This window comes from Miscanthus floridulus, chromosome 14, assembly GCF_019320115.1.
Source record: "Miscanthus floridulus cultivar M001 chromosome 14, ASM1932011v1, whole genome shotgun sequence".
Taxonomy (NCBI): Eukaryota; Viridiplantae; Streptophyta; class Magnoliopsida; order Poales; family Poaceae; genus Miscanthus; species Miscanthus floridulus.
Window position 1 is genome coordinate 21838533 of NC_089593.1, and position 144179 is coordinate 21982711.

Below are 144179 nucleotides of genomic sequence, written 5' to 3' on the forward strand. Positions count from 1 at the left end.
CATTACCTACGGGTGTTGCTTCTTGACGGCTGGTACCGACTTGATTAGTCCCCTTAGTCGATAGATGTGGAATGTTGTAATAAGCCGGTCCGATCTGATCAACTAGAAACCAATGAAACACCTCTTTCATGGTGTTGTGGAATGTGTCAAGAAATCTTTATTATGGCTTGATATGGCATCACGAACAGATTTGTTTACAGCTTTCGTGAAGAAACGTCTGTCTTCAGCTTCATCTGTATCTATCTACCCATGCAATAGAACTCTTAGTAGTGGATATTTCTGAACAATTGTATTGTCACGTGTTTTAGTGTAGGACAACAAACACTTATTCTGAAATTCTTCTATAGCTTTGCTGATGACACCTTTATCTCCATCAGGTATGTCTTCGCAAGGAATCATAAGAATGTTGTTGTTTTTGTGAGCCGCCATAACGATTGTGGGATCCCACCGAGCGTGCCAAAACATGTGTCGGCATAAAATTTTGTCCCGTACCGAAACACACGAGCAAGCCAGAAGGGTCCACTCGATGGATCTAAAGATCCACCTAGCTTCAACACGGGAATTATCAATCCTGCGCATTTCTCCCGAGACGTGCCAGTCAATTTGACCTTGCAATTAAAAAGAAAGCTAATCAGTAATTTAAGACGGAACATACCGGTGTTGCTAAACAGTCCCGAATGTGTGGCTCTGAGAGCCAATGTGGAAGAAAATCGACTAAATAGTCGATTCCAGCATACTCATAAAAATAAATCAGTTAAAGCTTATAGAGTTATGAAAGGAAAATCGGTTATCGTTCAGGATAAATCTCGTTATTTAGATAAATATTAATCAATGGCAATAGGATGTCAACAATAATCAATTCATGCTAAGCTGATGAATGCAAGTAACCGAATCCCTTTTTATATAAAAGAAGCAGATCATCATCATTTAACCATTTAATAGAGATAAATCTAATGAACATATTAGATCTCATCTATCGTTATGACTAGTGGGGCATGAGACAGAATCATACAGGCCATAGAAATAGTGATAAATTCGATGACACTAACTTATTACTAATATCAGTGGGGCACGAGACAGAATCATGCAGACCATAATACAATAATAAGATCATGGAGCTAACACATCTTTCAACCTATCTTTACTTCAACGGTCTCGTGACGTGAACTGTATATGCAAAAGCACTCGATATCGGCTAAAACAGCCGATTCAGGCATAGCGCACAGTTAAGGTCATGACATATTAGAAATAGGTCTACCAAGTAACGATCCCCACTCCATGGTGCTAACAGTGGGGTGTGAGGCAGAATCACATAGGCCGTGATAACGGGCTATGGAACGGTTCTCGTTAGCCAATAGATCTATTCAAGACCAGACATGCCTTAACCACACATTATGCACAATTGAGATTGACATAAAACAGCCGATAAAACATAACTCATCGTTTAAGATGCAGATTAGATCAGTTTAGATTAATAAACGATGGATTAAACAAGATATAAGGTCGATTTAGATCAATCCTAATCAGGCGAGGTGATATTGTTATAATTAAATAAATAATGAAAGTAATAAGCAATATCGGTAATTTAATGAATCTATCCGAAGGACGCCACCCTTAGATAGAGCTGATAACTTGATTTTAATTTAGTTCGAGTAGTGGAGGTCGACCAGATCGATGCAGCCATACTTGAACTAAACAAGAGCCGATAACTAGCTTATGCTAGAGTCGCAGTGGAGGTCGACCGGATCGATGCAGCTATACAAACAGAAGTACAAGCCATGACGGTACTTACAGACAAGCCAGAGGTCGACCGGACCAATTCAGCCCTGCTCGCTAAAAAACTCGCCGAGATCTACTCTACTCCTACTCCTACTCCTAAGGGGTGACCGGAGCCGAAAAAGTAAGTAACTTGTATTTGATTGATTGTGTCTCTTACAATAGCCGGGGTCCAATATTTATACCCAGAGCCTAAACATGAATCATACTCAAGCACGACTCATTACAATATTTGGCATAGAAGAAAACATTTCTAATTTAAGATAACTTTGACCCTAATCTTTCCATTTTGTAGAGTCCGATATGTAGTTTCCGAGCGCCAACCGTAGCTCATCATCGCTATCTGCTGACGTCATCCAAAGCGATCCAATTCTAGAGTCGTATCTGAATCAGCTGATATCGATCCTTATGCAATCGATTCCCTGATCTACACAATTTTGGAAGCTTCAAGTTCCCACGTTTTTCTCTCTAAATTTTGGTGTAAACAGCTACTCCCCTCCAAGTTGCCCTCCCCTATCGGCTCCTTTTCCAGCAAAGCACCTCCCGTGCCAAGCTCGCGTCCCTTCTGCCAACCAACCTCGCCTCCTTGCCGGTTGTCCTCCCCTAGGTCACATCTCCCATCGAGCAACCTCTCCCTCAGTTGTTTTGGCATCTGGCAAGGGGGGAAAAGCACGCTAATAGACCTCAAGCCCTCCCCTTCCTCGCTAGTCCCGCCATCAAGGCTAGACCACTACACCTCTTGACCCTCCTTTCCAAGCCGCAACATTTCCTCCCACTTCGCGTGCTTCACTACCGCAACTTCCTCGACCTCCTACGCTACAGGTGGGCATAGAACACAATTGGCAAACTTCAATTACCCGTAGCCAAAAAAACTGATTTGATTTTAAGTAGTCAAGCATTAAGGCTTGCTATCTGATTTATCCATTTTATCCAAAATTGAATGGACCCTCTAGCATCAACCTCGCCCAATACCCCAAGCCCCCACCTATAGTGTAGCCTACCTAATTCACCCCATAGTCACAAAGTTTCCAAGTCGACGAGGTTGAGGTACAAGGTCAAGGTACGTTACTTGCATGACATTTTTGCAATGCAGGTCAAAAATGAGCTCGCATACTCGTGTCAAGGTCAATGCCTTCGAACCCGTTTTATGTGACTATGATTCACCCGACACCCTACCCTACTCGCACTCCCACACCTGCACAATCGTAGGGTTGGCTTTACCCTCACTGCTCGCCTCCACCTAAAGGATCCCACCAAGTAGCAACACAGCATCCCACCACACCAACGAACGTCAACAAGGCCGCACAACCTCGTGCTCTCCACGGCCTCTATCTCACCATCGTACAAGAGCTTTCCTAGGCCCTTGGCGCCATCGAAGGGGCCCAATCTTTGACCTCTTTGGTGATGCCCACGGCTATCCCACACTCCTCTTCTTCGATGACAAGATCAAAGAGAAGCCAATGGTCACACTCCTCTTCCTCAACACTCCACGCCAGACAACGTGAGACAACTTAAAATACCTTCTTGACTTCTCCCAAATGTTGTCGTTTAGCATGGGTCCAAAGCGAGGGGATGCTCAAGAGGAGGGGTGGTGTTGTGGTGGTAATTGAGCCAGGGGCAAGGCTATCAGCTATTGCTGTCGACAGGCACAGGAGGATGTCTTTTTTTCTTTTTCCAGGTAATTCAGGATTACTCGAAACCCGAACTCGAAAAGTGTACCCAAATTTTTTGAGTTTTGATTTGTTTGGTAAATCATGAAGAAAAGTTCAAAATCCTAATTTTTAAAACTTGAATTACTCGACCCAAAAATTTCAAGTGACCCAAATGTCTACCCGATGTCGTGACTGCTTACTCATCTCTATGGTTCTCCACTAACCAACTCTCTTTCACCTATTCTAGTCCTAGATCTCAATCTTGATCTCCACATAACTCCATCCTCGTAGTTCGCTCACCGCCCACACCTGTCGCCAAGGAGCTAGCTACCAAACTCGTTCTGCTCTAAGCCACTAGCACCAATATAGAAGAGATCACAACCTACTTACGACCCCATCTAGGAACATTTTGGTGAATAGTCTCGCCCACCTTGCCCTGGCCTCAGCATTGCTATGGATTTCCACGCTAAACTCTACCCTCGCAACCCATACCTCTTCACACTCATGCACACCTCCTGCAATGACATTGGTACAGAAGCGAGGGAGGGAGATGAATGTGGTGTACAAAGAAAAGGAAACTGACATGTGGACACTACTTTAATAAAAAAAGGGCGTACCCAGTGCAGAGAGCTCCCGCTCTGTGCGGGGTCTGGAGAAGGGTGTCGGTGGCAAGCCTTACCCTCACCTGTGCAATGCGAGGAGACCACGACTCGAACCCGGGACTTTCCGGTCACAGGCGGTAAGACTAATGAATTTTCATACTCCTTGCGGTGGCTTGAACAAAGACGCGTGCTTCTACAATGGACCCGACAATTATGGATTTTTGCAGTGTGAAATGGCAAATTCCACGCAAGTTGGATGGCTCACAACAAAATCTTCCATTAAACATAAACATGTCAGTTCATTGAGATGATACTAGTTTTCCATATTTACAAAACCAATTAACCTTCCCACACAAACTTTGTTTGGGTGCCTTGATAAGGCTCTTGGCCAAAATAGATGATCCAATCAGCAACCAATTTCTGAAGGTAATATTTGAATGACTAACAACACAAAAGCATACCACTTGTTACCATCCACCAATTCGTAGAAACCATCCAATAATAGAAATGAAGCTCTCGAACGAAAATGCATTAAGGACTACCCTTTTGAACCTAAATGCTATATTGGTCATGCTTGGCGGAGTGAAGTTCCACCTATGGATGGGCTTACGGCATCAGGCATCATATATGCGATCCCAGTGCTGAGCCATCCTCTGGGCTGGACTTATACACTTACAAAAATAAAGGTCCTTATAAAATAACCCCTTCCCCCACTGTACATCAATCTGCACATATGGCAAGAGGAACCACAGTTATACGACCACCCACGTTAGAACAAGAGGCTTGCAGCTCCTCAAGCATATAAGTAATAATCACCCGGTTGCAACAAAATTGGCACTGCCACCCTTTAAAAAGGGTGCCACCAATACTGCGAACAACCAAGGCCAAATCCCACTAATACTGATACAACCCACACCACTTGGCTGGCAAACCACTAGGCATTACACAGAACAAACCCAATCACAGAAAAATTACACACCCAAGGCCGAACCCTACGGAGAGAACAGATCCCCCGTTGAGACAACACCTAAAACAGCAGACAATCACTTCAGATTATTTGTTTAGCAAAGAAAACTTCAGCCAAGCAACAATCCTAGCACACCAAACCTCAATCTAATCAGCCAAGCAACAACCTTGCCACGCCAAACATCAATCCAATCAACCAAACATGGAACAGGCGCAAGCAAGCGTATAGGCTGATAGGCACATCCCAGGAGAATAATCCTGGCAACCAAACCCTGGACAAGCGCATAGGCACGTCCCAGCAGAATAATCCTGTGAAAAAAATGAGGCGAGGAGAGAGGCCGCGCGGTACCTTACGCCGCCGTCAGATCCCCTCCGACGCCGGTACGGAGAACCCGAAGCAGAGGCGCCTCCGGTCGACCGCCCCTCCCAGCAGCCCCCACGGCGCCCGACGGAGCTGGCTAGGGTCCTGGGCACCGGAAAACCCCACACCTAGCGTCGGCGGCGGCGGTGACGTCGGGAGGCGAGGCGAGGAGAGAGGCTGTGTGGTACGTTACGCCACCCGATCCCCCTCTGACGCCGGTACGGAGAACCCAAAGCAGAGGCGTCGCCGGTCGACCGCCCCTCCCAGCTGCCCCCACGGCGCCTGGGAGGCGAGACGAGACGAGAGAAAACCCTGAAGCCAAGAGGGATAAAGGAGGAGACAATTCCCTGTGTGTCATTAAAAAAGATCGCAATGTCCTGTGTGTCCTTGAAAAAATTCAGCGGTCTTCAGCGCCACTGCTCTAATTTTTTCGTGCCCTCCATGCCACTTCCGTCAGTTTGGGCTCTAACGCCGTCAAACTGTAGGTGTGAAAAGACGAAAATGCCTTTAAGTGTAAATATGTCATTAATTTTTTTGAGCATCTTAGTGACTTCAAATAAAAAAGCTCAAAACTAGAAAGTTATAGATCTCATCGAGATCTATAATTTTCATATAAAAATTATTTTCATTTAATTCTGCAAAAAAATATGATTTGATATGATTAGTATATCTTAGAAAAATCATTTTTTTTTGCGAAATTAAATAAAAATAGTTTTTATATAAAAATTATATATCTCGACGAGATCTACAACTTTCTAGTTTTGAGTTTTTTTATTTGAAGTCGTTAAGATGCTAAAAAAATTAATGACATATTTACACTTAAGGACATTTTCGTCTTTTCATACCTGTAGTTTGACGGCGTTATAGCCTAAACTGACAGAAGTGGCATAGAGAGCACGAAAAAGTTGGAGCAGTGGCGCTGAAGACCGTTGAACTTTTTCAGAGAGACACAAAACATTACGATCTTTTTTTTTTTAATGGCACAGAGAATCCTCCGATAATGGAGCGGAGCAGAACCCCCAACCCAACCGCGCGTTGCTCGACGCCGTGGAAGAAAAGTTAAAGTGCCAGCTGCTAGTCAGCTAGTGGGAGGAAATGAACGGACCGGAGCGGCTGAACTGGACGGAGGAGACCGGTCAAACGCAGCTACTCCGTACGTCCCGTTTGCTGTCTGAACGTAATGGAATTTGGAACAGGAAACAGGTGGACGGGAACAGGAAGGCGGCGGACGCGGACGGAAACCGAGCAAACGCAGCTACGGTTCCGTTTGCAGTCTGGGCGGAATTCATCCATTCCGTTTTGTTCGAAATTTGAATTTCACGGAACGGAACGGAGGGGAGAGGACGGGATTAACGGACGCGGTGCGCCGCCTTGGTTCCGTTTGCAGTCTGGACGGAATTCATCCGTTCCATTTTCGTTCGAAATTTGAATTTGGAGCCAGTTTTACGGAACGGAGAGGAGAGGACGGGATTAAACAGACGCGGTGCGCCGCCTTGGTGGCGCTGAGGCGGAGCAGCCAGCCTTTTGGTGCTGGGCTGGCACTTGGCAGGGCACGCCTTCTCTGATTCTCGCTCACGTTAGCTGGCGTATGCCGTTTGGGCCTTGGTGCTGTGACAGCTGTGTGGATCTGGCTGTTTGCAGTTTGCTGCAGTAAAGCAGAGGCTGGTTTTAGTAATTTATAATTCCTCTATCTATTCTGAATTATAAGATGTACTATGGTTTTTCTACGTATATTATTTTTACTAACATAGTGTATATTTTAGTGTATAGTAAAACCTACCTATCTAGAAAAATCAAAACGTCTTATAATTAAGAATAGTGGGAATGCATTTCGGTGGTATATTGTTTAACTTATCCTTAACACTGGCTGATTATAATAATTTGTATACTTCTCCCCAACCCCAATACCTCAAACCCTAGCATCAAGCACCAGTGCACTAGCGAGCGGGTGGCTAACGGTGGTGGCGACGGCCAGGTAGCAACACAACGGACTCTAGTTGCAGGTTATGACGCGAGGAAGTCATATCCCACCCCTTGATTCTCATGTATACCTATTTTCAAAAGAAAAAAAATCTCATGTATACTTGATTTCCTCCCGCGGCCATCATAATGGGATCGATGACTCAGAGTTACTGCTCATGCACTCCTCCCCTTGTAGATAATGGCCACAAATTGGTCTATTGCTAATAAAATCAATGCCTACAACGAGGTCTTCTTGTGACAATCACCAAAGTCATCACAAGTAACAAGATCCTGATCAAATCTGATTTTGTTAGTGGCTTTATTTAGCTAAACCCAAAGTAAACTAGATTTAAAAAAATAGTTGTAAAAGAGAGATGGTCCCTTCTCTTTTTTTGATGACACCGATAGATTCCTCGGAGAGGAAGCAGAAGAGACTAGAGGCCATAGATGACGGCAACGGCAGGCGACGTCTCGTGGGCGGTGGCTCTCTGCGTATCTCCAAAGGCCATTTTTCGAGTAATTGTTTCATGTCGGGCTATCTTTTTTTTCATTTCTGTTTTTTTTTCCATGTTTTCTTTTTTACATTTTTGCACGGTAGCGAAGGCAAAATAATAAGGATAAGAAAATTCTGGTGTAAAACAGAAAAGTGAACTCATAACTTTATTTTTGTATAAAGTTCCCCAACACTAAACTGTTGTTATGTCTTTTTATTTTTATTTATGACAAAAGTCATCCTATTTGAGCATTAGCTGGTGGTTCAACTAGCCTGACTAAAAAAAACCAATCAAATTAAACCACTAAGCAATAAATCAAGCATTTTTTTTGCCTATACATGTGTCATGACATGTTCATCAAGGGTTGTAGCATAGAGAATAGGTAGAGTTAATCGCCTCATATACAAATTGAGTGGAAGACACACAAGCGAATTATAGGAGTGTGTTTGAGTTTTGTTTGTCTGCACTACCGGAAACGTTAAATTTGCCGAGTGTTTTTGTGTTTGCCGAGTGTTTTCTATCAGGCACTCGGCAAACAAGTTCTTTGCCGAGTGCTACCCGGTAAACAGGTAGTTTGCCGAGTGTCAAAAAAAACACTCAGCAAAGATGGGTTTGCCGAGTATTTTTTTTTTACACTCGGCAAAGTAAAAAAAAATATGGGAAAGAAAGAGAAGAAAAAAAATAAAAAAAAATCTTTGCTGAGTGCCCAGATCTAGGACACTCGGCAAAGTAAAAAATATTTTTTTCTGGGAAAGAAAGAGAAGAAAAAAATGAAAAAAAAATCTTTGCGGAGTGCCCAGATCTAGGACACTCGGCAAAGTAAAAAAATATTTTTTTCTGGGAAAGAAAGAGAAGAAAAAAATGAAAAAAAAAATCTTTGCCGAGTGCCCAGATCTAGGACACTCGGCAAAATAAAAAAAATCTGGGAAACATAGAGAAGAAAAAAAATGAAAAAAATCTTTGCCGAGTGCCCAGATCTGGGACACTCAGCAAACAAAAAAAAATCATTTTTAACCCCAACGCCGCGGGCTCCCCTTCTCCCCGCGCTATCCGCACGCCCCCTCCCCTTCTCCGAGCACGGGCACGCACCGCCCCCTCCCCGCGCACCTCCCTCGCGCCGCCCCCCTCCTCCCTCTCGCCCCGGCGTGGCCCCGCCCTCCCCTCCTCCCTCTCCGGCGACGGCGCGGCCTACCCTCCCCTCCTCCCTCACCGGCGCCGCCCGCCCTCCCCTCCTCCCTCGCCGGCGCGGCCCACCCTCCTCCACCGCCTCCCACCAGATCCGGCCTCGGCGCGGGCGGATCTGGCGACGGTGGCGCATGGGAAGGCCGGATCTAGCCTCGGCGCGCGGCCCGCCCTCCCCTCCTCCCTCGCCGGCGCGGCCCGCCCTCCTCCACCGCCTCCACCAGATCCGGCCCCGACGCGGCCGTCCTCTCCTCTCCCTCTCTTCCCACCGCCGGCGCCCCTCCCCCTCCTCTCCCTTATCTCTCTTCCCTGGCGGCGGATTCGGTGCGGCCGCCCCCTCCTCTCCCTCTCTTCCCACCGCCGGCGCCCCTCCCCCTCCTCTCCCTCCCCTCTCTTCCCCAGCGGCGGATCCGGCGCAGCCGCCCCCTCCTCTCCCTCTCTTCCCACCGCTGGCGCCCCTCCCCCTCCTCTCCCTGCTCTCTCTTCCAAGGCGGCGGATCCAGCCCTGCCGCCCCCTCCTCTCCCTCTCTTCCCCGGATCCGGCGGCCGCGCCCTCCTCTCCCTCTCTTCCCCGGCGTGGTGGGTGGTGGCGTGGTGGTGGTGGGCGGTGGTGGCGTGGTGGTAGTGGCCGGTGGTGGCTCGTGGCCGCCGGATCTGGGTGGCTTTTTTGTGGTGGCTTTTTTTTTATTTTTTCAAAAAAAATGTTTGCCGAGTGTATTTTGGGCACTCGGCGAAGTCTTTGCCGAGTGTCCGACAAAAAACACTCGGCAAAGTCTGTTTGCCGATAAAAACTCACCGAGTGTCGTTTGTCGAGTGTGACACTCGACAAACCCTTTGTCGAGTGTTTCTTAGGCTTTGCCGAGTGCCAGGGGTACTCGGCAAATCTCCTGATTCCCGTAGTGCTGGTCTCTAGAAAGTATTTTGGATATGTTTCGAGGGACTATTTTTTTTTGAAAAAATAGTATATACCAATATTAAAGTGTCCATTCTCTGTTTGGTTATATAAATTAGTGTCCAGACACGATAGAGGGTCTGGTCTAGGATGATTTAGAACGAATGACACAATTAATAAAATCTATGAGTCTCCTATGCCTATACAAGTTACGTGTCTCGACAAAGAATTTCAAGAAATGACCTTTCATCCGCTTCGATTTTGGGCTTTAGTCTTGGTATTTTTTGCATCCGGGAGTAAAGGAAGAATTAGTCCCGGTTGAAGCCACCAACAGGGACTAAAGGCCCCTGTCCTGGCACGCTTTCACAGCAGGCCACCTTTAGTCCCGATTGGTAACACCAACCGGGACTAAAGGTCGACCTTTAGTCCCGATTGGTGTTACCAACCTGGACTAAAGGTCCTTCAACCTTTAGTCCCGGCTGGTAATACCAACCGGGACTAAAGGGTGACCTTTTAGTCTCGGTTGGTGTCACCAATCCAGATTAAAGGTCTCCCACCCGGGACTAAAGGTACCCCACAGGTCAATTCAAAAGGAGAGTGTCCAGGACCCTGTCACATGTGGGGTACATCTGAATTGGTAAGGAGTTTATACGCGAGGAAAGAGATCCTGGGTTCGAATCTCACATATCGCAAGAGAGGTCTCCCTATAATTTCGTTTATTTTTCTCCTGATGATACACCTTTAGTCCCGGTTATGTGACCCGGGACTAAAGGCCAAGACCTTTAGTCCCGGATTCGTAGTCCCGGTTGGAAAACCGGGACTAAAGTCAGTTCCCAATCGGGACTACAACCCATTTTCTCTACTAGTGTTTGGCTTGGGTCGAAGGTGGTGCCATCGATGCGGATCAAAGCCACCAAGCTTGTTCAGGTGATCTCACATCTCCCTACCTATTGCTTCAACTGCCAATGTTTTATCACCTGCAATACGTTTTATATGGGGTTATGCCTCACATGGTAGTTTCCTTGGAATATATCTTGGGCACCTATGAAAATGCAAATGCACACCCTACAACTGTAACTAACTTAGAAAGACTGAAGTCTAACACAAGTGCCTAAATGTTGATGGGTTCGTTGACTAACATCGAGACAATATATATTGTTATATTCTAGAATAATTTAAAAAAATGAGAGCATCCGTGTAGAATCAAGAACTTTAACCCAAGTAGGCAAGTTTCACTATAAGGAACGTAACCAACAGGCCATGCTTAGTTGATATTCTTTTGTAGTTGCGGGTGAAATAAATTTAGACTTATCAAATAGTTGATTGATGTCGTATGGTTGAAAGGTCAGCGAGATGTCCAATTTGCGTAAATGATCCAAATAGCCTTTGACTTGGACCTACTATCAGCACAAGAGCGTTAACATATCAAGGACACTCCCATCTGAAATTATCTCTAAATTCAATGAATGGTGTAATTTGACTGGTATTAATAATTTAGAGAGCAAGGGCTGGTTGGACTTTTCCACCCGAAATGACCTCCAAAACCATCGATGCTATGTTAGGTTCATGGGGATCCAATCCCCAAGTGGATCTTTTCCACCCTAGGAACGAGTGGTTCTCTGGCTATCACTGGATCTCTGTTGGGGATAATTACCCCTTAGCTTTAATCCCTGCTCGTTGTTTTTGTGTTTGGTTAGACCAGGGATCCTGACCGCCAGCATGTCATGTCCACTCGCCCCGTCGTCGAAGGGGAATTCTCCCACGTCTATATAGGCCGGGCTTCGTTCCTAGACCGGGGTGAGGGAAAAAGGCTGGAGTAGGCCGAGGCAGAGTCCTTTACTGGGCTTAAACGAACACGTATTTTTTCATAGGCAAGGAATGTTCCCACGCCGGGCTGACCCACGAGGTTGGCCCTTGACCCCGGCCGAGGAGGGCCTAACCTAACAAGGCCTCAATGATATGATTTGCTCAGTAATAATTGTTGAGTGCAAAGGATATTTGGTTCTATGATTTGAGTGAGAGTAAAAAATTAGGCTTAGGCAATTTGAGGAATATTTCCTTTATCAAAAAAAAGTTGAGGAGGTCAAATGCGTGTTTTTTTTTTGTAAAGATGGATGGAACGAGCGTGTGAGAAACGAAACGAGACCAAGTGTGTGAAATTTCTAGCCCAGACGACTGTACGGACATGTGAGGGCTAGCTTACAGCGTTGTATTTGTCGGCGGAGATATAACAGGTCTAATAGAAACCAACGCGCTTAACATAAGGCATCATACCTTGCGTGCACTCCAACTACAAGGCACGGTGATTCTAAATCCAGTGCTTTGCTTGGCCTCGCATCCAGCAGCGGCCAACGCAGTGCTTTAGTTTCCGGCGGGCCGCCGGCTGGCCCCTATAAGTGGAGAGCACGGAGCGAGCTGTAACGTCGACACGATATGGTGTTGGTGTCACACGCTGCGTCGGGCTCGCCATTTCCGTTGGCTGTTTCATTCGCCCAGGATGGGTGTTGGGGCTGCCGGCAGCGGCGCTGGCTCTCCGCCAAGCTGGGGCCGCCGCCTCGCCGCCGAGGGCTGCACGAGCACCGGGGCGACCATGTCCGTCGCTGCGCACAGCGCGCCGGTGGCATCAGTGTCGGGCTGCTGCAGCTGCGGCGGCGGGCACGGCAACTGCGTCAACATCTACGTGAACAACAACGTGCAAGGGGTCACCAACTCCGTGCTGGTCGGCAGCAAGGTCGTCATGCAGGACCCCGGGCCGCGCGTCTCCAGCGGCCACCACCAGCCGCGGCGAGACGGCCGCCGCCGCCGCCGCCGTGAGGGAAAGCGAAATCGGCACCAGCAGCTACAGCATATGGCGAAGACGATCAAGATTGGCATCGTTGCCGTCGTTGTGTCGTCGTTGCTGTTCGTAGCAGCTGCGGCGGGGACCATCCTTTTGTTAGAATCGCTGGTGTGTACCTCTCAGTAACCGTAGATCCGGGAAGACTCCTTGCCTTTCTCTGTTGAGGCGCATCGGCAAGCGTGAACGTCGATGCCGCGGTGCAGTAGACGTCGTGGTGGCGAGGAGGTGAAGTCCAGTGGCCCGGTGTAGACCTGCAGGGGCGACGGCGGTGCGGTACACTACGTCAAAAAGCATTTCTAGGGGCGGTTGTAGACCATTTGCAGTGGCGGTTTACCCAGCCGCCCCTACGCAAGGGTCTCTACAAATCATGCATTTGTAGGAGCGGCTGGTGTTTCCAGCCGCCCCTACAAATCGATTTATAGGGGCGGCTCGTATTACCAGTCGTCCCTACAAATCGATTTGTAGGGGCGGCTGTAGTACCAGCCGCCTCTACAAACAGGTATTTGTAGGGGCGGTTCAATCTAGAACCGCCTCTACAGTACGTTTTCCCGCCATTTTTTTTTTCAAATTTATAATTCAAAATCGTGTTGCCGAACGTCCCACGACCAACATTCCGAACCGCGTTAGCGTTACCGAACACCCCGCGACCAACATTCCGAACCGCGTTCGCGTTGCCGAACGCTCCGCGACCAATGTTCCGAACCGCGTTCGCGTTGCCGAACGCCCCGCGACCAGCGTTCGCGTTGCCGAACGCCCTACGACCGCGACTACAAGCACAAGAGTATTCTATAAACTATAATTACAAGTCCAATTCACAAGAATATATACAATCCATCATTAAATATACAAATTCCATACACATTGTTATCAACGTCCTAGAGCTAGCCTTTCAGTCTCACGAAGGTGTTGGTACTGAGGATTTGTACCTAACTCAGACTCTCGGTCATGGTAGGCGCCTCTAACGTGTACAATCTGATCCAATATGAAGTTACAAAGGTCGCCGACGAGCTCTAAGAGTTGGTCATCCTTGTATGGGTCTCTTTTCATTCCTTTCTCTTCTCTCCACTACAAGAAAACAAGTTTCGGTTTAGTATTTCATACCATTTACGAAGTTTTTATACTACGGGTGAAGAGGTTCAAACTTACCTTTACGGGGTGTCTCCTGTAGGTACCGGTGTTACCCATTATAGAACATATATAGTATCCACAATGTACACTCCCAGGCTTCTGCTTGGGGCACTGTGTGTTTTACATATGAAAATGTTAAGTAATGCTTTTAACAGCCATGTAACGGAGTACTGAAGAAGTAAGTTACACTTACCGCACATAGTGTTTTTATAGCCAGCTTTTCCTTCCTTGCTGGATCATGCCTTCCATGATGATTAGTGACATAGAACCTAAATACCCTGTTCGAATTATTTTAGCAAATACAACTTGTTAGTATCCAAAAGTGAACGTTACAAGTATGTATACAAACATATAAGCTAATGAGGATTGTCGATATGTATACGTCTTCAGAATCGATATGAAGTCTTTGTATGTCACCGTGTCCTTATCTAATGAATCAAAGACCCATGTCATGCTCCTCTCGACATCGACGGTGGTTGCTGCATGGATTTAATCATAGAACTAGATAAGCCCTTTTGCATCGAATAAAATATATCGAACAAAGCTTTAAGTATAGAGTTGAGCTTACTCGAAGTTGTATGGTAGCCATATAGTAGAGTGGTGTTGGAGATTTTTGAAAGCCAAGGCAATGTATGCCGCAACCATAAGGGACTCTTCCCTTAGCTTCGCACTACGGATGCGCTCTTTCTCCCGAAGAGTCTTTGCAGCTGCTAGCTCTTTGACATCAAGTGTCCACCATTTAGGGTAATTAAAATTTGTTTGGGCTATAGCTTGAGGGTCTACATACCTAGCTTTCACACTTGGCATTTGTTTGATAATGTGCACTTGCATTCTACAAATCACGGCGTGGGTTAGTTATAACAAAATTCAAAGATTACATTCATATCATATCGGGAGGACAAGGACTTATAGGAACCACGTGCAAATTAGATTCATCTCCATTTCTCCCAGGTGAAAGCATGTGTGCATGTCATTGAAGTCAAAGACAATTTTCTTGGCTGGGCTTCCAAATGTGCTGGTGGGAAAGCATGCTTGTATGATATCTATGCTCGTTGGGAGAACACGCAAGTACCAATCATGGAACCTTCTCATTCCAAGTGGTAGGCGCTGGATGTCCCGGTTTGGTAGGAAGGGCTTGCCTCTTTCATATGTTTTCGGGCAATCCTTTGACCATTCGATGGCATCAACATTTGGATACTGCTTTGCAATTTGGTGGAGTTTGCTAGTGACGGCCTCCTCAGAACCCCGTGATGGGACTTTTTTAACTTGGTTCTCAGGCTTAAACTGGTCATGGGAATACCACTTGGACACCGACGAGATGTCTTTGATCGGAACATAAACTGGCCTTATGTTGATTGGAATCTTCTTTCGGAGTTCCCATTCAGGCATGTCCTCATCTTTTTGTGCATCACCTTCTTCAGGAGGCACTCGTTGTTCATGTATCAGTTGTGCTTGTTGAGAAGACTGTGGCATCTCATGATGCACTTCCTCGGTACGAGCTAGAGAAGGTTGTGGCATCTCATCAGGCACATGCTTGATAGGAGGTGGGGAAGAATGTGGCATCTCAGGAATGTGGGGGTCACGAGACGGTGAAAATATCTCCCCGGCCTCAACAACTTGCTCCAAATTTGGGAGAGGGGGAGGCGGCGAAGAAGCAGTCAATATAATGTCCCGTTTGTGCCAGAGGATGAACTACCCCCATAACGTCTCCGAGTAACACCAGCCCCTCAGGAGTTGCGTAGTCTATCCTCCACTGCATGAACTCGGGCTCCACTGTATGCACCTCGACCCTAGTGTAGTCCGACGGTATCTTATTATTGTGGTGTAAGCCACCGGGAGGATGTGCCACACCCGTTGCCACCTCCATCACAGTGTTCTGCCGGCTGCCGAGAAACACCAAGGTGCAACTAGTTGGTTCCTGTATGCGATCGACTGGGGTTGTGGCTGCAGTGGAACCTTGGCTGCTAGGAACTTTGGAGGACTGCCAACTAATGCCAGTTCTCCCGGCAGCGTCACTAATATCCGTGGCTACCTAGACAGTCCTTGGTCCTCCAGCGCCTTCGCAACTAGAGCCTTCACTTGGAGCTCAAGACTAGTCTCCCCGGTCTCGGCCATGTTTCTTGTACATGTGACTGTCCTCTTCGAATCCTTGCTTCCAGGTCATTCTTTTCCCTAGCCCCCTGGTACGGCCTATGTGCTCCTTGTTTCCCAAGCCAAGGCTAAGCTCGTCCCTCTCTCTAGAAGGATTGAATGAGCCCGTCTCTTTGTCTTCAGCATATTTCAGTATCCTTGATACCGCCTCTTGGGTCTCTGGCTTATCAAACTTAAGATTACTGCCAGATGGTTCTGTACTCCTCGCATATATCCAGTTCCTTGAGCGTACCTTCAAGTTTGTCACATCGATATTCCCAGCAGCTACGGCCTCTTCATTCATCTTCCTAAACTGCTCTTCCTTGGCATAGTAGCCACCGGGGTCTAGATGATGGTGGTGTTTGTTCCTCTTTGCCAGCTCGGTGTTACGGACACTGAGCTCCAATGCCTCCGGTGAAGTCTTCTAAGCCACGAGCTCCTCCCATTGACTAGGAGTTATTTTGCCAAACTCGTTGAAGGGAGTTAACCCCTTTTGGATATACTTCGTGTTGAGCTCCGACCCTCCAACGTCGGAATGACTCTCCCATCATCCTGATAGCATTTTTTTTACCAATTCGTGCTTACCCTCTGGAAATCTAAAATTGACCTTCAGCTGCCTATCCCATAGTGCATTCTTTATGTTCTCTGGTACCTCTTTCCAGTTAGGGATTGCTGGGTTCAATTTATCTCTTACTAGGGCCCTGATCGCATTACGGAATCGTCCTCTTAATTCCTTTAGCTCAAGGATCTCCCTTGCTGGCCCGACCTCCGTTATCACATAGCAAGCCTTATCTGGATATAGATTTCCTTTTCTATCCCCTTGTTTCCTCTTAGGCTTGGTAGTCGTAGTTGTGTCTTGAGTTTGTGGAGCAGAGGCATCGTGATCCGTCTCTGTGGTTGTTGCCTCTGCTCTCCTTTCCTCTACTCCGTCTTGTCCAGCGAGATGTCACGGATGTCGACGTCGTCTTTTCTGAGTTTCAGGAGGGACCTATATATAGGACAGGTCAAAGTGTTAGCAGAGGTAACACAGCCAAAGCTTTAGCAAAATTTACAAGCTAAGGCTTCTTCCCTACCTCCTCGTTCGGGTCAAAATCCTTGTCCAAATCTTCCTCCGTTGGCCTCCTTCTTGCTTTAGGTGGGAAAGGATCCTCGGGACTTTCATATCCCTCTTCTGACTCATCATCCTCTTCTTCTTCACCTTTAGCAGCCTCTCCTTCGGGGCCTTCCTCCTCGTCACACTCCTCCTGAGTAAGCATCACTTCTAGATCCTTTTCTACCTTGTTATCGAACTGTTCCTGAGTAAGCTGGTCCTCTAGTGCTTGCTCCTCAAGGGTTGGCTGCTCATCATGCTCGGGGCATCGAGCTGCACTATCTGTTGTCCACGATATTATTTCGCGCTTTGTTCTAAAAGATGCAAGAAAGTGTGCTTAGGTACGCGAGAAGGTATAAGAAATAAAAAAGGGCTATAAACCAAAGTAGTCCTATAAAACAACAATATATCAAAAAAACTAGTAGTAGCAGTAGTAGAGGCCTCAAAAACATGTCAATCATCATCTGATCTTGAACTTGGAGCATCAAAGCATCATAACAGAGAAGAGAGGGGAAGGTAATGTAGGGGCGGCTACTAATGATGCCAAGTTCCTCACAAGTTCTTGATCATCAGCTCATATTCCATATAATGTATTGACCACCGATAGATTCCTCGGAGAGGAAGCAGAAGAGACTAGAGGCCATAGATGACGGCAACGGCAGGCGACGTCTCGTGGGCGGTGGCTCTCTGCGTATCTCCAAAGGCCATTTTTCGAGTAATTGTTTCATGTCGGGCTATCTTTTTTTTCATTTCTGTTTTTTTTTCCATGTTTTCTTTTTTACATTTTTGCACGGTAGCGAAGGCAAAATAATAAGGATAAGAAAATTCTGGTGTAAAACAGAAAAGTGAACTCATAACTTTATTTTTGTATAAAGTTCCCCAACACTAAACTGTTGTTATGTCTTTTTATTTTTTATTTATGACAAAAGTCATCCTATTTGAGCATTAGCTGGTGGTTCAACTAGCCTGACTAAAAAAACCAATCAAATTAAACCACTAAGCAATAAATCAAGCATTTTTTTGCCTATACATGTGTCATGACATGTTCATCAAGGGTTGTAGCATAGAGAATAGGTAGAGTTAATCGCCTCATATACAAATTGAGTGGAAGACACACAAGCGAATTATAGGAGTGTGTTTGAGTTTTGTTTGTCTGCACTACCGGAAACGTTAAATTTGCCGAGTGTTTTTGTGTTTGCCGAGTGTTTTCTATCAGGCACTCGGCAAACAAGTTCTTTGCCGAGTGCTACCCGGTAAACAGGTAGTTTGCCGAGTGTCAAAAAAACACTCAGCAAAGATGGGTTTGCCGAGTATTTTTTTTTTACACTCGGCAAAGTAAAAAAAATATGGGAAAGAAAGAGAAGAAAAAAAATAAAAAAAATCTTTGCTGAGTGCCCAGATCTAGGACACTCGGCAAAGTAAAAATATTTTTTTCTGGGAAAGAAAGAGAAGAAAAAAATGAAAAAAAATCTTTGCGGAGTGCCCAGATCTAGGACACTCGGCAAAGTAAAAAAATATTTTTTTCTGGGAAAGAAAGAGAAGAAAAAAATGAAAAAAAAAATCTTTGCCGAGTGCCCAGATCTAGGACACTCGGCAAAATAAAAAAAATCTGGGAAACATAGAGAAGAAAAAAAATGAAAAAATCTTTGCCGAGTGCCCAGATCTGGGACACTCAGCAAACAAAAAAAATCATTTTTAACCCCAACGCCGCGGGCTCCCCTTCTCCCCGCGCTATCCGCACGCCCCCTCCCCTTCTCCGAGCACGGGCACGCACCGCCCCCTCCCCGCGCACCTCCCTCGCGCCGCCCCGCCTCCTCCCTCTCGCCCCTGGCCCCCGCCCCTCCCCCTCCTCCCTCTCCGCGACGGCGCCTACCCTCCCCTCCTCCCTCACCCGCCTCCCCCCTCCCCCCTCCTCCCTCGCCGCGCCCCACCCTCCTCCACCCCCTCCACCAGATCCGGCCTCGGCGCGGGCGGATCTGGCGACGGTGGCGCATGGGAAGGCCGGATCTAGCCTCGGCGCGGCCCGCCCTCCCCTCCTCCCTCGCCGGCGCGGCCCGCCCTCCTCCACCGCCTCCACCAGATCCGGCCCCGACGCGGCCGTCCTCTCCCTCCCCTCTATTCCCACCGCCCGGCGCCCCTCCCCCTCCTCTCCCTTATCTCTCTTCCCTGGCGGCGGATTCGGTGGCTGGCCGCCCCATCGCTCTCCCTCTCTTCCCACCGCCGGCGCCCCCTCCCCCTCCTCTCCCTCCCCTCTCTTCCCCAGCGGCGGATCCGGCGCAGCCGCCCCCTCCTCTCCCTCTCTTCCCACCGCTGGCGCCCCTCCCCCTCCTCTCCCTGCTCTCTCTTCCAAGGCGGCGGATCCAGCCCTGCCGCCCCCTCCTCTCCCTCTCTTCCCCGGATCCGGCGGCCGCGCCCTCCTCTCCCTCTCTTCCCCGGCGTGGTGGGTGGTGGCGTGGTGGTGGTGGGCGGTGGTGGCGTGGTGGTAGTGGCCGGTGGTGGCTCGTGGCCGCCGGATCTGGGTGGCTTTTTTGTGGTGGCTTTTTTTTATTTTTTCAAAAAAAATGTTTGCCGAGTGTATTTTGGGCACTCGGCGAAGTCTTTGCCGAGTGTCCGACAAAAAACACTCGGCAAAGTCTGTTTGCCGATAAAAACTCACCGAGTGTCGTTTGTCGAGTGTGACACTCGACAAACCCTTTGTCGAGTGTTTCTTAGGCTTTGCCGAGTGCCAGGGGTACTCGGCAAATCTCCTGATTCCCGTAGTGCTGGTCTCTAGAAAGTATTTTGGATATGTTTCGAGGGACTATTTTTTTTGAAAAAATAGTATATACCAATATTAAAGTGTCCATTCTCTGTTTGGTTATATAAATTAGTGTCCAGACACGATAGAGGGTCTGGTCTAGGATGATTTAGAACGAATGACACAATTAATAAAATCTATGAGTCTCCTATGCCTATACAAGTTACGTGTCTCGACAAAGAATTTCAAGAAATGACCTTTCATCCGCTTCGATTTTGGGCTTTAGTCTTGGTATTTTTTGCATCCGGGAGTAAAGGAAGAATTAGTCCCGGTTGAAGCCACCAACAGGGACTAAAGGCCCCTGTCCTGGCACGCTTTCACAGCAGGCCACCTTTAGTCCCGATTGGTAACACCAACCGGGACTAAAGGTCGACCTTTAGTCCCGATTGGTGTTACCAACCTGGACTAAAGGTCCTTCAACCTTTAGTCCCGGCTGGTAATACCAACCGGGACTAAAGGGTGACCTTTTAGTCTCGGTTGGTGTCACCAATCCAGATTAAAGGTCTCCCACCCGGGACTAAAGGTACCCCACAGGTCAATTCAAAAGGAGAGTGTCCAGGACCCTGTCACATGTGGGGTACATCTGAATTGGTAAGGAGTTTATACGCGAGGAAAGAGATCCTGGGTTCGAATCTCACATATCGCAAGAGAGGTCTCCCTATAATTTCGTTTATTTTTCTCCTGATGATACACCTTTAGTCCCGGTTATGTGACCCGGGACTAAAGGCCAAGACCTTTAGTCCCGGATTCGTAGTCCCGGTTGGAAAACCGGGACTAAAGTCAGTTCCCAATCGGGACTACAACCCATTTTCTCTACTAGTGTTTGGCTTGGGTCGAAGGTGGTGCCATCGATGCGGATCAAAGCCACCAAGCTTGTTCAGGTGATCTCACATCTCCCTACCTATTGCTTCAACTGCCAATGTTTTATCACCTGCAATACGTTTTATATGGGGTTATGCCTCACATGGTAGTTTCCTTGGAATATATCTTGGGCACCTATGAAAATGCAAATGCACACCCTACAACTGTAACTAACTTAGAAAGACTGAAGTCTAACACAAGTGCCTAAATGTTGATGGGTTCGTTGACTAACATCGAGACAATATATATTGTTATATTCTAGAATAATTTAAAAAATGAGAGCATCCGTGTAGAATCAAGAACTTTAACCCAAGTAGGCAAGTTTCACTATAAGGAACGTAACCAACAGGCCATGCTTAGTTGATATTCTTTTGTAGTTGCGGGTGAAATAAATTTAGACTTATCAAATAGTTGATTGATGTCGTATGGTTGAAAGGTCAGCGAGGCAAGATGTCCAATTTTCCTAAATCAGCACAAGAGCGTTAACATATCAAGGACACTCCCATCTGAAATTATCTCTAAATTCAATGAATGGTGTAATTTGACTGGTATTAATAATTTAGAGAGCAAGGGCTGGTTGGACTTTTCCACCCGAAATGACCTCCAAAACCATCGATGCTATGTTAGGTTCATGGGGATCCAATCCCCAAGTGGATCTTTTCCACCCTAGGAACGAGTGGTTCTCTGGCTATCACTGGATCTCTGCTGGGGATAATTACCCCTTAGCTTTAATCCATGCTCGTTGTTTTTGTGTTTGGTTAGACCAGGGATCGTGACCGCCAGCATGTCATGTCCGCTCGCCCCGTCGTTGAAGGGGAATTCTCCCAGGTCTATGTAGGCCGGGCTTCGTTCCTAGAACGGGGTGAGGGCAGCCTGTTCGGCTGGGGCTGAAACGATCGTATTCGATCGTGGATTATTACTGCTGACTGATTTGATGTAAGAGAAAAATACTGTTCTAGTTGAAAATTTACAATCGTTTACGATCAAGCGAACAGGCCGAGGCAGAGTACGTCCTTTACTGGGCTTAAACGAACATGCATTTTTTCATAGGGCAAGGAATGTTCCCACGCCGGGCTGACCCACGAGGTTGACCCTTGACCCCGGCGGAGGAGGGCCTAACCTAACAAGGCCTCAATGATATGATTTGCTCAGTAATAATTGTTGAGTGCAAAGGATATTTGGTTCTATGATTTGAGCGAGTAAAAAATTAGGCTTAGGCAATTTGAGGAATATTTCCTTTATCAAAAAAAGTTGAGGAGGTGAAATGCGTGTTTTTCTTGTAAAGATGGATGGAACGAGCGTGTGAGAAACGAAACGAGACCAAGTGTGTGAAATTTCTAGCCCAGACTGTACGGACAGGTGAGGGCTAGCTTACAGCGTTGTATTTGTCGGCGGAGATATTACAGGTCTAATAGAAACCAACGCGCTTAACATAAGGCATCATACCTTGCGTGGACTCCAACTACAAGGCACGGTGATTCTAAATCCAGTGCTTTGCTTGGCCTCGCATCCAGCAGCGGACAACGCAGTGCTTTAGTTTCCGGCGGGCCGCCGGCTGGCCCCTATAAGTGGAGAGCACGGAGCGAGCTGTAACGTCGACACGATATGGTGTTGGTGTCACACGCTGCGTCGGGCTTCGCCATTTCCGTTGGCTGTTTCATTCGCCCAGGATGGGTGTTGGGGCTGCCGGCAGCGGCGCTGGCTCTCCGCCAAGCTGGGGCCGCCGCCTCGCCGCCGAGAGCTGCACGAGCACCGGGGCGACCATGTCCGTCGCTGCGCACATCGCGCCGGTGGCGTCAGTGTCGGACTCCTGCAGCTGCCGCTGCAGCTGCGGCGGCGGGCACGGCAACTGCGTCAACATCTACGTGAACAACAACGTGCAAGGGGTCACCAACTCCGTGCTGGTCGGCAGCAAGGTCGTCATGCAGGACCCCGGGCCGCGCGTCTCCAGCGGCCACCACCAGCCGCGGCGAGACGGCCGCCGCCGCCGCCGTGAGGGAAAGCGAAATCGGCACCAGCAGCTACAGCATATGGCGAAGACGATCAAGATTGGCATCGTTGCCGTCGTTGTGTCATCGTTGCTGTTCGTAGCAGCTGCGGCGGGGACCATCCTTTTTTAGAATCGCTGGTGTGTACCTTTCAGTAACCGTAGATCCGGGAAGACTCCTTGCCTTTCTCTGTTGAGGCGCATCGGCAAGTGTGAACGTCGATGCCGCGGTGTAGTAGACGTCGTGGTGGCGAGGAGGTGAAGTCCAGTGGCCCGGTGTAGACCTGCAGGGGCGACGGCGGTGCGGTACACTACGTCAAAAAGCATTTCTAGGGACGGTTGTAGACCATTTGCAGTGGCGGTTTGCCCAGCCACCCCTACGCAAGGGTCTCTACAAATCATGCATTTGTAGGGGCGGTTCCCAAGCCGCCCCTACAAATCAATTTGTAGGGCGGCTGGTGTTTCCAGCCGCCCCTACAAATCGATTTGTAGGGGCGGCTCGTATTACCAGTCGCCCCTACAAATCGATTTGTAGGGGCGACTGTAGTACCAGCCGCCCCTACAAACAGGTATTTGTAGGGGCGGTTCAATCTAGAACCGCCTCTACAGTACGTTTTCCTGCCAATTTTTTTTTTCAAATTTACAATTCAAAATCGCGTTGCCAAACGTCCCACGACCAACATTCCGAACCGCGTTCGCGTTGCCGAACACCCCGCGACCAACATTCCGAACCACGTTCGCGTTGCCGAACGCCCCGCGACCAATGTTCCGAACCGCGTTCGTGTTGCCGAACGCCCCGCGACCAGCGTTCGCGTTGCCGAACGCCCTGCGACCGCAACTACAAGCACAAGAGTATTCTATAAACTATAATTACAAGTCCAATTCACAAGAATATATATAATCCATCATTAAATATACAAATTCCATACACATTGTTATCAATGTCCTAGAGCTAGCCTTTCAGTCTCACGAAGGTGTTGGTACTGAGGATTTGTACCTAACTCAGACTCTCGGTCATGGTAGGCGCCTCTAACGTGTACAATCTGGTCCAATATGAAGTTGCAAAGGTCGCCGACGAGCTCTAAGAGTTGGTCATTCTTGTATGGGTCTCTTTTCATTCCTTTCTCTTCTCTCCACTACAAGAAAACAAGTTTCGGTTTAGTATTTCATACCATTTACGAAGTTTTTATACTACGGGTGAAGAGGTTCAAACTTACCCTTAAGGGGTGTCTCCTGTAGGCACCGGTGTTACTCATTATAGAACATATATAGTATCCACAATGTACACTCCCAGGCTTCTGCTTGGGGCACTGTGTGTTTTGCATATGAAAATGTTAAGTAATGCTTTTGACAGCCATGTAACGGAGTACTGAAGAAGTAAGTTACACTTACCGCACATAGTGTTTTTATAGCCAGCTTTTCCTTCCTTGCTGGATCATGCCTTCCATGATGATTAGTGAATAGAACCTAAATGCCCTGTTCGAATTATTTTAGCAAATACAACTTGTTAGTATCCAAAAGTGAACGTTACAAGTATGTATACAAACATATAAGCTAATGAGGATTGTCGATATGTATACGTCTTCAGAATCGATATGAAGTCTTTGTATGTCACCGTGTCCTTATCTAATGAATCAAAGACCCATGCCATGCTTCTCCCGACATCGACGGCTATACAAATCCAGTGGTTGCTGCATGGATTTAATCATAGAACTAGATAAGCTCTTTTGCATCGAATAAAATATATCGAACAAAGCTTTAAGTATAGAGTTGAGCTTACTCGAAGTTGTATGGTAGCCATATAGTAGAGTGGTGTTGGAGATTTTTGAAAGCCAAGGCAATGTATGCCGCAACCATAAGGGACTCTTCCCTTAGCTTCGCACTACGGATGTGCTCTTTCTCCCGAAGAGTCTTTGTAGCTGCTAGCTCTTTGGCATCAAGTGTCCACCGTTTAGGGTAATTAAAATTTGTTTGGGCTATAGCTTGAGGGTCTACATACCTAGCTTTCACACTTGGCATTTGTTTGACAATGTGCACTTGCATTCTACAAATCACGGCGTGGGTTAGTTACAACAAAATTCAAAGATTACATTCATATCATATCGGGAGGACAAGGACTTACAGGCACCACGTGCGAATTAGATTCATCTCCATTTCTCCCAGGTGAAAGCATGTGTGCATGTCATTGAAGTTAAAGACAATTTTCCTGGCTGGGCTTCCAAATGTGCTGGTGGGAAAGCATGCTTGTATGATATCTATGCTCGTTGGGAGAACACGCAAGTACCAATCATGGAACCTTCTCATTCCAAGTGGTAGGCGCTGGATGTCCCGGTTTGGTAGGAAGGGCTTGCCTCTTTCATATGTTTTCGGGCAATCCTTTGACCATTCGATGACATCAACATTTGGATACTGCTTTGCAATTTGGTGGAGTTTGCTAGTGATGGCCTCCTCAGAACCCCGTGATGGGACTTTTTTAACTTGGTTCTCAGGCTTGAACTGGTCATGGGAATACCACTTGGACACCGACGAGACGTCTTTGATCGGAACATAAACTGGCCTTATGTTGATTGGAATCTTCTTTCGGAGTTCCCATTCAGGCACGTCCTCATCTTTTTGTGCATCACCTTCTTCAGGAGGCACTCGTTGTTCATGTATCAGTTGTGCTTGTTGAGAAGACTGTGGCATCTCATGATGCACTTCCTCAGTACGAGCTAGAGAAGGTTGTGGCATCTCATCAGGCACATGCTCGATAGGAGGCGGGGAAGAATGTGGCATCTCAGGAATGTGGGGGGTCACGAGACGGTGAAAATATCTCCCCGGCCTCAACAACTCGCTCCAAATTTGGGAGAGGGGGAGGCGGCGAAGAAGCAGTCAATATAATGTCCCGTTTGTGCCAGAGGATGAACTACCCCATAACGTCTCCGAGTAACACCAGCCCCTCGGGAGTTGCGTAGTCTATCCTCCACTGCATGAACTCGGGCTTCACTGCATGAACTCGGGTATCTTATTATTATGGTGTAAGCCACCGGGAGGATGTGCCACACCCGTTGCCACCTCCATCACAGTGTTCTGCCGGCTGCCGAGAAACACCAAGGTGCAACTAGTTGGTTCCCGTATGCGATCGACTGGGGTTGTGGCTGCAGTGGAACCTTGGCTGCTAGGAACTTTTGGAGGGACTGCCAACTAATGCCAGTTCTTCCGGCAGCGTCACTAATATCCGTGGCTACCTAGACAGTCCTTGCTCCTCCAGCGCCTTCGCAACTAGAGCCTTCACTTGGAGCTCAAGACTAGTCTCTCCGGTCTCGGCCATGTTTCTTGTACATGTGACTGTCCTCTTCGAATTCCTTGCTTCCAGGTCATTCCTTTTCCCTAGCCCCCTGGTACGGCCTAGTGTGCTCCTTGTTTCCCAAGCCAAGGCTAAGCTCGTCCCTCTCTCTAGAAGGATTGAATGAGCCCGTCTCTTTGTCTTCAGCATATTTCAGTATCCTTAATACCTGCCTCTTGGGTCTCTGGCTTATCAAACTTAAGATTACTGCCAGATGGTTCTGTACTCCTCGCATATATCCAGTTCCTTGAGCGTACCTTCAAGTTTGTCACATCGATATTCCCAGCAGCTACGGCCTCTTCATCCATCTTCCTAAACTGCTCTTCCTTGGCATAGTAGCCACCGGGGCCTAGATGATGGTGGTGTTTGTTCCTCTTCGCCAGCTCGGTGTTACGGACACTGAGCTCCAATGCCTCTGGTGAAGTCTTCTAAGCCACGAGCTCCTCCCATTGACTAGGAGTTATTTTGCCAAACTCGTTGAAGGGAGTTAACCCCTTTTGGATATACTTCGTGTTGAGCTCCGATCCTCCAACGTCGGAATGACTCTCCCATCATCCTGATAGCATTTTTTTTACCAATTCGTGCTTACCCTCTGGAAATCTAAAATTGACCTTCAGCTACCTATCCCATAGTGCATTCTTTATGTTCTCTGGTACCTCTTTCTAGTTAGGGATTGCTGGGTTCAATTTATCTCTTACTAGGGCCCTGATCGCATTACGGAATCGTCCTCTTAATTCCTTTAGCTCAAGGAATCTCCCTTGCTGGCCCGACCTCCGTTATCACATAGCAAGCCTTATCTGGATATATATTTCCTTTTCTATCCCCTCATGTTTCCTCTTAGGCTTGGTAGTCGTAGTTGTGTCTTGAGTTTGTGGAGCAGAGGCATCGTGATTCCGTCTCTGTGGTTGTTGCCTCTGCTCTCCTTTCCTCTACTCCGTCTTGTCCAGCGAGATGTCACGGATGTCGACGTCGTCTTTTCTGAGTTTCAGGAGGGACCTATATATAGGACAGGTCAAAGTGTTAGCAGAGGTAACACAGCCAAAGCTTTAGCAAAATTTACAAGCTAAGGCTTCTTCCCTACCTCCTCGTTCGGGTCAAAATCCTTGTCCAAATCTTCCTCTGTTGGCCTCCTTCTTGCTTTAGGTGGGAAAGGATCCTCGGGACTTTCATATCCCTCTTCTGACTCATCATCCTCTTCTTCTTCACCTTTAGCAGCCTCTCCTTCGGGGCCTTCCTCCTCGTCACACTCCTCCTGAGTAAGCATCACTTCTAGATCCTTTTCTACCTCGTTATCGAACTATTCCTGAGTAAGCTGGTCCTCTAGTGCTTGCTCCTCAAGGGTTGGCTGCTCATCATGCTCGGGGCATCGAGCTGCACTATCTGTTGTCCACGATATTATTTCGCGCTTTGTTCTAAAAGATGCAAGAAAGTGTGCTTTAGGTACGCGAGAAGGTATAAGAAATAAAAAAGGGCTATAAACCAAAGTAGTCCTATAAAACAACAATATATCAAAAAAACTAGTAGTAGCAGTAGTAGAGGCCTCAAAAACATGTCAATCATCATCTGATCTTGAACTTGGAGCATCAAAGCATCATAACAGAGAAGAGAGGGGAATGGTAATATAGGGGCGGCTACTAATGATGCCAAGTTCCTCACAAGTTCTTGATCATCAGCTCATATTCCATATAATGTATGGACTTGGACAATTTCATCATCGGCAAAACAAAGAAGAGGAGAGGAGAGGAGAGGGGAGATTTGGCAAAAAAAACCAACAGCTGCTTAGCAAACAAAGTGTAGCAGCTGAATGGCAAAAGACAGGACAACAAGTCCTAGGCGAGTCCTGGGAGATTTGGCAAAAAAAACAACAGCAGCCAACAGTTAGTAGCTAGAAGTAGCCACTTAGGAGTAGTAAGTAGAAAGTAGTTGAGTAGAGTAAGTGCAGCAGTAGAGTGGTAGTAGTAGAGTAAGAGCAGCAGCCACTTAGGAGTAGTAGTAGGAGCATCACTGAAAGAAGAGCAGCAGTAGGAGTAGCAAGTACAGGGAGGAGTAATAGGAGTAGTAAGAGGAGGAGTAGTAGGAGTAGTAAGAGGAGTAGTAGTAGTAGGAGGAGTAGTAGGAGGAGTGGTAGGAGGAGTAGTAGTAGCAGCAGCAGCAGCAGCCACTACACACCAGCAGTATATAAGCAAAAAAAATAGAGGAGTAGTAGTAGGAGCAGGAGGAGTACTAGTAGGAGTAGTAGTATAGAGCAGTGGCAGTAGTTATGTAGTAGTAATAGTATAGAAAAGTAGAGAGTAGTAGAGATAGTAGAGTAGAGTAGAGGAGTAGTAGTAAAAGTAGTAGAGTAGAGCAGTAGTAGTAGTAGTAAAAAAGCAGCAGTAGTTAGTATAGGAGTAGGAGTAGAGCAGTAGTAGTAGTATAGAGAGTAGTAGTAGTATAGAGTAGCAGCAGCAGTTAGTATAGGAGTAGGAGTAGAGCAGTAGTAGTAGTATAGAGAGTAGTAGTAGTATAGAGTAGCAGCAGCAGTTAGTATATGAGTAGGAGTAGAGCAGTAGTAGTAGTATAGAGAGTAGTACGAGTAAGAGTAGTGAAGTAGTAGTAAGAGTAAGAGTAAGAGTACAGACTAGTAGGAAGGACAGCTTAAGTAGTAGTTAAGTATTAGTAGCAGTAGTACTAAGGATTTGATATTGACGACCACTGCTAGTAAGCATCAAGACAGTGACAACCACTGCTAGTAAGCATCAAGACAGTGACAACCACTAGCATGTGCTAAAAGTAGTAAGCATCAAGACAGTTACAGAGTGGCATGTGCTAAAAGTAGTAAGCATCAAGACAGTTGAAAGTATGTAGTGTAAGTGCCATGGAGCCCAATCAAAACCAAACACAAAACATAGAACAAAACGCAAATAAGAAATAACATGTGTACTTGCTGCTAGAAATTTTATGTTCATCACCAGCACCATGTAAAAAAACCCTGTAAACTGCATTCTTAATTTCTAATCCGTTGACAAATTAATTTCTAATCCTGTAAACTGCATTCTTCATCACCAGCAGAGCAAGTTCTGATCTATAAGTTTCAGTGCATAAAACAAAAATGAACAACCAATGCCATGTTTCAAAAATACAAAAAAGACAAGAAAGTCTACACTAAGGTTAAGGGCATGGGAACTTTTTAACGGTCAGTTCTCAACAGGCATAGATAAGATCACGGCAACATTCATGTTAACTAGAGCCCATGCTGGTCTAGTGCAAGGAGCCACTAGTGGCATGTGTGAATAGAAAATTAGAAATTCAAGCATTCACATGCAACCAGAATGAGCCTACTGACTTTGCTTCCAAATAAGTAACACAGAACTGTTGCCTGAGTTTCAACACCTTAACAACAACAGTGATAAATCAATTTTAAGCTTTATAATTCACAATTAATAGTACTATTTTTTATATGAGCAGTGGACAGTCTATTCAACTATCACTACCAGGTTCGAGAGAGCCAATAAATGTTATCAAAATTATGTCCACCAGACTAGACAAGAACTTATAGTATCCTTGTTAATACATTAGTTAAAAGCTACATAGGACAGGCCATATCTCTGAGCGTATCATATGCTGACATGCCTGTTATTTGTGTATCGAAAACAACATAAAAAAATTGATGATACTCAGAACTTCTCTTTCCATTTATGCTTGATATTTTCATGTTGTCATCTTGTATTCCAGAAGTGAACCATGGTTTCTCTCAATAGATTTCAACTTAGTTCGGCTGACCTAAGAATGAGTACTTGACCTTTTGTAATGACTGATTCGTATCACAATACTAACTAAAATCTAATAATTCAGTATAGTATTGGTTTGTGCTTTCACTTGCAGATGGTTTATAAATTCAGTGAAGTAATTTAGGTAGACCAAAGGACCACACATAAATCATGATTGAGTCAGTTCCAGGTGTTATCCCCGGCGACATACAAATAATGAGTTAGCAGAGCAAGTTCTGATCTATAAGTTTCAGTGCATAAAACAAAAATGAACAACCAATGCCATGTTTCAAAAATACAAAAAAGACAAGAAAGTCTACACTAAGGTTAAGGGCATGGGAACTTTTTAACGGTCAGTTCTCAACAGGCATAGATAAGATCACGACAACATTCATGTTAACTAGAGCCCATGCTGGTCTAGTGCAAGAAGCCACTAGTGGCATGTGTGAATAGAAAATTAGAAATTCAAGCATTCACATGCAACTAGAATGAGCCTATTGACTTTGCTTCCAAATAAGTAACACAGAACTATTGCCTGAGTTTCAACACCTTAACAACAACCGTTAAAAGCTACATAGGACAGGCCACATCTCTGAGCGTATCATATGCTGACATAATTCAGTATAGTATTGGTTTGTGCTTTCACTTGCAGATGGTTTATAAATTCAGTGAAGTAATTTAGGTAGACCAAAGGACCACACATAAATCATGATTGATTCAGTTCTAGGTGTTATCCCCAGCGACATACAAATAATGAGTTAGCAGAGCAAGTTCTGATCTATAAGTTTCAGTGCATAAAACAAAAATGAACAACCAATGCCATGTTTCAAAAATACAAAAAAGATCTAGGAGACTGGGGTTTACTCACCGAGAACGAAGAGAACACTCACCGAGGAGCGACTGGCGTGGCCGGCGGCGGAAACCCTAGGCGCGTAGGGGTGGGCATCGGGGGCTGGGTGAGGGACGCCGGGGGCCGGTTGCGGGCGCGGGACCGGCGGCGTGGCTGGCGGCGGAAACCCTAGGTGCGTAGGGGCGGGCGCCGGGGGCCGGGTGTGGGACGCCGGGGGCCGGGCGCCTAGGGCTGGGTGTGGGCACGGGACCGGAAGCGTGGCCGACGGCGGAAACCCTAGGCGCGTAGGGGCGGGCACCGGGGGCTGGGTGCGGGACGCCAGGGGCCGGGCGCCTGGGGCCGGGTGCGGGCGTGGGACCGGCGGAGTGGCCGGCGGCGGAAACCCTAGGAGCGCAGGGGCGGGCGCCGGGGGCTGGGTGTGGGTGGGCGTGGGACCGGCGGCGGGGGCGGGGGCGGAAACCCTAGGCGCGCGAGCAGCCTAACGGCGTCGTCGGTGGAAGAAGACAGCGCTCAGACGACATCACTCCCGTGCGCCGTCCTATTAATACTCCCTCCTATTTCTAGGGGCAGTTCCTGATCTAGCCGCCCCTAGAAATACATTTTTAGGGGCGGTTCCTGATCCAGCCGCCCCTACAAATACATTTGTAGGGGCGGTTCCTGATCCAACCGCCCCTACAAATAGTTTCTATTTTTTAAATTATAAATTCTATATTTTTTATATCATAAAAACATAAAGTAATATGATTTTAGATAATTATAAATTCTATATTTTAAATTATAAATTATATATGATTCCAACCGCCCCTACAAATTCTATATTTTAAATTCTATATTTTTTCAAATAATTTCAACTTGAAACAATATTTTGAAAGAGTAAATGATTTCAGATGAAAAACTCATGAATACCAAAGTTGTAGAACTCATCAATATGTACAACTTTTATTTTGATCATATTTTCATTTGACCAAATTTGAACAGTTGAAATTTTAAATTTCACTAAATGGCAACTTCAAATAAGATTTTGAAACCTTAAATGATTTCAACAATAAAAGTCGTGAACATAAAAGTTGTTGAACTTCTCACTATCTACAACTTTTATTTTGGTCACTTCTTCATGTGACAAAGTATTAGTAAACATTGTTCATAAATTCACATATGACTCATAGTTTCATGAACTATACGAGAAACATGTTGATTTGTGAACAATGTTTACTATCACTTTGTCAGATAAAGAAATGATCAAAATAAAAGTTATAGATCTTGATGAGTTAAACAACTTTGGTATTCATCACTTTTTCAGCTGAAAATCATTTAATGGTTGAAAATCTCGTTTGAACTTGTCATTTTTTAAATTTGAAAATTTGAAGTGCTCAAACTTTGACAAATGAAATTTTGTAGTAATAGAGTGAATGTTCAAATAGAGTCATCTGGATGTTGCAAAGGGTAGTCTCACACACATGCATAAAATGTAGTCTCATACACATACAAAAATATGTAGTCTTACACACGTACATAAATATATAGTCTCACACGCATGCATAAATGAAGTCTTACAAACACACACTTACACAAACACTCCACGTTCAACAACTAGCTAGCCCACTGTAACGACTTTCCCTTTGACACCTTTTCATTCCCATGGCATTATGTCTTTTGGGGAGGTTCTTTTCCACAACACTGATCTTCTTAGGAAAGTCTGTGAATAGCAGCATCTCATCGTAGTTATTGTAAGCTTCAACATCATCCACGCCATCAACTCCAATAATGTGTTGTTTCCCGGAGGCAACCACGTGCTTTGTCTTCTTCTTCGGGGGGAGGTTACTTTGTGGGTCAGACATATAGAAAACTTGTGCGACACGTGAAGCGAGCACCCAAGGGTCATCTTGGTAGCCTAGATTCTTGAGGTCCAGGACTCTCAATCCGATCTTGTTCAGTTGGTGTTGTTTGATCCAGCGGCATCAAAACAGGGCCACCGTTATATCCCTTCCATAGTCAAGTTCCCATATCTCTTCAATGATGCCAAAGTATTGGATCTTTCACCCTAATCCATCGAGAGCCTCTATTCGAACACCACTGTTTTGGTTCACATATTTACTATCCTTTGCGTGGGTATAGTACGTGTACCCATTGATGTCATAAGCATTCCAAGATGTCACTTGTCTCGATGGCCCCTCCACCAACCTACTGATGGTAATAGAGTCTATGGTTTCTCCAGGCGGTATGTTTTGGTCCTTCAACCATGTAGTTAGTTGTTGCTTGTGCTGTTTCATGACCCAATCATCCAAAAGGCCATTTCTCTCTGCCATAATGATAGCCAAGTGTTCATCAATATACGGTTGCATCAGTTGTGTACTCTGCAAGACATTGTAATGCGCCCGACTCACCTCTTTGTAATCATAGTCGATGAACACTTTTCTACCACTGGTGCCCTTCCCAGCCAGCCTACCCTTGTGACGAGAATCGGGTTTACCAATCCCTTTCTGTACTTTTAGGTACTCTTGACAGCACTCAACGACTTCTTCAGTACTGTAACCCTCTATCATAGAGCCCTCTAGGTATGCTCGATTATGCACGTATCGACTTAAAACCGACATGAACCGCTCATAGGACCACATTTCATGCAAGTAGCAAGGGCCAAGTGCCTGTATCTGATGAACCATGTGAATCATGAGATGTGGCATTATATCAAAAAAAGCAGGAGGTAAACACATCTCGAGTTGGTTTTGTGTCTCCACCACAAATTCATGTAGGTCACTCAGCTCTTCCTTGCCAATCATCTTCTGTGAGATCTTCGAAAAGAAGTAGCACATGCGGGTGATGTCCATTTTCAAGAACTCTAGCTTTATAGCCCTAATTGCAATAGGTAGAAACACTGTCAGCATCACATGGCAATCATGAGCCTTGTAGTATGTTATTAACAAGTCCTTCATCGACATTAGCTTCTTCACATTTGCTGAAAACCCAGTCGGGACTTTGATCCCCCTCAGGAAAGTGCATATAGCTCTCTTCTTGTCTAGTGTTAGGTTAAAGCACGCCGTGGGCAGAGTGTATTTTCCATTAGCCTCAGGTACCGGGTGAAGCTGTGGCATCACGTTTAGCTGCACCATGTCTTTCTGTGCTTTCAGACCATCCTTTGACTTGCCTGTGTCCATCAAGGTAGCAATGAGACTCTCAAAGATATTCTTCTGCACGTGCATAGCATCAATGGCATGGGGGACCTCCAAGTCTGGCCAATAAGGCAGATACTGAAAGAAGATCCATTGTTTCTTGAAAGGTACGCCTTCGACAAGAGGTGTGCTTATATCTCTGTTCGTCCCATCTGGATTCTTCTTTCCATAGACGACGCATATGTTTTTCACCATTCTGTACACATGTTCTCCGTTATGACATCTCTCCGGAGGGGGTTCAATCTCTGGGGCGTTGTCATAAAATCTAAAGAACAATTTGCTACGGTACTTGTGACTTGTCTTTAAGAAGCGTCGGTTCCTTAGGTAAACTATCTTCTTGGATGCATCCAGGTACACCCATGTAGTACCATCCAAGCAAACCAAGCATCCCGTCTTCCCTTTGATCTGTCCAGACAAAGCAAATAGCGCGGGGTAATCATTGGTAGTAACAAATATTATTGCTCTATATATGAAGTCCTCCTTTTGGAATGCATCATACATCTGCTCCCCATGCCTCCATAGCCTCTCCATTTCTTGCATTAAGGGCTTGAGGAACACGTCTATATCAATGCCTGGTTGTTTAGGGCTAGAAATAAGAATAGTGAGGAGAAGGTACTTTCTCTTCTGACACAACCATGTTGGGATGTTGTACATGGTCAAGATCACTTGCCATGTGCTGTGGTTGCTCATCCTCTCATTGAAGGGATTCATTCCATCGGTGCTCAGGCCAAACCGTATATTCCTTGGGTCATCGCTGAATTCTTTGTGCTTCTCATCAAACCTTTGCCACTGACTACAATTAGCCGGGTGTGCAATCTTATCATCATCCACCTTGCGCTCATCATCCTACCATGTCATGAGTGCGGCTTCTTTAGGGTTTAGGAACATACGTCTCAAGCGGTCGGTCACTGGCAGGTACCATATTATCAGGGCAGGAATTCTTCTCTGCTTTGCATCGTTGCCTAATGGAGTGTCCTCTGGGGGCTAAGATTCTTGTACCACCTTTTTTGTACCCTTCTTATTCCTCTTTTTCCCCGTGGAGGGTTCATCCCCACTGTAAAGGTCATTGTTCTTGTACCGGCTGGCCCCACACCGGGGACATTTATCCAGTGACTTGAACGTTTCGCCATGAAAAAGTATACAGTGGTTGGGGCATGCATGTATTTTTTCAACCCCCATTGTCAATGGACTTATGACCTTCTTCGCTTGGTATGTGTTGGCGAGAACTGAGTTTGGTATTGGCAGCACCCATGACAGGAGATGCAATAGATCATTGAAACTACAGCCTGACCAGCCGTACTTAGCCTTCAGGATGAGCAGCTCAAGCACAAAACGTAGCAATGTCCAATGTGTCGGACAACCCTTTTCAACACCATACACAGTCTCCTTCGATGCTTTTGTCACTCTTTCCAAATTTTCTAGACCTTTTGGGCTATTTAGTAAAATCTCTGGTCCAAGGGTTCGAATTATGTCCTCTAAATCATCTTCATCTCCGACACGTGCTCCACCATCATTATTGGCACCACCTTCGTCGTTACCATCCCAACCACCAGCATCACCACCTTGTTCATTACCAAACTCGAAATCCATTCGTGCATCAAGCTCTGCTAAATATTGGGACAGGGATTCTATGGTTTCGTCGTCGTATTCCTTCTCATTCTCGTCGTTAACAATAACCGTTTCACCATGATGAATCCACACTGTGTAGTCCTCAACAAATCCTCGCATAATCAAATGTGATCAGATGATAGTCACATCTGTCCATGCCATACGGTTCTTGTAATCTTTACAGGGGCAAATAATTATATCCTTATTCTCTTTCAATGTCGTTGCATGCTTCGTTGTGGCTTCAATAAATTTATCCACCTCTTCACGGAAACCTGCCTTGAACCTTAACGAACCATACATCCAAGAGTTCATGTACTCCATCTTTTACAACGACAACAAAACAAACATTAAAGGACTACTTATTCAGATATATATATAAAAATGAATCAAAGTAATAATTATTTGAGAATAATTGTATATACCTCAGATATATATGAATATAAATCTAATATAATTACATGAAGCATACAAACACACCATGGTAGAGAAAAATTAATTAATGGCCCATTTATCCATAAATAATTAAAATACATATTTATTGATTACAATAAACAATTTCAAAGACAACAATTAGCAATAATTATACTTTACCCAATATCTTTCATACAAACCCTAGTCCAATTTTATCAAACATAAATTTACAAAAACGAAATTAATAAAAAAACCAAACCCTAGATCTAGATCACATGCACATGAAACATCCATAAAACTAACTAATTGTTCACTAAAATCAAGAAACATGGACCAAATAAGGGTATGATCTTGTTCCCCTCCCTAATTTACCCTAGTACATTTAAAAGTTGGGTCTAATTTGCTCATAAATTGCTCAAGCACCATAGAAGAGAGCGAAAAACAAAACTCTAATTATTCACTAACCAACCATTAAAACTTTTAAAAAAGTGTGGAATAGCATTTTCTTACCTTCTACAACCTCTCCACCAAAGGATTTGAGACCAAAACCTTCCCCCTTAGTAGGGCAATTTTTGGGAGGTGCCCAAGGCCTCCCCACCTTTCTTTCACGGGTTGGAGTGAGTGACCCGAGGAGGAAGAAGGTGCTGCTTCTGTTTTGTATGGGGCCATTTGTAGGGGCGGCTGGTGATTGAGCTGCCCCTACAAATCGGAGCTATAAATACAGGGCCATTTTTAGGGGCGGCTCAATCACCAGCCGTTCCTACAAATACCATTTCCAAGGGCGGCTGGTGATTGAGCCGCCCCTACAAATCAGACCCCATTTGTAGGGGCGGCTCATAACACCAGCCACCCCTGCTGTTCCATTTGTAGGGGCGGCTGGTGTCTGGGCACCCGAGCACGCCACTGTAGGGGCGGCTCCATCACCAGCCGCCCCTACAAAAAAATCAAACCGTTGCTAAAAATCGTTTTCTACGTAGTGGTAGGACATCCCGTCGCTGGCAGCACTTCTTTAGGATCGGATTAGGGTTTTCTATAGGTGGGATGGCGGCTCCAGTGAACCTCGTCATCCGAGCCTTGATCCCCACCTTCCATTTATGTGTGCTGTGCAATAGGGGCCCACCAACCGTATTAGGGTTGGGCTCCCCCGACCAGGGAGCAGAGACAAGGGCCTAGGTAGAGATCAACTAACACCTTTGCCTCCATGTTTTTGTATGTGTACACGATTGACTCCACTAACTTACGTTTGCCATTTGCCAATCACCGAAAACTTAACAGTGGGCCGGTCAACTGTTAGTATAGTTGGCCAAATGGGTCGCTTGGCATGGCACTGGCACAAGTGAAAGCTCTAGTTTGGTTTTGGTTAATTGATGAAACCCTAAGTGCTAACCTAGTTTATCAAGATGATTATGAGATAGGTACCACTACTCCAAGTGATGAAGCAATGGCGAAGATGATGACAATGGTGATGGCATGGTAATGGTCAAATGCTTAAACTTGGAAAAGAAGAAAGAGAAAAACAAAAGGCTCAAGGCAAAGGTATAAAATGTAGGAGCCATTTTGTTTTAGTGATCAAGACACTTAGTGAGTGTGATCACATTTAGGATAGATAGCCGTACTATTAAGAGGAGTGAAACTCGTATCGGAATGCGGTTATCAAAGTGCCACTAGATGCTCTAACTCATTGCATATGCATTTAGGATCTAGTGGAGTGCTAACACCCTTGATAATATTTGTGAAAATATGCTAACACATGCGAGGCGGGATTCAGCGATTTCGGGAAAATGAAATGTCTATTTTCTATTACGCCGGATGCAAAATTCTTGGTGGTTGGCACATTTGAGCAAGGGTGAAGAAGTTAGAGTTGAAATGGAGTTGGTCGAAATGATGCTGGCGTCGGTCTACTGACCGGACGCTGGGTCACTCAGCGATCGGACGCTAAAAGGCTGCGTCCGGTCGAGCTGGCAGAGAGGTCGCCAGTTTCGGTGTTGCACCAAACGCTGGACCTGAGATGCACCGGACGATGGTTTCTACGTCCGGTCAAACTGACGGGTTTGCATAGTGGCTAAGGGTTGAGCATCGGACGCTGGCTGCGTCCGGTCAAGGTGGACCGGACGCGTCCGGTCGAAAAAACATGCCTCAGGGAGCTTACTGGAAACGACCGGACGCTGGGGCTTCAGCGTCCGGTCAGTTTTGACCAGAGCGTCCGGTCAGCTTCGTAGCCGTTGAAATCTGATGAACAGCGTTTGAAGCTGGTGACGCGTGGCGTCCATTGGGTGACCGGACGCTGAGGGCCAGCGTCCGGTCAGTATGACCGGAGCGTCCGGTCAGAGCGCGTTTTGCCCAGTGAAGGGGTATAACGGCTCTATTTGATGGGGGCTCTATTTATAGCCCCATGGCCGGCTCAAGGGAAATCTCTTGCACATTTTCATTGACATAGCATCCTTGTGAGCTTAGCCAAAGCCCTCCCACTCATCTCCATCATTGATCCATCATCATTGTGAGATTGGGAGAGAATCCAAGTGCATTGCTTGAGTGATTGCATCTAGAGACACTTGGTATTCGTGTTGCGCTGCGGATTTCACTTGTTTCTCTTGGTGGTTGCCACCACCTAGACGGTTGGAGCAGCGGTGAAGGATCAGCACGAGTTGGTGATTGTTCGTGGCCGCTTTCGGTGATTGTGAGGGGAGTTGTACCTTCCCCGGCGGAGTGCCGAAAGGTAACTCTAGTAAATTGCTCGTGTCATTGAGTTACCTCACTTGTGGGTCGGTTCTTGCGGTGTCCTATCGTGTGGACAAGGTTTGTGAAACACCTCTTAGCCACCGAACCACCAAGTGTTGGTCGACACAACGGGGACTAGCGTGTTGGCAAACATGTGAACCTCAGGAGAAAAATCGATTGTCTCTTGTCATTTGCATTCTCCCGGTGATTGGTTTGATCTTCATCTTGTGATTGGTTCATCCCCTACACGGTGGTATAATCACTCTACTTACTTGATTACATTCTTGTAAACTAGTTGTTACAAGCTCTTTAGAGTAATTAGAATTGAGAGCTTGCTTTGTTGTTTACATTCATCTAGTTGAGCTCTTGAGAGTAGCAAGTTTGTGTGCCTAAGTAATCATTGCAACTAGAATTGTTGGATAGGTGGCTTGCAACCCTTGTAGAGCTAGAGCAAGTTTGCATTACGCTATTTGTCATACTAATCAAATTGCTCTAGTTGATTTGTAGATTTTTAAATAGGCTATTCACCCCTCCCGCCTCTAGCCATACTAGGACCTTTCAAGTGGTATCAGAGCCATGGTCACCGTTTGATTAAAGGCTTAACAACCTTGGTGTCAAATTATGGCTCAAGTTGTGTTCAACCATGTGGGGGGCAAACCACCATTCTTTGATGGCACAAGCTATGATTATTGGAAAAGAAAGATAAGTGTGTATCTTGGTTCAATCAATGATCAAGTATGGGATGTAATCGAGAATGATTATGCTATCATTAATCCCGACAATCCCACCAACCAAGATAAGTCTAACAAGCAATGCAATACAATGGCTCTCAACACCCTATACAATGCCCTTGATCCAAAGGTGTTTGAGCAAATCAAGGATTGTGAAAGAGCAAATGAAGTGTGGAGGAGATTGGAGGAAACCTATGAGGGCACACCGGAGGTGAAGAGTGCCAAGTTATATATTCTCAAGGACAAGTTGATAGGTTTCAAGATGAAAGATGATGAGAGCATACCGGAGATGTTCCATCGCTTGCAAGTCATTGTCAATAATTTGAAGGCTTTGGGAGAAAAGATCAAGAATGATGATGTCTCTCATCGGTTCTTGATGAGTCTACCTCCAAGGTTTGAAATGTTTAGAATGCTAATCATAAGAGGAGGATTAAAGGAGATCACCCCCAACCAAGTACTAGGTGAAGTCATGACACAAGAGACATACCGTGTGGAAAGGGAGAGGGGATGACAAGGAGGACAAGAAGGAAGATGAGGACAAGAAGAAGAAGAGTGTAGCATTCAAGGCTAGTTCATCATCATACAAGAACAAGGGCAAGTCCAAGAAAGAATCAAGTGATGATAAGGATCTTAGTGATATTGATGATGAAGCTATGGCTCTCTTTGTGCGCAAGATGGGCAAGTTCATGAAGAAGAAAGGCTATGGTGCAAGAAAAAGAAGAGATCATACCAAGAGCAAATAATATGTGAGAAGATGCTATAATTGCAAGAGTCCTGATCATGTGGTAGCCAATTGTCCTTACAATAGTGACAATGATGAAGATGAGAAGAACAAACACAAGAAGGACAAGAAAGAAAAGAAGGAGAAGAGGGAGAAGAGGATGACCTTTCAAAAGAAGAAGAAGGGTGGAGGCTATGTGGTCACTTGGGATAGTGATGGCTCATCGGATAGTGATGACTCTAGTGATGATGGCAAGAAATCAATCAAGAAAGCACTAGCAAGCATCGCCATCAACGACAAGCCCTCCATCTTCGACACTCCATCAACATGCCTCATGGCTAAGCCTACCAAGGTAAAATATGATGAGAGTGATGATGATGAAAGTGATTCTTGTAGGAGTGATGATGAAGATGAGGAGTACTCCAAGGAGGAGCTCATGGACATGTGTGAGCAAGTGCACGCTTGCAATGAGATGAAGAGAAAGGAGTGCAAAGAATTGCACAAGAGAGTAAAATTTCTTGAGCAATCCTTTGATGAGCTCAATGCCACTCATGAGGGGCTAATGGATGCCCATGAGAAGCTTGGCAAAGCTCACTCAAAGCTTGAAAAAGCTCATTCCTCTCTCATTGAGCAAGTCAAGAAGGAGGAAGCCTAAGGAGGAGCAAGTGATAGTTACATGTGATGTGGGACTAACATGTGATCTTATTAATGAATCTACTTATAAGCCTATTGCTATTGCTCCCACTTAACACTTCTTGTAGCACTACCACTTTCACTCCACCTATGAATGATACATCACTAATGGTGGAAAATGAAACCCTCAAGAAGGAGGTGAATGAGCTCACTCGTGCCTTAGGCAATGCCTATGGTGGAGATGCCCGCTTGCTAAAGTGCTTGGGTAGCCAAAGGTTTTCTCTCAACAAAGAGGGATTAGGCTATACCCCCAAGAAAGGCAAGGTGGCCTTTGTCACTCCCAAAGCTAGCTTTGTGAAGGGCAATGGTCAGTTTTGCAATAGATGCAAGCAAGTTGGGCATATAGAGCAAAATTGCAAGGCTAACAAGAACAAGCTACCTAATGTATCCTCAATCAAATTTGATTCTTGTTACATGCTTTATAAGGGTGCCAATGGTGTGAAGGCTAAGTTTATTGGTACACCGATTGTGGGCCCAAAGAAGAAGGCCATTTGGGTACCAAAGACCTTGGTGACTAACCTACAAGGACCCAAGCAAGTTTGGGTACCTAAAAAGAATTGATCTTCTTTTGTAGGTAAATTATAAAGCCAGAGGAAGGCATTGGGTTCTTGATAGTGGATGCACACAACACATGACCGGTGATCCAAGAATGTTCAATTCAATCAATGAAAGCAAGAGCAATGGGATTGATAGTATCACATTTGGTGACAATGGCAAAGGCAAGGTCAAGGAGCTTGGTAAGATTGCAATATCCAATGACTTGAGCATTTCCAATGTGCTACTAGTAGAGAGCTTGAACTTCAACCTATTATCGGTAGCTCAATTGTGTGATCTTGGTTTCAAATGCATATTTGGTGTGGATGATGTAGAGATCATAAGTGTAGATGGCTCTAACTTGATATTCAAAGGATTTAGATATGAGAATCTATACTTAGTTGATTTCAATGCTAGAGAAGCTCAATTGTCAACATGTTTGATCACTAAGTCTAGCATGGGTTGGTTATGGCATAGAAGGCTTGGTCATGTTGGAATGAAACAATTGAACAAATTAATTAAGCATGACTTAGTTAGAGGCTTGAAAGATGTCACATTTGAAAAGGATAAGCTATGTAGTGCATGTCAAGCCAGGAAAACAAGTTGGTAATACACATCCTAAGAAGAGCATGATGAGTACATCCAAGGCATTTGAGTTAATGCATATGGATTTGTTTGGACCAACCACATACACTAGCATTGGTGGAAATAAATATGGATTTGTGATTGTAGATGATTTCACTAGATACACTTGGGTGTTCTTTCTTGGTGACAAGAGTGATGTGTTTGCAATATTCAAATAATTTGTCAAGGGCATTCACAATGAGTTTGAAACAACCATCAAGAAAGTTAGAAGTGACAATGGTAGTGAATTCAAGAACACTAGAATTGATGAGTTGTGTGATGAATTTGGAATTAGACATTAATTCTCGGCCAAGTATACTCCTCAATCAAATGGGCTAGTTGAAAGAAAGAATAGAACCTTGATTGATATGGCAAGATCAATGTTGAGTGAGTATAATGTGAGTCATTCATTTTGGGCCGAAGCAATCAACACTGGCTTGCTACTATAGCAACCGACTCTATTGTCACCCCATGATGGAAAAGACCCCTTATGAGCTATTGAATGGAAGAAAGCCCAACATAGCATACTTTCGGGTTTTTGGTTGTAAATGCTATATATTGAAGAAAGGCACTAGATTGAGCAAGTTTGAAAAGAAATGTGATGAAGGTTTCTTACTTGGTTACTCCACTACTAGCAAGTCTTATAGAGTTTGGAATTTGGCTAGTGGTACTCTTGAGGAGGTTCATGATGTGGAATTTGATGAAACAAATGGTTCCCAAGAGGAAGATGAGAATCTAGATGATGTAAGAGGCACTCAATTGGTCAATGCAATAAAGAACATGGACATTGGTGATATAAGGCCTAGAGAGGTGATTGATATTGAAGATGACAAGAATCAAGTGCTCTCTAACTCAAATATGCAAGCTAGTGGTTCTCATGATCAAATCCAAGCAAGCACTAGTAATGGCAATGTGCAAGATCAACAAATGGCTAGTTCATCATCTCAATCAAGTGATCAATCAAATACTAAGCAATCAAGTACAAGTGCTACAACCAACCAATGTTGCAAGAGATCATCCATTGGACACCATCATTGATGATATTTCAAGAGGTGTGCAAACAAAATCAAGATTGGCATCATTTTGTGAGCACTTTTCATTTGTGTCATCCATTGAGCCTAAGAAGATAGATGAAGCTTTGAATAATGTTGATTGGGTCAATGCTATGCATGAAGAGCTAAACAACTTCACAAGAAACCAAGTATGGGAGTTAGTTGAGAGGCCTAAGGGTCATATTGTGATTGGAACCAAGTGGGTCTTTCGGAACAAGCAAGATCAAGATGGGATAGTGATAAGGAACAAAGCAAGATTAGTGGCTCAAGGTTATACTCAAGTTGAAGGTCTTGACTTTGGAGAAACATATGCCCCGGTTGCAAGATTGGAAGCAATTAGGATCTTGCTAGCTTATGCATGTGCCCACAACATCAAGTTGTACCAAATGGATGTGAAAAGTGCATTTCTCAATAGGTACATCAATGAGCTTGTGTATGTTGAGCAACCTCCCAGTTTTAAAGATGAAAAGAAACCCAACCATATTTACAAGTTGAGAAAGGCTTTGTATGGATTGAAACAAGCACCAAGAGCATGGTATGAGAGATTGAGGGATTTCCTACTCTCTAAGGGAATCAAGATGGGAAAGGTTGACACCACTCTCTTCACCAAGAAGCTTGGAAATGACTTGTTTGTAATGCAAATCTATGTTGATGACATCATTTTTGGATCAACAAATCAAGAATTTTGTGAGGAGTTTGGCAAGATGATGGCAAGTGAGTTTGAGATGTCTATGATTGGAGAACTTAGTTACTTCCTTGGTCTTCAAATCAAGCAAATGAAGAATGGCACATTTGTTAGTCAAGGCAAGTATATCAAGGACATGCTCAAGAAGTTTGAAATGGATGAGAGCAAAGCTATTCGTACACCAATGGGGACAAGTGGAAGCTTGGATAGTGATGCTAGTGGCAACATGGTGGATCAAAAGATGTATCGGTCTATGATTGGAAGTCTACTCTATGTGACCGCATCAAGACCGGATGTGATATTTAGTGTATGCATGTGTGCTAGATTTCAAGCCTCACTAAGGGAAAGTCATTTGAAGGCAACAAAGAGAATATTGAGGTACTTGAAGCATACACAACATGTTGGATTATGGTATCCCAAAGGAGCAAGATTTGAGTTGATTGGATATTCGGATTCCGATTATGCGGGATGCAAAGTTGAGAGAAAGAGCACATCGGGCACATGTCAACTATTGGGAAGATCACTTGTATCTTGATCATCAAAGAAGCAAAATAGTATAGCACTTTCAACCGCCGAAGTGGAGTACATTTTGGCCGGTAGTTGTTGTGCTCAATTACTTTGGATGAAGGCCACTTTGAGTGACTTTGGAATCAAGTTCAAGCAAGTGTCATTGCTATGTGACAATGAAAGTGCCGTCAAGCTCACCAACAACCCGGTTCAACACTCAAGAACGAAGCATATTGATGTCCGCCATCATTTCATAAGAGATCACCAACAAAAAGGGGACATTTGCATAGAGAGTGTGGGCACCGAAGATCAACTTGCCGACATATTCACCAAGCCACTTGATGAGAAGAGGTTTTGCAAGCTAAGGAATGAATTGAACATACTTGACTTCTCCAATATGTGTTGATGCACCCCCATTATATGACATGCCTCTCCTTCGAGCAAAGCAAGGTAAAGTTGATTGACATGTCATCCATTCATTACTAAGGACTTGTTTAGTGCATCTAGTCATTCCTATCATGTCCTAGACTCATTCATGAAAATCAAATGAATTTGATACTTATATGGTACCACTATTGTTTGTATGTTTGAAATGATCTAGTGGTAGCATATGACATGTTTGTGGGCTTGTAAACCTAGTGTTTGATTTAGAAAATGAGCTATAAGTGTTTAACTCAACATGGTACAAGATAGCCCTTATTTGGAGGTGTGAAGAAGCTTGTCCTTGGATCAAACCGAGTTAAATATCTTTTGCAAGTAATCTAGATTGAACCAAAATTGAGAAAATGATCCTTATTTCACATGGTTTCACCCCAACCTATCCATAATTTAAGCTCACCTTTTGTGCTAATTGTTGACAAAGGGAGAGAGAAACAAGGATATGAGTGATAAGGGAGCATTGGACATAAGGGGAGAGATATGCTAAAGGAAAGGGATCAATTAAAATTTTGAGCACACAAGTAGGGGGAGCAAGCTCATAAACTTGTATGATGCATTTGAATGAACATTTCATATATTTGCTCACATGGTACAAATTCCAAGTTTCAACATCCATGCTTGTGTGGTATATGCTAGTTATAGGTTTGAATGATGAAATGAAAAACTAGCATGCATAGGCTAAAAGTAACTAGACTCATGCTCACATTATGAAAACTAGACCCTTGCTTTTAATGTTGATCTCATGGGGTATTCTAGTTTTTGTGTATGTCTAGTTACTAATGATGCTAAGGATGGTATATTGGTGCACTCCGATTGGTATCACGCTTCAAAGGTCCATCTCTTACACCTTAGCATCACTTGGTAGAAATTGACTCCTATATGTCCTATCTAAGCATATGTGCAAGCTACAATCCAAACTCTTAGCACATATGTAGGGGGAGCAATTACTACCATTTAGAGTTCATGAAACTTGTCCATATCCTTTACACATGGTAAATATGCTTGGGCAAGCAACATGGATTCAAATGAACTTTAATTCATATCTTTGTATAAGGGTTGTCATCAATTACCAAAAAGGGGGAGATTGAAAGCTCTAGTTTGGTTTTAGTTAATTGATGAAACCCTAAGTGCTAACCTAGTTTATCAAGATGATTATGAGATAGGTACCACTACTCCAAGTGATGAAGCAATGGCGAAGATGATGACAATGGTGATGGCATGGTAATGGTCAAATGCTTAAACTTGGAAAAGAAGAAAGAGAAAAACAAAAGGCTCAAGGCAAAGGTATAAAATGTAGGAGCCATTTTGTTTTAGTGATCAAGACACTTAGTGAGTGTGATCACATTTAGGATAGATAGCCGTACTATTAAGAGGAGTGAAACTCGTATCGGAATGCGGTTATCAAAGTGCCACTAGATGCTCTAACTCATTGCATATGCATTTAGGATCTAGTGGAGTGCTAACACCCTTGATAATATTTGTGAAAATATGCTAACACATGCGAGGCGGGATTCGGCGATTTCGGGAAAATGAAATGTCTATTTTCTATTGCGCCGGATGCAAAATTCTTGGTGGTTGGCACATTTGAGCAAGGGTGAAGAAGTTAGAGTTGAAATGGAGTTGGTCAAAATGATGCTGGCGTTGGTCTACTGACCGGACGCTAGGTCACTCAGCGACCGGACGCTGAAAGGCTACGTCCGGTCGAGCTGGCAGAGAGGTCGCCAGTTTCGGTGTTGCACCAGACGCTGGACCTGAGATGCACCGGACGCTAGTTTCTGCGTCCGGTCAAACTGACGAGTCTGCACAGTGGCTAAGGGTTGAGCACCGGACGCTGGCTGCGTCCGGTCAAGGTGGACCGGACGCGTCCGGTCGAAAAAACATGCCTCGAGGAGCTTACTGGAAACGACCGGATGCTAGGGCTTCAGCGTCCGGTCAGTTTTGACCGGAGCGTCCGGTCAGCTTCGTAGCCGTTGAAATCTGACGAACAACGTTTGAAGCTGGTGATGCATGGCGTCCATCGGGCGACCGGACGCTGAGGGCCAGCGTCCGGTCTGTATGACCGGAGCATCCGGTCAGAGCGCGTTTTGCCCAGTGAAGGAGTATAACGGCTCTATTTGATGGGGGCTCTATTTATAGCCCCATGGCCGACTCAAGGGAAATCTCTTGCATATTTTCATTGACATAGCATCCTTGTGAGCTTAGCCAAAGCCCTCTCACTCATCTCCATCATTGATCCATCATCATTGTGAGATTAGGAGAGAATCCAAGTGCATTGCTTGAGTGATTGCATCTAGAGGCACTTGGTATTCATGTTGCGCTGCGGATTTCGCTTGTTTCTCTTGGTGGTTGCCACCACCTAGACGGTTGGAGCAGCGGTGAAGGATCGGCACGAGTTGGTGATTGTTCGTGGCCGCCTTCGGTGATTGTGAGGGGAGTTGTACCTTCCCCGGCAGAGTGCCAAAAGGTAACTCTAGTAAATTGCTCGTGTCATTGAGTTACCTCACTTGTGGGTCGGTTCTTGCGGTGTCCTATCATGTGGACGAGGTTTGTGAAACACCTCTTAGCCGCCGAACCACCAAGTGTTGGTCGACACAACGGGGACTAGCGTGTTGGCAAACACGTGAACCTCGGGAGAAAAATCGATTGTCTCTTGTCATTTGCATTCTCCCGGTGATTGGTTTAATCTTCATCTTGTGATTGGTTCATCCCCTACACGGCGGTATAATCACTCTACTTACTTGATTACATTCTTGCAAACTAGTTGTTACAAGCTCTTTAGAGTAATTAGAATTGAGAGCTTGCTTTGTAGTTTACATTCATCTAGTTGAGCTCTTGAGAGTAGCAAGTTTGTGTGCCTAAGTAATCATTGCAGCTAGAATTGTTGGATAGGTGGCTTGCAACCCTTGTAGAGCTAGAGCAAGTTTGCATTACGCTATTTGTCATACTAATCAAATTGCTCTAGTTGATTTATAGATTTTTAAATAGGCTATTCACCCCCCCTCTAGCCATACTAGGACCTTTCAATAGGCATGGCACTACGCGGTATAGTAGACTAGCCATGCCGTGCCTGTTAGTGCCGCTGTATTGAGGTGCCAGCCCAGGCATGACACTATCAGGTCTTAGCCATGCCGTGCCATCACACTGGGCACGGCGGCCCAGCAGTGCCCGTGCCGACATTGGCACTATAAGTGTCCAACACCTCGAATTGATTAGAATATTAAGGACAATAACTTCATCATCTCAATCTTAAGTTACAAGTTTAGAGAACTTATCGAAGACTCAAAGTTACATGTTCATAGAGAATTGATATTACAAAAACTCATAGATCACATAATCATACAAACACAGGAAGAGATAACAAAATAACATTTTATTAGGAGCTTTAGTGCAATGGTTGTCTCATTAAAACCCATCTAGATAAAACTTATCCTTGTGACAAACCTTAGATAGGGAAAAAGAGTACATCCCAGCTCCATAGAAGTTTATTGTCCTTACATCAAAGTTTACAAGTCCAGAATATTACAGTCACATTACATAAATGATCACTAAGACACTAATCAAGATAAAGTTCTTCAAATACTTCTTCAAGCTCCTTCCTCCACATTGTGTTGCAGCCTTGTCTCTGCTGCCTCCCAATCTTTGATGCAGGTCAGCATCTCCACCATCTCAGGCTTCAGCCTCCTCTGCCGCTCCTCGATGATCCTGCCAGTGGTACTAAAAGTAGATTCTGAAGATATGGTAGACATAGGAACAATTAAAATGTCTTTAGCCATGATAGACAGCACCGGATAAGTGAGTTTGCGCTGATGCCACCAGTTCAAGAGGTTAAAATCATCATCTAACTGGCTAACAGTGTCACAGTCCAAGTAGGAAACTAGTTCAGAAGCATTAGAAGCAGAAGAACTTGCAGCCTGCAGCAGGACAGTTGCAGAGGTATCTCTAGACATATTAAGAGTAGCAGCTAGAGGATGGATACCACTAATAGAACCACCACCACCACCATCATCATAAATTTTATCCCAAGCAGACCTTTTCTTACTAGGTTAGGAGGGACAGACCTCATCAACCCAACACCTCCATATTTCTCCTCATACTTATTATAAACATCAGTAAGTCTACCTCTAGTGCCAACCTGGTATGCAGTATAATCTGTATTGGTAAGATGACCCAACCTCTTTAGCACTCTACTGAAACCTTTTATTTTAGCTCGAGAGTCCAAGATGAATGCAAAAGAATAAAGCAAAGAAATATCCCTCTAGTATTTATTATATTTGTCTATCATAGGTTGAACCACAGGTCTGAGGTGAGTGTCATTACCATGATTGTTTAGGTGTATAGTAATCTTAACTAGATAATGAATCATAAGTGGAAATGTAGGATAGTACACACCAGACAATGCAACTGTAGAATCATAAAATAGTTCAAGAAATGTTAATATTTTTCTACCATAGCCCAATGTTCATCAGTTAAAAGCAACCGACCACCTTCAAGCCTAGAATAGTGAGCATGCATGAAAGTAGTGAAAGGGGTCTTATGAGGAAACAAATGCTTAAGCATCAGATATGTAGAATTCCACCTTACCTCCATGTCCAACTAAAATTTTCTAGGCCTAACAAGAGTGGCAATGTACAAGCTTTTATATGCAGCAATTCTCTGGTTAGATGAGTTTAAAATGATATTGTAGTTCTAAATATTTCAATCAAAAGCTTAAGAGCTTCAAGAGCCTCCTTAACAATTAGATTGATAATATGACATGCACAACGCTAAAGCAAGAACATAGAACTAACTGCATTATCAGTTGATGCATTATCTGATTCAACAGAATCATCTACAACCTCAAACCAAGATATTTAGACAGTATAGGTCTAAGTCTACGCATGGCAGAAACATTAGATGATGCATTGTCTAAAGTAACAACAAACACCTTTTCAGTCAAACCATAATCAGCAAGCACAAATACAACACGGTCAGCAATATTTTGTCCATTGTGGAACACATCAATAAGCACAAGACCAAGCACCCTCTTCTCTAGTTGCCAATCAGAGTTTATGTATGAGCAACCACACTAAGGTAGTCCTCTTTGGCATTACCAGATCAAATGTCAGAGGTCAGACAAACACAATTAACAGCAAAAGAACTAAGAATCTCAACAAGCTTAGCCTTGCAATCAGTGAAGAATTTCACTATGTTTCTAGTGGTGGTTTGCCTAGAGACAGGAACATACTTGGGGTTATGAGTAGTTCTAATGTACTCTTCAAATGTATTAGTTTCACCCATACAGATAGGAACATCTAGCCTAGCAAGCAATCGAATCAGTTCAGTACGAGCAACCATAGGACAGTAATCCCAGTTACGTATACTACCATCAGGATTAAAAGAGATCTGAGACTGAGACATGCGAATTTTCTCACGCCTCTTAACGCACTTATCCATATGACGGGTGAGGTGACCGGTGCCACCACTAGAGAGAGTAGAGTACTATTTATGGCAATGGATGCACTTAGCGGCATACCTAATCTTCTTACCTTTGGGCCCTTTTTTGAAGAGCTTCTTGAAATCGAGCCACACTGCTGAGGTAGAGGGACGTGAGCGCTTGGCGTTGTTCTCGTCCTCTTCTTCATCGCCCCCTCCCCCGCCTTCTGGATCATCGCCACCGACATCGATGGGAGCCTCAACGCTATGGCCGAACAGCTCCGCAGCGTCCTCATGTAGGTCGTCCTCGTCATCATCTTCTGCTAGCCCCACATCCGCCTCTCATCAGTTGGCACTGACCTCAACCGTCTCGTCAGAGGAGCGGGCCATCGTTACTCGCCGGTGCCCGATTTCTCAACGACTACAGAAAACACAGTATTAGTACAGATCTAGGGTTACGGTTAGGTTAGGGTTCACTCTTACCTTCATAGCCGGAGCTCCGGAATTGCCGACGTCATCGACGAAGGACGAATCCAGCCCTCTGGTTCCTCAACGGATCCGGCGTCGACGTAGAACTAGAACAAAATAGAGGTCGAGTTAGGTAGGGAAACAGAGAGAAAGAGAGAGATCGAGCGAGAGGGCAACGCATTCTTACCTGAAATCCAGAGCACCAGAGCTGCCAGCGTCCGGCTAGGTCGACGACGGCGACGGAGATGACGAGGTGGACGACAAGGAGAGGACGAGCCTACATCAATGGTGTGAGATCAAGAGGAGGGGTATACTTGGCCGTGTCGTGTGCTAGTGCCGGCCAGCAGTGGCTCACCGGAGGGGGAAAAGAAGAGAGGAGGCCGATGGCGAGAGAGTAGAGGGGAGACACAGAGTCATAGAGATAAGAGCGAGACAGGAGAGAGAGAGAGCGGCGGTGAGGAATGAATTAGGGTTTGGGGAGACGGTAGCGGCTCACTATATATACTATGGGCGTCCAACGGGCAAATCCAACGGTCGGGATGAGCGGGGGGAGGCATCAACGGCTAGAAGTGGGGGGAGCCGTGCCGAGGCTGTGCCGGCCTATTTAGCCGTGCCGTGCTTGGGCCTGGCACTACAGGGCTGACATTGCGGCCGGGCCATGCCTAGCACGGGCACGAAGGAGGCCGGGTCATGCCAGTGCTTGGGCTGTGCCCGGGCCGGTACAACGTGCTCGGCCCAGCTTGAAAACTATAACTGCCGGCCTCTGTTCCTGATTCCAGTTCCAGCAGCAAGCTAATAGAAGGCTGCCCTGCTGCTCTGATAGCTACAGCCGTAGAATAGTGACACTCATGGCACAAAAATATAATCTCCTCAACAACAACAAAAAAAATTTATTTTTTATTATGAGTTTTTTGAGCGATCAAATAGCCTAGCGAGTGCTCCTACACTAGCTGTCTATAGCTCGATAGGCACTGTATTGTTTGAAACCGTTTTAAATTTTAACTCAAAATCTCAAATGGATATAGCTAGAGTAATGACTAGTAGAAGGCTAGCTAGTAGCCAGCGCGAACTCCATGAGCGGCGACACGTCGTGGCGCTGCTCGTCGTGCTCTTCGTGTATACGGTGATGTTCCTCCAGCGCGACTCCATGAGCGGCGACACGTCGTGATGCTGCATGTACACCCGGAACTTGAAGTAGTAAGATTTACTGGGGATGACGCTGGCGCCAAACTTGCGGCGGCCGTCGACGTAGACGGCGACCGTGGACGCGCCGACGTCGTGCACCACGTTGAGGCGGAACCAGCGGTCGTAGATGCGGTCCTCCACGGCCTCGCCGCTGTAGTACCGCAGCGTGCCGTTGTAGACATGCAGCATCAGCACCGTGGCGTGCGCGGCGCCATGCTCGTTGTGGATCTGCATCACCGACGCGCCAGAGGTCCCCGTCGGCACGTACCCGTAGCCCTCGAACTGCCACACCCCCCGATGAGTAGTCATGGCCCTGCGAGCAAAAACACACTTATATATCTTAATATCTATATATGCGTCATGGAAATTGGAGAAGGAATAGTGAACTCATGGTTGCATGGGTGGGTGCCTACGGCGAGGCGGACTTCGGTGCGGGGATTGGTGCCGGTGACGGTGTTGAAGGGCTTGTGGCCGGCGTAGACCAAGAAGGTGCGCACGCCGGTGACGTTGTCGTAGCTGTAGCGCTGGTTCTCCGGCACGTCGTAGGGCCTCTGCACCTTGAAGTTGCTCTCCGTGAGCTCCACCTGGACGAACCCGGCGGTGAGGTTGCGTTCATCGATGGCCGAGGCGGAGGACGCCAAGGCGGCGACCACGGAAGATAGGACTAGCAGTACTAGCTCTGTACGCGCGGCTTGCCCACCGCCGAGAGCGCGGTGGAAGGAGGAGGCCGCCATGATCGATGAGAGACCTCGTCTCGATGCAATGCAAGAGTGTGCTGTGTTCCTGGTTATATGTGGGATTATCGGTGGTGATGTCCAAGCATGAAGGGGTTGTCATGCTTGGTGTGGCCTCCGACAAAACCGGGTGTTTGTTTCGATGTCGTCAATAATTAATCCTGGCTTGATGGTGCGCGTGTATGTCAGTCTGTCACGTGACGGCCAAAGAAAGGGAAGGCCGGCAACCACTACTCAATTTGACAACTGGAAAATAGAATCTAGTCTCACATGTGAATTGATGTACCGTTGGAAAATTAGGCCTTTGCGAAATTATATTTCGTATATATAAATCATGATAGTATATTTCGTATATATAAATCATGATAGATATAACTAAGTAGTAATAAGAACACTATCCATCAGTCCTAGCACATGGGAATCATCTCTAGGAGGCATTTGGTCAGGCAGCTCATACTAAATGTTGAATGCTAAATACTAGGCACTGTTCGCCAAAACGGTCGTTTTGCCCGTTTAAACACCGTGTAAACTGCTACACGGGGGTACGCTGTTTCTGTTTAATCATTCGTTTAACCTGTTTAATGGGTCATTTAGCCCGTTTAATGGACTGTTTAGCTCGAATAATGGCTAAACAGTAGGTGACCAACTGTTTACCGTTTAGCATTTAGGAAAACATTGATACTAGGAGAACCCCACATTACTAGGAGAAGCTGCATATTCTAGCCTGTTCGCTTGCTCGTAAACAATCGTGAAATTTCCAGTCGGAAACAGTGTTTTTCTCTCACACCAAATCATCCAGCAGTAAATAATCCACGATCGTTTACGGCCTCCCGAACAGGCCTGTGATATCTACTATTCTAGTACTATTAAATAAAGTATGCTTTTTCTCATAAATTAGCACACACATAACAAAAAGTAGTACTAAATATAATGGTTAGAAAATTAAACCTTTGAGCGAGACCGGTGCGTTACAATGAAGGTAAATTCGATGTCAGCCTCGTCGGTCGACGCTACCACAGGAACTTTCTATCCAAGGTCAAAGCCTCCTGAATTCCGATGTGGCGATGCCTCTCCTTCGATTCTAATGCTATGGTGTTTTAGTTGCTCATCGCACGTCGCCACATCCTATGGTTCGCCATAAAAAAATTAGAAGCACTGAAACAGCTGAGTCACGCCAAACCCCATGGTGTGACCATGCTTGTGTCCGTTGCTTAATACAGCAGCGTTTTGATTTTTTTTCTTCGATCTGAAATAAAGAATTTATGTATCTCTATTTTTTTTAAATTCTTTATGTATAGGATAGAAAATAAACATGATCCATTTTTACTGGCAGCATCCTTAAGAGAACTGCAAGTGTAAATTAAAGACATGATTTGTACTAGCGATAGGCTTAAGGAAACTGCTAGTAAATATGTATTTAGAACGGTGGTTCATAGTCATGGACCCATGTTTTGATTTCTATTGGCGTCTATACATTTTATTAATCGCCAGTGAAAAGAATAACAAGTGTCAACAAAAAACGTTTCTATACCAGTGAACAAATCTTGCCAAAAATTGTTTATAAACATCGGATCTCCACTGGGGAAATAAAATAAGAGGAATCCAGCCAATTTTCTCATACTCCTTCTAGGTAGTTAGCTGCTTAAATGTTGAGAAAATTAAAAAACACGGTTATTTGTTACCATTTTAATATAGCTTCTCATTTTTCTTCAACAACAGCGGCAGAACATTTTTGGGCAGCATTGGGGCCTCACATAGTTGTTGTCAACTTGCATGCCAAAGCAATAATTATACTATTACAATAGACTTGTTTGGTGTTTATTGGTCCCAACGTTCCTAAATTATAAGACGTTTTGAATTTAATAGATACATTACTTTTACTATGTATACAGATATAGTGTATATCTAAGTGCAGCAAAACCTATGCATCTAGAAAATCCAAGACATCTTATAATTTGAAATGGATGGAGAGAGTACTATGTCCTTATTTGCAAAAATAAAATGTCCAATCCTCCAACTTAAAAAAGTGTATGGACCAGATTGAGCCTCGAGTGAAACATTAGGCTATGTATCTAGAAAAAGCCATGCAATAATTATACCGATTACTGTTTTATAAAGAAACTAAAGAGAAGCATGAAGCTTCAGACCAAATCCAGCAAACCTTGTAGCGCACTGTAGTGTTTCGTTTGTATTTGGTAATAATTGTCCAATCGTTGACTAATTAGGCTCAAAACGTTCGTCTCGCAAAGTATGACAAACTGTGCAATTAATTTTTAATTTCGTCAACATTTAGTACTCTATACATGTACCACAAGTTTGATGTGACGGGAAATCTTCTTTTTACATAGTGTCAAAGTTTAGATTCGGTGGGAACTAAACACCCCCTAGTGGGGAAATGTTTGGCGTGAATACCTAAACGCTAGCTAGATGCCTTACCTACCTGCGGAACTCCAAGCCAAGGCGATTCTGTCCATGTGTCGAGTTCTATGCTTTGCTTTGCGCTCACAGCAATCCGCCTTTTACGTTTACGTACAATACAATGCAACGCTCTCCGGCCAGCCGGTCCTATAAGTGAAGCAGGGTGCAGTGTCGTCATTTCTGTTGGCTGTTTCATTCCTTCAGATTCAGGATTCGTAGCAGCTGCGGGCCTGTGGCTACCGGGCTTTACCTGTATCTTTTTGTACGAGTACGCCAATGCCTGCACTAATTTACGCTTGCCAATCCCCATTGGATGGTTTTGAACTTTTGGCGATGGTCTGATTAACAGAGTGTTCGTTGGAGCATTGGTTATGCAAATGTAAATGTAATCCAATTAAGGTCTTGTTTAGTTCCTCACGCTAAAGTTTACTCATATCCATCGAATGTTTGACACATATATAGAGTATTAAATATAGACTAAAAAAATAACTAATTACACAGTTTACGACTAGGCCTTGTTCGGCTGAAGGGGTCTTGGAGGAAAGTGGATGAAAAACACTGGTTTTGGATGAAATATTATGAGAGAAAAACACTGTTCCAGGATAAAAAAACAAGCGAATCAAGCCAGGGTTCAAGGGCACGCGAGCGGGGCCTAATTTGCAAGACGAAATTTTTAAGCCTAATTAGTCCATGATTTGATAGTGTAGTGCTACAGTAAGCACGTATACTAATGACAGGATTAATTAGGCTTAATAAATTCGTCTCGTGGATTACTGACGGATTCTGTAATTTGTTTTTTTATTAGTATCCGAACATCCCATACGACACCTCATATGACATCCGATGTGACACCCTAAAATTTTACACCCTGGATTTAAATAAGACCTAAGCAGAAAAGGGATGCGATTAGACCAGTCTCAATAAGAGCAAGGCTAATAATACAGCCGGCTTGCTAGCTGTAAGGTTCCTTGCAGCCTTCTCTCAGCCCACTCATATAGTAGTTAGCTCTTTACAGTTAATATATGGCCCACTTATCTCTCTCACAGACTTTCTTGGTTCTTGTGCCCCAGCCGGCTGTAAGCTTACAGCCCGCTTCTCCTCTCTCCTCCACCTCAGCATTTAGTCGGCTTACCGCGTGCTATTATACTTGCTCCAAGGATGCTACGGGAGTTTCATACACATTAAATAAAGCGACATTTCAGAAAAAGTACTATTCTGCATGTATCAAGGAAGGGAGAGGATTGAAGTTTCGTAGCCATGAAACTAGCCAGCGTCGTTTCCCACGTTTTGAAAAACGCATGAAACTTGCGTTGAGCCGTTCCTTTGTCATGCGATCTCCTGTGGCCTGTGGCCAGCTGCGACATCGTGCATTCGCCCGCTCATCAAAAAGCGACCGCGTCAGGCGTCAACTCTCTCTTTCCTTTTTCCGTCTTGCGCCTGTGCTCCCTTTTCTCCGTTCCATCAAATCTCCGTGGCCCACATGCTCCCCTTCATATTTCTCCATTTCTCTGTTTTTTTTTTCTTTTTGCATTTGTTTATTTTGTCTCTCTAGACTACATGGCGATGAATATGAGAAAAAATGCACCAATATAATATAATATGTTGTGTAAAAAAGTGTAACATTTTGCATATCGATGATACGTGTATATATAATAATATAATATGTTGTGTGAAAGTATAATATTCTAGTGTGCTAGTTCTTTAAAAAAATATAAAATAGATATATAGTGCGTATGACACAATTGATCTTAGCATCTTACAAGAATTAAATGTTTACAAATAACATATAAAATAGTGAAATGAAAGTGTGCACTGAAAGAGTCTATTTCATTCACCGTTATCAATGCTGACACGTCTTGAAAACAGTGGAATGAAACACACCCCCTTATATTACAGCTGTGGAGGGACGGGACCGGTTTTGAATAGCTTGGCACCTAATTATACTGTAACTAGTCCATCAACCCGTGCTCTCGCACGGGCTAGAATGTTAGTACTGTTTAATAATCCCTTCATTTGAAATTATAAGATGTTTTGGCTTTTTTCTAAATATATTGTTTTTACTATGTATGTAAATAGTACATCTAAGTGTATGGAAGAAGCAATGTATTTACAAAACTCAATAGATAGTATATCTAAATATATAGGAAAAGCTATGTATTTAGAAAACTCAAATATCTTATAATTTAGAATGTAGGAAGAACATCTGACTAATAAAGAATTACTATATTAAATTTTGATGCTTTTTCTCTCTTTGTTATTTTCTAACATAATAGACATAATAGATGCTCTGTAGTCCACGTCTACTTATCATAAATTTATTAATTACTATTTTTTCAAGGGACTAACCTATATATTTTTTAACCATATTTATATTTTCCCTTTGTATGGTACCTCTATATGTTTTAAATACGAAATTACTTGGAAACCTTAAGATTAATTGTGGTGGCTCTTGTTGCATCATGTATCTTATGAAGTCATGAATCTAAATTTTGATTTTTCAAATTTTATTTTTATCAACTGCTACAATTTTTTTCTCTCCTCAACTTAAGTTGAAACTCTTGAGCTTATTGTATCTTTCAATAACTCTCGTTTTTGCACTTTTTAAAATAAGGATTTTAGATCCTAGAGTACGTTCTTAGATATTATAATACATAAGCCATTATTTGAAATATGCACCATATCGCTTAAGAAAAGTCATAGGGTTTGAAGCGAGACCTCATATAAGGATAGCAGTGCTAAACTCAAGAGAATTTTAATACTAAAAATTTATGCTGATCGACTTTATACTCTAAAAGTATTTTTAAAGAGCCAGGAATATATAGCCACTAGTAGTCTCCCACACTTCTCAAGGTGATTGAATTTACCTATCAAGAAATTATATATGCAGTTATGATTATATTATCAATATAGACATGTCAAACATTTTAGTTAAAATATATAAATATATCTAAAGTAACAATCTATAAAATTATATGTTATGGTTATTAATATGATTTTAAATAATTTATTAGTATCATTGGTATATGAGTTGTTAATAAAAATATTTATGTGATAAAACACAACATATGTATTTTATTGGTCATGCATGTTGGCACGACGTGTATATTTATTTTAATCAAATCTTACTATATTAATATTGATAGACAGTGGGGTAACGTAGAACCATATATATATGCTCTATTCGTTATCTAAACATTTTTTTGTAATAGGAGATATTGATAGTTTAGATGTAGATTTGAGGGGGTATTTAATTTTTTCTAATAATGGGATAAAAATTGAGTTATGTAAATTATCGATTATAATAAAAGGACATCGGTAATTAAATGCAAATTTAGGCCTACTTTAGATCATGTTTCTTAAGGACATATGTGTCTAAGTAATGAGTTAGTTTATATTGTTTTAGACAGTTGCAGAAGTAGATAATTATTTAGAAAATAAAATAGATCCAATAGCCATTATTATACCAAATTGATAGTAAGATGGTTATGATTTTTATGAGAAATTCTAGGGTCTATCTTTTGTTTTCCTATCCGGTTTTGTGAGGATTAACATGCAGGCTCCAGTGGGGACATCTAGTTAGAATTTCTAGTTTTTATTTTTTTAGTGTGATATGTATTTAGTTGAAATCTAATCTTAGGATATATAAACTCTTGTTATAACCCTTTTCGTGACTTCGTAAATCTATAGTTTATCTTTTAACTTTTGATCAAGTTGTTGCAATTTTTTCACATTTAATTAGAAATTCTAGTACTCTTTATTTTTATTTGAAAACTGTTTTTTATTAAAAAGAGAGTAGGTTATCTTTTATTTGAAAACTATTTTTTATTAAAAAGAGAGTAGGTCCTAGTAGTATTGTTTTCCACGCAAGTTAAAACTCACCTGGCATCTCAACACTAAACTTGTTGAATTTGTTATATCACAAGATTATATGCGTAGTATTGTTTTTGTATCATAGAGTACATAAAATTAAATTAAAATATTGATCAACGCGCGTCCGATCGAGTCTAGAGAGGTTCTAGAGCGGCGCCAGCGTCACCGGACACGTCCGATCAACAGTGACTAGACTCAGCGTAGAGTTCGATCAACGCTCGCGCTCCAACGATCGGGACAACCAGACGTGTCTGGTTAGGACGTGATCAGCGTCCGGTTAGTAGCAGAAAGCTAGGTTTCACCCCCAACGGCTACTTTCTCAGTGGTGCTTATAAATAGACCCCCAACCGGCCATTTGTTATGTGGGGAGTTGAGGAAATATACCAAGGGTGTTGATACACCATTTTAGTGATCTCCACTTGCCTTAGTGATTCATTAGGTGATTAGCGTAGGTGCTTTGCGAAGTGCTTAGGTTGATTAGACCACTGCTTATGCACTTGCTCTAGGTTTAGGCCTAGTGTTTAGTGAGGTTTGCACACCTCTTACCACTCGGTGCTTGCGCGCACCATTGTTGTCCATCGAAGAGCTTGTAGTCTTGCAAGATCACACCAACCGTGTTTGTGGTGTGGCCGCCACCATGTATCAAAGGGAACAAGTCCCGTGGAGGTTCGGCCAAAAGCTTGATAGTGAAGATGGCGAGGAGCGGTCCAAGAGAGGCTTGTCGGAAGGCACACCAGAGACCCACTTGTGCGTGGGGAAGGCTCGGGGCTATCCACGGAGTTACCCGACTGGAAGCTTGGCCCTTGCAAGGGATTCCTTGCGAGGGGCTCCAACGAGGACTAGGGGGGAAGCTTGCACGCTTCTCGATACCTAAGTAAAAATACCAGAGTCATCAACGAGAGTTTGCATATCTCTACCTTACTCTTTAGCTTCCGCATTTATATTGTTTGCATAACTCCTTTTTGTGGTAGAGATAGCAACACACTAGCAAAACTGTAGTTGCACATTTAGATAGTTTATCGTTTGCATAGGTTTTGCTAAGAATAGAAGAAGAGGCCTTAGTTTAGAGTTAGAGTTTTAAGTTGCCTAATTCACCCCCCCCCTCTTAGGCGTCACGGTCCCCCCTTCAAGTGGTATCAGAGCTAGGTTGGCTTAATTTGGACCTTTGGCTTCACCACCGTTGAGCCTACAGCTATTTAGAGTGGTTGGGATGGATACCTCTAGGCCTTCCGTACTTTGACAGGCACTAACTTCCCCTACTATAAAGCTAGAATGGCTTGTCACCTTGAGGCGGTAGATTTGGGTGTTTGAAGAGTCACTCATGATGGGATGAAACCCATTAAGAATCCCAATAAACCCATAAAGAGTGAAGAAAAAGAAATTCATTTCAATGCTAGAGCTAAAAATTGCTTGTTTGAATCTTTTAGCATGGATATGTTTAACCAAGTGTTCACTTTAAATACGGCACATGAAATTTGGTTAAAACTCCAAGAGCTCCATGACAGCACAACTAATGTCCGTGAGCAAAAATATTGTCTAGCTAAATAAAATTATGATTCCTTTAAAATGAATTATGATGAGCTTGTTCATGATATGTATTCTCATTTGAATCTAACTATCAATGAGCTCTATTCAATAGGATTAATGAAGCTAGATGATGCGGACATCATGAGGAAGATCATCTCCGTGCTACCACAAAAGAAATATGCAAGCATCATCACCATCCTTCACAACATGGAGGACTTGAGCAACATGACCCTGACCATAACCATTGGCAAGATAGTGGCATTTGAAATGTCACGGAAGATGGGTCAAAAAGAAGCCTTGTCATCAAGCAAAGGCAAAGCTCTCGCATGTAGTGAGAAAAAGAAGATGAAGGGCAAGCAAGTTGAGACAAGCTCAAGCTCAAGCTCCTCAAGTGAAGATGAAGATGATGATGATTATGATGATGATGATGATGATGATGATGATGATGAAGAAGAAGATTCAAGTGATGATGATCAATCTTCCTCCTCCACCTCCGACCTTGATGAAGAATCAATCAAACTTATTAACAAGGTGGAGAAGATGATCCAAAGGCTCAATGTCAAGGGTGTGCCCATCCAAATCCAAGATTTCATCTTCACCAATCAGAGAAATGAGCAAAGAAAGAAAGGATGCTATGGATACGGCGAGTTGGGGCACTTTGTGGAAGTTTGTCCAAACAAGCCCACACCCAAGACAAAGAAGAAGGCGTGCAAGGACAAAGCCCTCACATCAATAAGGTCATGGGATGATTCTTCAAGTGAATAAGAAGACCACCACAAGAGACACGGGCACAAGCACTCATCATCAAGCACCTCACATGTGTGCCTTATGGCATGAGGTAACAAAAAGCCTATCCCTAGTGATAGTGGCAAAGATAGTGATAGTGATGATGAGCTACCTTCTTATGATGAAATTGTGCAACAAAATCTTAACTTTGCTAAAGTTTGCACTAGTCAACAAAAGAAACTTGAAAAATTAAAAGAAAAACTAGATAGCTCACAACAACCTTATGCTACTTTGCTTGAACAATATGAAACTTTTGCCAATCTTAATATGGAGCTATCTACTAAAATTGAGCAACTTGAGACTAGTGCAAACACAAATAATTGCACAATCAATGATGAGCAACTTGTAAAGAAAAATGAAAAATTAAAGAAAAAGTTAGCTAACTCACAAGATGCTTATAAAATTTGCTTGCTAAAATGGATTCTATGTGCAAACATTGTGATGAGCTAGCTAATGAAGTTGCTAATCTTGAAGCCATCGGTACTACCCCCACCGAGGCACCTAAAAAGAAAAGTTCTATCTTTAACATGCCTAAAAAGGATGCCTCTACTTCTTGCAATGATTTATGTTTAGACTCACCCTTGTGCAACCAAGTTTGTGTTGAGAAAGTTGTTGTAGATACACGCACACGAGAGGTTGCAATGGATAATGAGCAACTCAAGCAAGAAGTGGCTCACCTCACCAAGGACTTGACTCAAGTGAAAGGCAAGATGGAACAAGCCCGACTTCATCAAGATAACACCGTCAAGGGAGTGAAGAAGCTTGATGAAGGAAAAACCATGGTTTGCTACGTATGCCACAAGGAAGGCCACAAGTCCTATGAGTGCAAGATGAAGAATGGGGGAGGAGCTTAGAAGAAAGAGAAAAATAAAAAACAAACAAGCAAGCTCTCCAACACCTACACCAACAAGGTGGACAAGAAGGCCTCCACACCTTATCTCTTGAAGAATAAGAAGAATGACAAGGTGATGGTAATGGGGATGGGGTCCCGATCTTCCGTCAGGTTCAAGATAAACAACGATTTGTTCGGAGAGCGACACACCGATCCGGCTTCAGATCACAAAGACCCAAACCCTGCAACCTTAGCACCACGTCTCCTCTGGTTATCAACCGTGTCACAATCCGGTTGACCTCGCCAAGAAGGCTAATCCCTGCTGCGAATCGAAGAACACAAGCAAGAACAAGATAAAAAGCAACTCAATTAAAGTGACAATTGCAGATGAATGATTAAGCACTCGAAGTTGGGGTCTTGCAAACCGATAACGGCGACTGTTCAATGACAGATTGATCTAAAACAAAACCCAAACCCTAAAGTAGGTGGTGGCTACTGATTATATAGCCTAAGGGACGTCTAAGGACCCCTCTTCACGTCCTAAAGGTGTCCCAACACGTTACAAGGCCCAACAGCCCAAAAGAAGGTGTCGTAGCACCCTGGCAGATTCTGGATGCTAACTTGTTTTGACGATTCCCATTGATTCCGAAGAGCTTTTGATGTGAAACCACTTGGGTTGGCTTCCTTATCAAATTATCTTTCCATCCATATATGGATCATCAAAAATGGAGTTCAGATGTGTCCTGGACGTCCATTTTATTGCAGACTGGTCCTGATGGCCGAGGCAGACTCGAACTCGGATTGGACTGGGCCTCTGGCTTGGCTTGGACGTCCTTGCTGGCCTCCTAAGGTGGTGGCCAAGGAGGAGGACGTCTAAGGCCATCTCTTAGGTGTTCTCCATCTTCTTGGGGCGTGCTCCAACTTGGGCCTGGGTCCCAAGGATGTCTAACAAGCCCATGACGACAGTGTAGCTCCCGCCAGAAATAACGACAGAATATATTGATGATTTGGAGACCTTGTTGACGTGATATTGAGATGGAACCAGATCTATTTGAAAGCTTATCAAACAAGCTTTCCATCAAGTGCTCATTGACCTCGATCGCACTCCGGATGGATGAGTTATGGCCTTCCCAATGAGGCACTGTCGGGCTGCCGACGAACCGAAAGTTCAACTTTGATGAACTTCCATTATGAAACACATTTGAACCTACAATCAAATAGTGACATGTACATGTGGAACCAAGTGAATTATAACCAAAGCCACTATGCAAATGTAGGAACAAGCGCACCTTATAATCATTATTCGTATCCGAAGATGCCATGTCCTCATCATCAAAAACGGAGTTCCATCTCAATATCACGTCAACAAGGCCTCCAAATCATCAATATATTCTGTCGTTATTTCTGGCGGGAGCTACACTGTCGTCATGGGCTTGTTAGACATCCTTGGGACCCAGGCCCAAGTTGGAGCACGCCCCAAGAAGATGGAGAACACCTAAGAGATGGCCTTAGACGTCCTCCTCCTTGGCCACCACCTTAGGAGGCCAGCAAGGACGTCCAAGCCAAGCCAGAGGCCCAGTCCAATCCGAGTTCGAGTCTGCCTCGGCCATCAGGACCAGTCTGCAATAAAACGGACGTCCAGGACACATCTGAATGGGGACGGGGTCCCGATCTTCCATCAGGTTCAAGATAAACAACGATTTGTTTGGAGAGCGACACACCGATCCGGCTTCAGATCACAAAGACCCAAACCCTGCAACCTTAGCACCACGTCTCCTCTGGTTATCAACCGTGTCACAATCCGGTTGACCTCGCCAAGAAGGCTAATCCCTGCTGCGAATCGAAGAACACAAGCAAGAACAAGATAAAAAGCAACTCAATTAAAGTGACAATTGCAGATGAATGATTAAGCACTCGAAGTTGGGGTCTTGCAAACCGATAACGGCGACTGTTCAATGACAGATTGATCTAAAACAAAACCCAAACCCTAAAGTAGGTGGTGGCTACTGATTATATAGCCTAAGGGACGTCTAAGGACCCCTCTTCACGTCCTAAAGGTGTCCCAACACGTTACAAGGCCCAACAGCCCAAAAGAAGGTGTCGTAGCACCCTGGCAGATTCTGGATGCTAACTTGTTTTGACGATTCCCATTGATTCCGAAGAGCTTTTGATGTGAAACCACTTGGGTTGGCTTCCTTATCAAATTATCTTTCCATCCATATATGGATCATCAAAAACGGAGTTCAGATGTGTCCTGGACGTCCGTTTTATTGCAGACTGGTCCTGATGGCCGAGGCAGACTCGAACTCGGATTGGACTGGGCCTCTGGCTTGGCTTGGACGTCCTTGCTGGCCTCCTAAGGTGGTGGCCAAGGAGGAGGACGTCTAAGGCCATCTCTTAGGTGTTCTCCATCTTCTTGGGGCGTGCTCCAACTTGGGCCTGGGTCCCAAGGATGTCTAACAAGCTCATGACGACAGTGTAGCTCCCGCCAGAAATAACGACAGAATATATTGATGATTTGGAGGCCTTGTTGACGTGATATTGAGATGGAACCAGATCTATTTGAAAGCTTATCAAACAAGCTTTCCATCAAGTGCTCATTGACCTCGATCGCACTCCGGATGGATGAGTTATGGCCTTCCCAATGAGGCACTGTCGGGCTGCCGACGAACCGAAAGTTCAACTTTGATGAACTTCCATTATGAAACACATTTGAACCTACAATCAAATAGTGACATGTACATGTGGAACCAAGTGAATTATAACCAAAGCCACTATGCAAATGTAGGAACAAGTGCACCTTATAATCATTATTCGTATCCGAAGATGCCATGTCCTCATCATCCTCCCTTTCTTGACAACAAACCGTCCTCGGTTTGGGATTAGATGAAGAAAACATTGTTGGTAGTAGCCAACATTGCTCCCCTTCTTGAAATTTAACATGTTTCTTTATAACAAAACTAGGGAAACTCGACATGACAAGATTATAGCAATTGCAATCCTTTGGTTGATCATACTTTTGCACAATATAAGGAGATTTCAGATTTGAACAAATATAGACACGATGCACCATATACTCTCCTTTACAATTATATTTTCCAATAAAATGATATGTATGTCTAGAGAACCATGGAAAATCAGCATATGCATAAAGTTTTTCCTCTAAAGAACTAAGATTATACGGAACATCAAATTCAATGTAACCCAAAGTATTTAAAGAAGACAACAATTTTAGCTCATCAACTTCACTAGCATTATGAATAACAAGTCTATTTTTAGCACAAGTGCTCATTTTCAGCACACATATAGCGTGATCATTCTTCAATGATTGCATGGGTATAACATAAATATCATCATGCAAGACATCTTCGTCATAAGAAACATCAAGCAAATCATCTTGTGACAAAGGTAAATCAAGCGAATGCTCCACTAAAATTTGCTCTATCATAGCATGATTGGTGGAAAAATTCAGCACATCAAGAGAACTCTCACCTTTCGTGAGTTTAGCATCGTGGGCTTTACCTTTGCTCTCATGATTAGTAGGAGTATTAGTTGATTGTTCTGAATTGTCATATGAGACTGTGAGTATCTTATTTTCTATCACGTCATCCTCGCTCTTTTGTATATTATCCTGCAAAAGGTTAGGCATAGCAGGAGGAATAACAAGAGATTGATCTAGTTGATGCACCTCATCATTTGAATTAATTACAAGAGATGGGTTAACAAAGGTTTCTCGTATAAGATCTTTCATATCATTCCAAGTTTGAGGTTTATCAGAAGGATCTAAAGACTCCCACCAAGATAAAGCAAAATGTCGTAAAACACTAGCTGCATTTTTTACCTTTCTCCTTGGACACATAAAGCGAGTAGCAAATATGTTATCGATGGCAATTTCCCACTCCATGTACTCATCAGCACCTATGCCATCATAAGTCGGTGGATACGAACAACCTGTCATTGTAAACACAAAAACAAGGAACAAACGGTGAAAGTTATCCCTACCAAATGACTATGTGGTTGTAGTGGTGTCACTTTTCACAGCAAGTGGAAACGTCTTACCAAGCTCTTACAAAGTTCTTACCAACGCAAAGCAGTGGGCGGTACAACCGGTGGCTGGTTCGTGATACCTATGAGGTAGTGGTACCGAGATTGCAAGGACCTTTTTTCTGTACTGATCTGAAGTATATATGTGGAGCTTGGGAGGCACGAAAAAAAAACAAATATATATATGTGGCACACAAGTCAGTGACAGACAGCAATATTGAATAAATGTCCAAAGCACTTGTCCTAGTTGCTGGCCTATACGTGTTCCTATCACCAGTTGTGATAAACAAGAGAGAAAACAAGGATGAAAGGAAACAAGTATTAAAGGTAGCAACGGATATGAACAAGGCAAAAGGTACCACAAACAATAGAGCTATTGAGTGTTTCTTATGTGCTCCTTTTCGATATCTTCTATTCTCTTTTACTATTTTTTTCTTTTATTTTTTTTGTCCAATCTTTTTTTTTCTTGCTTTTGCTCTTTTGATATTTTTTTCTCAGCAAGGAGCACACAAGAATAAACTACAAAAAATTTGAGCTCAATTGAATAAAAGATGTGGCCTATAGAAAATTAGGACTGTGTTCTAAAAAGCATACCAAAACTTATGGGCCCAGAAACTCAATTTTCCTAATCGAATTTCGCAAATCTAATTTTTGCGAACCCAGCTATGCTGGGATGAAATAGATCTAAAATTTTCTGGCGTTCTCCGTAGATATAAAATTTTCCCCGTTTCGAGTTCGGATGCAAAAGTTATGACTGTTTTAAGGAAGCTGCTCGAATCAGGGATTTAGTGGACACAAGATGCAAACCGATGGTGATACGGAATAGCGGCGGGTGAAGGGATCAACACAAACTAGAAAAGAACACAATCTAAACCAGCAACAAGACTTTGACCTAGGACACAAACTCAACAAAGCGAACTCTGAAACTGAAATATGCAAAGGCTATGGCGCGGAAGGTTCTAGGACAGGAAAAATAAGTATGGCACTGGACTATGGGATGAATATGAAACACTCAAACTAGGGAATAAAAATGAACCTGACAGTATACCTTAGCTCTGATTACCACTTAATGGGGACGGGGTCCCGATCTTCCGTCAGGTTCAAGATAAACAATGATTTGTTCGGAGAGCGACACACCGATCCGGCTTCAGATCACAAAGACCCAAACCCTGCAACCTTAGCACCACGTCTCCTCTGGTTATCAACCGTGTCACAATCCGGTTGACCTCTCCAAGAAGGCTAATCCCTGCTGCGAATCGAAGAACACAAGCAAGAACAAGATAAAAAGCAACTCAATTAAAGTGACAATTGCAGATGAATGATTAAGCACTCGAAGTTGGGGTCTTGCAAACCGATAACGGCGACTGTTCAATGACAGATTGATCTAAAACAAAACCCAAACCCTAAAGTAGGTGGTGGCTACTGATTATATAGCCTAAGGGACGTCTAAGGACCCCTCTTCACGTCCTAAAGGTGTCCCAACACGTTACAAGGCCCAACAGCCCAAAAGAAGGTGTCGTAGCACCCTGGCAGATTCTGGATGCTAACTTGTTTTGATGATTCCCATTGATTCCGAAGAGCTTTTGACATGAAACCACTTGGATTGGCTTCCTTATCAAATTATCTTTCCATCCATATATGGATCATCAAAAACGGAGTTCAGATGTGTCCTGGACGTCCGTTTTATTGCAGACTGGTCCTGATAGCCGAGGCAGACTCGAACTCGGATTGGACTGGGCCTCTGGCTTGGCTTGGACGTCCTTGCTGGCCTCCTAAGGTGGTGGCCAAGGAGGAGGACGTCTAAGGCCATCTCTTAGGTGTTCTCCATCTTCTTGGGGCGTGCTCCAACTTGGGCCTGGGTCCCAAGGATGTCTAACAAGCCCATGACGACAGTGTAGCTCCCGCCAGAAATAACGACAGAATATATTGATGATTTGGAGGCCTTGTTGACGTGATATTGAGATGGAACCAGATCTATTTGAAAGCTTATCAAACAAGCTTTCCATCAAGTGCTCATTGACCTCGATCGCACTCCGGATGGATGAGTTATGGCCTTCCCAATGAGGCACTGTCGGGCTGCCGACGAACCGAAAGTTCAACTTTGATGAACTTCCATTATGAAACACATTTGAACCTACAATCAAATAGTGACATGTACATGTGGAACCAAGTGAATTATAACCAAAGCCACTATGCAAAATGTAGGAACAAGCGCACTTTATAATCATTATTCGTATCCGAAGATGCCATGTCCTCATCAGATGGCCATCAAGGTGAACAAGTAAGCCAACAATGGAGCCAAACGCATTTGGGTGCCAAAGAAGATCATTTCCAACATGAAGAGCACCAAGAAGGTTTAGATCCCGAAAGGGAAGTGAGAAGTCCAATGGACTTCGAGAAATTCAGAGACATGGCAAAGTATGGGTGCATTTCATGGGGTGCATCATTTTGGATCATGTCAATTGCTAAGTGGGTTAGTGAACACTATGGACCAAATTCCCCTCCCCATGTTAGGTAACTAGATTTAATTTCTTGTAATTTCAATTAGCTTCTAGTTCCTTTTCATGCCTAGGTTTACATTTGCATGTTTGACCTTTTGTCTTGCATACACTAGGTACATCTTATGGTAGGCTTGCTCGGTTTCACTCTTAACCCTTGGAGCAAACCTACATGGTTTAAATTGTTTAGGAGCACGACACATAGCTTATTTTACAATTGTTAATCTAATATGTGCCAAAGTCCAAATTATAGATAATTTCTCCCAAATATCACTCTCGAAAATGATTCTCACATTCATGTGATGTCATCTTTCTAGTGGTATTTTTTATTCTAAAATCAATGTCCATGTCTCCTACAAGTATTCATACTTATGTGCAAAAATTTAGGGGGATGTTACTCTACAAGTTGGATGCTTTGAGATTAACACTTTTTCAAGCTTATCATGTGTGTAGTAGTCTCATTGTAAGGAAAATGGAGTCCCCGAAGTTAAGCATCATACTTCAAATATCCACCACCTATTGCAAGTGGTATAAATCAAATTGGTTTCCACATGTGGTATTTCTAAACCGATATCATCATGTTGATTTCACTTTGTTATTTATATGCTTTCTCCATGCATTATATAGATTAAACTCCCTTGATCATTAACTTTCCAATTATGCATAAACTACATTCTCCATCATTTGTATGCATATATTTAGGGGGAGCTTAGTCTATGTAATGTGAGAGTCAAATTTTGTGACCTATTCCACTTCACACACAAAGGATCACAAAGTTTGACCCTCCCTTGTGCTACTAATGTCTTCCTTTTCGGTGTTTGATTTCAAAGGGGGAAAATTTATAGGACCAAAAGCAAGCCCGATCATAATAATTTACAAGTGGTAGTGGTAATAATTTACAAGTGGTAATGGTCCAAGAAAGGGAGGATAGTGGATTATGGAGTTAGGGGGAGGCTTAAATCCATAATGTCATATGGGGACATTAGCAAGGGCAAGATAAGTTTCCAAAGATGTTTACATATGGTATCTTTTAGCATCATATAATCTTGCCCTTTGCATTGCATCCTAGCACGTAAATAGTTTTTAAATTCCAAATTTTTATTATTTGCTTGCTTTGGTTGTGTTGTCATCAATCACCAAAAAGGGGGAGATTGTAAGGAAAATGGACCCTAGGCCCATTTACTTTGGATTTTGGTGTTTGATGACCAACACAACCAAATTGGACTAGTGAATTTGCAAGTAATTGTTTTATAGTTCAATAGGGTGTAAGACGTGACTTGGATGAAGGCGACGTGATGATCCGATGATCAACACCTCAAGAAAGACATTGGAAGATACATAGAAGGCATACAAGATCAAGCAAAGTCCAAGACACAAAGAGGAAACCAAGCCGGATGCAAGATAGCGAAGAAACGAGCTCGGCAGAGGTGACCGGACGCAGCCCTTATATCGACCAGACGTGTCCGATCGGTAGTCTGAGACTACGGCAAGCATCAGCAGGTGACTGGACACTGAAGAAGACACATGACTGGACGCATCGATGGTAGTGTTCATCGTCATAGCAATGGTTTTAGCGTGACCGGACGCAGCGGCACTAGACGATCGGATGTAGGAACTACAGCGTCTAATCAAGTCTAGAGAGGTTCCAGAGCGGCACCAGCTTGACCAGACACATCTAATCAATAGTGACCGGTCTCAGCGCAGAGTCCATTCAACGTTCATGCTCCAATGGTCGGGATGACCGGACACATCCAGTCAGGACGTGATTAGCGTCCAGTCAGTAGCAGAAAGCTGGGTTTCGCCCCCAACGGCTACTTTCTCAATGGGGCTTATAAATAGACCCCCAACCGGCCATTTGTTATGTGGAGAGTTGAGGAAACATATTAAGGGTGTTGATACACCATTTTAGTGATCTCCACTTGCATAGTGCTTAGTGATTCATTAGGTGATTAGCGTAGGTGCTTTTGCGAAGTGCTTAGGTTGATTAGACCACCGCTTATGAGCTTGCTCCAGGTTTAGGCCTAGTGTTTAGTGAGGTTTGCACACCTCTTACCACTCGATGCTTGCACGCACCATTGTTGTACATTGGAGGGGCTTGAAGTCTTGCGAGATCACACCAACCGCGTTTGTGGTGTGGCCGAAAGCTTGATAGTGAAGACGGTGGGGAGCGGTCCAGGAGAGGCTTGCCAAAAGGCACATCGAAGACCCACTTGCGCATGGGGAAGGCTAGGGGCTAACCACGGAGTTACCCGATCGGGAGCTTGGCCCTTGCGAGGGATTCCTTGCGAGGGGCTCCAATGAGGACTAGGGGGAAGCTTGCGCGCTTCTCGATACCTCGATAAAATACTAGAGTCATCGACGGGAGTTTGCATATCTCTACTTTACTCTTTAGCTTATGCATTTATATTGTTTGCATAACTCCTTTTGCAGTAGAGATAGCAACACACTAGCAAAACCATAGTTGCATATTTAGATAGTTTACCTTTTGCATAGGTTTTGCTAGGAATAGAAGAAGAGGCCTTAGTTTAGAGTTAGAGTTTTAAGTTGTTTAATTCACCCCCTCTTAGGCGTCACGGTCCCCCTTCAATGTCCTAACATAAGCAGTACATAAAGCATACTAAAGGTACTGATATATACAGACTTACATAATGAAATGACATAGCTGTGCTTCTTCTATGTGGCACTCATGCTTGCAAGGTAAAATGAATATAATTAGTGCATCCTTCGGATTGGTAGCCAATGCACCATGGAACCCCTCTTATTCATCTCTGATCCACAACCTGAACAAAGCAGCATAATTAATAATATTGAACATACCATTCCTTTAGTTAACAAGCTAAAATTGGCCTATACATACATAGAATGAAAACAACTACCTACCTAAACAAAGACTGTCATGATGATGAATTACAGAAAATGCACCTTTACTGCTCTACTAATGACTCCATGAACAAGAGAACATAAGGAAGATAGTAAGGTTTGTTCATATGGAAACACCCTCTTGATATACAAAAGCGGATGACACGAGCATGGATGACATGAACCTTTCTATAGTCCATGTCATATGCAATCAATGTTCTATCATTCCCAACAAGAAAAATGAAATTCGGTTCTAGGTGAACTATAATCACTCTATACTCCTCATCACAAAGCTTAGAACCAACTTTAATATTCATGCGTCCAAACAGTTCATCCGTGTCCACAACATGCTTCAAACTCTAGTTATCTGTACCATAGTCTTCAAGTACCCACACTAAAAGCCAAGACCTATTGCGAAAAATAGCATAGCACACACACAGGTGACCCTGAGCTTGATGGATGGACATTTCAGCACCACCTGGTTTACGAATTGTCCTCCATGTCTTTCTCTTCATATCCATAGCAACTATCATAGAGTACTCAAGCATGTGCATAAAACCATTAAGAAAAACACTTCTTGATTTTGAACGTAGAACAATACTACCCTTGCCCCATTCAGATTCCTTAAAGATCCATGCTGCAATTCAGATGAGTAGATCTCCACACCTCCGCATGCACCCTTCACCTCAACAAATTCAATCACATGGAAGTGCGAGGATGTTGGGTCAAAACCTAAGCGAGTCTAACCAATAGAACGGATGCTACATGATAGTACATGCCATTTGTCGGTCGCCAAATTATAGACAACATAGCAACATAATCCATCAGGCCTAGCACACCAGCAAAGGACGAGGTCGCTGCAACAATCTGAGACTAGGACTTTTTAAGGGGGAAGGGCAAGGAGGACAAGGAGGGCCGTTCACTGGTGATGCTGGTGAAGTGGCGATTGCTGTTCCACCAGCTGCCATAGAAGAAGCCGACGATAGTCAGTGAAACCTTCTTACATTGATAGGAATCAAAGATGACGCGTCTCCAAGAGCGACAGACACACTTGTAGCAGCACAAGGACCGAGCAGGGAGGTAGCGAAAGATGTCGGCAACCACATAATCTGAGAAGCTGTCCACTACATTCCTCATGTAGGGGTCCTGCTTCATCTAGAAGGACACCACTAGCTAAAGAGATGAGGCTACCCTGCCATGAAATTAGATTAATAAACATTAGTAAGGAGATGAGTTTCGAGGAGAAGGGACGGCGATGCAAGGCCTTATTACACTTGCCTTTAGATCTAGCGGTGGTGAGCATGAGTGGCAATGCTGGTGATAGCAGCAGCTCATTCACCGGTGGATCTATGTGGGCAATCTGGTGATGTGCACTAGCGCGGAGCAAGGGCTGAGCAGTGCGGATGAGTAGGAGCAGCGATGATGAACAACAGCAATGAGGAAAAGACAAGCTATGTGTGTGGGGGGAGGGAGGGCGGTAGTGGGGTGGGGCTACGGGGGGAGGGTTAGGGGGGATGTTGGAGTAGGTTGCTTGCTCTCTGCGTAACTTTTATGGCACGCGAGAATCAAACTTTCATCAGTTCCACGCGGGAGAGTTCAAACGCAGGATTGGAAATTTTGCAACTAAGCGATGGTGAATGCACAGTACCATCACCAACGGCTAGGTCCTATTACCACCCAAAGACCTCCGTATGATATAGTGATGTACACTAAGGCACATAATCCCACACTTAGAAAATGAAGAAAAGCATAATTCCAGTACTCAGATTGAAAGGAAGCTAACTTGAGTTCGATGGTGAATAATAAGGCACACAGATTTACATTGAGGCGAAGGCCAAAACACACACTTAGAAAACATAAGGAAAGCACAATGCCAGTACTCTTGGATTGAAAGGAATCCAACTTGAGTTCCATACATTCATACCGAATAAGAAGGTGGACACTACCAAGCTAACAAGCATGTAGAAAGCTAAAAGGCTGATACTTATTAGGCCGACACTATGCAAAAGTGAAAAGGCCTTCATATGTACATCATTGGTTGCATAATTAATCATTCTCCATGCAGATCCTAGTCGACCTCCATGGGATCATTGTGAATCTCCATAATATCCTACAGATCATTGTCGACCTCCATGTCGTCCCTAGCCTTGACCAGTACAATCCTGTCCACATCCATTGGTACGCTTTCATTTAGCTCATTGACTTTGTTCATAGAGCACTGATTTGGTGAACCAATACTAAGGACAATAAGGCTCATAAGCTGCACTCCACGGATATACAAGGCCACAAACTCTAGAACGAGAAAATACATTTTCATCTGCAGATCCAACACAAATTACTATACTTAGGTTTGAGGTGAAGGAGCAGAGAGCACGAGAGAGCAATACAAAGGAATATAGAATCCAGTGAAGGAGCAGATCAAGTGCAGTTACCTTAGATCCAGATGGAGCAGAGAAGCAGGGACAACGCGCTAAATATTTGTGCGCCAGTGAGGTTAGAGGTGAAGGAGCAGTGAGCACGCGACAGGCTACCTTTTGTCTGACGCTAGCAGGGTGAAGCAGAGCAAGAGAGCAAAGTGGGGAATGGATGGGAGGAAGGTGTGGTAGGACCATAGGAGTGTATATACATTTCAATAAATTGGTTGCCCCTGCACCAGAGCCTAGTGTCTAGGGAAGTAGGATGCCTCCAACATATCAATTGATACTTGGATCTACTACCATTTATAGTTCAATAAATTGAACACCTGGTTAATCACCTTGCATTTAGTTCAACAATAGTTGTACAATAGTGATAGATTTTAGCCCAACACATCAATTGATACTAGGATGTACTAACATTTACATTTCAATAAATTGAACACCTGGACAATCACCTTGCATTTAGTTTAACAATAGTTGTACAAAAGTGATACATTTTAGTCTGATACATCATAAATTGATACTTGAATCTACTATGGTTAACTAAGCAACTTGCCAATGAACATGCCAAGAACTAAGGTAAGTACAAAATAGGTGAAAAAAGAACAAGAGGCACATTTCTTTCTCAAAGGTATGAAATCTTCCATCATCTTCATTGGAACCCTGGCCATTCTTCAATCTGTGGCATAATCTCTACCTCCTACAGATGTTCTTCATTTGTTGTAACATTGGCCTCCGCCTTTAGCTCCTAAATCTTGTTATGTAAATCTAAAATCAAAGTCCTCAGAAATTTTCCATATTAGGGATTGTGCCAATTAAAGAACCCACAATCTAAGTCAAGCTACGAAAAAAACAAATTACCATAAGTATAGTAGGATTTTAGCATTTGTATTGCGAAAATAGAATGAACAAGAAAGAAATCAAGTTACATTATTTGCCCTACAACATCTGTGGTATCGACGTCCCAGGTTTCCATCCCTCCACGAAATCCACCAAGGCTTCTTTAAGCCGCAGCGACACAAAAGTGGTGGCTGTTATACGTAGGGGTGGTTCTCGACACATCACAGGATGGGCGGCCCCCTCCCATTGTAGCCTCCTCCGCTAGAAGCCGGTGTTCTTCACGCGACAACACCCTAGGATGGTGCTGGCCACTAGGAGGAGTTGGAGCTAGATGCAACCATGGAGCAGTCAGGGTTCAAAGTGTTGCACACTCTGAGTGAAAGAGGTTGGCCTAGGTCTTTTGTCTATGCTTTTGCCTCCTGCCAAGGTGCCAAAACATCATTCAAAATCCTCACACTCCCGCCAAGATGAAATGTTGTGTCACCGCTGGTTCAGGGTACTATCCACCTATAGAAAAAGGCCCATTTTGGATCCTCTGTGCTTACATAGAGGTGTACACGTGGACCATAATCAAGACCAACTGATTCAATTAACAGTTCAACCAAAGTAATAGTTCAATGATTAAGCAGTACTCATACATACTAATCTAGAGGTTTCATTAGTACATATAAACTTCATTAACATAAAAGTTTCACAAATTCTAAGACTTAATGTTGGATGGGTAGGCAGTTGCTAAGGTACTCAATTGGTTGATGCGGTCCCGAAAGCCATAGGTAGTGAACCATAGCGAAGATGACATCATCTCCATCCACGGACATATTGTATCTATAAAGTATGTCTACTTCCTATCTAGTCCTGCAAAGCACAAAAACCTCTCTGCAAATAGGGTCTTGAACAACTCTTGTCAAATTTTGTGGTCCAAGAAGGTGACGAACAGTGGCTTCAACAATCAATAGTCAGTCTGGGTGAAGGTTCCATCCTTAAGTATCAAACAACATCATCTGGGGTCCTGGTGCCACCCCTAGCTGCCAAACGCAAGGGTGCTCGCATTGAAATGGCTTTTTTCTAAAGTAAGACATCTGTTGCAATGAAGAAATTCCTAATATGAACAAAACTGATACCGAACCCAAAACCAATTGAAACCAAATGCAAATAGGGGGGTGACTGAATCCATCTAACCTTCATGTGGCGTTGTCCACGACGACAATGCAAGGTGATCGAAGCAGAGCAAGTATAGGTGACGGGTCAAAATGAAGATGAAGCAACGGGTGGGGAGAATGAAGATGAAGCAACAATGGGTGAGGAGAACTAATAGTTTTGTATTGGGGTTTTTTAGTTGGTCGAACCACCGCCAAGGTGCCAACAGGACCTGAGGGGAGTTGAGAATGAGCTGAGTGCTTCTAGATTTGTTGCCAAACGGACGGTCCAGATTGATCGGCAGCGAGAACGAATGGCACGGGACAAGTTAAACAGTGTCCGTATTAAGCCGACCATTGCTATGCTAATCCAACGCTATAATACGGTGATTGTCAGCAGTTAAACTGCTTTTAGATTCTCCTAGAAACAACCGCAACCGTACATGATAGTTTTTTCCCTTTTTATTCACAAATATATAGAAAAATTAAAAAACATTCATCGAGAGATAAAATCCATGCACTAGCATTTGGGAAGTAGTATTGGAAAGAACTTGCTTTGCATTTCATATAAAAAAAGGTGGCATTGAAGAGTCAAATCTGCATGAATAGAATTTTTTTCATTGATTGATTATATATATCTAACATATAGATACAATTTGGACGAGTATATAATTGTACTCGTCCGAAAGCATAATAACTGACCTAAACTATTAAAACTACTTATACTAACTATAAACTACTTTAGTCTAAATATATGATCCTTGCCTCGCTCTCTTGGGAGGAGGCGAGGCGAAGTCAGAGTCATCCTCGTCCTCCTCCTTTGGGTCCTCCTTCTCGGAGCTCTATGGAAGACTATAATCAGACATCCCATCGGCGGAGGAGACATTCTCCTCGAAGGAGTGGTGGGAAGGCAATTCATCCTCGCTAGATGACGGGCTACTTGGAAACTTGATGGGGATGTCTGACATTTTCTTTGTAGATTGGAAGAGAAGGGGATGATGGATGAAGAAGAGAGATGGTTTCAGAGGGCACCAGGCTTGAAGTATATGTACAACAGTGGGTACGTGGCTCTTAGGCTTTAGGCGGCGGAAGTAATGGTGATTTAATGGCCTTGGAAGTTGAGGCAATTCAACATTCACGCTGAATTTACTGCCGGTCGACCAAATGTTACTTTAGGGCCGGCGGGCAAAATGTGTATCCTAGTCGGCTTGGCTTTTCACTACTACAGATTAACTTATCACTATCGCCACTTCCGCTGCCGTAGTGATAAAAGCGTCGGTGTGATACTTCCACAATCGGTTGGACCGATAGGGAGGCCTCGTGAGGAAGGAAACCGGCAGTTGAAAACCATCAATGCAGCGGTGGTAGTGGGGTTGAATTCCACCATCGTTTGGAATGCCGAGCCGACTGAGATAGGCGTTATGGCCATTGGCCCTACACGATCGTTTGGTGTACCGGCAGAAGTAATTTTAGCATGAGTTATTTCCCCATTTCCCAACTACCCACAACACAGTTGCATCACCCTTACTTTCCTATGGAGTATGCCTCATCTTGCCTGATGCTTATATTAATTGCTCCTCTCTGCTTCTCCATCTTCAAGGTTGGCCTATTTAAGCTGGGCTAGATGCGCTTCTTGGTACAGATAGATATAGAGAAAGCTCTTGAGCCACCTAGCTATATTTTGTTCATCGCCATGGTGCTCCTTCTCTGACTCCTCCGGCGGCAGCAGCCGCATTGGGGGAAGGCCTTCAAGATTAGGTACTACCGGCATCTAGGCATAGCAGGGGCTACTCGATCTAGGTGCAAGTGAAAGTTGTGCGATTAAGGGGGATCGCTTATTTGGGCAAGCCAAGGGGTACTCAATCACTTTAGTATCCCTAGTTTGCCCAGTGCATTTCTTGTGCCGATTCACCATCCAGTGCCCTGGCGATCCTCCTTCCTCTGGAGTAGTAGCGATGACGGTGGTGCTTCTATCCCTACCTAGCCACCTCCTCTTCTTCAATGCCTCTATCTCACTCGCGCTCGTGGCCATGAGAGGTGTAGCAAGGAAGGTAAAGCACTTCACTGAGATGCTCCTCTTATTGCATGTATCTCTCTTGCGCTCGTGACCATGAGAGGTGCAGCAGCAGGGAAGGTAAAGCACCTCACTGTGATGTTGGTGGAAGTTTTATGAGGTGCTACCTCATCCTTAGCTTGCACTGCCTGTCTCCAACTTGACTATGGGATGTACCTATACTCGATAGGTCTTTGTTATTATACACCCAGAAGTCTTCGATAGGTCTTTGTTATTGTACATCTGTGGAATGCAACTAAAGTTATCAATGAAATTGTTGTGATGATTATTACTGTGTTGTTTATATATAGTTTTTGCCTTAAAAACAATTAATAACTAAATGGCTATGATGCTTGTTACTCCATTTTTTGAAGTGTCATAGTATTTGCCTTGGGTACACAGATGTGAGATAAAGCACCTCACTGAGATGGTGCTGGGGTGGAAGTATTTGCCTTGGTTTATTTGCAAACTGGTTTGATGTGTTTGCAAATTGTCATTATTGTAGCTCCCGTCACCGTTTCATACGGTGATTTAGTGTTAGTATTAGATCGCAAAGTGTAGGAAACCAAATGGTCCATGTCGTCTTCCCTACTCTGTCGCCCGTGACTCATGTGGGTAGCCATGGATGTCATGGACCTTGATTGTTGCCTTCTCCACTCGTGTTTATTAGTGGAGATTACTTGAATAACTTGTATTAAGAAATGGGAAATATGTGCAAGGGAATTTGAACTGCATTATATGAGAAGGAAGGTAATTGTAACGAGTTTAGAAAGGAATCATACTTGCATATTATTGTATTAAGGACAATGAAGAGTTTATCATACAAATTCCCATCATCCAGATATATACATATCAACATTGATCTACACAGAATCTACCACATTGATCTGAAGAACCTATCACACTCACTGTGGATCCTACACTCCTTGTAGCAGAACATAGCCCACTCTTCCCAACCTACCCATCCTGTGTGGATGTCGTAGCCTCTGCCTCCGCACTGATGTCCGTCCTGGTGATGCATTGACATGGCCAGAGAAGGTAGAGGACTAGACTCACCAGGCGCCGACCGCCCAGCCATGTCCTACAACATGAACATGGCCTGTTGGAGGCACCGTGTACATATCTTGTTCTTCCATGTCACATTCGCTGTTGGGCCCGCTTAATCACCTTTGACCTTCCTAAACCACCATCAGGCAATGTTATCGTTGCCGGCACCGCTATTAGACATGTGGAGCAGAAGGGAGAGAACAAATGTAGCAACATCATGGCCTACCATGGTGGAGCGCTCAAGCATGTCAAGCCATGGCACGAGCGCGCTGCGGTCTTCCATGAAGATGGCATGTATCCTAGCGTAGAAGCAGGCCTCCGGGTTGCCGATGCTAGCAAGCTTGGTAATGGGCTTGGCACGGTACTCGTGGTCATAGAACCAGTTCTAGGTCCCAAGGTGTATCCCACATAGCAGCACCCACCATAGTGGTATGCTCTATCCCACTATAGCATCGCTGCACACCCTATGCATCTGTGAACAGGTTGCCCATAGGCTGCCAAGATCTTCCATGGGATCTGCTACAGCCATAGCGATGCGGCTAGCAATCTCAATATCCACATCCATCGGGAGCTTCTCCATGGAACGAGGCCATGCGTAGCGGCTACAAAAGATAGATCCTCGGGTCAAGGAGCACCGTCACGGCAGAGCGAAGCACTAGGGAGGGGATTTAGAGTAGAGCAAGGTGAGTTCCAAAAAACCCTTTTGGGATTTTTGATCACTCCATTCTTGAAGGTTTCATGGCATAGGGATGTCTAACATCTCAGGGAAGTCAATCGTCATCCTCCGTGTGAATCGCGTAAACCATGTATGAAAATATGAAAAAAAATTCAGAATGAAAGAATCTTTTATCTTACTATCTTATGATTACTAATTAGAGGCCTCAATGGTGTGAACCGCATAAACCATGTATGTAAACTATGTGAACCCCAAATTTTGCATGTAAATTACCCACCTCTACCATTACAAAAGATAATTCAAAGTAGTCGATAAGAATAAAATAGGCTAGCAGTTCGTCACTTTGTCTCCCCTAAGATCGTGGTTAGCGCTAGAGAGGCCGAGCCTCGTGGTCAAGTCAATTTTCTCCATCCAACTTCCAACACCGTTACATCACCATTACTTCCACCAGGAGAAGCGTGCTCCACTAAGATCGTGCGAGACGTGTCCTCACCTTAACTCCTGCAATCGTTCAGTGCAATCGAAGGGAACTCCAACGGGTGCCTATCTCGCCCATCCTTCTATAAAAGCAGAGGCTAAGGCATGGAAGCAAGTACATGATTCCTTTTCTCTCAAACCCATTACACTTACCTATCTTCTCATTCTATCTTCTTTGTCCGGCGCTCCACCTCGACACCCCATCTTTCACATCTCATCCATGGTGGATCGGGCAATGAAGTGCCCAATGGAAGAGTCACAGAGGTTGTCCCTGCTCACCCCTGCTTTCGTGCGATGCTATGACAGGACAAGGAGGGCAGCTCGGCGACACCACCACCGGAGAGCCGATCCTCGCTTCCAGCTATCTCCGACGACGACAACGGTGGGGGCAGATGATGTCCTCACGTTGGTGGAGCAGCTAGACGTGGCCACCTCCGCCCTTCGTGAGGAGAGCCGGGAGGTGGACTAGCTGCGCCTCTATTGATGCCGCGAAGCGAGAAACAACCACGGTTGTGCCTCACTGGTAAGGCATTCGTCATGATATGATCTTGCTCCTTCACTACGTGCGACATCATGTCTTTAGCTATAGCATTTTCTTATCTTCTTTTCAGCCATCCAAGAGCAGCTGATCGCTGCACAGGGCGAGGCAATGCAGGTGATCCCCTTCGCTAGGTAGTTGAGGACAACGCCCATGTCTCCTCTCGGATGGTGGCTAGGACCACCACATGGTAGCAGGAAATGTCGTTCACGTGCTTTCACCTCCTGCACCTATGGGGATGACCCTAGCAGACCGCCTCCGCACCATGCTACCGTGGGTCATGGAGGTGGCCACATACTACATTCGCCTAGGAGCCGCTTCGTCCATGGCTACCACCTAGCTTTGGCTAGATGAGGACCTGACCATGGTGGAGCTAGGGTTCCTAGGAGACACGAGCTATCGGTAGCGCCAGAACCTAATCGGTGAGTTCTCCACCGTGGGTGATGGCGTCTGCTGACTGTAGTTAATGTTAATCACAAACCATCAATATACCTTGTATAAATGATTAACATGGATCACCAACATAGACTTATGGGTTTTAACTAACAAATTCCATGAGTTTTGGTGAATCTATATTTCCAGTAGGATTTAATCAGAAAACCGCCAAGGAGGACCTATTCATAAAAGAAAATTGCGTAATTCCGTAGGATAAACAACGTGGGAAGATTCTAGAAGACTCTAGGAGGCTCTCTGTCGATAGAATATTATCGGCAGTCCACTGAGGGGTATCCCGCAATGGTAGATTTGTCGGTGGGGGTGCGCATAATCAGGAACCGGATGGTGATATAAGGTGCAGAGACAGTGATTTAGATAGGTTTGGGCCATCTGATCGACGTAATACCCTACGTCCTGTGTCTTTGGTGTATTGTATTGAGATGTAGTAGATAGATCTCGATGGATCATCTATGTATCTTGTCCGCTAGGGGACCCCTACCTCTCCTTATATACTCTGGAGGAGGTAGGTGATGCATCCGGCCCAAGTGGGGTTGGCCGAGGCCCAATAAATTAAGGCTGCCCGGACCCCAACAGTTCTCAGGCACACCCACCCGGGGAAAGGCCCAATGTCCCTAAAAGACTAGTCCAATAGGGGAAGGGTGGCTCTCCCTTTTAAGGTGGCTTCCTCCTCCCAAGCTAAGCAAGGTGGGATTATTCAGAGGCTCACACGGTCGCCGCCCGACTACAACTAGGCCACTTGGCCCCTTTGTTGCGTCTTTGCCAGCGGTTAATAGTGGAGGATGTCCTCATCATTCCCACCCCCTTAAACAAGGGCCCAGCTTTGATACCAAATGATGCATCCGGCCCAAGTGGGGTTGGCCGAGGCCCAATAAATTAAGGTTGCCCGGACCCCAACAGTTCTCAGGCACACCCACTCGGGGAAAGGCCCAATGTCCCTAAAAGACTAGTCCAATAGGGGAAGGGTGGCTATCCCTTTTAAGGTGGCTTCCTCCTCCCAAGCTAAGCAAGGTGGGATTATTCAGAGGCTCCCACGGTCGCCGTCCGACTACAACTAGGCCACTTGGCCCCTTTGTTGCGTCTTTACCAGCGGTTAATAGTGGAGGATGTCCTCATCAGTAGGGTTACAAGGAAAGTATCCTATTTGGTACTATACAATGTCTTGCGGTGCACACCGAGCAACGCCATGCACGCCTTGATCTTGTGGGCTGGGCCACCTCTGATGGTGTGGCCCATGTCTTGTCTTGAGGATACCAGAGGCCATACCCCCACAGCTAGTCCCCAAGCCTGACAGTAGGTGATGTAGTCATGTGGTGCTAGGGTCAGAAAGTAGAAAACCAGATGAGCAGGCAGCCAGTCCCTGGGCATAGCCTTGAGATGAGAAAAGCGCACATTCACCGCAAGGTGAAGTGTGCCCACTTAGTCCCCGAGCCAGCTGGAAGATGAAGAATGAATATTGTAGCAGGGTCAAAGAAAAAGAAGTCTGAAAGCTCGCCGACGTCATCTGACATGTGTGTATCAAGACCCCAGACGTGCTGCTCAAGATCAGCACCCTAATCCGAACAGCATGGAGCAGCTTTGATAGCACATCAACGAGACATAGCAAGATCTGAGCAGCAAGGGAGTCCCTGGCGTTGCTGACGATGTCCGAGCACCGAAGAGCGAGGAGTCCCCAGTGTCGCTACTGATGTCCGAGCACCGAGGAGCAAGGAGTCCCCGGCATCGCTGGCGTTGTTCGAGCACCGAGGAGCGAGGAGTCCCCGGCGTCGCTGGCGACATCCGAGCACCGAGGAGCGAGGAGTCCCCGGCGCCGCTGGCGATGTCCGAGTACCAAGGAGTTCTTAGCACCGCTGGCGATATCCAAGCACCGAGGAGCGAGGAGTCCCCGGCGCCGCTGGTGATGTCCAAGTACCAAAGAGCGAGGAGTCCCCGGCGTCGCTGGCGTTGTTCGAGCACCAAGGAGCGAGGAGTCCCTGGCGCCGAGCACCGAGGAGCGAGGAGTCCCCGGCGTCGCTGGCGATGTCCGAGCACTGAGAAGCGAGGAGTCTCCAGCGCCATTGGCGTTCTCCAAGCACCAAAGAGCGAGGAGTCCCCGGCGTCGCTAGCGATGTCCGAGCACCGAGGAGCGAGGAGTCCCCGGCGTCGCTGGCGTTGTCCGAGCACCGAGGAGCGAGGAGTCCTTGGCGTCGCTGGCGATGTCCGAGCACCGAGGAGCGAGGAGTCCCGGGCGTCGCTGGCGATGTTCGAGCACCGAGGAGCGAGGAGTCCCCAGCGCCATTGGTGATGACCGAGCACCGAGGAGCGAGGAGTCCTTGGCGTCGCTGGCGATGACCGAGCACCGAGGAGTCCCTGACGTCGCTGGCGATGTTCGAGCACCGAGGAGTCCTCGGCGTAGCTGGCGATGTCCGAGCACTAAGGAGTTCCCGGCGTCGCTAGCGAGGTCCGAGCACCGAGGACTCCCCGGTGTCGCTGGCAATGTCCGAGAACCAAGGAGTCCTCGGCGTCGCTGGCGATGTCCGAGCACCGAGGAGTGAGGAGTTCTCGGTGTAGCTGGCGATGCTCGAGCACCGAGGAGTCCCCAGCATAGGCGATGTCCGAGCACCGAGGAGTCCCCAACGTAGTTGGTGAAGTGCGTACGGTGAAGAGTGCCCACTTAGTCCTCGAGCACGAAGAATCCGAGCGCCGAGGAGTAACCAGCATAGCTAGCGATAAAGCACGAGCGATGAACAGTCTGGTCAACTAGTCAGCGGCGAAGTGAGCGTTGAGTAGAAACGACCGGTGAACAGTCTGATCAATTGGTCGGCGATGAAGTCCATTAACCTAGTGGTTCGACCAGTTGATCGGTAGAGAAGTCCGAGCACCAGGTGATCCGATCACCTAGACTTTGATCCTGCAAAACAAATATGTAGAATGGGTAGTACATGATGTAAAACTAAACAAACTCCAGAGAAAAAATAGCGTATGTAGCTTGGCGATCAGTTGGTGCAAAGATGTATTTATACTTAATATAAACCGTCTGAATAGTTAGTGTGTAGCTGAGTCTCTAGCCCTAGCCAGCCCGTTAACCATAACACAGGGCGCGGAGCCCGTGTACGTGTAAGAAGAACAAAGCGTCGCTAAGGAGCCGCTGCCGACCACCCATAACACAGAGGGCAGACGCTCATGCACGTGTAGGGAGGAGCCAGAGATAGGGCCGTCTCTGGAGGCGTCCGAGCATCAACAGGACTGTTCGGGGGTTCGGAAAATCGTTTGGAGTGCAAATATGGAGAAAACAGCTCAGAGAAACATTATAATGATATACGAAGATTGGAGAATATTTAGAAAATATTAAAGTGTGACTTAGCTTTAGATAAAAAGTCTAGTTGGTGATGTATGGCGTTAGCTGGTCGGTATTGACGACGAGCACCTGACGGGCAGTGAGTTGTTGGTGAAGGCAACCTCGAAGGTGGTTCTGAGATCGGATCTGGTTTGCTGGAGACGTGAAGTCCTGTCGCAGGCTGCTGGAAAGTCATCGTTGCCATGATGTCGAGCCCGTCAGGTTGTTGAAGGACGCCGCCATAGGAAGTCAGGTTGCCACGAGCGGCGTTGATCTTGAGATCCCATCTGGCCTGCCATGGATCAGCGCGCACACCCCTACCTGGCGCACCAACTGTCGACAGAATATCATCGGCAGTCCACCGAGGGGTATCCCGCGATGGTAGATTTGTCGGTGGGGGTGCGCGTAATCAGGAACCGGATGGTGACACAAGGCGCAGAGACAGCGATTTAGATAGGTTCAGGCCGTCTGATCGACGTAATACCCTACGTCCTGTATCTTTGGTGTATTGTATTGAGATGAAGTAGATAGATCTCGATGGATCATCTATGTATCTTGTCCGCTAGGGGACCCCTACCTCTCCTTATATACTCTGGAGGAGGTAGGGTTACAAGAAAAGTATCCTATTTGGTACTATACAATGTCTTGCGGTGCACGCCGAGAAGCGCCGTACACGCCTTGATCTTGTGGGCTGGGCCACCTCTGATGGTGCAGCCCATATCTTATCTTGAGGATACCGGGGGCCATACCCCCACACTCTCCACCAAAGCGAAGCCTGAGCAACTAACATGTGGAGCCAGCCGGTCCCTGGGCCTACTAGTTTGCCTCCAGCTTCCTACGTCGGTTCTCCACTACGTCCTAGATTGCATATACGTCATTTATTCAAGTCAGTTTGATTCGAGGGTCTAGGATGCTTCAAGGGGCCTATATATACTTGTCTGTACCCCACTCCAGAAAAGAATGCATTCGATCCTAAGAGCCTAAGGGCTAGAAATCCTAATTTATATTTTCACCAGAATCAGAGCTAGCAATCAAGAGAAGATTAGTCCTTGATAGGATCTTGTCTTGTATTACAGATAGAAAGATAGAGTGAGAGGGAAGAGTTTTGGAGAAGTCTCGATCTGACGATGCTCTCTCTAAGGCTTGTACCCTTATGGAATCAAGTTCTTCTTGAGCTTGCTTCTGAGATTTCTCTGGTAATCGACTTCTAATTCAAGTAAGCATCTTGTTCATATTGTTCTTTAGGTTTATGACCCTCTTTGAGTACTTTAATCCTTGTAGCTCCTAGGTTAAAGTAGTATTTGTAGTGTAAGCATGGTGCTTAGACTCGGTTACTCATGGATGTACCCTATTTTTTGGATCGGTGGTAGCTCGCGAGGGTGACTCTTCTAGTCTCGTTGAATCCTTTGTAGTTCACCTCCCATTAATAGGCCTATCAGGACCTTGTTGCTATAGGAAACATACTCTGGCTGTGTTTTCTCTAGTAATATCCCCAGAATTGAACAATAGAAGACAAAGGTTACCAAAGTTAGAATTAGAAGACCTTAGCAATCTCCTCTACGCTCATATTATCTAGCCTTGATTGTGAAGTTGGGTTAAGTTAGATTTGGTTATTCTCACACACGTTTCCTTGGGATCGATATAAAAATAGGTACTCCCGGTGAAATGCTACATCGATATAATATACGTGTGCTTGCGGATTATTCTATGTGCATTAATTTATACCAACAAGTATTTCTAGTGTCATTGCCGGGGACATGGTTGCTGAGTTAACTTCGAACCTAGCTTAACCCTATATCATTATTCTTTTATCTTTTATTTTTTTGTTCCTTTCTTTTACCATGGATCCTGAATTCACCCCTATCTACCAATACGCTGCACCTACGAGCGCATGCCTAGAGCAACTAGAATCCTCAAAGCCTATCTTAACACCTAGCTATGAGTTGCGCCCGTGTTTAATTAACATGGTTTATGATCAATCCTTTTCAGACGAAGACGATGAAAATTCCTATTCCCACATAAATGAGTTTGAGCAGACCTGTGCATGTTTGCGCATTGCGGGCATATCATATGAAACCCTACAATCGAAGCTTTTTCCTTTCTCTTTGACGGGAAAAGCTAAACGTTGGTACAAGCTCACCATAGGGAGTAGAAAAGGAGATTGGGGAGCCTTGTGTTCTAGCTTTTGCTTGCATTCTTTCCCATCTCTAGAGTAGTCAGCCTTCGCTCAGAGGTTCTATCTTTTAGACAAGAAGAACAAGAATCTCTGAGCATGGCATGGGAACGTTATAATGCTCTCATTAATACTAGCCCTGACCTTGCCATTCAAGGCCACATTCTTCTTCAACACTTTTATATGGGTCTTGATAGAAAAACCTCGAAGCATCTTGATACAGCTTCAGGAGGATCATTCTTGCATGTCTCCACTAATTTAGGGAGAAGCATTCTTACTAAAATCCTAGAGAGCACCCCTGAAGAAGTAGAAAAGAAGCCGCTAGAGGAGGAATCCCAGATAGCTAAACCCAAGCTTTTGCCTAACCCATCACTAGCTTTAGCAATCTCAAATCCTGAACCACCAGAAAAAGGAGGAAACTCTAATTTCGGATTTCATGTTTGAATTCGAGGATGAACTTTTTGATGAATACAGAGATACCTTGAATTACCATACTATGAGGAGACCCGAGAAGCCTAGGAAATCATCATCCCATGAAGAACCTTTAGACCCTTTTGAGGAAACTTTCCTTAAAAAGACTACAAAAGAGCTAGTGTCAATAATAAGCAATGAATGGTTAGAAGAGTCAGAGCTTTCCTCTGATGTGATTCGTCTAGATTCACCTTCTATTTCTATTTGTTGTCAAATTAACAAGGCTCCTTTTGATGCTCTTTATAATCCAATCATGGGTGTTAATATCATATCTGCATCTTTTGCTCATGATTTATGAAAACACATGCCATTGACCCCAACAACAAAGTTGTTGAAAAGTCTTTTAGGACACATTCTCCCAAGTTTGGGAATTCTATATGTCCTACCTATCTAGGTAAAAGGAACCATGGTTCATTTGAGCTTTTATATCTTTGATATCATGAAGTTCAACCTATTGATAGGACAACCAATTGAAAGATTTATTCAAGAAGGACAAACGGAGAAGTTAAAAATAAGTCTTAGGAAAACTTTAAACTTTATGTACCCATTATTCATTCTCTAAATGTTGAGACTGAGCCAATTCCCGAGCAAGACCCAATGGAAGAGGTTAAGGTTGCATCTCTTGATGATTTGATCGAACCCAACCTTGAAGATGATGCCCAGTTCTTCGTTGAAGAAGAGGAGGAAAATCCTACATATTCTGAACCTCTAGATGAATTGCTAGAACCACCTAAGCCCACCATTGAGCTTAAACCCCTTCCTTCTGGTAGAAAGTCTACATGAGTAGCCAATTCTCTATCCCATGATGAGGACATTCCACAATGTAATCTTGAAAATATTCCCATGCCTCAGGAATAGATTCATCATGTTGTTGCTGAAAGCTTGAAATTCTCCCACGCAGAGCATTAGTCTTACCTATGGGAAAGAACTTTGCTAGAAAAGCAGTGGAGCAGTTATCCCATGTAGCATTTCTATCCTTATTGGCATAGAACCATTGCTTGGCCTTCCCCAAGAGTGAGAATGGGAAGAGGCAAAGTAGTATGGCATCTTGGGTTACTCCTTTGATGGTGAAAGTGCTACAGATCTCTAGAAAGTGTTGGAGATGTGCACTCGCATCTTCATGTGCCTTCCCACAAAACTGGTTTACTTGCACCATGTTGATGAGAGCTGGCTTGAGCTCGAATCCATTATCTCCAACATTGACTATTGGTCCAGTATGGATATTGGTCGTAGTTGGAGCAGAGAATTCACGGAGAGTCCTGTTAGCCATGGCTTCAAATTCAGGTGTTAAGCTTCATCTTATATGGTTGTCTTCCGACTTTAAAACTGGAACTTTCTTGAGTTTAGCTCTAGTTCTCCTGATTAAAACTTCTGGATCTTCAACGTAGTTTGTCGGAAGGTCAAAACTGGTCGTACATTACCCTGCATAAGATACACAAGTAGACAAAACAAGGGTAAGCCTGTTTGAGCAGAGGTCAATGGTTATCTTCAATCACATCAATAAGTATAAGTTTATCAATACTTCCTTTGCCTAGCTACCATCCCCGGCAATGGCGCCAAAAAATGTTTGTTGGTATTTATTAGCGTGTCACTTGTTTTAAGTAGCCACCTATTATAAACCTATATCTCCTAATATTACTTTACTATGTTGTCATCCCTAGTGATGATGTCAGAGATGCTTATTGGTACTACACAGCATTACTACTAGAATAATACTAAATAGTTCTTTATCATTTTATGTGACTAGAAAGAATATATAAATATATGATTAAAAAGGATCTGCATGCTCACAGATAATATAGCGTTATAGCACTTTACACGAGAGTATTCCAGATATCATTATTTATATTTTTACCATAGGAAAGGTCTAACATGGACATGTATTGATAACTTATACTATTGAAGGAGAAGTAAACTATAACCAATGTTACACTCATAATAGGGGTAACTCATACGATAAGATATATGATAAGTATTAATAATAATAAATCACTCAAAGTACTCCTTTTTATGGCATTAGCATGGTCAGGTAGAATATTAGAGGAATAATTCCTAAATCATTCCTAATTACAAGTCAAAGCATACATTGATTAGTGCAATTATACCAAGTAGTCATTGCTAAGATCATCCTCATATCTACACATAAGGGATATTACTAAGGAAGATTAAGAATAGAGCTTGCTCTTCCTTCATAACTGAACCCTACGTGCGCCTATATTCGGGGAGTGGACTATAAAGGACTCAACGGGAGTGTCACATCCACGATCTACCACATGATCCAAAATATAGGGTGTATCCGACGGTAAACAATGTATAAGCACCACGCTTACACAATATCGACCACTCACCTCGTACGCAGCGGAGCGAGTGCTATATGAACTTAGGCATGTATATAATGGTAAACTAGCTATACTAAGCATATAACCAATGTAGATGATGAACATTATAACAAAGAACATGAATAAGATGAATACTAATATTGCCATAACAATTGTAACTAGCATATAAAAGTAATGGAGATACAAAAGAGAGGGGGTACAAAGATTATACCGAACCATACTCTTAACAAGATCAGGAATCCAAGCGAAGCCTGCTTGCCACCCTCTAGACCTAGCCTAACTAGTTATGTCCTAGAATATGGTGGAGCTCTGAGGATGACTAGAGTTTCTGTCTTCTCAAATGACTGATGCCTTCAGGGGGCAGGAGTGATATATATAGGTCGGAGCGTCCAACGTGAGCCCTTGGATCAAACTGACTTAAAGGATGGCATAGATACAACCTAAGAGGCGGTGGAGAACCGACATTACAATGAGGGGCTGATAGGTGAGCCCTAGGGGCTAGGTGGCTTATAGGTGGGGCCAACCAGCCCCACCTAGCAGTGTCTCACCCTCTGCTTTGGTGTGGAGTCCTCCCGAGTCTTCTAGAGTTTTCTGGTGTCCATTTTGCTACGGATAAGCGTAATTAAATCTGACATGTAGGTCCACCTTGATGGTTTTCTAAACAAATCCTATAGAAAATATAGATTCACCAAAACTCATGGAATTTGTTAGTTTAAACCCCTAAACCTTCATTGGTGATTATATTTATGCCCTTATATATGTTATATCCACCAATTGAAAGACTTATTCAAGAAGGACAAACGAGAAAGTTAAAAATAAGTCTTAGGAAAACTTTAAACTTTCTATACCCATTACGTATTCTCTAAATGCTGAGACTGAGCCAATTTCTGAGCAAGACCCAATGGAAGAGGTTAAGGTGGCATCTTGTGATGATTTGATCGAACCCAACCTTGAAGATGATATCTAGTTCTTCATCAAAGAAGAGGAGGAAAATCCTATGGATTCTGAACCTCTAGATGAATTGCTGGAACCACCTAAGCCCACCATTGAGCGTAAACCCCTGCCTTTTGGTCTTAGATATGCTTTTCTCAATAATGAACAGGATTCTCCTATGATCATAAGTGATAAACTCTCCCAAGAAGAATCCCTCCGCTTGATAATTGTCTTAGAAAAGCATCGCTCTACTTTTGGCTACTCACTCCAAGAACTTAAGGGAATTAGCCATGCTCTTTGCACCCATCACATCCCTATAGATCCTAACTTTATACCTTCTAGGAAGCCACAACATTGGCTTAACAATGTGATGAGAGAGGTTGTTAAGAAAGAGGTTTTAAAACTCCTACACACCAAGATCATCTATCCCATTCCGTATAGTGAGTGGGTAAGCCCTGTTCAAGTTGTGCCTAAAAAGGGAGGCATGACTGTTGTTAAAAATGAAAAGAATGAATTAATCCCCAAAAGAACCGTCATTGGATGGCGGATGTGCATTGACTGCCGAAAACTTAACAAGGCAACTAAGAAAGATCACTTTCTGTTGCCCTTCATTGATGAAATGTTGGAGCGACTGGCAAATCACTCTTTCTTCTGTTTTCTTGACGGGTATTCAGGTTATCACCATATTCTGATCCATCCAAACGACCAAAGCAAAACCACTTTTACATGTCCATATGGAACCTATGCTTATCGTAGAATGTCTTTTTGGATTATGTAATACTCCAGCTTCTTTTCAAAGATGCATGATGTCTATATTTTCTGATATGGTTGAAGAAATAATGGAAGTTTTTATGGATGATTTTTCTGTTTATGGAAAAACTTTTGATGATTATCTTAAAAATTTAGACAAGGTTTTGCAAAGATGTGAAGAAAAGCACTTAGTCCATACTTGGAAAAAATATCATTTCATGGTTAGAGAAGGCATAATGCTTGGACACTTGGCGTCCGAACGAGGGATAGAGGTAGATAGAGCTAAAATTGAAGTAATTAAACAGTTACCTCCTCCTATAAATGTCAGAGGGATCTGTAGTTTTCTTGGCCATGTGGGGTTTTACCGCTGCTTCATAAAAGATTTTTCACACATTGCTAGACCTCTAACAAATCTTTTGGCCAAGGATGTTCCCTCTAATTTTGATGATGCAGGCTTGAAATCTTTTAACATTCTTAAGAAAGTGCTCATCTCTACACCAATCATTCAACTCCGTGATTGGTCGCTACCTTTTGAAATCATGTGTGATGCTAGTGATTATGTTGTGGGGGCACTTTTGGGACAAACACAAGATAAGAAGCATCATGCAATTGCTTACACTAGCAAAACTTTGACAGCACCCCAACTTAATTATGCAACAACTAAAAAGAACTCATGGCTGTTGTTTTTGCTATTGATAAGTTTAGATCTTACTTAGTAGGAGCTAAGGTGATTGTCTACATTGCTCATGCTGCTTTAAAATACCTGCTCACTAAGAAAGATGATAAACCTCAACTTATAAGATGGATTTTGCTACTCCAAGAATTTGATTTAGAAATAAAAGATAAAAAGGGAGTAGAAAATTCTATTGCCGATCATTTGTCTAGAATGCAGTTTGAAAATCTGTAGGAATTGCACATCAATGATTCGCTGCGGGACGACATGCTCTTCAAGATCACAAAATCCAACCCCTGGTATGTGAATATTGTTAATTTTATGGTTGCGGGTTATGTACCACCAGGGGAGAACAAAAGGAAGCTCATCTATGAAAGTCATCTCCACATATGAGATGAGTTGTATGTCTTTAGAGTTTGCTCTAATAGCCAACTCAGAAGGTGTGTACCGATAGAGGAAGGCATTAAGATCATCGAACGATGCCACTCATCACCATATGGAGGACATTATGGTGCAATCTTCACTCATTCAAAGATCTAGAGAAGTGGATTCTTTTGGCCAACCATGTATGATGATACAAAGGACTTCATCTGGAGTAGTAGAGCATGTCAGAGGCATGGGAATATTAATTCAAGAGATGCTATGCCACTTACCAACAACCTCTAGATTGAACTTTTCGATGTCTGGGTATCGACTACATGGGACCTTTTCTAAAATCAAAGAACTATGAGTACATCTTGGTGGCAATTGACTATGTCTCCAAGTGGGTTGAAGCCATACCATGTAGAACTGCTGACGCAAAGAACTCTAAGAAGATGTTTGAAGAAATATTATTTCCATGATTCAAAGTTCCAAGGATGGTGATTAGTGATGGAGGCACTCACTTCACTGATAAGAACTTTCACAACTACTTGTCAAGACATGGGATCCATCACAACGTCACTACTCCATACCACACTTAGACAAGTGGCCAAGCAAAAACATCGAACAAATAAATCAAGAATATTCTGTAGAAGACGGTCAACGAGATGGGGACTACATGGAAGGATAGACTACCTGATGCACTATGGGCTTACAGAACAGCCTATAAAACACCACTTCGGATGTCACCATACCAACTCATCTATGAAAAGACCTATCATCTACTTGTAGAGCTAGAATTCAAGGCTCACTGGGCTATCAAGCGATAGAACATGGATTTTGAAGCTACCGGAACTAAGAGGAAGATGCAACTCTCTGAACTTGATGAATGGCGTGAAAAAGTGTATCACAATGCCAAAATATACAAAGAGAGAACAAAGAGATGACATGATAAGAGGATCAAGAAGGAGTTCACCCCCGGAGATAAGGTATTACTTTTTAATTGCAGGGTTAAATTATTTAGGCACAAAACACTTCGAAGCAAATGGGAAGGACCATTCAAGGTGATAAGCACTTCGTCGCATAGAGCGGTAACATTTCAAAATGATGAAGGTATGTTATTCAAGGTAAATGGTCACCATCTCAAGATTTTTCTAGAACATGAAAAACCACCTGAGGATTTGGATGAGGTAGATTGTCTAATTTTACCATAGATTTACATCACTGCATAAATATCTACGTGGGATTAGAAACCGCTGTGAGAAAAATCTCCGTGGGAGGACACCATGTGGGACCAGCTAGTCCCACCTCCTGACCGGTCGGCCCCACTGTCAGCCACCTCACGACTGGTCAATTCTCTCATGTATTCTAGAACCTTCGCCTCCACAATCCTATAGTTTTTCACTGCATTCACATATTCCTTCGTTATGAGGCCCTAATAGATAGATCTTGACCCCTACTGCAAGTTTCCCCCTATATAAATGAGCCCCAGCCAGCCTCCATAGCCATCCCATCAAAGCATTCGATCTCCAATAGTAGCAAAACTCTCCTCCTCCCTAGTTCAAATGGCTGGTAGAGAGATCGTCCCCTTTGGTTTTGATCTCAACAAGAAGCCCAACGCGCTTGCACTGAGCATCATTCCTCCAAAAGAGGTAGCTCCCGTTCGTCAAAGTGAATCCTATTTCATCCAAGTTGTCTGTCATCCAGTGATTGCTCTGCTGCCTCCACCTCTACTTCTTGAAGGCAATCCATGTCAGCAAGAGCCTCAGCTAGATGTCCTGAAATTGATCAAGGTGATGAAGGAAATCAATCTCGTTCCTCCAAAGGGGCACGAGGTGTTGACCGGAGTGAAGACCAATAAGTTTGGGGATGTTACATGCATGAAGTATAAGTCGGTCACCCAACATACAACCATTGATGGAGTTCAGGCTATGCTAGAGCAGATCAAGGTTGTTCCTCCTAAGGAGAAGAAAAGGAGGGTGCCATCATCTGTTCTAGAGAATGAGGAGAAGTGCCCATGGAAGACCATGGCACTCCTACAGAAGAAGATTGAAGATCTTACCGATTTTGTTCACACCTTAGAACAAAGGATTGACGAAGAACACATTCATCGCAAGAGCCTACAACATGATGTAAACGTTTTAAATCGTTATGTTACCAAGCCTAGGAAGTAAGAGTGAGATAGGTTATGATAAGGCACAAGTGGTTAGGTCAAGTGTTTAAGATCATAAGTTTAGGATAATCGTTTAGCTTAGCTGCTAGAGTGGCTGAAGTTTATGTTAGCCAGTCAAAAGTTTGTGCATAGTTTTGATTGTGTAATAAAGTACCTTATGATATCAATGGACCTGCTCTATATTTCTTTTTGGCTATGTATTTGTCTCCACATGTTGTGCATAAAGGTAAATAGGAAACAAGTGTGGCGGAAGCACACCACGACAACAGAATAGAATTCGATCATGAAAATCATGAAATTCAGGAAGTAATGGACCAAGAACCATGTCGTCCAAAGCTCAACTCGAATGGGCTTTAGACCAGGCCACTTGGTCTCCCTTTTGGGCCGACTAGCCCATTATAGCACCGCCTCGCCCTGAGCTTTGTCCATGGTCAGGTTTGTGGCCCATATGTTCTATTTTCACATGTTATACTTTCTATTTCGAACTGAATTAAAAATCCTATGATAAACAACTTTAAAACCTAAGGAAATATTATTTCAGTCATGACTAAAGGATAGACTCAAATAATACTTTTTCTAGAAGTCATGCTACTATTGGGAACTTATTATTAGAGACCCCATAATATTTAAGTTGTTGTGAAATGAGATATAGTAGAATAATGAGAACTTGATTCTTGATGTCTCGTTATTGGAGAATTTTATTTCAAAAAGTTAAAAGAATAGCTATACCTATCCTTTGTGGTAAGCAATATCCCATCAGAACCAAGTAAGATATATAGACTAGAAAACCTTCTACATATATTACTTGTTATTGTGTTGAGTTTGGTCAAACCTTGTGACCCTTGTTGAGAAATTTCCCCTTCACCCATTCATAGTCGTAGTCACTCCCGCTTCTCCAGCCCGTGTACATCCACTGACGGTCCTCCATCCTTTAACATTTACATCATAAAGTATTGTGACCGTCAATTGCATCTACGCGGTGTTCCTACTGTCTAATAGGTGAGGATAGGTCATAATCCCACCCGCGGATGCGTAGATGAGGTCAGTTTCCATGCTCCACTCCTCTCCGATACAGAATTTCGGCAGCACCTCCCCGCTGTTCTCCCGATACACGTCCTGCAAGGGAGAGTGTGTATCTGGAGAACAACAGGGAGGTGTTGCCAAAACTCCTTCTCGGACCGGAGCGGACCATGGAAACTAACCCATCTACGTATCCACGGGCTGTTCAAAAAACGTGGATAATCCAAAACAGATACGGTCGCAGATACACAAAGATCCGCATACCTACGACCGTATCTCTTTCGGACGGGAGACGCCTAACTGGGTTACGCGCGGGCTACGACAGACATGCGGAAAAAGAGGTTATTTATACCTAGGGTGTCGGTGAAGTAAGGCTAGCGGGCAGTGGCGAATTGACGCAGTGGCGAGGCGACGCAGTGCAGGCAGAACCGCGACGTCGACGAAGACGATCGGGGTCCTCCGGGTCCCCTCCGATGTACTCTTCTCCTGCATAAAAAGACAATAGGTTATTGTTTGTTTAAAATTTCGGCAGCACCTCCCCTGCACGGGGAGGTTTCCAAAACCTGCAAAAAAACGACACGATGGCCGACATTCACAACGGCACGAAGGCCCTCATATCAACTTACGGCACGAAGGCCCACACAACCACATACGACACGAAGGCCGACAACGAGAGTTTTACCTAGGGTTGCGATGGAGTCGGGCGTCGCGGTGCGGGGGTCACTTTCTTCTCTGGCGAGGTCGAGCGGCGTTGGAGTACTCCTCTCCCCCTCTTCCCTTTCTTCTCTCCTTTTCCTCTTCTTCTCCTTCTCTTCCCCTTCCTCCTTCTCCTCTTCTTCTCCTTTTCTTCCCCTTCCTCCGTCTCCTCTTCTCCTTCTCTTCTTCCTCCAACTTCACCCTCTGCCTCCTCCCCTCCAACAGCAGCCGGCGACGGGGGCGGCCTGAGGGCTGGGGTCGGGGCGGGAAGGCCGGCGAGGGGGGGCCACCGGAGGGCCGACCGGGGCGGCCGACCTCCCCTTGCTCGACGGAGACGGGGAAGGGAGGCAGGGCGCGACCTCGGCCGCCACTGGGCGTGGTGGGGCGGCGGGGCGCGCTGGGCGGCCGAGCGTGGGGCGGTGGGGCGCGTGGGATGGCCAGGCGCGCAGCGGCGGGCGCGCGGCAGCGGGGTGCGCGGCGGCGGTGGTGGAGGCGCGGGGCGACCGGGGTGCACGCGCGGCGGTGGGGATGTCTGGGTTTCAGGCATCCGACGTCGCAACTCGCTCGAAACCTTCTCAATTTTTTACCACAGCCTACACATGCGATAACATGACATCTCGCCAAGTTTCGTGATTTTCGGACTTCGTATGGGTTTTATATAATTTTAAAACACTTTTCCGGCAAGTCGGTCGTCATGTTACGCGAAGAAGATGCGCGAAATTTGATGCGAGTTCGTGGATAGGGACTCAACATGCACCAATTAACATGAATAATATTTTTTGAAACACTACATTGCAATATTCCATACACATGCAGTTCAAATTTGACATATTCGAAAAAAATCAAAGAATCAAAATAAATTAAGGAAATATACAAAAAAAAAGTCAAAATTGGCTCAAATTTTAAAATTGAGTTCAAAACAATGTATTGTAGCACCACAAAAAAACTGAGCTAAAAAACCAAAAAAAAAATCTTTGCCGAGGGCGTCGCTTCGGGCCCTCGGCAAAGACGATTTATAAAAAAAATTTGGCCGAAAAACTGGTTCCAAAAAAAAATCTTTGCCGAGGGCCTGGTCTAGGGCCCTCGGCAAAGTCTTTTTTTTAAAAAAAAAATTTGCCGAAAAACTGGTTTCACAAAAAAAAAACCTTTGCCAAAGGCCTAACGGGTGGCCCTCGGCAAAGCTTTACGGGAATGGCCGCCGTGACCCAACGGACCTAATTTGCCAAGGGCCGCGGCCCTCGGCAAAGATTTGATTTGTCGTGGGCCTGTCTTTGCCGAGGGCTCCTGTGGCTGGTCCTCGGCAAAGAGTGTCTTTGCCGAGTACCCGAGATTTGGCCCTCGACAAAGCCTCAGACCCTCGGCAAAGCACGCGTTTTCAGTAGTGATGGGCGATTGCTCAAGCTGGGAAATGTTTGGCGTGCACCATGTACCTAACGCTAGCTAGATATGCCTTACCTGCGGAACTCCAAGGCACGGCGATTCTGTCCATGCGTATGCGTTGAGCTCTATGCTTTGCTTTGCGCTCACAGCAATAATCCGCCTTTTAGGTTTTATATAGGTACAATACAATGCAACGCTAGCCCTCCGGCCGGCCAAGCAAAGCACGGTGCAGTGTTGTCATTTCTGTTTGGTTGTTTCATTCCTTCAGGTTCAGGGAGGGGACGGCGGCGTGTCTCGGCCAAGCTGGGGCTGCACGAGCACGGGGGCGACCATGTCCGTCGTCGCACACTTCGTGCCCCGGCGGCGACGGTGTCGGGCTGCAGCTGCGGCGGCGGGCACCGGCACCACTGCGTCAACATCTACGTGAACAGCAACGTGCAAGGGGTCACCAACTCCGTGCTGGTCGGCAGCAAGGTCGCCATGAGGGACCCCGGGCAGCCGCCGCCGTGACGGAAAGCGAAGTTTTCGGCAGCAGCAAAAGCCGAAGACGACGACGAAGACTGTTGGGATCGTCGTCGCCGTAGTGTCGTGGCTGCTCGTACCAGCTGCGGCTACCGTGCTTTACCTGTATCTTTTTGTACGCATACGCCAATGACTGCAGATGCATTGTTTTGGACTTTTGGTGATGGTATGATTAATATATATCGAGCAATTTCTTCCCTTGAATTCGCTGTAAACTATGGCGAGACCGATTTACACCTGCGAATTGCCATTGTTTCTCCCTCGGCCTTAGGGTTTGTTGTACGCAAGGTATAAACATTTTTGTACCATAAAACGTAAGGGAAAGCCGATACGTACAAGCATATACTAACAAACTATCTGTCGGTCGTCACAACCCCACACATCATTATATTATATCGCGTACGAACTCAACATTTTAGATCCATCGGCTGCCAAGAAAACTTGACATCTTTCGGCACCAATTATTTGACGATTAAGGTTCGCACCTCCCTGAACAAAAAGGCAGTGGCTTCAGCCCAAACCGACAGCAATGTGTCGGGTCACAATTTGCAGTGAGCTTCTCCAATTGACTTGTTTTCTTCATGTCTTTTCGGCTAAGCTTCTTTTACTCGATGCCTTAAACTTCTAGCATGTGAGTTCTAAGTGTTCATCAGCAACTCCGCAGCTCCGTTGTCTTTCTTCATGTATTTGACAATGCAGGTACTTCCAATGCCTTCAATAGCTCGTCAACCAGTTTGACAGACTTATGTGGTTGATACTGAACTTCGTGATAGCTATTCCTCCCTGTCCCCCACAAATTGGCACGCGACATAATTCCGATCATGTCCTGAGACAATAATAGAGCAAATTATGAAAAAATACTCCACCACGAGCAACGAAAGCACACTCAGTCAATCCTCACACCCTCTTGCCCATGTAAGCGATCTCATCCACAAATCAACACACGGTGATAATTCAGATCACATCCTGAGACAATAACAAAGAGTACTTCACCACAAGCAGCGAAAAGCATGCTCAGCCAGAACACCCTCTCACCCATCCAAACTCCTCACTTACCGAGACACCGAGGATGATGAAGGGAGGCAAGATGGGCATGGCCAACTCCACCCACCTTCCACCTTCCACCTTCCACCTTCCGTGGTTCATTATTCAGTCGACACAGATTATGCAATTGTGCTTGACCTTGACTTGTTGACTCAGGGACAGCATAACAGTGTTCTACGGGCAGACAGCCTAATAACAAGAGGCAGTTCGCTTTCTTCTTCCTAACCAGCCACCGCGCCGTTGACTTCCAACGCCACTGCTGCTTGCCTGCTTCCCTCGAGCAAGAAGCTCATCTCCCGACGGCCGATCTAACGCCGCCGGGCTGGGGAAAGCGCAACCCGTCCTAGATATCTTGCCGGCAACGAGCTCCGCCGCCGCCGGAGTCCATCACGATCCCCTGGTAAGCAGAGAACATCGCATCCCCTTATCTGCTGTCTCTGTCTGCCACACATCTCCGTTCCTGTACTGTTGCAACCCAAATCGATGCGTTCCTCTTCCTCCTCGCGGCGTCCTCGCTGAGGTTATGGAAATGACCTCACCTCACCGAAGATTTACCTTGGCCCCAGGCCCCAGCGATGGCGTCGTCGTCGGAGGGGCAGGGCAGGCGCGTCGAGCCCGTTCGCGCCGCCACCAACATGGGTGCTCTGCCCCTGGACGCCCTCTACGACATCCTGCTCCGCCTCCCGGCCAAGGAACTCTGCGGCCTCCGCCTGGTCTGCCGGTCATGGCGCGCCCTGCTCTCCGACCCAGCGTTCGCCGCCGCCCACGCAGCACGCTACCCTGAGCCACTCGTCCTCATCGGCTACAACAACAATAAGTCATTAGAATTAGAAAACGGTGAGTGGAACTGGAAATACCAAGGCGTCATCAGCATCATGGATCTGTCCGGGCACGTAGTCAAGAAACTGCGTGTGGACGGCCACATCACGAGCATGTCGCTCCACCTCGCCTGCGTCAAGAAGACCGGAGACGGCAGCTGCCGGCTGGTGAACCCAGCCACCGGAGCCGTGCACCACGTGCCGAAAGAGGATCCGGCTTACGGCTACAGCGACAGATTGTGCCCGTTTGGGCAGGTTGCCAGCACGAGGGAGTACAAGGTACTTCGAAAGGTTTCGTATTCGCTCAATGGCAACCCTCGTGTTCTCTATGAGATCTGCGCCATTGTCGGCAGGAGCAGTGCCGTTCATGGTCATGAGCAGTGGAGGATGATTCAGGATCCTCCATGCTGTATTGATATTGATTGGTGCGCCAAGGCCAGTGTGGTCATCGATGGAGTTGTCTACTTCCTAAGCAAAAATGCATATTCTGCTGGCGGTTCTGAGCAGGATTGGATAGCGTCATTTGACCTTGAGACAGAGAGGTGGAGACCAAATATCAGGGGACCCCAAGGCCTTATCATCTACAATGGACTGGTTGTTGACAAGAAGCTTTCATTAGTCAACCTAAATGGCTCACTGGTTATTGTTCATCTCCCGTATCTCTGTATGGACCTTTGGTGTCTGTTAGACTCCGACAAGGGCCTCTGGGTCAGGCAATACAGCATTCCGATCAAAGAGTACTACCGCCGCAGTATTTCCAGTTCCTTTACTCCCTTGATTGTGTTAGACGATGGGAGGATAGTGATACATATCTATGGGTTGGGATTGGGAATGTTGAAGATTTATGACCCAAAAACCAACAAGTTGTCGAGCGTTGCGGAGACGGGTCTCAGCAGTGCAGTTAGTGTGTACACAGGAACCTTGTTGAGCTTAGAGTGGTGAGGCAAGTATCTATCTTGTGGTACTGTATTTATTTGTCCGTCTGGTTTATGTGAAAGACACTGGCTTTTATACTTTCTTTGATCCCTATCACTATGATACAAACTGTTTCTTGTTTCTGTTGTCGAGGAGTTTGTGAGCTGAAACATCCATGTTCAGAGAGTAATAATTTCTGCCTTTTAAACTAAACTGCACCGTGTCTAGATTTGCTGCCATTGCTGATTACCGTTGCCAAGGCTGGCAAGGGCTATATATGCTCCTCCTCCATTGTTCTCAATCCGTTATCAAGCACCATTAGCTTAGTTTTGTTTAGAGATTTCGATTGACAACAAGTCAGTCGAGTAATTGTCAATGGAAGCCCCGTCCCCGTGGAGACATTTTGAAAACGGCATGCAAAGTGAGCTCTTTTCTGTAAGTGGGAGGGTATTCCTGTTAGTTATGGAGCAAAACAGAGATTTGATTGTATTCTAATGACATGAACTGAGTGGTATCATGAAAATATAACATGTGAATTGGTCTACAGTTTGTATATGTATATCTTTAATGATAGAAGGAGTGATTAGTATATTCTTGATTTGGTTCTGATCCCCTGCCCAAAAAGATCAGGCTGTGTAAGTCCAGCTTGCTGGATCAAGCTGTGTAAACTCACTCTCTCAATTATTATTTGAAGAGCTATTTGGTAGCCTGTTTGGTTCTACTACACCACAACGTTTCTAGCTCTGGTGGCATGTTTACATGGTTTTGTGAAACTACATGTCGGGTTCATAGACCCGGGGTCCCTCAGGGACCGGCTTCTACGCCGGGGCTCGGTCCAAATAGGCAGCACACAACTCGTGGGCCGGCCCAAGAGTCTAAAACAACAGGCCGGAATGGCGGTCCAGTCATCGACCGGAAGGTCTGGACGAAGAGGAACGGTGCCCGCTCGCCAGCTACTTCGGCCCACCTCTCCGACCGGAGCGCTCGCTTCAGACTCCAGCCGTCTCCGAACGGCCTCTTCGATCGGAAGGCCTGGCCTAAAGCGCTACTTTCGACTCCGACCCCGTGTCGCCGACCAGGGGGCACAGAAACCCTGTTCACCGCTCTTCTCCGACTGGCGCGGCCAGAACCGACTGGGGCCATCCGACCGGGGACGCCCGCTCGTAAGGAGCCAGGGGCGAACGGAGAAAGCAAGCCAGGGCGCGTAAGTCAAACTACGATACCAGGGACCATACCCTATACACCTGCAGGAACAGTACTCTGCAAACACCCTGACACAAACAATATTGTAGGCGCCGACGTTTTCCTCTACAGTATTGTAGGCGCCGTTAAAACTCCCATAAGATAAGACCCCCCACGTGCCTCTGGGTACCAATAGTGTTGTGGGCGTCGGGATTTACCGTATGGGGTGAACGTGGTGACACTCCTCACATGCCTCTAGGCATCCAACAATATCTACAGGTACCGACGTCTACCATTCCTGAAGAAGGCAAACACAACCTCCCACATGGATTTGACATTCTACAGTAACGTCAACAGTGTTGTAGGCGTCTACCATTATCTTGTACCCGCCGGCATGGGCAACAAAGCTCAGTAGCATACGTACCCTCACTTGTAAAGCCATCCCCTTTATCTATAAAAGGGGACGCGCTCCCTCCAACAAATGAGAGGTTTTTTCTCTCTCTGAGGCCCCCTTTGAAGAGCCTTTCTTAGATTCATTAGTTCAACTAAGTTCTCTAGTCCACGACCACAGAATCACCAGGTTCGGACCTCAAGCACACGCTTGAACACTTAGCTCATAACATAGCTCTAGTCGCTCTCGGCCCTTCCGACCGGAGGCGACTGGACCTCTTGTACACCCCATCTTTCTCCTTCTCGTTTGTAACCCCACTGCAGACTTCGAGCACCTGGGCTCAGGAATAAAGTCACTGACCAACCCAAACTGGACGTAGGGCACGTTGCCTAAATCAGTATAAACCCTGTGTCATTGAGTGCTAGGCCACATCCGATCACAACGTACGACAAAACTATAAATATTTACTAGTTGGTCACATTCTGCACCGACACTACATACATACAAAAATTGAGGTTTGTAAGTGGCAAGAGTTTTAGAAAATTACTCTGAATTATATGTTGTAAAAATTCCAAATTATTAGGGCAACTCCAATAGTTTAAAAAAATAATCAATGAGTTTTCTAAGTACCTAGAAAAAGTTAGGAGCATATTTATTGGGTTCCTCCAACAATTTCTAAAATCTCACTCCTAAAATATCAAAAATAATTTTGCATTAGAAATACTAGACTATTTTGACATCACTATATCTATTTTTATGCTTTCTTTCTCTCTCTTACATTTGCAATCCTATTATACTCCTTATTCTTTCCCATGTCCTTCCACATCTAGCAAACTGATGAGCGCACGCATATTTCTGCGCGATTGGGTCGAGTGTTGAAAGATTAGGAGATGTTAGAGAGCAGTTTTTTTTTAATCTTGGTAGAAAATCAAAGATTGAGAGTGGGTCTTGAAAACTCTTGGAGATGCTTTGAATGCTTTAACTTTTATATATAGTTTTGCAGATTTTTATTTGCAAAAAATGAATTTAAAAAATAAAAAAAATCAAGTCTATGCATGACTCTTGGCTGTAGCCCTGGGCAAATCACCAGCTACCCAATATTCGAACCCGAGCTACCCATACCCAAAGTACCCATACCCGATCTACCTGATTACAATTTCAGATAGTGACTGTTCGGGTAACGGCTGGCAGTACCTGAACTACCTGTATTACCCGATGTCAGATTTCAGAGCCCATCAACAGCTCAAGGCATCAAGCCCACTACGGCCCAGCATCAAGCTTCCACTTCCCTCGATGCCTCGACCAACCCTTAGCCGAACCCCCAAAATCGCCGATTCCTCCAAGGTCCCATCGCCAGAACCCCTCCGCGCCGCCTCTCAGGGCTCCGGCAGCAAAACCTAGCCCTTGCTGCTCGGCGCCCGCCACCCCGCCGCCCCGCGCGGCGGAGCCCCCGCCCCTGCCCCCGCCCGAGGTGCGAGGCCGAGAGCGACCGCCCGGCGCCCGACGCTGCAGCTCTGCCTGTGCCCGACCCGCCGTCCACTTCGTGCTCCGGCCGTCACATCGGGCAACGGCGCGAGCGCGAGTGTGTGACGCAGCTCACCACCGCCGCTTCGGCCCACTACTTGGAAGTTGGAACTACAGATCCAACCCAAGCACGGGGTGTCGTCATCCCCAACCCAACTCGACTCACGCCCCGCCGCTTCCGCCCCCGAATTCGAGCAGTGCCGGCCCTAAGGGGTGGGCAGGAGGTGCGACGGCCGAGGGCCCTCGCGGGATGGGGGCCCAAGCCCAAGTACATAATACTTCATACCTTTTAGCTATAGTCTATTAGGATTTAAGATTAATGAGAAGATGCAGCGGTCCATCAACAAAAGGAGTCGTCGGCCTCTTTCTTTCCGGGAGGCAAGGAGCCGAGCCGCCAACACCCGCACACGCGCACATAGCGATCGCGAGTCGCGACTTCCGGATTTCTGGCGAGACGGGAGACTGCGAGAGACGCAGCGCCGATCACCAGTTCACCACGCGATCACCAGCGCAGATCACCGAGACACCGATGCTCGAGTTCTAGTCTTCTAGAAGCCAGACAACGACGTTCCAGACGACGACGACGACCAGGCAGCTGAAGCAGGGCTCGACGAAGACGACGACATCTGATCTTGGTTATTGCCTTCTGCCCTTTTGTGATTTGTGAATCTTGGTTCTGAATAAGTTCATATTCAAATTGTCTGGGCCCTAGGTTTTTTTTCCTTGTTCAATTTTTGTCCAGTACTTTGTACTCATATAGTTATGCTTTTCTTATAATTTAGATCAGGTGTTAGAATTTTAGAATGTTACATAAGAAACATTTGTCGAGAGAGCCGTCGCGACAAGTTCGCCAGAGGGCCCTCAAAATCCTAGGACCGGCACTGAATTCGAGTACCCCAATCGTGACAGGCCGCTCACCACGGTTCCTCCCTGCGGTTCCACTGCCGCGTCCGGCGTTGGCTACTGACCGTGTCGTTGTCCAAGCCGTGCGCCATGCCGGAGCGGCGCATTGTGCCGGCTCCCGCAGCGTCCGACATCAGCGTTCTGCCCCTGGACGCCCTGCGCCAGATCCTGCTGCGCCTCCAGGCGAAGGAGCTCTGCCGCCTCCGCCTAGTCTGCCGGGCAGTGGCGGTCCCTCCTCTCCGACCCTTACTTCGCCGCGGCCCACGACGCGCGGCATCAGGCGGTGCTCATCATCGCCGGCTACAACGACGACGCGGGGCGCGACGTGCTGGTGGATATCATGGATCTCTCCGGCAAATCATCAAGAAGGTGCGCGGAATGGAGGGCGATAGGGCCGTGAGCGTGAGCCTTGACCACGTCTTCGTAGGGAAAATCGACAACAGCTGCAGCGGCTACCGACTGTTCAACCCGATGCGCGAAGAATTGGATTACTTACCAGACAAACTACTTGATCCGGCTACTGGAGCTGTGTATCGCATACCGGACAACTTTGCAGAAGAGCACGTGGGACTCGCTTCGAGCTTGATCGAGCCCAAGTATCTGTTTGGACAGGTCGCTGGCACAGGGGAATACAAGATATTTCGAATGCTTTTTTTCCATTGGGATCCGACGTCGGCAGATGTTTGAGGTCTGCACACTGAACAGTAGCAGCTGTGAAGGGTGGAGAGTGGCGCCCCTTGAAGAAGCCATCCAAATGGGTAGGTTTACTAGTGTGGTAATTAATGGGGTTGTCTACTGCCTATGTTTTCATCAATGTTCAAAAAGGCGCTACTAGGCGCTCGCCTAGGCGCGCTTACGCGCTAGGCGGAGGGGTGCCGCCTCGCCTAAGGGGGTAGGCGGAAGAAAGGCGGCCTGACCGCAGATCCAGAGCGGCAGAGGTGGCGAGCGCAGCTTGGAGGAGGCTAGCGGCGGGTACGGCCGGGAGGCAGGACCTTTAGTCCGTGGCAGAGGAGTCGGGGACGTTGCGCGGCGGTGGCAGCCGTGGCAGAGGAGGCGGAGAAGCAGGGACGGGGGTGGCGGCGGGTGCGAGCGGCGCAGAGGAGGCGGGGACGGGGGCGGCGACCAGCGCGGAGGAGGCAGGGACGGGGGCAGCAAGCAGCGCAGAGGACGGGAGAGGCAGGGATGGAGGCGGCGGGCACCACGGCCAGTGGTGCGGTGGATGATACGAAGGGATAGGATGGGGATGAGGTTAGAGATAAGGCTTGCTGCTCAGATATGGGCTTAGGCTGCTTTACGGGCCTTTCTATACAACTCTTGGCCCACAGGTGTCCTGTTTTTTTCTTTTCTTATAGAATTTTACAGGTAAAATATGAATGGATATAGAACGCCTAGAAAAACGCCTTGAAGCGCCCAGGCTAGCCTAGGCTCGACTAGGCTCTAGGCTATGGGTCAGCGCCTAGAAACCGCCTAGCGCCTTCTTGAACTTTGGTTTTCATGCACACCATTCTATCACCTTCGATAAAGAAGTTAGTGAGAAAGATTTGATATTTACATTCGACCTTGAGACTGAGGCATGGGGGCCATCTATCCGGGGGGCCCCGATCACCTTTCCTGATGATGCTAATCTGATGTTCTACAACCTTGGTCTTCCTAATGTAAGGCAACTGACACTATCCAACCTGAATCGCTCCTTGGCTGTTGTGCATGGCCCAGCTCCGAATGTTGACATTTGGATTCTACTGGACTTTGCTAAGGGTCTCTGGGTCAAAATGTACAGCATACAGTTTGATAAATATGCCATTCTTGAGCTCGTGCATCCCTTGTTTGTGTTTGGCGACGGGAGGATAATCCTATATAAACAAGACCATGAATATTTACAGATTTATGATCTAAGAACCAACACACTTACTGATTCAGTGGAGTCAAAGCATTTCTCAACAGTTGCTAGGTACGCAGGAAACCTATTGAGCTTAAAGTGCTGAGTACTAATGAGGTGCGTATTCTACTGTGTACTTGTTTTTGTAATGAATACTTGTCATTTATCACTGATGAAAGGAAGAATGTATTGATAACTGATGGATGATTGAGAGTAGCCTTCCTCTTTAAAGGAACTATCTGCATATTGGTTGTTAGTGCTTATTATTACCATGGGTGATGACACTGGACATCCCCCTTCTGGTATGGGTGCACCAGTTTGCAATGTGTGATGAAAAGATCTTTTCTAATGTGGGCTTTGTGCCATGCATTTGAAAAACTTGTGCTTGAGTGAGTAGTTTTAATGGGTCTGTTGATTTTAGAAGTGCTATAGGTACGGTGCATAAAATAATTATATTTCGTGACTGAAAAGTATACCCAATCCTCTTAGGACTCGGTGCATAAATAGCAGACTTATATTGCCTTACTAAAAGTGTACCCACGATGACGTAAGGATGAGAGCAGTGTTCAAAAAGGCGACGCCTTAGGCGCGACTAGTCGCTAGTCGATGGGTTCCCGCCTGGCCTATGGGGGTAGGCGGACATCTAGGCGCAAGGAGGTAGGTCGCCGGTGGGGGAGGTCACAGCGGGAGGTCGCCGGTGGGGGAGGAGGAGCTGAGAGCGGCGGCGGGCGCGGGCGCGTGCGTGTGCGGGCGGCAGCAGGCGGGGGGGGGGGGGGGGGGGGGTCCTACCTGGCCTAGGGGGTAGGCGGACCCTTAGGCGGCGCCGGTGGGGGAGGAGGAGCTTCTGGCGGAGGTCACCGGTAGAGGAGGAGGAGCTACGGGGCGGGGGCGGGCACGCACTAGTGGAGAGAGAGATGCCGGAGAGGGAGAGGAATCGGAGGCGGCGGCTGATGCGGGCTACCGAACAGAGGAAGCGGCGTCGAGCAGAGGATGCGGGAGACCGAACAGAAGGATAAGGTTGGAGACCTGGAGTGGGAGATGGGCTGGACGGTTGCCATTTGGGCCTTTCTATCTCTCTAAGCCAGCCTTTCAATCTATCTAAACCCACTATTTCAGCTGTTTATTTTTTCTTTTAGAAGATAATATATGTATATTAGTATATATACAAAACGCCTAGGCTCGCTTAAGCTCGCCTAGGCTCTAGGCTATGGGTCATCGCCTAGAAGTCGCCTAGCGCCTAGCTGAACTTTGGATGAGAGAATTCATCCTCTTAGAGTCTTAGTTTCTTTGTTTAGTCACTGAATGTTGTTTACTTGAAAGCACTGGAGCATCTCTCTTCTACTGTTACATATGCTAGTTTTCATCATTCTGCACAGTTTAGGGCAGACTGTATTATTGCTGGCCAAATTTCAATTGTACAACTTAAAGATACCAAATGGTTGATTAATGTGGGTTCTTAAGTCTCATCTGGAAATAGATTTATGATTGATTGTCCATCTGTTGGTTTGAGATTTGTAGTGTTTACCTTTGTTTCAGATGATAGCTAGTGGAACAGATAGCTAGTGGAACAAAACTAGGAATTGCGAAGCGAGATTATATCTCGGTCTGGTTTCTGTATATCCATATATGCCACCCGCTTATTTCTATCATGTTGATTTCTGAGTGATATTACTTTTCCACGTTCTTCATGTTTTTATTTGTTTATTGCAGGTTTTGTCCTAGTTAAGGTTTATATGATTTAAAAGTTCAAATATGAACTTCATTTTAGATCCTGATACCATTATGCTCCTATCCAGGCAGGCTAAAAATGTGATGGCTCTTTCTTAAGCGGCTGTGCCTTTCTCAAATAACTGAAGAAAGATATGAATTAGGTTCTTTTGATGAATAATGTCAAAAGGAAATATTATGTTCTTCTGTTGTGTATACTTGGCAGAAGGAATGGGCAATCCATGCTATGGCTATGCTATGCAGCTTCAGTGATTTCAACAGTACTGCAAGCGTTTTTATTTTTTTTCTTGTCTATTACATCATCGGCACAACAGTACTGTGGCGAGGTGAGGTTCCTGTGACTGTACACAGATATATGTACTGAGGCTAGTATCTTGTGATACTGTCATTTTGTCGCTCTGGTTTATGTGACAGAATTTGGCTTTGATAGTTTCTTTTGTCCGTATCACTATGACTGTTTCTTGTTTCTGTTAGCAAGGAGTTTTTGAACTGAAACTGCATGTTCAAAGTTTTTTTATTATTATTTTTGCCTTTTAAGCTAAACTGCACCGTGTCTAGATTTGCTGCCATTGCTGATTACTGTTGCCAAGGCTGACAAGGGCCATGTATGCTCCTTCTCCATTATTACATTGTTATCAATCAGAACCATTAGTTTAGTTTTATTTAGAGATTTCCATTGACAAGAAGTCAGTTGAGTAATTGTCAACGGGAGCCCTGTTCCCGTGGACAATTTTGAAAATGGCATGCAAAGTGAGCTCTTTTCTGTAAGTGGGAGGGTATTCCTGTTATGGAGCAAAACAGAGATTTGATTGTACTCTAATGACATGAATTGAGTGGTATCATGGAAATATAACATCTTGTGAATTGGTCTACAGTTTGTATATCTTTAATGATAGAAGGAGCGATCAATATATTCTTGACTTGGTTCTGAACTTCTGATCCCCTGTCCAAAAAGATCAGGCTGTGTAAATCCAGCTTGTTGGATCAGGCTGTGCATACTGTCAACTCACTCTCTCAATTATTGAAGAGCTATTTGGTTGCTTGTTTGGTTCTACTGCACCACAACGTTTCTAGCTCTGGTGGCCTGTTTACATGGTTTTGTGAAACTACATACATACAAGAATTGAGGTTAGTAAGTGACAAGATCCAGAATGCTCAAGATTTTGCAAAGTTTGAGGTTTTAGAATGAGTTATATGTTGTAAAAAGGTTTCATTATTGAGTATATGTAAATATGATATAAGTATTGGATTGTCACTTAAGGCTTCACCTGAGAAAGCAGCGCTCTGCCTAGTGCTCCGTTCACAAAGGAGGGGCACGAATCTCTTGGGCCTCTGCCTAATTTGCTAAGACTAGAAATCAAATTAATTTTTTAGAACAAATTGCATGAAAATGTTTTAAGCAGCTCATGACATGACTGGGTATATATTCAAAATATGTGTGGCTGACGTTTGTGTCGCACGTCTCCAGAAGACCATACGAACATTGCCTGGAAAATCACTAGGGTCTTCAGACACAGGTAGTGTTACAAATTGATATTCCGTGTATAAGAATTCCAAATTATTAGAGCATTTCCGATAGTTTTGAAAAAAAACAATTGGTAAATCAATTGGTTTTCTATGTGGCTAGAAAAAGTTCGGAGCATATTTATTGGGTACCTAGATATAGAAAATAATTTTGCATCATGACTCTTGGACTATTTTCAAATCGCTATATCTATTTTTATACTTTCTTTTTGTCCTGTACGTTTGCAAATCTTATTCTACTTATTCTTCCCCATGTCGTTCTACCTCTAGGTTAGTTGATATACGCGCACGTATATTTCTACACGATTGGTCGATATTCTCAAAGTGTGGAATGATTGAGAGTTGTCGGAGAGCAGTTTTTTTCAATATTGCAAGAAAATCAAGATTGGGAGTGGGTCTTGGAAACTCTTGGAGAAATTTTATATAAAAGGTTGCAAATTTTATTTGCAAAAAATCAATTTAAAAAATATATAAAAAAATCAAGTCTGGCCACGACTCCTGGTTGGGCCTACGAGGCCGGAAACGCAGCTCACCACCGCCGCTTCGGTCCACTACTTGGAACTACTGATCGAACCCAACCCAAGCACGGGGCGTCGTCATCCCCAACTCGACTCACGCCCGCCGCTTCCGGCCTTCCGCTCACCACGGTTCCTCCCTGCGGCTCCACTGCCACGTCCGGCGTTGGCTTACCGGGCTACCGGCCGTGCCTCGCGGATCTTACTGCCGGCGGCGAGGTCCGGCGCGGAACCAAACGAGACGCCCGTGGTAAATTGTTTGCCGCCTCCCATCAGCCGCGCGCCTCAATTGTTGATTCCTATCCTCTCGGTACCAATTTCAATTCTTCATCACCAAAGATTCTTTTTTTCCCCTTGGATATAGGGATGTCATTGTCCAAGCCGTGCGCCATGCCGGAGCGGCGCATCGTGCCGGCTCCCGCGACGTCCGACATCGGCGTTCTGCCCCTGGACGCCCTGTTTGAGATCCTGCTGCGCTTCCAGGCCAAGGAGCTCTGCCGCCTCCGCCTGGTCTGCCGGCTGTGGCGGTCCCTCCTCTCCGACCCGTACTTCGCCGCGGCCCACGACGCGCGGCATCAGGTCGTGCTCATCATCGCCGGCTACAAAGACGACGCGGGGCGCGACGTGCTCGTGGATATCATGGATGTCTCCGGGCAAATCGTCAAGAAGGTGCACCGAATGGAGGGCGACAGAACCGTGAGCGTCGCCCTTGAGGGCGTCTGTGTTAGGAAAATCGATGACAGCTGCAGCAGTTACCGACTGTTCAACCCGATTCGTCAAGAATTGTATTACTTACCGGACAGATTACTCGATCCGGCAACTGGACCTGTGTATCGCATACCGGACAGCTTTGCAGAAGAGCATGTGGAACTCGCTTCGAGCTTAGTCACTGAGCCCAAGTATCTGTTTGGACAGGTCGCTCGCACTGGGGAATACAAGATATTTCGAATGCTGTTCCATTTTTCCATTGGGAACGGAGGTCAGCAGATGTTTGAGGTCTGCACACTCAACACCAATAACAGTAGCAGCTGTGCAGGGTGGAGGAGAGTCGCGCCCCTTGAAGAAGGCATTCAGATGAGTAGGTTTACCAGTGTGGTAGTTAATGGGGTTGTCTACTGCCTATGTTTTGATCCACACCGTTCTATCACCTTCGATAACCAAGTTACTGAGAAAGATTTGATATTTACATTCGACCTTGAGACTGAGGCATGGGGGCCGTCTATCCGGGGCCCCCCGATCACCTTTCCTGATGATGCTAATCTGATGTTCTACTGCCTTGGTCTTCCTCATGTAAGGCAACTGACAGTAGCCAACCTGAATCGCTTCTTGTCTGTTGTGCATGGCCCAGCTCCGTATATTGACGTTTGGGTTCTACTGGACTTTGCTAAGGGTTTCTGGGTCAAAATGTACAGCATAGAGTTTGAAGAATATGCCATTCTTCGCCCCGTGCATCCCTTGTTTGTGTTTGGCGACGGGAGGATAATCCTATATAAACAAGACCATGACTATTTACAGATTTATGATCCAAGAACCAACACACTTACTAATACAGTGGAGTCAAAGCATTTCTCTGCAGTTGCTAGGTACGCAGGAAACCTATTGAGCTTAAAGTGCTGAGTACTAATGAGGTGAGTATTCTATTGTACTTGTTTTTGTAATGAACACTTGTCATTTACTGATGATACGAAAAATGTATTGATAACTGATGGATGTTTGAGAGTAGCCTTCCTCTTTAAAGGTGCTATCTGCATATAGTTTTTTTTAATGGAAATTATGTTAGGTTGGTATTTATTGTTAGCATGGATGATAACATAATGCACATCCCCGTTTGGTGCCAGTGCACCAGTTTAATGGGTCTGTTGACTATAGAAGTATTGGACACGGTGCATAAAAGACTTATATTGCCATACTAAAAGTGTACCCACGATGACATGAGGATGAGATAATTCGTCCTCTTAGAGTCTTGGTTTCCTTGTCTAGGGCAATAAAGTGTTGTTTACTTGAAGCACTGTAGCATCTCCCTTCTACTGTAACAAATACTCGTTTTCATCATTCTGCATAGTTTAGGGCAAACTGTATTCTTTCTGGCCAAATTTCAATTGTACAACTTAAACATACCAAATGGTTGATTAATGTGGGTTCTTAAGTCTCATCTGGAAGTAGATTTACGACTGATTTTCCATCTGTTGGTTTGAGATTTGTAGTGTTGACCTTTGTTTCAGATGATAGCTAGTGGAGCAAAACTAGGAATAATTGTGAAGCGAGATTACATCTCGGTCTGGTTTCTGTATATTCATGTATGCCACCCGCTGATTTCTATCATGTTGATTTTTGTGTGATATTACTTTTCCATGTTCTTCATATTTTTATTTGTTTATTGCAGGTTTTGTCATGGTTAAGGTTTATGGTTTAAAGAGTTCAAATATGAACTTTATTTTAGATCCTGATACTATTATGCTCCTGAAGGACGGGCCTGGTGCAAGCGGTAGAGTCTTACCGCCTGTGACCGGAAAGTCCCGGGTTCGAGTCGCGGTCTCCTCGCATTGCACATGCGAGGGTAAGGCTCGCCACTGACACCCTTCTCCAGACCCCGCACAGAGCGGGAGCTCTCTGCACTGGGTACGCCCTTTTTTTATACTATTATGCTCCTATCCAGGCAGGCTCAAAAATGTGATGGCTCTTTCTTAAGCGGATGTGCTTTTCTCAAATAACTGAAGAAAGATATGAGTTAGGTCCTTTTGATGAATAATGTTAAACAAAATATTATGTTCTTCTGTTGTTTATACATGGCAGAAGGAATGGACAATGCATGCTATGGCTATGCTATGCAGCTTAGGTGATTACAACAGTACTGCAAGTGTTGTTTTTTTTCCTTTTTTGCTAGGCTATTTTGTCTATTACATCATCGGCACAACTACTCTGTGCATTGCTGTATATATTGATTTATTTGGATTATTTTTTTCAATTTCCTTTGGTGCATTTGTGCCACTACCTCTTCCTTTTTTAAAAAGTCATCATGTCACTGTGAATTTGCTTAGGAATAAGTCTATTTTGCTTCAGAGGATCCACTTTTTCTTGTTACCTTCTGTGAAATGGTAGAGTAAAGAATTAGCAGGCAAGACCTTTCTGTTAACTAGGAATCGTTGCAACATGCTCTAAAAGGACTATGATCATCACATTAAATCTTCATTGTAAAATTGCGTTTCTCAAATCAAACCAGAAGCATTCACACCAAAAATTCAGAGTATCATTTTTTTAGGTCGATTGGGTTCATGAATTTCCTTTCATATTCAGACGTCTGCAACAAGACTAATAGCAGCTACATTCTGCTTCCAGATTATCCTAAACATGCTGTATTTTTGGCTTCCAATCTGACCAGCGCTGGCAGACATATATCACTACTTTTGTATGTAAGCGTTGTCGGCACCCAACGGCCCAACCCCCTTCTCTAATCCTGCCCTACTGTATCATGCCCTTCGCTAATCTTTCCTGACTCCCATATGTGGGGAAACTGTAACTTTTTCAAAATCACCTTGTAGAGAAGCTTTATAAAAGCTCAGGAGGCTGGTCTAAGTGTGCTTATCTGCTTAGAGTGTGTTTGATGGAGCTGTGGCTTTTGAAGCTTTTATTAGCTTGAGAAGCAACCCTGCTAGCTCCCCAAATAGTGTCTCAGACGTCGTTCCCAAACCCCCTTTGCTAATCCTACCACAACTCGATTCTCCGATAGACACGCAGGTTGGTTGATCCAATTTATTTCTCTGTCTCACTAATCCTTCTTGCCACAACTTGTTTCTACGGCGCATGTGGGCTCACGTGGCTGCCTGTGCATTTGGTTCTGTCTATGTTGACATTGATTTGGTCAACACCACAAGAGCTAGAACACATGTGTTGCGCAAACATGGTGATGGGCGACGATGCTACGAAACCCGACCTGACCGATTTCTGAAGCCGGTCTAGTCGATTTTTTGTGTAAATGTTGCAAAGCCCATGAATTCTCCTAGAAAGACATGTTAGGGAGGCACGCCTAGGGTTGATTTAAGGTCAGCAAGGGCACCTAGATCGCCCACGAATCTTGTCAGACATGCATAGAACAACAAGTACTTGGGGTTGGAAGAGCTAGGGTTTGGAGAAATAAAGAGTAGGGCAGATTTGTTTTTCGATTGCGCTAGATGCCTCATCGACGGTGTACCTCTCATACATATATAGAGGGGATTGGTCTTATCCCACCAGAAAACAAATTCACATCAAAATTAATGTTTCCTAGTTTTTTTATCTAGTCCGGGCAAAACTGACTAGGCTAGCTTTCAAACCCAACTTACCCGTGTTTGGTGTTTTCATACGAACAATAGCAAAGTCAGCCTAGCCGACCTCCAAACCTGGCCTGGCTAGTTTCACTGTCTGGCCCGAAACAAGTGTGAACATATACCCCTTGTTTTTAGGTGAGGTTGCCCGAATCTAAAAAGTCAAGCAACGATGTCAAGCCATTGGTTATTTTTGCTCTAAGGGCACATTTATTCTAAGGACGATATATGTATTACCGTTGCGTGGGAAGCACCTAGGCTTCTTGCCAAACACTAGAGAATTTTTTTTGGAAATATCTCCTATTAATTGCTTTCATGAGACGATCGCCTTACAAAGTCTCCAGCAAATAAGGATTTTCATCTACCACTTTGTACGGACCTTACCAACTTGGAGATCACTTGCTGAACTTATTGCTCCTCGTTCCAAGTGGTAGAACGGTCTTCGAAACTAGATCCCCCGATTTGAAACGATTTTCCCTTTACCTTCTTGTTGTAAGCGTAGGCAACTCGAGCTTTATCTCTCTCAGTCTCCTTTAGAGCTTTAATTCTTTTATCCATCACCTTGTCGATTATTATCAACCATGCTTTAATTCTTTTATTCATCACCTTGTCTATATTATATTTTTTTGGCAACCTTGTCGATATTATCAACCATCAATTCATGGTACATGGTAGTAAATAGGTTATTTTGTTTTGCCAATTTATATAGACGGGCAACATAACTTCTTGTCTATAAACTAACTGAAAAGTAGTAACTTCATTAGCACCATACCTAGAGATCATGTGAGCTCATAATGCTCGTGTCATCTCCTAGGATTGTCCTCAACTTTCTTTTTGATGAGCTTGATCAAAGTCTTATTACTAGACTCGGCCTAGCCATTGGCCTAAGAATTATGAAGAAGAGTTGAGCAACTTGATCTTGTATAATTCAATAAACTCTCGTACTTCTTTTGACGCAAAGGATGTCCCTTGATTCATAGTTAAAGTTTGGAGAGAATTATGTATTAGGCACTGAAACAAATCAGTCTTTCGTATTTGGCACTTAAAAATTTGAACTTTCTTATCTGACACTAAGTTAAAATTTCCTTCCCTATATGGCAGTACCGTCCATTTCATCCATTCATGTGTTAGTTGACTATTTTGACCGTGTTAGATTTTTCTTAGTGTGACCAATTTCTCCCTAGACTTCCCGAGCGGCCGAGCGCTCCTCTCCCGTGAGTCCGTGACCTTCCCCCCAAAAACACCAAACCCTAGATTGATGGAAGGAGGAGGAGAGGATGATGGAGCAGAGGATGTTGCGGCTAGCGGGGCGACCTCACCCGACGGAGCCTAGCCGTGGCGCGGTCGCGGCGGCGGGGCCGATGCTCTAGCCAGCCCACGGCGTGGCGGAGATGGCGTAGTCCCTCCGGCCAGCTAGCAGCGTGGCAGAGGCAACACGGCGGCGGCTCCCAGCGCACAGGCCATAGGGCAGCCCGCCATGGCTGCCGTGAAGCCAAGTCGGCATGAAGCTCATGTGCACGTAGGATGACACCACCGTCGCAGCATTACTGCTCGGGCGCTGGAGCGCCGCCGCTACCATAGCTCATAGAAGCGCTGAGCCTCCTCGCGCTGCTACCTTGAGCATCTCTGTGCCGGAGCTCGAAGCCACCGAACACTCCACGCCATGCTCGGCGAAGCCACGCCGTCGAAGCTGCTTCCTGACCTCGCCGCCGGCCACCGCGCTGGAGCTGAGCATTGCCGGAGCCGCCCGTGCCTTGACTTGTCGCAACGGCCGCACAGACGAGCATCCTGTCGGCTCGCATCAGTGCCACGCCGCCAGCGCCAATCGCCGTCGAGATGAAGCCCCCACCGTCGCTCTGCTTCTCTCTATCTGTTCGGCGCTCTCTGCTCTGCTCCTCTTTTCCCCTCTATTCCACGCGTGTGAAAGGTCCTTGTTTGGTTTTGGTAATTAAGTGATAACCTAGGTGGACTAATTGTGTTTATGTGAGATACACAGGTGATTAGTCCACAGGTACGTGTGTGCGAGCAACATATGCCATGAAGGTGAAAGTGGCTTAGAGATGTTGCAAAGCTCACACATGTGATGATAAAGGAGCTTAAATGCACATGAGACATGACATTGAGTCATGTGATCAAGGTGGAGAAGATCAAGACAAGACTTGGCTTGATGGACTGGTTGCAAGCGTGAAGGGCAAGTCAAAGGCTTTGGAGTGATGGACCGCGTAGCAGTGAAGCTTGAGCAAGACTTGGTGCCGATGGATGATGGCAACGGTGAAGAGCAAGTGAAGTCAAGATCAATGAACCAATATGATCACGTGATGATATGAAGTGGATCATATCACTGTTGATCGTGTTGGTGCATGTGTTGCATCGACATTGAAGGAGATGGAATGGAATGCGCAAGGCAAAGGTATAACCTAGGGCATTTCATTTTACCGGTCATAGGTGTGTAGAGAAGTTTATGACCGGGTTTAGGATAGATGGCCGTACTATCAAGAGGGGCAAACTTGTTTGCATATCGATCATCTAGTGCCACTCGAGTGATCTAACTTTGCATCATCGCTAGGATCGAGTAGCGTGGCAAGTTGAGTGGCTAACATCCTTTGGGAAATGATTGTGAAAAGCTAACACACATACACATGGTGGTGTACACTTGGTGGTGTTGGCACATCTACAAAGGAGGTGGTGTTTGCAGGGTTGAGATGGGTTCGGGAAAATGGAATGCCTATTTTCTATTGCGCCGGATGCAAATTCTTATGGTTGGCACATTGGAGCAAGGGTGAAGAAGTTAGAAGTGAAAATGAGTTGATCGCGAAGACGCTGGCGTCGGTCAACTGACCGGACGCTGGGTCTGAAAGCACCGGACCCTGGCAGCGTGCGTCCGGTCAAACTGACGGGTCTGCACAGTACTGAGGGTATTGCACCGGATGCTGGTCTGTGTCCGGTCAAGGTGGATCGGACACGTCCGGTCGAAGAAATATGCCTCGGGGAGCTTACTGGAAACGATCGGACGTTGAGGATTCTGCGTCCGGTCAGTTTAGCCGGAGCGTCCGGTCAGAAGATGACCGTTGAGATCAAAAGAATGTTGTTGAACACGATGACACGTGGCTATCTTCGGGCGACCGGACGCTGAGGTCCAGCGTCCGGTCAACACGACCGGAGCGTCCGGTCGACCCGACAGTTGCCTAGTGAAGGGGTAATGGCTAGTTTAGCCCTTGGGGCTATAAATAGAAGTGGCCTTCGGCCATGGCTGGTGCTGAGCACCTTGGGGGACTTTGTATCCATGCTTGAGAGTGCTTAGTAGCCCTCCATCTCACACATACTTGATAGCGATCATCCGATTGTGTGAGTGAGCGATTCTAGTGTGATTGCATCATAAGGTTGCATCAAGTGGCACTAGGTGATCGAGTTGCAAGCCGGTGGTGCTTGTTACTCTTGGAGGTTGCCACCTCCTAGACGGCTTGGTGGTGGTCTCCGTCGAAGCGCGTAAGAAGCTTGTGCGGCGCTCCAGAGAAGTGCTTGTGAGGGGCACTTGTGCTCGCCCCGCGGGAGTCGCGAAGAGCAACTTTAGTAAAGCGTGTCATTGGGCTACCCTCACTCAAGGGGTAGGTTCTTACGGTGCCCGACGTGCGGGCTTAGTGGGTGATGCTAATTAGCCACCGAACCACCAAGTGAGCGGTCGACACAACGGGGACTAGCGTGTTGGCAAACATATGAACCTCGGGAGAAAAATCATCGTGTCAACCTTGTTCTTCCCGTTGGTTTGCATCCCTATTACACAAGCTTGCAATTACTTTTATACATATTAAGCTTGTGTAGTTGCTCTTGTAATTAGATAGCTTGTGTAGCTTACTAGTTACCTTCTTGCTTGTGTAGCATAGAAGTAGCTCCCGTGCGTGGCTAATTTGGTTTGTGTAACCTTGTTAGTCACATTGCTTAGTTTATGTAGATAAGTATTTGCGCTCTCTAATTTGGCATTGGTTGCCTTGTTATTGAGCATTGCTAGTGAGCTTAGTTGGCTTTGTGCTTTTGCTTACTAGCATGTGTAGGAGCTCCCTTGTTGCTTAAAGTACTAGAGGCGTAGGTTTGTGTGACCTTGCTCCTAGCATTGGTTAGGTGAGCTCTAGCTAGCCCGGCACCTTTGTTGCTTGATTAGTATTTTTGGAAGGTGCTAGAGAACATAGATAGAGGGGTGTAGTCTTGGCTAGACCGATAGTTATAATTCCACACTTGTTTCGGTTAGCCGACGCGATTAATTTTAGAAAAGACTATTCACCCCCCCTTTAGTCCGCCATCTCGACCCTTCAGCGTGGACGAGAAGACCGAAGATGACGACGCCATCGTCGAACGCTGTACTCGGGACAATTCCCTGCTCAAGTCGAGCCGGAGACTAGGAGCACCATCACCGCCCTACGCCGCGATGCTCCTTCCCTTCCTCTGCTCTCTGGACTATGGACACGGGAAGTCATGGATGCCGTTCAAAGCGGAACGTCGCTCTGTGCTGAAGTCGAGCACCACCAGGGACACCGTGCTCGCCCGGAGCGCCGCGCCAGGCTACTGATGTCATCCTCCGCCACCCCTCTACCTGGCGTCCTTGAAGCCACCGCCGTCGCCCGCCGGACTGCCGTCGAGGCCACTGGGGCGTGGAGCACGAGCACCTCAGTTAGTGTAATAGAACCGACCAATTATACAAAATTAAGAAATCACCCGCCAGAGCAAACGATTTAGCAAACTTAAGCCCGTATAACCCGGTAGTTCGTGAAATCACGAAGGATTTCAAACCAACTCACATATCAGCCAAGATTGTAATAAGTTTAGCGGTCACCATCACATATTACATAAAAGTTCGCATCACAGGTACATCGGAGTTTAAACATAGTTATTACAAACCGAGTTCAAATAGAAGTAGCGGAAGCCATTTGTTCAAAACCACACACACTCACACGGAGTTCAAGTACAGTGCTAGCTGATGATCATCTCCAACAAAAGCATTAGACGAGACGTAAGGAATGACCATGCCCATGGTCCTAAGCATCACCCATCGCAGGCTAAAGGCTGTTGATACAGTAGCCGTAATACATCTGCCCATCTGCAACAAGTGGGAACAAAACCCTAAGTACGAGAAGGTACTCAGCTAGACTTACCTGACATAATCAAAAATAAAGTGACACCAAGGATTATAAAGGGCTTTATAGTAGGGTAGCTGACTCATTTGCAAAAAGGCATTTTTAGCATTTCAAGAACCTTTCCAAAAGCATTATTGTCAAGTTAATTATTATTAACCTGTCGACTACATTTGCACCTATACTAGAGCAAGCATGTGATTAAGCAAATAATGATAACCAATGATCATTAACAACTTCCACATTGTCATATCCATTATAACTATCCAAGTGTTCCATCAACATTACTACGATGAAGTAACTCAAGTCAAGTGTTCACTATCCAGTGAACGATGACGATTCGAATCGATTATTAACCAGCTGGTAATTTATTCCTTACACAAACCTCACTCACCCGCTAAAGTGAGGTATCGGTCACCGAGTCAACTATCCAGGAAAAATCTTGAGTTTGCCAGGAACCACATGTACCTGGGGGCCGACCGACTGCCTTTTGGTCTTATCATCGCGCCCTCATGTCCTACCACACCTGCTCCTGTATAGTGCGCTGCGGGCAATCCACTCGGCCCGAATAATCTCCCAGCTTCGCGGTTGAAAGGTACGTTATCCGGCCAGCTAAATGTAAGGCATGCGTTCAACATGACCCGAGGCCCAACAACGGTCGGTCCTTAATCGACACAGACAGAAAGCACTACAGTCCAAAACCCTGTAAGTCTCCATCCGGTCTCAACTTCAAATTAACACTTAGTTATACCATGACTACATAGTTATCCGAGCAGATCCAGGTAACCACCTATAGCTTGCAGGTGACAGGAAATTACCCGACTTCTACCAGTCTAAGCCAGCTAAGCATTGACTCGACTGCGGATACCAGGGTAACAAGGATATAGTATAACAAAGGTAAACAAGGTATAATGCAGCAACGGTTGCAAACAACTCCTGAACGTAATGCATCAATTAAAGTAAAGCATTAATTAATAATCGCAAACCGGGGAGAAAAATGCTCCAGGGCTTGCCTCTCTCGAAGGAGCTCAGGTGGTGATCGGGGCACTCCGGAAGTTCCTCAACGTCCTCCTCGTCTGCTTCGGTCACTTCTTGCGGTTGCACCTCGAGCTGCTCCTCGGGTACGACAACCGAGCTCTCGGTTTGCGATCCTGTATGATGCAGGTGCGTAAGTGCTTATGCAAAAGGTGCATCGGATGAAATGAACACAATGAATATGCTTGCATGCAAGGTAGATGAGCATGATTCGCTTTAATGGGGAGAGTATAATACAAATCTCATACAAGGTAGTCAACATCATCCAAGAACATGTACTACAAGCATATGTCATCTACTGCATTCTCTTCTACTACTAATATGCTAAGTTAACACATCTCATTAAATGCTTCAAAGATACACCAAAGCTTCACTAATTTCTTAATCATGCATAAAGCAACATTTGATTAAACCCTAATTAATAATAGGTTTGAATAGCAACATCTATTTTTATAGCATAAAAAAATCTTAGAAAATTACCATAGCACAGTACTACCCTAAGTAGTCTACCATCAAATTTTTATGGCATTTGGATAAGTGGAATAGCCTACACAAAAATGACAAGCTTGGACCTAAATATGAGCATGAAAATACTTTGTATTATGAAAAGTGTCAAACACCAGATTTAGTATTTTCCTAGGATCTAAATAGTAAATAATCATTGTACAAAAATTCTCACATGCATGTTTTATACAAATTTTGCTCTCTAGCAAAATAACAAAAATCAGCCATTAAAGGCACTTGAACTACACCTTATAATTTTTCTACAGGACATGCATGGCATATATTTTTCCTAGAAAGTACATTACACAAGAAGAGTAACAAACTTGGAATCATATTTTTCTGATCTTTCTATGATTTATTATGCCTTTCTCAAGAAAATAGCAATTTCAATGATTAAATAAAACTCCACACAAAAGTGTCACCAAACTGACATGCAATATTTTTAAACCCTAGATCTAGTCATGAGGATCACAACAAAATTTATTTCACCATTTTTGGAGCAATATAACTCGAGATACACATTTTACAAGCTTTGAAATCATTTTAGAAATCCTTTTCTTTAAAAACTGTAATTCCACCGACCCAAAACTGCTAGGTACACCCGGTGTAGTGCACCTAGAGGTGCTGCCACGCGGGACCCGTGGTCAAGTCGGGCCCACACGTCAGCTGGAGCTGAAGTAGGGGCCGTCGCTGACCGGCCGGCTTTCGCCGACGGTGAGCTAGCCGATGGTGTGGTCACCACCAGCGGCTCACCCGCGACGAGGCAAATGCGGTGCACCAAGAGAAGGCACTAGAGGAGCTCGGAAGTGAGCTTGACGGTGCGCATGGCAGAGCAGTGGCGTGGCTCATCGGCGGTACGTCGACTCCGGCCATGGCAAGGCACAGGGAGGCGCGCTCGAGTTTCGCGAGGGCAAGGTGGTGCTCACGCGCGCGAAAGGAAGGAGGGAAAGGAAGCAAGCGGGGCTATCCGTGTGGAGCCAAGCTTCAGCGAGGAAGAGCTTACTCCAGCGAGGAATTTCCGACCGGTAAAGGCTTACCACGGCGAATCAACGCGAGCACTAGGTGCGCGAGGTGGAGGTGGAGCTGCTGGCGAGATGGAGCGGCCTATGGCGAGCAGTGGTGCCCGGGCAAGCCGATTCCGACGAGGCAGCGCGGCGGTGGCAGAGGCGAGCGTGCGCTGCTGCCGTTGCTGCTGCTGACCGAGCAAGGAAGCAACTGAGATGGATGAGGGGGAGGCAGACGTGGCGCGGCGGGTGTAGGCGCGATAGGAGGGGCGCGGGGCAGGCCGGCGGTGCCGCGCGGCGTGCTCGCCGGCGCATGTCCGCCACGCGGCGTGCGCGCTCTGGCGCGGTCGGGCAAGTGCGCGGTGAACGGGCATGGCTCGGCTCTGAGGCAGGTTGGGTGAGGTGCGGCATGCGCGGAGGCAGGCTGGGCCGGCTTGCGGACTGGGCCAGGAAGCGAGGCGGCGGCCCATTAAATGAGATAAGCATTTTCCAATTCCATTTTCAATGAATTTTCAAATATCAGTTTTCAAGTACCATTTTGAGCAAGGAAATGACTTCTTTTGAAAATGGCCCAAAAATAAAAGTTGCTTAGAATTTAATCCTCTACAACTTTGCTTTAGGGACCATCTAAAAATTTTGCATAGATTTTGAATTGGGAAGTAAAAGCTAAATAGGGAGGATTTTTGACCATTTTCAATAATAATTTCAAAAGCATATTTTGTCAAAAGTTTGAATACAAACTTTGCTCCAAAAATTGTGCTAAATAATTCTAGATGATTTACAATTATAGCCAAACATGTTTTATTAGCCTAGCAAGCATAATTAGGGCAAAAATAACTCTAAACAAGTGTATGCAACATTCATGTTTCACGAGCATGTTTCATATGTTTCAAAGCATTGTTTTAGTTATTATTTACATGATTAGGCATGTATGATTATGATGCTTGATGATGCATAATATGCATGATTTGCAGTGCCTAAATGCTTGCATAACATTGGGGTGTTACAGCCCTCCCCCCTTATAAAAATCTCGTCCCAAGATTTGGGTTACGAACCATTTGTTATAAAAATCTTCATAAGCTTTTTGTAGATATTCTCCCGTTTCCCAAGTTGCATCCCCCTCATCATGATGATTCCACCGTATCTTATATGTTTTCACCACACTATTCTGAGTAGCACGTTCTTTAGTGTCTAAAACACGAACCGATTGCTCACGATACACCAAATCTGATTTGAGTTTGATGCCTCGAGGTTCTATTCTTTCCTCCGGAACACGCAAACACTTCTTGAGTTGTGATACATGGAAAATTGGGAAGATGGTACTCATTATCTCAGGTAACTCTAACTTATAAGCTACTAGACCTCTTCTTTCCAAGATCTTGTATGGTCCTATGAATCTAGCAGCAAGCTTTCTTCGGACTCCAAACCATTTCTTCTTCATTGGCGTGACCTTCAGATAAACATAGTCACCAACTTTGAACATAAGGGGTCTCCTTCTATCTACATAACTTTTTTGACATGATTGGGCCGCCTTCATATTTTGTTGAATAATATGAACTTTCTTCTCGGCCTCTTCTACAAAGTCAATACCATAATACCTTCTTTCTCCTGGCTCGACCCAATTCAGTGGTGTTCTACATTTTCTGCCATACAAAGCTTCGAATGGAGCCATCTTGATACTTTCTTGATAACTATTATTGTAAGCAAACTCAGCTAAAGGTAACCATGACTCCCATGAACCCCTAGAAGACAACACATAGGCTCTTAACATATCCTTTAGAACAGCATTAACTCATTCAGTCTGACCATCTGTTTGAGGATGATAAGCGGTACTATGAATCAAACTAGTTCCCAAGCCTTTGTGCAAATGTTCCCAAAAGTGAGCCATGAACGGTGGCCCTCTATCAGATACTATAGTCTTTGGTATACCATGCAACCTCACAATTTCTATAATATACTTCTTGGCATATTGAGGTGGTCGATAATCTATCTTGACAGGTAAGAAATGAGCGGTCTTGGTAAGACGATCAACAATCACCCAAATCGAATCATGTCCCTTTTGAGTAGTGGGCAAACCCGAGATAAAATCCATACTTATATCATCCCACTTCCAACTAGGTATGGACAAAGGTTGCAACAAACCGGCAGGTTTCATATGAATAGTTTTCACTCTACAACACGTGTCACATATGGCAACATAGGCTGTAACTTCTTTCTTCATCTTGGTCCACCAATAATGAGGTCTCAGTTCTTGATACATCTTACTACTTCTCGGATGGATAGATAGCTTAGAAAGGTGAGCTTCATCCATGAGTTTATTCTTAAGCTCTCGATCCTTGGGAACCACAAGACGGTCGTCAAACCACAACACGCCCTGTTCATCTACTCTAAAGTGCTTAGACGGCTCTTCTTTTATTTTCTCTTTGATGTGAAATATTCCCTTGTCTATTTTCTGGCCTTCTATTATCTTACTCTCCAAAGAGCAACTAATCTGAATACTATGTAACACAGCAGGATGCATCAGATCAAACCCATCTTCAAGTAATGGCTGCACATTCAAGCAATGTGACTTTCTACTCAAAGCATCTGCCACTACATTGGCCTTTCCAGGATGATACTACACATTCAAGTCGTAATCTTTGATCAATTCTAACCACCTTCGCTGTCTCATGTTTAGCTCTAGTTGGGTAAAGATGTACTTAAGACTCTTGTGATCTATGAAAATATTGCACACATTACCAAGTAGATAATGTCTCCAAATTTTTAGGGCATGCACAACTGCAGCAAGTTCAAGATCATGTGTCGGATAGTTGACCTCGTGCTTTCTCAACTGATGTGAGACATAAGCAATAACTCTTCCTTCTTGCATAAGAACATAGCCCAATCTAGTTATCGATGCATCACAAAACACATCAAATGGTTTCTCAATACCTGGTTGTGCTAGAACAGGAGCAGTGGTCAATAGTTTTCGCAAGGTGTGGAAAGCTGCTTCACACTCCTCTGTCCACACGAACTTGTGATCTTTCTGTAGCAGACTTGTCATTAGCTTGGAAATCTTCGAGAAATCTGGTATGAAACGGCGATAGTAACCAGCTAATCCTAAGAAACTTCTAACCTCAGGAACTGTGGTCGGTGCCTTCCAATCCATAACCTCTTGCACCTTACTTGGATCGACTGAAACTCCATTTTCTGACAGAATGTGACCAAGGAAAGTAACTTTCTTCAACCAAAATTCGCACTTGCTAAACTTATGATCTCTAAGTCTGGTCAAGACAATTCTCAGATGCTCTTCATGATCCTTCTCATTCTCGGAGTACACCAGAATGTCATCAATGAACACAACGACAAACTTATCCAATTCTGGCATGAAAACTGTATTCATCAAAAACATAAAGTATGCAGGAGCATTTGTCAAGCCAAAGGACATGACAAGATACTCATACAACTCGTATCTGGTGGAAAATGCGGTTTTCGATATATCTTGTGGCCTAATCTTGATCTGATGGTAACCGGATCTCAAATCTATCTTGGAGAACACCTTAGCCTTGGCTAACTGGTCAAACAAAATATCAATATGAGGCAAGGGATACTTATTCTTGATGGTTACAGCGTTAAGTGGCCTATAATCCACGCACATTCTCAATGTGCCCTCTTTCTTCTTCTTCTTCACAAACAAGGCAGGACATCCCCATTCAGACTTGCTTGGTCGGATAAACCCCTTTTTCGATAACTCTTCTAGTTGCTTCTTCAGCTCAACTAATTCATTCGGAGGCATCCGATAGGGTCTCCTTGAAATCGGAGCTATTCTGGGGATTAACTCAATTCCAAACTCAATATCCCTATCTGGCGGAAGACCAGGTAACTCATCAGGGAATACATCTGAAAACTCACACACTACCAGAATCTGATGAATAGGAATAACTTTAGTAGCACATGTTACACTTATAAGGTCCGTTCTCCGAGGCAATGGTACTTGGAAAGTACCCTCACCCTGGGATCCTTAAGGGTAAGTACCCGACTTCCTATATCTATAACTGCTCCCCAATCCTTCATCCAATTCATCCCTATAATGACATCCAGAACTAGTCCAGGCATAACTATCAAGTTCACTCAAAACTTTCTGCTACCTAATTCAAGGGTTGCCCCTCGAACCATCTGATTGGTCAAAACATCAGCCCCTACTGAACTTATACGGTAACCATAACCCAATTTTGTGCATAGTTGTTCATGTTTCCATGCAAATGCTTGACTCATAAAAGAATGCGATGATCCAGAATTAAATAGAACAACTGCAGGGTATTGGTTGATAGGAAACTTACTAGCGGTTACAGGCTCTCCCTCAGGAATCTCATCCATAGTCGTACTATGCACCCGAGAAGTATAGGTCTATTGCTTCTTCTTGGGCGGATAAGGACAGAACCTTGAGAAGTGGCCGGGTTGATCACAATTATAGTAGGGTCCCCTTACTATACCAGTAGATCCTACAGCTCCCTTGGAACTATCCTGTACCACAGTTGCGGCTGCCTTGTTGGACTACACTGCCATCTTGTAAGGCTTCTGTGGTCCCCTGAAATTCTGACCTCTCTGTTGTGGTGGCCTGAACCTAGCGCTAGGTGTAGATGGACGATAGGGAGGATGACCTCCTACAGGTGCTCTTGCTTGGGACGGACCACCTTCTAGTGCTCTCTTACGTGTCTTGGCTGCGGTACTGGCGTTGTTGTTCTTTTCCTGCTTCAGACAATCACTGATAAAGTCGTTGAATCTGGCGTGGGTGTTGGTACCCACATGCTTCATCATCTTTGGATTGAGTCCTCTCTTGAAACTGGCGATTCTCTTAGCATCGGTGTCAACCATGTCGGGAGCATAACGGCACAAGTTGTTGAAAGCATGCAAATATTGCATCACGGTTTTGGTGCCCTGATTTAATGCCAAGAACTCTCCCAACTTCATCTCGATCAGCCCGGGTGGAATATAAACTTCATGGAAGGCCTCAGTGAACTCTCTCCATGTAATCTAAGCATTTGGAGGGAAGGTGGTGCGATGGTGCTTCCACCACATTCCTGCTGGCCCTTGCAACTGATGTGCAACATACTCAGTTTTCAGTACCTCAGTCAGCCTCAACACACGGAATTTCTCTTCCATAGTGTTGATCCATTCTTCAGCATCGAGTGGTTCTATTGCTTCCTTGAATATTGGCGGCCTGGTATCCATAAAATCCTTGAAGTTCCTGTACTGATTCACCCCATTGCCACCACCCTAATTGTTACTGCATTGAACATTGTTGGCAATGGTACGCAGAAAATCCTCCATGGTCTTCTAGGATTGTTCCGTGTTGCGCTGACTCCTGAGCAACTGTGCGAAGAACACCTCTGGGGTGAGCGAGGGAGGAGGTGGCAAATGCGGTTCATGGTGGGGCCCATTGTTGTTGACATTGTTCCCACCACTACCACCTGTCCTAGCGCCATTGCCACCTGTCTCAGCGGCCTCATAAGTGGTACGACGAGTATTTGTCATCTGCATATTTCAGCAACAAGTAATAATTGAGTGAAGCTGTAGTAATTATGAGTGAATGAAAAATTATGTCGTACTGAATTTACTAGAGAGAATAAATTCATACAATAAAACAGAGGCACAATAATCGCATCCCAATTAAAACAACATCACTAATTAAATTACTTCAAATGCAAACATCGCGTCCATACAACCGAATTGCCAGTATACCTGCACTGGACTTTTATACATTCAGATATCGCATTACCAGCCAAGTTTCAATCACATGCCAAGTCTCATAAGTTCGAAACAAGTTACATTAGGTTACATGCCGACAAAAGAAAGGTCATCGCGACAGGACCTAAACACTAGCGCAAGGCAACTAGCCTACTCCTTGGGGCCGTCGTTGGGGTCAGAGACGTCACCATCGCCCCCAGGTGAAACTACAGGCTCGTCCTCATCATCGTCGTCGATGTCCATGCCAGCGGTGTCTGGAGGAGCATATGGGCCAACCCCATTGTAGAGCGCATGAAACTCCTCATGCAGGTTGACGTTGTACTCCTCTAGCTCATCGACCCTCTATAGTAGAAGGTCCCTCTCGTTCTAGGCTTCATTCCTTTCCTGAACCAACTGTCCAATCATGCGGTCTGCATTGTTGTTGGCCTAAGTCAATGTATGCACCTGCTGCATAGCTCTATCACCTCTCTCTACCGCCTGGTCTCGCTGTAAGCTCATATCAGCCAACTGCTCCTACAAACTAGCTATAGCACACGCCTGCTTCTTCTTCTGCTTTCTTACCTTGAGCTTATCATCACCACGCAAGCCAGTCAAAGTCTAGTAGGTACACTCAAGACCCTGATACGCTCTGATAGTGGCAAACATAGCACTCATAGCATGGTTGTCGCTAGCCTGTCCCTCGGCTGGACCTCTAACCAAAGCACTTCCCTGAGGCTAAACCCAAATAGCATCACGAGGATCATCCCTAGGAAAGGTGCCAGCTAGAGCCGCTGCAAGCTCACTAGGAAATCTGCTCATGATGTCCCTGATGACGCGGAAAGCTGCTCCCTCTGCACCCTCAACAGGAGTGCGACCCTCAAACTCCAAGTGCCAACCATCCCACTCTGGAGCATCACCAAGAGCAGGAACTATGATCTCTACCACTACAAGTCCATCCTCTGCTAACTGGCTCTCATTCCAAGAGTACACTAGCTCTTGACCCTCTGGGTACCCCACATCATGGAGCACTCTCCAAAGCAAGGTCGGCATGCCAAACTCGCTCAAGAAGGTGTCCGTGGTGCGGTGCTCTCTTAGGGCCAACTGACGTCGAGGTGCTCTTCCTCTGGTGGACGTACGGGCAGTCTGCTTCGTGCGGGCCATCTGTAGCAAATTTTTTTATTACTCCGTGAGAACATATTTTAGGTGATACAACTTTTATCAAAATGAGATAATCAATTTATAAGAGGAGGAATGCATGACATGAATGAAATGCACAAGTAATATGATGTACGTACGTGCCGTACGTTCTCACAAACTTATGAAATAAATAATTTCTAGCGATGAATTCGGTGGCATACAAATGATCTCTCAATACGTTCTACACGATAATGTTGTTATGTACCTGCAGAAGATTCATTTTAGCCCAATTCCTAATGAATGCATAAAAGTAGTAAATTTTATCTACACGCTCTACATGAATCCCCAGATACACGTACAACGGTAGTAACTACCCGAACCATCGTCCTATTGACGGCATCGCCTCAATGGACGGAATACCCACACATGAGATACCTTTGTAAAACATGCGTAGAACATGTAATTACTCCAGCATCATATAAGCATTCACCCTAGATCGGCGGTGTATCCGATCATGCTCTCACAACTCACACTTACCGAGGCGTAAAGGCAAATGATCCATACACTACCACTCAAACAAGTGGCACTCATACAATAGCACACTGTATGAGCAACGAAAGAGAAATATGATGTAAGAACCCCAAGTCAGTACTTAATTAAGCCACCTAGAGCCCTTAACTGGGCATAAAGGATATGACCACTGGCACGCTTTTTAGTTTGGAACTCATGTTTTTCAAACGTCATTTTGTTTTAAATACACTTGTGAACAGTAACATGCTAAACCATGCTCCGATACCAGCTGTAACAGAACCGACCAATTATACGAAATTAAGTAAGAAATCACCCGCCAGAGCAGACGATTTAGCAAACTTAAGCCCGTATAACCCGGTAGTCCATGAAACCACGAAGGATTTCAAACCAACTCACATACTAGCCAAGATCATAATAAGTTTAGCGGTCACCATCACGTATTACATAAAAGTTCGCATCACAGGTACATCGGAGTTTAAACATAGTTATTACAAACCGAGTTCAAATAGAAGTAGTGGAAGCCATTTGTTCAAAACCACACACACTCACACGGAGTTCAAGTACAGTGCCAGTTGATGATCATCTCCAACAAAAGCATTAGACGAGACATACGGAATGACCATGCCCATGGTCCTAAGCATCACCCATCGTAGGATAAAGGCAATTGATACAGTAGCCGTAATACATCTGCCTATCTGCAACAAGTGGGAACAAAACCCTGAGTACGAGAAGGTACTCAGCTAGACTTACCCAACATAATCGAAAATAAAGTGACACCAAGGATTATGAAGGGCTTTATAGTAGGGTAGCTGACTCATTTGCAAAAAGGCATTTTTAGCATTTTAAGAACCTTTCCAAAAGCATTATTGTCAAGTTAATTATTATTAACCTATCGACTACATTTGCACCTATACTAGAGCAAGCATGTGATTAAGCAAATAATGATAACCAATGATCATTAACAACTTCCATAATTTCATATCCATTATAACTGTCCAAGTGTTCCATCAACATTACTACGATGAAGTAACTCAAGTCAAGTGTTCACTATCCAGTGAACGATGGCGATTCGAATCGATTATTAACCAGCTGGTAATTTATTCCTTACACAAACCTCACTCACCCGCTAAAGTGAGGTATCGGCCATCGAGTCAACTATCCAGGAAAAATCTCGAGTTTGCTAGGAACCACATGTACCCGGGGGTCGACCGACTGCCTTTCGGTCTTATCATCGCGCCCCCGTGTCCTACCACACCTGCTCTGGTACAGTGCGCTGCGGGTAATCCACTCGGCCCGAATAATCTCCCAGCTTCACGGTCGAAAGGTACGTTATCCGTACAGCTAAATGTAAGGCATACGTTCAACATGACCCGAGGCCCAACAACGGTCGGTCCTTAATCGACACAGACAGAAAGCACTACAGTCTAAAACCCTGTAAGTCTCCGTCCGGTCTTAACTTCAAATTAACACTTAGTTATACCATGACTACATAGTTATCCGAGCAGATCTAGGTAACCACCTATTGCTCATAGGTGATAGGAAATCATCCGACTTCTACCGGTCTAAGCCAGCTAAGCATTGACTCGACTGCGGATACCAGGGTAACAAGGATATAGTATAACAAAGGTAAATAAGGTATAATGCAGCAACGGTTGCAAACAACTCCTAAACGTAATGCATCAATTAAAGTAAAGCATTAATTAATAATCGCAAATAGGGGAGAAAATGCTCTGGGGCTTGCCTCTCTCGAAGGAGCTCGGGCGGTGATCGGGGCACTCCGAAAGTTCCTCAACGTCCTCCTCGTCTGCTTCGGTCACTTCTTGCGGCTACACCTCGAGCTGCTCCTCGGGCTCCTCGGGTACGACGACCGGGCTCTCGGTTTGCGATCCTATATGATGTAGGTGCATAAGTGCTTATGCAAAAGGTGCATCGGATGAAATGAACACAATGAATATGCTTGCATGCAAGGTAGATGATCATAATTCGCTTTAATGGGGAGAGTATAATACAAATCTCATACAAGGTAGTCAACATCATCCAAGAACATGTACTACAAGCACATGTCATCTACTACATTCTCTTCTACTACTAATATGCTAAGTTAACACATCTCATTAAATGCTTCAAAGATACACCAAAGCTTCACTAATTTCTTAATCATGCATAAAGCAACATTTGATTAAACCCTAATTAATAATAGGTTTGAATAGCAACATCTATTTTTATAGCATAAAAAAATCTTAGAAAATTACCATAGCACAGTACTACCCTAAGTAGTCTACCATCAAATTTTTATGGCATTTGGATAAGTGGAATAGCCTACACAAAAATGACAAGCTTGGACCTAAATATGAGCATGAAAATACTTTGTATTATGAAAAGTGTCAAACACCAGATTTAGTATTTTCCTAGGATCTAAATAGTAAATAATCATTGTACAAAAATTCTCACATGCATGTTTTATACAAATTTTGCTCTCTAGCAAAATAACAAAAATCAGCCATTAAAGGCACTTGAACTACACCTTATAATTTTTCTACAGGACATGCATGGCATATATTTTTCCTAGAAAGTACATTACACAAGAAGAGTAACAAACTTGGAATCATATTTTTCTGATCTTTCTATGATTTATTATGCCTTTCTCAAGAAAATAGCAATTTCAATGATTAAATAAAACTCCACACAAAAGTGTCACCAAACTGACATGCAATATTTTTAAACCCTAGATCTAGTCATGAGGATCACAACAAAATTTATTTCACCATTTTTGGAGCAATATAACTTGAGATACACATTTTACAAGCTTTGAAATCATTTTCGAAATCCTTTTCTTTAAAAACTGTAATTCCACCGACCCAAAACTGCTAGGTACACCCGGTGTAGTGCACCCAGAGGTGCTGCCACGCGGGAACCACGGTCAAGTCAGGCCCACGCGTCAACCGGAGCCGAAGCAGGGGCTGTCGCTGACCGGCCGGCTTTCGCCGACAATGAGCTAGCCGGCGGTGTGGTCACCACCAGCGGCTCACCCACGACGAGGTGAACGCGGTGCACCAAGAGAAGGCACTAGAGGAGCTCGTAAGTGAGCTTGATGGTGCGCATGGCGGAGCGGTGGCGCGGCTCATCGGCGGTACGCCAACTCTGGCCACGGCAAGGCACGTGGAGGCGCGCCCGAGTTTCGCGAGGGCAAGGCGGTGCTCACGCGCGCGAAAGGAAGGAGGGAGAGGAAGCGGAGCAGGGCTGTCTGCGCAGAGCCAAGCTCCGGCGAGGAAGAGCTTACTCTGGCGAGGAATTTCCGGCCGGTGAAGGCTTACCACGGTGAATCAATGCGAGCACTAGGTGCGCGAGGTGGAGGCGGAGCTGCTGGCGAGATGGAGCGGCCTACGGCGAGCAGTGGTGGCCAGGCGAGCCGATTTCGGCGAGGCAGCGCGGCGGTGGTGAAGGCGAGCGTGCGCTGCTGCTGTTGCTGCTGCTGACTGAGCGAGGAAGCAACTGAGATGGATGAGGGGGAGGTAGACGTGGCGCGGTGGGTGTAGGCGCGACAGGAGGGGCGCGGGGCAGGCGAGTGCGCGGCGAACGGGCATGGCTCGGTGCTAAGGCAGGCTGGGCGAGGTGCGGCGTGCGCGGAGGCAGGCCGGGCCAGCTTGCGGACTGGGCCGAGAAGCGAGGCGGCGGCCCGTTAAATGAGATAAGCATTTTCCAATTCCATTTTCAATGAATTTTCAAATATCAGTTTTCAAGTACCATTTTGAGCCAGAAAATGACTTCTTTTGAAAATGGCCTAAAAATAAAAGTTGCTTAGAATTTAATCCTCTACAACTTTGCTTTAGGGACCAACTAAAAATTTTGCATAGATTTTGAATTGGGAAGTAAAAGCTAAATAGGGAGGATTTTTGACCATTTTCAATAATAATTTCAAAAGCATATTTTGTCAAAAGTTTGAATACAAACTTTGCTCCAAAAATTGTGCTAAATAATTCTAGATGGTTTACAATTATAGCCAAACATATTTTATTAGCCTAGCAAGCATAATTAGGGCAAAAATAACTCTAAACAAGTGTATGCAACATTCATGTTTTACGAGCATGTTTCATATATTTCAAAGCATTGTTTTAGTTATTATTTACATGATTAGGCATGTATGATTATAATGCTTGATGATGCATAATATGCATGATTTGCAGTGCCTAAATGCTTGCATAACACCGGGGTGTTACAGTTAGTGCCACCAAGCGAAGCACAACGCCTTGGCTACTGACCCAACGTCACTGAAGCCACCCTCGCGCCACGACTAGAAGCCGCCATGGCACCGAGATGGACGCCGCGCTGCTGCCGCCCACGACTTTCGTCTCTCTACACCCGGTCTCTGTGGCTCGGTCACGAACGGCCAAAGGCACCTAGCTATCCACGTCACAACAACCAATGGTAGTGCGCCACGTCACTAAACTGCATCAAAAAAAAATTCTGACCAAGCTAACTAGACAGGGCAAATCCCTCCCATGCTAAGCCTACCCTAGCGGGATCTGCTCTTGCCTTAGAATTTGAAATTTATTATTTATTTATTTGTAGACTTTGATTTATCAAAACCCCATGTTTTAGTTCACAATATATTTGTCATATTTATAATTTTCTTATTTGATAATATGTCCATCTATTATTTCTCTATTTGGCATCATGTATTTCTGCTACAAAGAAGGATATTCATGTCATTTTACCAACCACTTACACCGTTACCAGCCTAAATGGACGGCAGTGCTATCTAGGGAAGGATATTTTAACTTGGTGCTAAATAAGAAAGTTCAAAAATTTTAGTGTCAAATGCGGAAGACTGATTTGTTTCAGTGTCAAATACATAATTCTCCCTAAAGTTTGAGGTATACTAAATCTAATTAACTATATATCCAATAATGAATGCAATACCTCTCTAAGTGTTATCACCCATGGTAATAATAAGGGAGAATTTGCTACAAGACATGCCAAGTGACCCCTCTTTGCTAGCGGACATGCAAAATTTGACGATTTGCCGATGGACACTCTAGTTCCTTACAAATTTACTGGTAGATATCCCATCCAATAAAATATTAATTTCTAGCAATTACGGAGAGAGAAAGATGGTAAAATATCCAATTTGCCCCTACCCTTTCTTCTACACCTCTTTCTTCTTCCCTATGTGCTCCGAGCAGCACCGCGTCCTCCCTCCTCCCTCTCCGCATAGCACCTCGGCCCACAGTGCCACCACCGGTGGCGGCTGCGTCCCTCCTCCGAGACGCACCGCGTCCTCCCTCTTCCCTCCGAGCGACACCATGGCCAAGCAGGGCCACCACCGGCCTGGTCATCGTGGCTGCTGCAGCTGGGGGCGCTGCTGGGGTGGTGCGGCCACCCAGGCTTCCTCCCCGCATCCACTGCACCCACGTCGACCGAGTCTACACCCGCCATCTGCACCCACCGTCGCTCGATCCGTTCATCCCACACGCGCCGTGTCAGAGTTGCGGCCGCCATTGACGGCCTGCACGCGAAGCTCGCGACCCGGCTCTCTCCTCCTCTCCTCCGCCCCTATAAAGAGCGCCCTCGGACTCCTCTCTGCTCGCCGCGTCTACCTCGCCCTCCCGAGCTCCCTCCCGCGCGTGCGCTTCCAACTGTGTCGCGCCGCGGCCACCGGCTTATTCGACGACGGCGAGGGCGTCGGTGAAGGCCAGGGCGGCCTCGTAGTGTCCGCCGCCCCTGGAGCCGGAGCCGGCGACGATGGCCATTGTCATGGACTCCTAGCGGTGGAACCGCTTGTGCTTGTCGATGAACGCCTCCACCGTGTGCCGGAACTCGTCCGCGCCCCAGCAGTAGCCCCGCGCGTCGCGCGCCGACACGGACGACCGTCGTCGTCCGTTCTCCGACTTGGACCGTCGCAGCTCCAGCGGCGCCGCTGGTGGGGACGCCGCGCGCCTCACCTGCAGCACCAGTGGGCCCATCGTCTCCGATCTGCTCTGCCTTGGGGCGCGGGACGAGGCCACCGGCAAGGGCGGGGCGGAGGAGGAGGCGAGGTCGTCGGGGTTCGGCTCCCGTCCTCATCAGCTGAAGTCAAGCCTAGTCATCACAGCTTTACCGTGCATGGGCCCCGCGTCGCCGTGGCCAGAGGAAGGAGACCAAGGTAGAAGAAACGGCTAGGGGCAGAAAGGATATTTCCTGTCCTTCTCTCTCCTGAAAGCCTAGAAATAAATATTTTATTTGAAATTTATAGAAAACCAAAATGTCTACTAGCAAATCGTTAAATTTTGTATATCCGTAGAGAGGGGTCAAGAGGGGTCACTCGCCATGTCTCGTAGCAAAATTTTCCTAATAATAAGCACTACTAAAACTACCACTAGAGCCATTTTTTACTAAATATTTTCTAAAATATTTTAGTTTCACCAAAGAAACTGCTCAACACGAGAATCCAAAGTCTGAAGCCCTATTAGCTGCTGCTCAGTTTCAAAAAAAAAAAAAAAAAAAGAAGCTGCTTCTCAAAATGAGGAGCCAGGGCCCAGGGGCCTACGTAACAAAAGCCTAGCCTGATCTGTTCTTGGGCCTTGAGCTGGTCACAAAAAGATCCGTTCGTGAATTATGCACCAAGGCCCAGTTGCGCTGCAGCTCCACAGATAGCCCAACAACATCGTGTCGTCGTCCCCGAACGCCCAAGAACTAGCTCAGCGCCGCCGCGATTGTGCCCGGCCTACCGATTGCCGCACCAGGGCCTCGCGCCTCCCCGCCTCCGGTGACAGCGCCGGATCGTTACGCCGCCGGCTTAGCTCCGGCACGGGAACCAACCACGATCGCCCTGGTAAGACATTAGCGCCCTACGCGCGCACCTTCTGCGATCGCGGTGATCTAACCTTTCCTTCTGTCATTCTGTGGCCACCTTGATGCGCTCCTCATCACAAATTAAAGATCCCTTTTTTTTTTTTCTCCCGATCCCTCCCAGCGATGGCGTCGTCGTACAAGCCGCACGCCGCACCGAAGAGGCGCGCTCTCGTCGCGTCCAACATTGGCGCTCTGCCCCTGGACCCCCTGTACGAGATCCTGCTGCGCCTCCCCGCCAAGCTTCTCTGCCGGCTGCGCACGGTGTGCCGGTTGTGGTGGTCCATCCTCTCTGACCCGCAGCTCGCCGCGGTCCACGCCACGCGGCACCCGGGGCCGCTCATCATCGCCGCCCTCGATGAGGAGCATGACGTGCTCGTCAACATCATGGATCTGTCCGGGCAAATCTTAAAGCAGGTGCGCGGCGTGCCGGGTCAGAGAGTCGTGAGCACGGCCCTCGACCTCGTCTGTCTCAAGAAAATCGATAGCATAAACAGCAGGTACCGATGTTGGAACCGGTTTTTTTGGAGACGTGCGTTACATACCAGATCAATTGCTCAACCCAGCAACTGGATCTGTGTATCAAGTACCAGACGGCTTTGCCGAAGAACATGGGGATGTCGCATCGTACTTGCATTCAGAGACCAGATATCTGTTTGGTCAGGTTAGCAGCACAGGGGAATACAAGGTGTTCCGGAAGCTTTTCCAATTTTCCCTTCAGTTTGGAGGCAGGCAGCTGTTTGAGGTCTGCACAGTCAACTGTAGCAGCTGCACAGGGTGGAGGGCAGTTGCGCCCCTCGAACAAGGCATTCAGTTTGGTATTTTCACTAGCGTGGTAATTAATGGAGTCATCTACTCCCTATATTTTTATCCGCATCATTATATCACTAATGATGACCGAGTTACTGAGGAAGACTTGATAATTACATTTGACCTCGAAACTGAGAAATGGGGGCCATTTATGCGAGGCCCCCCGATCAGCTTGCCGGATGCTGCTGCTCAGGTGTTCAAGGACCTTCCAAATATAAAGCAGCTAACATTAGCCAACCTGAATGGCTCTTTAGCTGTTGTGCATGGCCCAGCTCCCAGTATGGACTTTTGGATTCTGATGGACTCTGCTAAGGGTCTCTGGGTCAAACAGTATACTATACAGTTTGAATACTATGCCAGATTTCAATATGTGCATCCATTGGTGGTATTAGGCGACGGAAGGGTGGTCCTATATAAAGAAGACGTGGTTTTTACAGATCTATGATCCAAGGACCAACACACTCACGGATTCAATGGAGGCGCGCCATTTTTCCGCAGTTGCTTTGTTCGGAGGAAATCTTCTAAGCTTATAGTTTGTGAGTATTATAATGATGTGAGTGTTCTACTATGCTTTTATCTGTTTAAGTCTACTGTACCGGTTTTTATTCGTCTACATGTAACTACATTAAGACATGTTTCTTCCGTTAACATTCCATTATGATCATTTATCATTTACCTATGGAAAGAAGTAGTCTACTTACGCATGCTTAGAAAGTACTCTGCCCTTTAAAGGTGCTCTCTGTGTAGAAATTGGTAGTGTTTCTGATTATTGTTCTTGAAGATCACAAGACCATTCACATCCCTTTTTTTTGTCAGTATGCCATTTAACGATGTATGATCGAACAATCTTTTCCTAATGTTGGTTTTGCATGGTGCTTTTTTTGAACGAATGGCACAAGGCAATGTCAATTTCATTGAATAAGACAGATGTAAATACAAATAAGTAGCCCTGGAAGGCTACAAACAGAAAAAACAACACAAACAACACTAGCAATACACCCAGGGAGGCTGGAATAAGCAACAACCTAAATGCAACGGATGTGCAACATCTAGAAATTCTTTACTGAAAAAAAGTTGTTGAAATGGGCCTCTTGAGTTTGAGATTGTCACAAACATTGTGCTTGAATGAATAATTGTAAGGGGTCTGTTAAATTTAGAAGATTGTGTGTTGCCAGATCATGTTGGTTGACTCAAACAGTGTACCCGTGAATGAGGATAATCCATCCTTTTAGTTTCATTGTGGAGCCTTTAACAATACTATTTCGCTGAACTTGCCATTTTACTTGAAAGCTCTTGAATAGGGAACCCTCATATTCTCATTGTTTGATGTAATATATTTGTGTATTTGACATCCCTTTTCCTCTGTTCCATGTTCAGCTATTTGTCGCTGGGCATAATTTAGGGCAAACATTCTTACCGACATAAGCTGCAAATGTGAAGTTTAGGATACTAGTAGCTTAGCTAATAATAGGATAGAATTCCCAAATCTAATTTGGTAAGAACAGACCAGATAGCTGATAGATTGAGATTTGAAGTGTTTATCTTCTTGTTGGACAAGGTCAATTTGACTCTGAGCTGAACACCATCAGCTAGAGGAAGAAATTAAGAATTCTGTACCAAGACTAAATCTGGGATTCATATATGCCACAGAGCAGATTTGTGTCGTTTTGGTTTGATTCTTCCATTATTTGTTTTCAACTCTTCACTTGTTTATTTCAGGCTATGCCAGGGTTGAGTATTTATGGCCAAAATCATATAGCCTGAATTCTATCAAAATCCTTTTATCCTCTTATCCAGAAGGCTCAAACAGTGATGACTCTTATCGTGAGCAGCTATGCCTTACCAAATATCTGAAGGAAACAACGAATTAGGACTTCTGGCGAATACTGTCAGCTTTTCCATAAAAACAATTGATGTTCTGCTGCTGTGTGTACTTGACAGAAGCTCATGGAAATAATCCTTTCTTAGTGCTTATGCATCTTGGATGATCTTTTTTTTGGCTAGGCTATATTTTTTATTGCATTACTGCTCATTGTTACATTAGGCGACTTTGGGACCGCTTAAAATCACATCTGCGGTCGCCCCACCGCGAAAATTGATAACACCGTGCCAAACACCCCACCGTAGTCGACGATTGTTTTCACTGCCAAAGACACAATGAGCGTGAGATTGAATTAGCGTTCGCGTTTTCTGTACCACGCGGTGGACATGCCCTTAGTGATACATATTGAAATTATTTGGTTTAGTACTATTTGTAGTTCCATAATTTTCTATAGTAATTGTTTTGTTGTTGCATTTATGATACCGTCTCTTCCATTTCTAGAAAAAAAACTATCAGCTCACTGTTTTACTAGGGAATAATACCATTTTGCTTCCGACCATGGAGGTTGTTAATCTACTTGCCCTGGGTAGCCTTGTGGTCGTAGCCCAACATGTCTGGGAATTGGTGAAACAAGATCTTGAAGCTAAAGCCATTCTTTTTACCTTTGTATGTCTAGCAGATATTCTTAAAAGAGTAAACTTCACAAAACTACAACAATCTGCGTCGTTGTTTCAGAAAACTACAAGAACTTTGTACCTTTGTTTAAGGAAACTACAGACTTCTGTGCACGGTCCCACCTGTCAGCTTCATAGTGACCCTTTCTCATATGTGAGGTTAACTGGTCGGGCCAACCACAAAAGTTCAAATAGTTGTAGCTTTTGTGAAATTTACTCTAATAATCATGATTGTCCTTGCCCAATCAAACATATGCTAAGTGTAAAACTACAATTGTGGACTGCCACAGAACCAGAGTGGTCCTTCTAGACTGATTACGTGTACAACATAAAGCTTATTCAATGCTTCATCCACAGCAGAGACATTGTTACTTTGTACTGCAACCATATACAGCTTCACAAGATGCAGTTCACCAGCCTGTCCAGAGATTAAGAGAAGAATTTGAGGCCAGAATTTCAAAATGAGATTACATGTTCAGAAAAGCAGTAAGTATTCATTCAGATACAAACCTTGTGCATTGTCTACAACTCTGGTATGGTCCAAGCGAAGCACAAGCACAATGCAAGTGTCAACTCCTAGCTGCTCAGAGTATTATTTCGCAGCCTGCGGATGTGACATGGATTTGATAATAATTAGTAGAACCAACAATAAAGAAGTGATAGGCTAAAAGGCATAAAGGTTACAGTAGGAAACCGATCATTGTTACCTGCACAATAATTTGAAGATTTCCCCGCACATTGACCTGCAGAAGGTCCTTCATGCACTCTAATGCCCACTCTCTTCAAAGGGCGCCAAAGAACTCCACACAGTGCCTGCGTAGAAAGGTTGTTAATGTATAAGACAATAACAGTATATTTGAATATAGTTGAAGAGTAGTACAAAACTGTGGCTCAATGGCATGGACATTAACAATGACTCGATGCCAGGTAATTCCTAGTAATGCTGCATCACAACATTTAAGATTAGTGAAACATAGAAACAAAGATAAGAGAACAAACAACAATCTTTTTTCTCGAACATGCAGGAGAGCTGCGTATCATTTCATTAAGAAGAAAGGTCTGGGGAACAAAACCCCAACAACACTCAAACACCCACAACACTCTAGAAGGCTAAAACAAAAACTGAAAAAAGAATGAAAGTAACGTGACCGAACAACCACACTATGGTCCTGAGCCCCTCCCAAAAGACCTTCCTAGAAGCTCCTGGAGGCCCTTTGCTCCAACCAAGCTCCAAAGGATGCACTCATAAGTGACAGCTTGCAACACCTTTGTAATGTTTGGAGTAGAGCCATTGAAAACACAATCGTTCCTGTGGTTCCAGATTGCCCAAGCAACTGATATTGCCAGTGAATTGAACCCTTTTCTATAGTCTTTGTCACCTCTTTAACTGCCTGACACCGCCAGCTTGAGAGAGTTGATGGTTGAGATGCAATGGAGGCCAAGCCAATTTTCTGCAAAATGAGGTACCAGATTTGCTGGGCCAAAACACACGAAACCAATAGCTGTTGTAGGGTCTCCTCCTCTACAAAAGGCGCAAGCAGCTGGGTGGGGGAGTCCTCTTTTAGCGAGTCGGTTTACCGTCCATCAACGATTCTTTACTGCAAGCCAAATGAAGAACTTGCAGCGAGGAGGCCAAGATTTCCAAATTTGTTTCCAAGGAGCAAAACCAAGGAAAAAGGCATTGTAGGCCGACTTGCTAGAGTAGGAACCGGGCCTAGCAAGCCTCCAAACATGCTGATCGACAACATTCTTTTGCAGCGAAAAACCTTCCACCAAGTCCCATAGAGCTCCTCTTATGTCACCTACCCAACGACGGGCAACCAGGCTTCGGCAACCGTGTGTTGTTTAATGATCCTCTTAGGAAGAGCCCGGAAAAGATCAGGTCCAATTCAGCCATGGGTTTTCCACCCAGCTATCTATCTGTCCAGAACAATAAATTTAGTTTCCCCATTGCCAACAAAAGTTTCAACCGCCATGCTGAAAAAGGCCCGAGCAATTGGTGGCACCTGAATAGGTAGACCAGCCCTCCTTTCTAAAAAAAATAGGTAGACCAGCCCAAGGGCAAGAGGAATTGATTTTTCTCAAGCGTCCAACCAAAGCCAGCGGATACAGAGGGACCAACCTAAGATTTCCAGATTGTGGGCGCGTTTGGTTCTTGACCTGAACTGGCCACACCCAACATCAGGTGACGATGCATGTGCGGCGAGCAAAAGCTGCGCCAAGCTTTCGGCGAGAAGAGGAGAGGGAAAACACTGTGCTGCTTCCTTGGTGATTGTGGCACGCCACATATTGCCACAAGTTCGTCCGCAAAGCAAACAGAGGCTAACCTTAGCTATGACGAGTTGTGGCAGAGTCTTGAGATAAACCAAACACCCCCTATGTATGCCAAGTCCTCCACAAAGTAGTGGTTCCTTACAGATATCCCAAGATACTAGACAATTGCCACCATTTGCTTTTTCTTGACCAACCCAAAGAAATCCCCTGCGCCGTTTTTCAATAGCCTTAATAACCCACTTCTTAGGCAGATCCATAGCGATCATGAGATAAATAGGGATGGCTGTCAAGACCACTCACAGAATGATGAGCCGACCAGCACGATTCATAAGGGACACCTTCCAATTTGGACGATTGTCTGCTACCTTGTCAACTAGCTTGAGCAAATCAGCTTTGCAAGGCTTCTTGATGCCCAAAGGAAGTCCCAAATAGGTGCAGGGGAAGTCCTTAATTTCACAAGCAAATAAGCTAGCCAGTAGCCACCAGCTCCCGATCTTCCTCAGTGCATTGCATAGGAGTAACTGAGCTCCTTTCAATGTTAGTAACCAGCCCACTACAACAACAACAACAACAACAAAGCCTTTAAGTCCCAAACAAGTTGGGGTAGGCTAGAGTTGAAACCCAGCAGAAACAATCAAGGTTCAGGCACGTGAATAGCTGTCTTCCAAGCACTCTTATCTAAGGCTAAGTCTTTGGGTATATTCCATCCTTTCAAGTCTCCTTTTATTGCCTCTACTCAAGTCAACTTCGGTCTTCCTCTGCCTCTCTTCACGTTACTATCCTGACCTAGGATTCCACTACGCACCGGTGCCTCTGGAGGTCTCCGTTGGACATGTCCAAACCATCTCAACCGGTGTTGGACAAGCTTCTCTTCAATTGGTGCTACCCCTAATCTATCACGTATATCATCGTTCCGAACTCGATCCCTTCTTGTATGACCGCAAATCCAACGCAACATACGTATTTCCGCGACACTTATCTGTCGAACATGTCGTCTTTTCGTAGGCCAACATTCTGCACCATACAACATAGCAGGTCTAATCGCCGTCCTATAAAACTTGCCTTTTAGCTTCTGTGGTACCCTTTTGTCACATAAGACACCAGATGCTTGCCGCCACTTCATCCACCCTGCTTTTATTCTATGGCTAACATCTTCATCAATATCCCCGTCTCTCTGTAGCATTGATCCTAAATATCGAAAGGTATCCTTCCTAGGCACTACTTGACCTTCCAAACTAATATCTTCCTCCTCCCGAATAGTAGTGCCGAAGTCACATCTCATATACTCAGTTTTAGTTCTACTGAGTCTAAAACCTTTGGACTCCAAAGTCTCCCGCCATAACTCCAGTTTCTGATTCACTCCTGTTCGGCTTTCATCAACTAGCACTACATCGTCCGCGAAAAGCATACACCAAGGGATGTCCCCTTGTATGTCCCTTGTGACCTCATCCATTACTAAGGCAAACAAATAAGGGTTCAAAGCTGACCCTTGATGTAGTCCTATCCTAATCGGGAAGTCATCTGTGTCTCCATCACTTGTTCGAACTCTAGTCACAACATTGTTGTACATGTCCTTAATGAGCCCGACGTACTTCGTTGGGACTTTATGTTTGTCCAAAGCCCACCACATAACATTCCTTGGTATTTTATCATAAGCCTTCTCCAAGTCAATAAAAACCATGTGTAGGTCCTTCTTCTTCTCCCTATACCGCTCCATAACTTGTCTTATTAAGAAAATGGCTTCCATGGTTGACCTTCCGGGCATGAAACCAAATTGGTTCATAGAGACCCGCGTTATTGCTCTCAAGCGATGCTCGATAACTCTCTCCCATAGCTTCATAGTATGACTCATCAACTTAATTCCCCGGTAATTAGTACAACTTTGAATATCCCCTTTATTCTTGTAGATCGGTACCAATATACTTCTCCTCCACTCATCAGGCATCTTGTTCGATCGAAAAATATGGTTGAACAGCTTGGATAGCCATACTATAGCTATGTCCCCGAGACATCTCCACACCTCGATTGGGATACCATCCGGTCCCATCGCCTTACCTCCTTTCATCCTTTTCAACGCCTCTCTGACCTCAGATTCTTGGATTCTCCGCACAAAACGCCTATTGGTGTCATCAAAAGAGTCATCCAACTGAAAGGTTGTGTCCGTATTCTCACCATTGAACAATTTGTCAAAATACTCTTGCCATCGATGTCGGATCTCATCCTCCTTCACCAAGAGATGCTCCCTTTCATCCTTAATGCACTTAACTTGGTTGAAAGTCCCTTGTCTTTCTCTCACGAACTCTAGCCATCCTATAAATGTCCTTCTCTCCTTCCTTCGTACTCAAACGTTGGTAAAGATCCTCGTACGCTCTACCCTTTGCCACACTTACAGCTCGCTTTGC

General features: G+C 45.1%; 5 protein-coding genes, 1 non-coding gene and 3 pseudogenes across 7 annotated transcripts; 8 read left to right on the forward strand and 1 right to left on the reverse strand.

Moving 5' to 3' along the window:
• The first annotated feature begins 12384 nt into the window (after window positions 1–12384).
• LOC136503173 (uncharacterized) lies at window positions 12385–12852 on the forward strand. The gene has a single exon (XM_066498332.1). The coding sequence runs from the start codon at window positions 12385–12387 to the stop codon at window positions 12850–12852; it is 468 nt and encodes a 155-aa protein (XP_066354429.1).
• A 5856-nt stretch (window positions 12853–18708) lies between these two features.
• On the forward strand, window positions 18709–19560 carry LOC136503174 (vegetative cell wall protein gp1-like). The gene has a single exon (XM_066498333.1). The coding sequence runs from the start codon at window positions 18709–18711 to the stop codon at window positions 19558–19560; it is 852 nt and encodes a 283-aa protein (XP_066354430.1).
• A 2842-nt stretch (window positions 19561–22402) lies between these two features.
• LOC136504524 (uncharacterized) lies at window positions 22403–22978 on the forward strand. The gene has a single exon (XM_066499459.1). It carries the CDS (start codon window positions 22403–22405, stop codon window positions 22850–22852), a length of 450 nt encoding a protein of 149 aa, XP_066355556.1. The 3' UTR covers window positions 22853–22978.
• A 28445-nt stretch (window positions 22979–51423) lies between these two features.
• Window positions 51424–78747, reverse strand: LOC136503175 (citrate-binding protein-like; annotated as a pseudogene).
• An 8812-nt stretch (window positions 78748–87559) lies between these two features.
• LOC136506371 (small nucleolar RNA R71) lies at window positions 87560–87668 on the forward strand. The gene has a single exon (XR_010771580.1). It is a non-coding gene; the product is annotated as a small nucleolar RNA R71 (small nucleolar RNA).
• A 10980-nt stretch (window positions 87669–98648) lies between these two features.
• Window positions 98649–101101, forward strand: LOC136505513 (putative F-box protein At1g32420). Its single transcript, XM_066500674.1, has 2 exons — window positions 98649–99052; window positions 99219–101101. Exon 2 carries the CDS (start codon window positions 99228–99230, stop codon window positions 100410–100412), a length of 1185 nt encoding a protein of 394 aa, XP_066356771.1. The 5' UTR covers window positions 98649–99052; window positions 99219–99227; the 3' UTR covers window positions 100413–101101.
• Window positions 101102–103261: 2160 nt separating this feature from the next.
• LOC136505366 (F-box/LRR-repeat protein At2g43260-like) lies at window positions 103262–105996 on the forward strand (annotated as a pseudogene).
• A 3912-nt stretch (window positions 105997–109908) lies between these two features.
• LOC136505778 (F-box/kelch-repeat protein At3g06240-like) lies at window positions 109909–113018 on the forward strand. 2 transcript variants are annotated; one of them, XR_010771315.1, is made up of 4 exons: window positions 109909–110278; window positions 110393–111656; window positions 112251–112325; window positions 112412–113018. XR_010771315.1 is itself a non-coding variant. In XM_066500926.1 (3 exons), exon 2 carries the CDS (start codon window positions 110395–110397, stop codon window positions 111643–111645), a length of 1251 nt encoding a protein of 416 aa, XP_066357023.1. In that variant the 5' UTR covers window positions 109909–110278; window positions 110393–110394; the 3' UTR covers window positions 111646–111656; window positions 112412–113018. The 2 variants fall into 2 exon arrangements, 1 of the variants encoding a protein (XP_066357023.1); XM_066500926.1 differs by lacking the exon at window positions 112251–112325.
• Window positions 113019–136051: 23033 nt separating this feature from the next.
• LOC136505891 (putative F-box protein At1g32420) lies at window positions 136052–139014 on the forward strand (annotated as a pseudogene).
• The last annotated feature ends 5165 nt before the right edge of the window (window positions 139015–144179 follow it).

Coding starts and splice junctions, on each gene's coding strand:
- LOC136505778 (XM_066500926.1), top strand. CDS start 110,395: ATGTCATTGTCCAAGCCGTGCGCCATGCCGGAGCGGCGCATCGTGCCG.
- LOC136503174 (XM_066498333.1), top strand. CDS start 18,709: ATGAAAAAATCTTTGCCGAGTGCCCAGATCTGGGACACTCAGCAAACA.
- LOC136504524 (XM_066499459.1), top strand. CDS start 22,403: ATGGGTGTTGGGGCTGCCGGCAGCGGCGCTGGCTCTCCGCCAAGCTGG.
- LOC136503173 (XM_066498332.1), top strand. CDS start 12,385: ATGGGTGTTGGGGCTGCCGGCAGCGGCGCTGGCTCTCCGCCAAGCTGG.
- LOC136505513 (XM_066500674.1), top strand. CDS start 99,228: ATGGCGTCGTCGTCGGAGGGGCAGGGCAGGCGCGTCGAGCCCGTTCGC.